Raw genomic sequence first — 134,384 nt, forward strand, 5'->3', positions numbered from 1 at the left:
AGCCTCGGCTGGAGGATGCTGGGAGCCGGAGCGATGCCAGAGCGAGCGGAGCGATGTTGCTCCAGCGGCCGCTGAATGGGGGTGTGAGGCTGGGGGCGGGGGGAACTCCGGCTTGAGGGTGCTTCCAGGTGCTCTGGGTGTTTCGGTCACAGGTGGCGTGTCCTCTTGTCCTGCCGCGGTCACGGGTGGCGTACCCTCCTTGTTCTGCTGCAGTCACGGGTGGCGCACCCTCTTGTCCTGCCGCGGTCACGGGTGGCGTACCCTCTTGTCCTGCTGCAGAGGACAGCCCTGCTGCAATGCAGTGGCTGGAGCGGCGGAGCTGCCGGTGCGCCCCCGAGCCGCGGGCTGTGGCCAGCAGGGACAGCGAGCGGCAGGGCAGGTGTGATGGGCGCCGAGGGGAAGAAGAGTGGCGCCAGGGAGAGGGCAGCGGGGCTGGGCACGGTGTGGGGGCTGCCTGCTGCAGGGGCTCTGTATCCACATCTCTGTGCCTGCGTGTGTGAGCATGCACGCACGTCCTGGTGTCTCCTTGGGCACTCATGAGAGTGTATGGGGGGTGTCTGTGTGCATAAACGAGGCGGGGTGCTTGTGTCCCTGCATGTGTGCATGTCCTTTGGGGAGGAGTGCATACATATGCGTGTTATGTGTTTAGAATCATAGAATTGTTAGGGTTGGAAGGGACCTCAAGGATCATCCAGTTCCAAACCCCCTGCCATGGGCAGGGACACCTCACACTACAGCAGGTTGCTCACAGCCACATCCAGCCTGGCCCTAAAAACCTCCAGGGATGAGGCTTCTACACCTCCCTGGGCAACCTGTGCCAGTGTCTCACCACCCTCACGGTGTAAAACTTCTTCCTAACACCCAATCTGAATCTACCTATTTCTATTTATGCTCCATTCCCTTTAGTCCTATCACTACCTGACACCCTAAGAAGTCCCTCACCATGTTTGTGTGTGTGCATGTGGATACATGAACATGTCCAGCTGTGCACTTGGGCATGCCTCTGGATGTGCACACACAACCATGCAGAGATGTGCATCTGCAAGAGTGTCTGTGTCCCCATCTGTGTGCATGCACACACCCCCCGACCTGCACAGATGCCTGTGTCCCCCCATCTGTGTGCACACACACCCACCCCCCAACCTGCACAGGTGCCTGTGTGCAGTGCTTGCCTGTATGGATGGCTGTGAGCGTGATTGCCTCTGTGGAGCCTGTACACAGAGGTACAGCACAGTGTCTGTGTCCTTGTGCGTATCTGGGCATGCATGAAGATTCATAGCTTCACAGAATGGGTTGGGTTAGAAGGGCCCTTAAAGATCATCCACTTCCAACTCCCCTCCTGTGGGCATGGACACCTCCCACCAGCCCACATTGCTCAAGGCTTCATCCAGCCTGGCCTGGAACACCTGCAGGGAGGGGGCATCGGCATCCACAACTTCCCTGGGCAACCTGTGCCAGCGTCTCACCACCCTCACTGGAAAAGAATTTCTTCCTAATCTCCAGTCTCAATCTGCCCTCTTCAAGCTTCAATCCGTTGTCCCTCATCCTGTCACTCCCAGCCCTTGTCAAAACTCACTCCCCAGCTCTCCTGTAGCCCCCTTCAGGTACTGGAAGGCTGCTCTAAGGTCTCCCTGGAGCCTTCTCTTCCCCAGGCTGAACAGCTGCAACTCTCCCATCCTGTCCCCATAGGGGAGGTTCTCCATCCCTCTGATCATCCTTATGGCCTCCTCTGGACTCTCTCCAGCAGCTCCATGTCCTTCTTGTGCTGGGATGCAGTGCTGCAGGATGCATAGGGATCTGTGCAGACCTGTGTCCCTGTGTGCAATACCTGGGTGCACACCAGCGTGTGTCCCTCTGCATGCAGGTGGATGTGTGGCCCTGTGTGTGCACACACATGAACAGCACACACATGTCTGTGGCCCAGTGTGTGTGTGCATGTCTCTGTAAGCCAGTGGACAGCAAGTTGCCCACGGGACACCAATGTGCCCTCGTGGCCAAGAGGGCAAATGGCATCCTGGGGTGCAACAAGAATTGTGGATGTAGTCTACCTAGACTTCAGCAAAGCCTTTGACACTGTCTGCCACAACAAGCTCCTGGCAAAGCTGGCAGCTCGTGGCTTGGACAGATTCACTCTGCAATGGGTCAAGAACTGGCTGGAGGGCTGGGCCCAGAGAGTGGTGGTGAATGGTGCCCCATCCAGCTGGCAGCCAGGCACTAGTGGTGTCCCCCAGGGAGCAGTGCTGGGCCCCATCTTGTTCGATATCTTTATTGATGATCTGGACCAGGGGATTGAGTCCATCATCAGGAAGTTTGCAGATGACACCAAGTTAGGAGCAGGAGTTGATCTGTTGGAGGGTAAGGAGAGCCCTGCAGAGGGACTTGGCCAGGCTGGCTGGGTGGGCAGAGGCCAATGGGATGAGATTGAACAAGGCTCAGGGCAGGGTTCTGCACTTTGGTGTGCTGGTTTGAGCTCTGACTGGAGTTTAGGAGCTCAAATGATAACAGATTGAGATTCCGCCTCCCTCCCTTTTTTTCTGGCAAGGTAGAGGGGGAGGAAAGAAAAAAAAAAAAAAGGGGTGGGGGTAGGGGAGAGGAGAAGTAAATTCATGAAAGAAATACTCTGGAATCAGTTTGGAAGTAGAAGAGGTAATTTTTTTTACCACACCACCCCAAAAAAAAATTTAAATAAATATACATATACATATATAAGTAATGGGGAGGGTTCACAAAGATAAGGAATGAGGGTAAATGGGAAAATATGCAAAACCCAGCCTGGATGGCCTTGTGTTCCCCTGGATGTGAGTGGATCCAGTTGGAAGAAGCAGGCCCTGGCCCCGTGGTCAGTGCAGGAGGCAGCAGCAGCAGCAGCGATGTTCTCTCGAGCAGACAAGGCAGGACAGAGAGCAAGCAGCGCGATGTCTGCCCTGTGATAGGCTTGCTGGACAGGAAGGGGGGGTGGAATAGACCTCCTTTGAGCCAGGGGACCCCTCCTCCTTGGGGGGAAGGAACCAAGTTCCACCTGGATTAAGCTTCTTTTGTCCACCTGGGAAGCTGGGTTCTTTCAGCCCCATCCAGGATGGGTGTAACCCAGCACATTTGGCCACAACAACCCCAAGCAGTGCTACAGGCTGGGGACAGAGTGGCTGGAGAGCAGCCAAGCAGAAAGGGACCTGGGTGTGCTGGTTGATAGCAGGCTGAACATGAGCCAGCAGTGTGCCCAGGCAGCCAGGAGAGCCAATGGCATCCTGGCCTGTATGAGGAATAGTGTGGCCAGCAGGGGCAGGGAGGTTATTCTTCCCTTGTACTCAGCACTGGTCAGGCCACACCTTGAGTACTGTGTCCAGTTCTGGGGCCCTCAGTTCAAGAGAGATGTTGAGGTACTGGAATGTGTCCAGAGAAGGGCAACAAAGCTGGGGAGGGGTCTGGAGCACATCCCTGTGAGGAGAGGCTGAGGGAGCTGGGGGTGTTCAGCCTGGAGAAGAGGAGGCTCAGGGGAGACCTCATTGCTGTCTACAACTCCCTGAAGGGAGGCTGTAGCCAGGTGGGGGTTGGGCTCTTCTCCCAGGCAACCAGCAGCAGAAGGAGGGGACACAGTCTCAAGCTGTGCCAGGGAAGGTCTAGTCTGGATGTTAGGAGGAAGTTCTTCACAGAGAGAGAGATTTGCCATTGGAATGTGCTGCCCAGGGAGGTGGTGGAGTCACCTTTCCTGGAGATGTTCAAGAGAAGACTGGATGAGGCACTTGGTGCCATGGTCTGGTTGGTTGGTTGGTTAGGGCTGGGTGATAGGTTGGACTGGATGATCTTGGAGGTCTCTTCCAACCTGGCTGATTCTATGATTCTAAGAAAAGTGTGGCCAGCAGGTCTAGGGAGGTTCTCCCTAGACTAGGGACTGCCATGCCCATGAGATGAACTCATGCTTTGTTTGCTTGTGTTCTGAGCCACACTTTTCCCCCTTGTGCTAATGGCTCTCCTCTCCTCTCCTCTCTGGCCACAGGTGACCAGGATGCTGCACCATGGGAAGCACTGGAGGTCCATGTGCAAGGGGCTTGTCCTGGGGACCCTCCTGACCAGCTTCATGCTGCTGCTCTACTCCTATGCCATCCCCCCACTGCAAGTCAGCATGACAGAGTGAGTGTGGGGTCCTCACATGTGTCCCCTGGCACCTTGGCCACCTCTTTTCATGCTGGGCACCCCCAAAGAGAGTGGTCCCCGGGGCTCTTCAGGCTCTCGTGGCTTCACACCACGATGTCCTTTTCCTACAGCTTCCTGTGCCCTGTCCAATGGGTGGGGGGAAGATGAGCCCCACCTCCCTGAAGGGCTAGGGACACTCACTCCAGGGGGACCTGCGCTCAGCTCCTGGTTGATGGAGGGGCTGAGGTGGTGCAGGAGGTCCACTGCAGCTTCACCTCCCCTGGGAGAAGGAACAGAATCACAGGAGACATTCCCTGGCAGCCAGCAGCAGCAGGCAGAGCCAAGGGAGTTATCTGGGTGCTCTTTATCATGGGTTTGTCCTTCAAGAGTAACCAGTGTGCTCCCCCAGGTAAACTCTCACCCACAGAGATAGTCACAGGGAGGTTCAACACTCCCTGCTGCCCATTCCTGCAGCAGGGCTCAGCTCCTGGCCATCCCTCTTGCTGTTCAATTTGTCCCTGAGCTTATAAAGAAGATCCACCCATGGGTGCTTCGTAAGCTCCGTGCCAACCTGTGCTGCCAGCTGGGATCATTTTCAAGGATCAGCTTTGCAACTTCATCAGCAGTCACTCAGCTCTGTGGTCTCTATTCCCTGCTCTGGGCATCTCAGATGACACACAAGCCTGTCTGTGGGGCCATGAGCTGGGATTATTGCCCTCTTTACTGGGGTCCTGGATCCTCCATAACTCCTTCAAGGGGCTGAGAGCTTCCAGACCTTGCAAGAACATTATCAGCTCCTGTCCATGGAGTTACAGCCATGGAGAGCTCATCCCAATGCATGCCTCAACATCACCTGTACCAGAGCCACAATGACCATGCCTGTTGGGAGGGATGGGAACCCTCTGCTCAGGCTGGTGGGGGCTGACCACTGTGAAGCCCTCCACAGCAGCACATCCTTGGTGGCTGGGGTTGTCCAGGGGTTGGTGGCTCACAGGTGCATCTGATGTCAGGGAGCATATGGGGGCAGTGGACTCTGCCCTGCTCACCAAGGAATCCTTACAAGTGGGTGCCTTGGTTCTGGTGGGCATGTGGCTAGGGGTGAAGATAGCTCTTCCCAAAGCCAGGGTCATCTCTGTCAGGGAGCCTGGGGCATGCTGGGGGAAAGCACCCATCCCCAGGTCCAACACCTATCCACAGGTCCAGCACCTGTCCCCAGGTTCAACACCCATCCCCAGCTCCAGCACTGATTCCCAGATCCAGCATCCACCCCCAGATCCAGCATCCATCCCCAGTTCCAGCACTGATTCCCAGCTCCAGCACCCATCCCCAGTTACAGCATTGATTCCCAACTCCAGCACTGATTCCCAGCTCCAGCACCCATCCCCAGTTCCAGCATCGATTCCCAACTCCAGCACTGATTCCCAGCTCCAGCACTGATTCCCAGCTCCAGCATCCATCCCCAGCTCCAGCAACCACCCCCAGCTCCAGCACCCGCGGGAAGAAAACCGGCCAAGCCTTCACACTGTCCGTGCCGCACTTTCCGAGCTGCCCTGACCTCAGCGTCCCTTTTCTTCTCCCCCACCAGGCTCCCCGTCCCCGCCTCCTGCTCCTCCTACCCGGCTGCCAGTAAGGTGCCGGCAGCGCCCAGCAACGGTACGGGCAGCCCGTCGGGCCGGAGCTGCTCTCCCAAACTCAACATCATGTTCATGAAGACCCACAAGACGGCCAGCAGCACCATCCTCAACATCCTCTTCCGCTTCGGGGAGAAGCACGGCCTGAAGTTCGCCTTCCCCAACGGCCGCAACGACTTCTACTACCCTGCTTTCTTTGAGCGCAGCCAGGTGCAGCACTACCGGCCGGGCGCCTGCTTCAACATCATCTGCAACCACATGAGGTTCCGCCACCGCGAGGTGCGCAGCCTCCTGCCGCCCGACGCCGCCTTCGTCACCGTGCTGCGGGACCCTGCCTACCTCTTCGAGTCCTCCTTCCACTACTTCGGCCGCATCATCCCCCTCACCTGGAAGCTGGCCGGGGAGGACAAGCTGGCCGAGTTCCTCCGGGACCCCTGGCACTACTACGACCCCAACGGGTTCAACGCTCACTACCTCCAAAACCTCCTCTTCTTCGACCTGGGCTACGACAACAACATGAACGCCGAGAGCCCGCTGGTGGAGGAGCACATCCGGGAGATCGATCGCCGCTTCCACCTCGTCATGTTGCTCGAGTACTTCGACGAGTCTCTGGTGCTGCTGAAGGACCTGCTGTGCTGGCAGCTGGAGGACGTCCTCTACTTCAAGCTCAATGCTCGGAAGGGCTCCACCGTCTCCCGGCTGACGCCGGAGCTCTACGAGAAGGCCACCTCCTGGAACCTCATCGACGCCAAGCTCTACCGCTACTTCAATGCCACCTTCTGGCGGAAAGTGGAGGCCTACGGCAGGGAGCGGATGGCCAAGGACGTGGCCGAGCTGCAGCGGGAGAACGAGAAGATGAAGAGCATCTGCATCGACGGGGGGCACCCCGTGGATGCCAGCGCCATCCAAGAGTCCTCCATGCAACCCTGGCAGCCTCTGGGGGAGAAATCCATCCTGGGCTACAACTTGAAGAAGAAGATCAACAAGAAGCACCAGAAGCTGTGCCGCAAGATGCTGACGCCTGAAATCCAGTACCTGACTGACCTGGGGGTCAACCTCTGGATCACCAAGCTGTGGAGCCACGTGAGGGACTTCCTGAAGTGGTAGGGGACGGCGGACACCCCGCTGTCCCCAGGGCTGAACCAGGTGCTTTCCTTTTTCATCCTCGTGGTGTCTTGTGATGGGACGTAAGCAGCACCAGTTGGAGGATCTGGCACCCAGAAGCACTCAGGGGGACCCTCCAGTAGAGCCCCAGCTTGGGCAGGAGCTTGTGGCAGGGCTGCCACCACCCACCGGCAAGGAGCAGAGCCTCTGCCCCAGTCCTACCTCTGAGGGGTCGAGGACTGGGGGCTTGGGGGTGTCTTTGTCCAGCAGGATCCACGTCTTCCTTATGGAAAAGCTGGAGGAGAGGTTCATGAAGGCCATGGCCTTGTCACAGTGGGGGCAGGACATCCATCACCATGTCACGGAAGGCGTGCTGGGAGTTGGGCAGTGTGGGCACAGACATGCCTGGCCATCAGCATCGTGGGGTACTCCTTGCCAGGGTTGGGCAGAGTTGCCAGGAGGGAACCCAAACCTCGAGGGGCTCCTCAAATCACCCCCTCTCCCTTGAGCCCAGGGGTTTGGGGCAGCGTGTCAGACCCACCACACTATTCCATCAGGTTCCAGCCCATGAGTGTGACGACTGCAGTGTGTTCTCAGCCATTGGTTCATGGCAGGTGTGACCTGAAGCCATCTGGAGAATGAAGAACCCACCCTAAAAGCCCCAGCACTTATCAAAGGGCTCGTGTTCCCCGTGGGTGAGGGGCATTGGTGCAGCAGGTCCCCTTCCAGTGCCCCCTTGTCCTGGTTGGAGGGCCCCGTGGCCCTGGTCCCTGCAAGGGACATCCCAGAGGGCCCACGGGGTCTGGTGAGAACTGGTGTGGGGAGGAGGGAGGAGTGGGGTCTGGTGGCCACCATCCTGGTGATACCATCCCCTCGGCATGGGGGGAATGCCAAGGATGGGATCCATCCCCACCCCGTGGTGGGGACAAACCTTGGGCGTCCCGGCCGGGCTGGATGATGCCAGCAAAGCCACATCCTGCTGAGAGTGGCCCTGGCAGGGCATAGAGGTGGCACCTGTGGCTGAGCCTCCCCAGCAGTAGAGGTTCTCCAACCAGCCCCTAGCCCCTGTTCTGCTCCCTTTGTAAAGACAGAAATAAAGAAGCAGTTCTACTTTTGTAAGGAGGTGGTGGATGGAGCAGTTCTTCAGGGGAGGGTGGTCCATCTTGTCTCCAGCCATCTCCTTCTTCTGCAGGGGACTGGGAGGGATGGGGACCTCCCCTGTGCTGGGGAATGGGGTTGAGTAAGGAGCACCTGGATCCATCCTGCTGTCTCTGTGGAGCTGCCAGTGCTGCTGGGTGCTGGCTCCCATGGCATGCAGGTGTCCACCAGGAAGGTCTCTTGGTTGACCACGGGTGACACAACTCACTCAAGCCGTCAGGTGCTGGTCCCATTGCTGGTGGGTGCACTCCATCTTCAGGGGTGGCCCCAAGGCTCACCCTGGGGCTTCTCCAGCCAATGGTGGACATGAGCACTGGTGGCCAGCCTGCAGCCACCATCTCAAACCCTCACAATGCTTCCTGTGGGTGCTGGAGATGCAGGGCTTGAGGCACTTCCAGCTTAGGACAGCTGTCCTTGGGGGAACCTCGGGGTCCACAGATGTCTCCCACAATGTGCTGAAGTCTCCTGCTGGGTGTCAAATCCCAGCTCAACAACCAATAGCTTCTGCAGATGGGGGGGGGGGGGAGAAGGGGTTGGTGGGAAAGCCTCTTCTCTTCAGAAGGTTGCTTGCACAGCCCATCTGAGATGATGTCCCCATGGGGACATGCTCCACCACCCTTTCTGCCCACAGCCCCATGTTCACCCAGACAGACAGGGCTGTAATGGAGTTTTGGGGCCGTCTGAGACAGAGAGGACCCATGGACACCTTGTCCTTCACCAGGTCTCTGTCCTGACTGTGACCAAACTGCTGTCCCCAACCAGGCTTGCCCTGGAGAGTGGCCAGCAATAAGCCCCAAGCTGGAGAGCAGCAACTCTGCATTTGCCTGGAGCCAAAAGGTGTAAGGAAAGTCCTCCAGCTGAAGTCCCCTGAGCCAGCACCCAGCAGCCTTCTCCTGTGGGTTTTTGTTCTCAATAAATGGGACCAAGTTGGGACTATGGGTCCAGGGTGGTGTGGTGGGACCCCAGTCCTGCTGCAAGCAGGACCATGGTGGGACAGGGATGGTGCTCTGAAGAACAGGACTGTGTGACAGGACTGGGGTCATGACTGAGTAGTGGGCACAAAACTCTGGTGGGCCTAGGACCATGTGTAGAACCATGAGGTGGGACCATACCATGGTGTAGGACAAGGAACATCCATAAGATCAAGACTGAGTGGTGGGACCAGCCCATATAGTGTAGCTGGGACCAGGGCAAATTGTTTGGACCAAAACTACATGATGGAACCTGGACCTTGCTCAGGATGAGGATGAGGACCACACACAGGACCAGACTGAGTGGTATGACTGAGACTATGTGATGGAATCTGGGCTGAGTGATGAGTCCCTGGTGATGGGACTGGGATGGTCTGTAGGACCTGCCTGGAGAACCAAGCAAATCCCCAAACCCCATCAGCTGTGGCTTGTTGACACCCAGCCCTGGTCTTTAAAGGTCCCCAGGTGGGGGGGCTGGAGCTGCTGCTTGCTGAGGATGATGGGAGTATGCTGGTGGGTGCTGCTGTGGGAGGCTGTGCTGGGGGTGGCAGGTGAGTGGGGCTGGAACCCCCTGGCTGCTTCCCGTGGTCATCCCAAGCCCTAGTTGTACTGAGGGAGGTGGGTGGTGGCATCCATGTGTGGGTGCAGGAGGATGGTAACTGGTTGTGCCCAGTGCTGGTTCCTGATGCCCTCATGGACCTGCTGGTGCAAGAGTTCTTGTTGGAGAGGAGACTCTTTCAAATGACCTTGCACTTTTGGGACGTGGGGTTGGAGCAAAGGGACTTGCAGGGAGCTCCAAGTGCCCCCAGGTCCTGACAGGTCTGGTTTGGGTGGAGGGTCTAGAGCCACTGGTGGGCTGCTGGTATGATCTCATGAGCAGCTTCTGCTCTGTCCCCAGCCTTGACCAGGGCCATGGTACTGGGGAATGCTCTGGCTGCTCCCAAGCATGCCTGGTGCTGAGGTGGCTGGAGACACTGCATCTTGGGAGGGCAGCCCACCCTTCCAGCACCCACCACCACAGCAACTGCAGTGGTCCCAAAACCCAGGGATGTCCAGGATGGAGGAGAATTTTGATGTGCCCAAACCCAGCTGAGCTCCTGGGTGCTCTCCCTTCCTTTGAGCTGATGCCACTGCTCTGTCCACGAGTGCCAGGGACATGTGAGGACATGGACTGGATGTCCCCACCAGAACATGCTGCTCCACTTGCTGCATGCTCAGCCCCACTGGCTAAACCCTGTCCTTGCTGCAGGGATCACCATGGCTTCAGCTGCTTCAGAGGCCTTTGGTCATACAGCAGTAGCTCCAGTGGTGTCCTCAGCTGTGGGAACAAGGGCTGCAGTCTCAGCACTTGCTGCCACCACCATGACTGGTGAGGATCATGTTCACCCCAGCTCAGAGGAGCCCATCATGAACTTCACCTTGAGGCTCCTGGAGGGTGAGTGCTCTGGACCTTGTTTTGGGTGCCAGTTTTGGGGGATGAGCCCACAGGATGGGTCCCACCAAGACCCCTGAGCTTGACCAGCAGCAAGCAGTGCTTTCTCCTGGCTGGCTTCAGCACTAGGACCCACCAGGAGGTGTCCATCCCTGCAGGACTTCTCCCACACCTTCCTCATGCCTGGTGGCTTGAGATATTCCCAACACTGTGCTTGACACCATGATTGGATTCTGGGGGTCAGCTGCCACTTGCCATTCTGATGGGTGACATGGTCCCAGTCAGCTCCATGGTGGGAACCAGGAAGGTGCTGTAGCTCCTCCCAGGGACAGGGGATGGCCTCTGAAATCGGGAAGCTGACACCTATGGGTGGTGGCCTGGCATGTGTCTGATGTCCCTGCCTGTGGTGGGACAAGCTTGGGGATGCCACCACACTGAACCCACTCTCCCTTCTTCAGAGGACCCCAGTACCATGAAGAAGCCACTGGTGCTCAGCCCCAGCTCTGCCATCCACCTGGAGGCCAGGGTCAGTTTCAGCCCCAGCATCCCTCTGAAGATCTACGTGGACCAATGCTATGGGACCAGCTTAGAGCAGCTGGGACACTCCAGGAGGGTCTTCATTGTGGTGAACAGCTATGGGTCAGTGCCTGGGGGAGGTGGGAACTGCTCCTCCAGGTACCCTGAGGTCCTGCAAGACCTCTTGATAGTAAAGGATGCCCAAGGGCTGGAGACATCCTGGGAATGTCCCTGTGTTGCTCTCCTGCCTCAGGTGCCTGCATGGGCAGAAGCTGGTGAACGTGTCTGTCCTGCACCAGCGAGGGATGTCCACCCTCCAGCTCACCATCCTGGCCCCTGTGCTGGAGGATGATCGTGAGGAGGAGGAGGTGAGGTTGGGGTGATCCTTGGTAGTGGGATGGAGGCCCTGCAGGGGGACAACCTGTGGCTCCCAAAACACCATCCCTCCTGGGGCACCCTGGTGCCTGCTGGGGTGGCCTCAAGGCCATGAAGTTGAGTGGGAGGAGAGCAGGGTCCCTGAGGAAGGACATGGTGGTGTCTTGGCAGGTCTATGTGCACTGCCTGTTGATGGTGTGTGGACCTGGCAGTGTCCAGGGGCATGGTGCCAGGTCCTGCTTCTACAGCCAAGCCACAGCCAGGTAAGCTTGGCCCCGGGGAAGGGTCCCTGCCAGAGTCCCAGAACACCAGCACCCATGGGTGCTTTGGAAGCAGAAGCCACTCCTCAAGGGGATACATCTAGGGGACCAAGCCAACCTACTGCCATCAGGGTGCCATCTCTTTTCCCATGACAGCCAGCTGGCATCACCACAGGTCCCAGCTTCCTCCTGGTACAGATAAATTGGGAAGGTGCATAGTGACTCCTAGGGGGCATCTCCCTCTGGGGTGGCCAAGACCTGAAAGCAAGGTCCAGGCCAAGAGCTGGAGGGGCTTGCTGGCATGGCACCATTGTAGGTCTTGTGGTGGAGACTGGGTTCCCCTAGACCCTCTGCCCTAGAGCTCTGTCCTCTCCTTTCAGCTGGCACAACACAGAGGACCCTTCAGAGAGTGCCCTGTGCCACTGCTGTGACACCAGCTGTGCCCCTGGTGACCCCCTCTTTGGAGAGCTGCCAGGTACTGGGGCTGGGATGTAATGGCCTCACATTATTGGGGCCCCTTCCCTGGAGATATTCAAAGTGAGGTTCAACAGGGCTCTGGGCAACCTGACCTAGTTGAGGATGCCCCTGCTGACTGCAGAGGGGGTTGGACTGGATGACCTTTGGAGGTCTCTTCCAACTCAGACCATTCTCTGATTCTATTTGGAGTCCTGGGGGGGATTCTGAGGCTGGGACAGGCAGTACTGGCCATGTCCTCCCACAGGGTTCCCAGGAGAGGGGACACTCCAGCAGGGGACAGTTGGACCATTGCTAGTGCAAAAGCGGAAGATGCCATGGTATGAAGGTGAGCAGACAGCCCAACCTCCTCCCTGTGGACCCAAAGCCACCATCCCAGGTGCTGAGGCAACCTCTGAACCCCCTGCTTCGGTTTTTTGTTGCCATCCCCAGCCCCGTGCCGCACGGTGAAGAGGCTCCTGCTGGTTGCCCTGGCCCTGCTGGGCAGTGCCCTGGTGGCAGCCACCCTGGTGGGGGGTCTGCTGGGACTGGCCTTGGCCACCTGGCGCCTGAGGGGACAGCAGCAGCGATGGCAGCGGCAGAGACGTCATTGTCCCTTCCACGCCGAGCTGCAGAGTGTGGTGGGGGCCTTGGCCTCAAGGGAGTCAGAGAAAGGGGATGAGGTGGGTCCAGACTACCACAGCCTGGCACAAAGCTAGGTGTGAGCTGGGGACTCCCTTCCTCCCCCAATAAAAGGTGACTTTCCTTTCTCTAAAGCATCTCATGATGGTACCTTGTGGACACCACCATGGACTGGGGCTGTGCCACCACCCTTGGAAGCCACAACTCCTGGTTGTACCTCCTGGTACTAGATGTGGCTTCTGGTTGTGGTGGCATGGCCCCAGCCTGTGCTGTTGGAGCTGGTGGCTTCTGGCTGGGAGGATTTGGGTCTCTGGAGGCACCACTGAAGAGCTTGGACTCTTCAGGAGTGGTAACTCCTTAAGGGACATTGCTGGGGACTGTCCCAGGAGGGTGGTAGTGGTTTGTAGAGGGATGGAGGGGTTCCAGGTAGGGGTGATGGTAGGGTGGTCAGGACTTCTCTGGGGGTGCTGGGACCCCCCCCATTCCAGGGTGGGGGAACTCAGCCAGACCTCCAGACCTATATGTCTCCTCCAGAAGGGCACATGGCAATGGGTCCCCACCAGCTCTGGCATGGCACCCAAACATCACCCAGCATGGGGTCAGGTTTGAAATGGTTTATTAGGACCAGCCAAGGGGGGGAAGGGTGGCCACTAGGGGGCCTTCACCTGAGCAAAGATTCACAGTAGATGGGTCACAGCACCCCAAAACCAGCAGTGTGCTTCAGTGTCCCCAGAGTGGGGGCTCAGTGTGGGGCCGGGGGCTCTCCTGGTGGTGCGTAGAGCTTGCGGAGGCTGGAGTCCATCAGGAAATCCACAGTCCTGTGATAGAAGAGGGAGCCAGGGGAGGTCCTTGATGATGCTGGCCAAGATAAAGGGAGCTAGAACTGGCCCTCACTCCCCACTAGGGACCCTGTTCCTGATGGCCCCAACCCTACTAAAACCAGGCTTAGTGGCAGCTGCCCCTTGCTAATCACCAGCTCATGCTAATCTCTGTGCCATATGGCCACGTCCTGGCTGGACCCTGCCAAAGCCACTTTGGGGTGGGGACACCACCAGCCAGTCACTCCATGGTTCCCTCCACCTTGCTCTGAGCCCATACTGGGACCAGCTGCCTGGGGAAGAGAAGTACACAGGCTTCCACGGGCAGCAGGGAGCGGATAGTGAGCCCCAAGGAGGTGTCCCCCTTACCTGTCGATGGGGGTGATGATGAGGGGGATGGTGGCCAGCCCCAGGGCGGTGGTGGTCCAGCGGCGGATGGGCAGCGGCCAGCGGGTGAGGGCACCCAGCAGGGCCAGCGAGGCAGCGCAGAGGCGGTTGATGGTGATGCCCGGGATGGCCACTGAGGCCAGGCTCTGCCACACGAACGTGTCCACCACAGCCACCCCAACCCGCGTGGCCTGGGCGGGGTCCTGAGCATGGGCCTGGTAGGGACAGGGTGGGGGGTGTCAGTGTGGGTTGGGAGTAGTCTGGGAGAGTGGGGAAGGGGTGACACTCACGGCGGCAGCTTTCCGGCCCTTGTCGATGGCGTCAGCGGTCACGTAGGCAGTGGCCACGCCATAGCTGGCCCACACCACCGGCACCGGCACCAGTGGGCGGAAGGACTCGCCCACCTCATTGGCGTAACCTGGAGGTCAGGGGGGTCAGTGGGGCTGGGAACCAGCTGTGTCCCCATCACCCCTGCTCTAGGGGTGTCACTGGGAGCAAGGAGGGATGGATTGTGTGCAGAGGGGTTTGGAGTGGCGGGGTTGCCTTGGAGTCCTGATGCCACTGGGATGGTGGGGGCTGTTGGTGGACAGTGATAGTGACTGGTCCTAGTGCACACTGCCAGTACCCAGTAATGCTAATAATGACTGGTGCTGGTTCCCAGTGCCAGTACCCGGTGCTGATGACAGCGACCAGTTCCCAGTACCAGTACACAGCAGTGACTGGTCCTGGTACCAGTATCTGGTAGCAGTGACAGTGCCCTATCCCATTATGCAGTAACAATAACTGGTCCCTATACCTGGCAATTATGGCAGTGTCCACTGGCAGTGCCCAGCGTGTGGTGCTGGTACTCCGTACCTGTGTGCAGTACTGGTACCCAGTGTCAGCTCTTGGTGTGCAGTGCCATTACCCGGTGTCAGTGGCCAGTGCTTAGCATTAGTATCCAGTACAGGTACCCAGCGGCACTGCCCAGGACAAGTATCAGTGCCCAGTACACCACACGGTGCCCAATGTAGGTGCCCGCTACGGTGCCCGTTACACAGAGCCGGTGTTCAGTGTCAGTGCCAAGGACAAGTGTCAGCGTGTGCTGCCGGTACCGGTACCCCGTCCGCGACCCGATTTCAGTGCCTGAGGACGAGTGTCAGTGCCTGGTGCAATTTCCGGTGCTCGGTACCTAGTGTCAGTGCCCGATACCCGACGCAGTGCCCAGGGTCAGCGCGCGGTGCCAAGGCCCGAGGATGTGTCAGTTCCCGGTAGCGGGTGTAGGTGCCGGTGCTCACCCAGGTATCGGACCCACGTGTCCCGGTAAAGGTCGGGCTCCGCCGTCCCCATGACACGCGCGCTCCCGCCGCCGCCGCGGAACGGCGGCCTCACGCGCCCACCCGGCCCCGCCCCTCCAGGCGACGTCACAAGCCCCGCCCTCCAGCACGCGCCGGCTGCGAGATGGCGGCGTGGAGGGCGGGGTCTGGCTGCAACACGTGACCCGGAGGTGGTACGGGGCCGCGCGACCGTGCGTCACCCGGAGGCGGTGACGTAAACGGGAGGTGGAGCCAGGACGGGGAAAAGGAAGGTTCGGGTCTGGTACCGGCTGCGGGGCGGGAGAGGGGCACAGACCTGCGTATGGGGCTGACAGGGCAGCTGGCAGTCTGAGGGAGCAGTAGGGCCTGGTTATTGGACTGAGTGGGGTAGCAGTGCCCGCTTCTGGAGCTGGGCAGGGGGACCAGTGTGTGATTGCTGCCCCAGGGGATCGCTATCACAGTGTCGCAATACATTAGAGGTTGGAAGGGACCTGCAGAGACCATCGAGTCCAACCGCCCTGCCAAAGCATGATCACTGGTTATGGGGCTGAGGGGGCATCAGGGGCTGCTTGTGGGGCTGGAGAGGAGTCATAGGCCTGGTTATGGGGCGGAGTGGCAGTGCTGATTATGACATTAAGGGGGGGCAGCAGGAGCAGGTAAAGGAGCTGAGGGTGCAGCAAGGAGCTGGGGGACAAAACCAGCCAAGACACAGCTCAGTCTGTCTCTTTACTCCCTACACCACACAGCAGCAGGTGGGCACAGGACCTACATAAGGCACAGAGAGAAGGGGGACCTCAGGTGTGCTGTGCCACTCCAGCCCCCCACGTTGGTATGTGAGCTCCAGAGGCTCAACCCCCTTTCTCTATCCTCCCAGCCATCCTGGGGACACACAGCAGCCACCTGCCTGGCTGTGGGACCTCAGAGTCCCCTGCAGTGTGTCGGGGATCCAGGGCTGGGAGGGGGTCATCATTAGGGGCTGTGGGTGGGAGCCACCTCGCTGGGTTTGTCTCATACGTTCTGGATCTGCTGGGCAGAGGCAGCATCAGGCAGCAGCACCTCCACACTGTAGCTCACCTTCTTGGAGTGGAGGTAGCTGTAAGTGTTGTCAAAGCGCAGGACGTCTGCAGGAAGATGGGGTGGGGGGTGTCAGGGACATGGGGCACAGCTCAGTGGGAGACACCCAGCAGCCCAGGGGAAGGGTAGCACGCTCACAGATGCCAGCTGCGGAGCAGGTGAGGGATCCGTCCTCTGGCACCATGTGGGAGTTGTAGCGCTGGTTGGGGTACACCTCGGTCATGTCACCTGCCCGCTGCCGCTCCCCGGCCTTGGTCTTCAGATACACCCCAAAACCTATGTCGCCTCCCTCTGACTTGAACTGCCACCTGTGCAGGAGGGTCCGTGTGGTCGCACAGCAGGGCTGGGGACACCCACTGCCGTGTTCCCCACCACTGCCCGTGGCGTGGAGCCCCTTCCTCACCTGAGGACGCAGCCGGGGAAGAGGATCTCATGCTCGACCTGGTGGGAGGAGCTGCGGTTGACCACCGCGGTGTGGTCGTACTGCTGGGCCAGCTGGTCCCGCACGTAGTACTGCTTAGGGATTTCACCCCCATAGTTGATCTGGAAGAGGGTAGAGATGGATGTGTGGGTATGGAGACACCACCTGTTCCTCCCCCTCAAGGAAAGCGGGGGGGGGGGGGCCTTCTGTCACCTTGCTTGGGCACTTGGGGTTCCCATCAGGGTCTGTCATGGTGCCCCCATACTCCACTGGGATCTGACTGGGGTCAATGTACTTCTGTAGTTCCTCTTTCCAGTTGGCTGAGGGGGTGGAAGATAGCAGGGTATGGAAGGAGCTGTGGCCTTTGTGGGGAGCTCCAGCCCAGCTGGGACTCCCTCAGTGTAGGGGTTTCAGGTTCAGGGTGCAGGAGGGTACATGGCACCCTGTTTTTGCCTTCTACCCCACCAAGGGACAACCCCAAGGAGAGGGGGAGTCAGGACTCACATCCCAGGACCGCAACCTTCTTGCGGGTTTCCTCACTCAGCAGGTGCTTGACGAGGTTGTAGGCCACAGGGAAGATCTTGGGGGCTGGGGGGCAGATGGTGGGTGTTAGGGTGGGGATCAGCACCCAGCTGGGTGGGGTGGGACCCTGGGGCTGGACTCACCCTTCACAATAAAGAGGCGCTTGAGGCCCTCAGGGAAATTGTCCTCAAACATGGTCAGGAGCTGCAGGATGGGAAGAGCTCAGCTCCAGGTCATTTACCCCCATCCCACGTCCCCACCAGGTTGTGGAGGGAGCACGTCGGAGCACAGGCTGGGACTCTCCCACGCCAAAATGCCAGGGAGGGGGCATAGGGCACCAGCAGGAAACTGCTCTTGCATCATCCCTCAAGGCCATGAGTCAGCATGGATCCCTGCATCACCTCCACAATCTGAGATGGCCTCAGTCCCCTGCCAGGGAAGGAGGAGGGGGTTCAGGCAGAGGGTCCCTCACCTCCCCGTATATGTCCACAGCTGGCTTCCAGAGGTGCTTCAAGCCCAGGCCCTCGCAGTCATAGACCATCGTCACCGTCTCGATCTTCTTGCCCAGCTGAGATGGGAGGATTGAGGGTGAGGACTCAGGTGGTCCCCAGCCCCTGTGGAGACCCACAGGAGGGGTCTTCTGGCCAGCCCCAGGGACGAGGTGGTTCCTGATGGGCTGGCTTCTCTTGGCCAGAGCCTACTCTCAAGTGTTGGTGCAGGGAGAAGAGGCGCCATGGGCTGGCATGGGTGCTGAGACAGGGACATAGGCAGTTGGGGATGGAGAGATCATTGTCTGATGGTTTGGGGAGAACATGTGTGGACCAGATGTGGACTTAGAGAGCTGGCAGGAATATTGTCTGTGGCTGCAGAGACAGGACATGGACTTAATGGGACTGAGAAAGACATTGGGTGGTGAGGATAGACTGTGGACTTGTGGGGCTTGGCAGGGACATGGGATGTACAGGACATGGACTGGTGGGGTTGGGAGACAGCAGGGACATGGACTGGTGGGGTTGGAAAGGGTGTGAACCTACATGGCTGGGTTGTAGGAGTGGATAAGGGACTGTGGTGGGAGGGACAGGACATGGACTAAGGGGGGTACGCTGGACGTGGACCGATAGGGCTAGGGAGGACACTGATTGTTGGGAACCAACCAGACAGACTTATGGGGCTGGCATTGACATGGTCTGTGGCAGGATGGACAGGAGGTGGACTTGATGATCTTGGAAGTCTTTTCTAACCATAATGGTTCTATGGCTTGGGCTGGTGGGGCTGGATGGGATGTGAACCTGTAGTGCTAAGGAGGATATTGGCTGGTGGGGATGGACAAGACAGGAAATGAAGTTGGGAGAAACATGGTTTGTGTGGAGATGGAAAGGACATGGACTGGATGTGGACCTGTAGACCCGGGTAGAACATCAGGTTGTGGAGATGGAGCAGATGCGGACTTATGGGGCTGGCAGGGACGCAGTCTGGCAGGGCTGGTGGGGACATAGCTTGGTGGGGAGCTGGGCTGGCAGGCCTGGCGGGGTGTGGGCAGGCAGGCGCCCACCTTCTGGGTCTGCTTGTTGCACTCATGCCTCAGAATCTCGCAGTCACGGTACTTGTTCTTGAGCAGGTCCTGCTTGGAGGCGGAGAAGAGCAGCCCCTTGGCGTCCAGGGGCCCGATGATGTCATACCAGATGGGGCTGCCCTCCCGGTCGTAGCCACACATGCCCCCCGCCATGTACTTCCTGATCACCTGTGGGAGCAGCATGGGGGGTCTGGGGTCCGCACGTGGCTCCCCCTGGAGTCAGGGGGACAGTCCCCTCTAGGGACACCCACTCCAGGGCAGGGGACACCCACCTCTGGGGGTTCCCAAGCAAGGATGTTGTCGCCATCGATGTGCTTGCGGAACTCGACATACTGTGATGATAGGGGAGCAAAGCAAGCCAGGGTTGAGGAGATCTGGGGACACATCCATCCCACATGATGGGATGTTCCCCATGGGCAGGTCACCCTTGATGGCATAGGGGGACTGTTCTGGTGGCCCATCCTAGATGACAAGGGAGGTTGGCATCAGATAGGGTTTCCCCCTCCCCCAGTAAAAGTAGGGTGTTCCTCTCACCTTGCGTATCATTGCCTCCGACTTGGCCAGGTCGAAGGAACGCGCTGCAAGAGAACAGAGACCTCAACCACCAGCATCCCCAGCTCCACGTGGGGACCCTCCATGGAGTCTTCCAACTGCTCCCCGGTGTGTCTCCCCCACCCCAGGTTTACCTCGAAGCCATCTGAGGAGGAAATAGTCATCCTGGTCAGGCAAGGAGGGCAGCACATCCTGCAGCTTCTGCCGAAACTGTGGGAAGAAGAGGGACCATTCGAGGGGTCCTCACTCCCACCCCAAGAGCCCCAAGGTTGGAGGCTTGTCTGCCTCTCTCCTGTCTGTCCATCCTCTCCCTCAAAAAACGTCCCAGCCAGGAGTGGCACTTTTCCATTGAGAGAAGGGACACAAAAGGTCCCATCCTTGCCATCAAGTCCAGACATGATGAATGGCTGGTATCTGTCAGGGGACTATCCCCAGGTCAGCCATCAGGTGCCAGGTGTCCCCATGCTCATCACCTTGCACAAGGGTATGAGTAGGAGCTGCCACCCACAGCCTTGCCCTGCAGCCATGACCAACAGCATCCTTTGTGATGTCACCTTGTGTCCCCCTGCTCCAGTAACACATCAGCAAGTCACAACCAGGCCAGAGCTGGCAGGAGGGTGCAGAGCTTTGGGGGTAGGGTTTGGGGTTGGCAGGGCTTGGGACACCCTTGCCACATGGCCCTTGCACACCCTGGGCAGACTCCAGGCCAAATCTCCTTACCAGCCTGGGTCCTTCCCGTAAGGAGCCTGATTAGATTATCTGCCACTGAATTTAGGTGTAATTAAACCCTGGATTAGCTTCTCCACATGGAGGAAAACAAGGTGCCAACAGACAGGTTCCGCAGCTCGCCTTCCTTTGGCACTGCTTGGCACCCGGAGGGTTTTGTTTCCATGCCCCATGCCTGCTCCCACCCCCTGGCCTCCAGACCCCACTGGGGTCATTGCCCGCAGTGGAGTTTGGTTGGGTCGAAAAGACAGCGATAAGATAAAGTCTCCATCGTTGCCCTTTCGGTGTGATAGAATCCAGAGAAAGCCTGGGACCTCGGTGTGGTGCCCGTGGAGGCATGGCATGGCCACCATGGTGGGCAAGCAGTGCCATGGTGGGTGACCACCGCCCAATCGGCTGGGTGGGCATCCTCGGTGCATGGCAGAAGTTGCCATGGCAGCGTGGAAAGTTTCCCAGTGGGAAGGATGAGAGAGGGCACCTCAGTGCCCAGTCTCCGTAGGCCGGGCCACTGGTGGGATGGTCCAGTTGTTGGGAGCCCCCAGGACCCAGCGCGGAGGCTCCTTCCCACAGTCGGGCTCAGCCCGTGAGCTTGGGCCCGGGAGAGGGAGGGGGATGAAGCAGCGGAAGCACTCCGGGAGCGGGGGGGGTGATGCCCATCGCCGCGAGTGCGGGATGCAGCGGAGCAGCCCCGAAGGCCGGCTCTGGTTCCCTCCCGACACTGCCGCCGGTCCCGGCTCACCTGGGCAAGCGTCTCCGCCTGCCGTGGGCTGAGGTTCCCGACGTGGCCGCTCATAGTGCCGGGCGTCGAAGCTGAGACGCAGCAGCTCTGCCGGGGCCCGGCCGGCGGCGGGTAGCGAAGTCTCCCGAGCCCGCCCCCGCCCCGCCCAGCCCGGCCCGGCCCCGCCCCGCCCCGCCCAGCCTAGCCCAGCCCCGCCCAGCCTAGCCCAGCCCCGGCCTTGGACCCTGCCCGCCAGGTCAGCGGCCTCCCCGCCCCGGGACGCGTGGCAGGTGTGGGGACCAAGGGTGTATGGGTGCTGGAAAGGGTATGAGGGCTAGAGGGGATATGGGGTGGCAGGGGAGGGTGTGGGGACTGTGGGGGTCTTGGGGAGGCATGGGACCTATAGAGAGTTTGGAGGCTGTGGAAGGTATGGGGGAATGGGGAGATATGGGGGATAGAGGATGTACAGAGCTCTAGGGGTTGGGGGGTGTATGGGGGATGTGGGAACTGTAAGGGCTGAGCAGGAGTCCTGGTCAGGGGAAGTGGTCTCCTGTCGCCACTGTCCCTTCTCAGGAGTGCTCTATGTGTCCCATGGGGTCGTGCATGTCCCATGTAGCTGTGCATGGCCAATGGTGCTCTGCTTGTCCCATGACCCTGTGGATGTCCCACGGAACCACTGTGTCCCTTGGATGTTCCACAGAGATGTGAATATCCGACAGAGCCGTGTGTCCCCTCCCCTGCATGTCCCATGGACCCATTCACCTTCCACAGAACCATTAAGTGGCCCATGGAGCCATGTGTGTCCCTTGGAGCTGCAGATGTCTCATCAAGCCACCTGTACCCCATGAACCTATGGATACTTCACAGAGCCCTCTGCCTCCCCCAAGTGTCCCACGAAGCTGATCCCATGTCAGTGTTCTCTCCTTGGAGCAATGCTCACGGCAGCAGCCTCCAGCTTCCCATTTTTTGGGCTCTTCCACCATATTTGTGCAGGTCACCCATGCTGGGTGACCACCATTCCTGATCCATCCCAGGAGCCAGCTGGACTCCCAGGCTGCTGTTGTTTGCCAGCCAGACCCTTGGCAATGGGGAATTTTTGCCATGTGGTTAAGCTGGCTCCGGTTGCCAGCTGTGGGTGGAGGGGCCCTGCCTACCCAGGGATGAAATCCTCATGGTTGCATCATGATGGAGGACTTGGGGGACACTGGGGACACACCCAGTCCTGTCCCGCAGGTGTCCAGTCCCTGGCCCCGGTATGGCCCCTGCTGAAAGCAGGTCAGTGCCAGGGCCTGTGCTAATCCCCCCGGTAAATCCCCTCGCTGGCACACGTGCCAGGCACACGTGTCCCGAGCAGGCCCAAGACAGTGGCACTGCCGGGGCCACCTGGCCCATGCTGGTATAGCAAAGACTGAGGGGTGTCAAGTGTGGGGAGCAGTTGGATTTTGGGTTAGTGGGGTATGGGTGTGGGCTTGTGTCACCCAGGCTGGCTGTCCCCACACGTGTCATGGGCTTGGGTTGCAGGTGGGTGCAGGGCTGTGCATGCCCTGCTGTTCCCACAGCCATGACCCCAAGTGTATGCCTGTCCCCATGGTACCCCCATGGCCCTGTGGTACTCCCCTGTGCATTCTCAGGGAACTAGTACCAGGGAGAACCATAAGGGGCTGTGTTCCTATGCCTGGAATTATCCCTGTCCCTGTTTCTGTCCCTCTCTTAGTGCCTCTTCCAGTCCCTGTGTTGGTCTTGTCCCTATTTCCCTATTGCCATGCATGTTGTTGGTCCTGGTGCCAGTTGCTCCTCCTGTCCCTGCCCTTATTGCTCTTACTGTCCTTGTGCCCAGCTTGGCCCTGGCTCTTGTCACTGTCTTGACCCCAGTGTCCACTCCCTGTCCTTATTCGAATCCTTGTCCTAGCCTCCCTGTCTCTGTCCTGATCCGTGTCACCACCCTTTTCCCGGTACCAGTCCCTGTCCCATTGCAGGTTCCCAGCCCTTGTCTGAGTCTCAGCCTTTGTCCTGATGCCAGTTCCTCATTTTGATCTTGGCCTTTGTTCCTGTCCCTGGCCTGGCCATTGTCCCTGTCCCTATCTCCATTCTGGTCCCAGTTCTTGTCCCTGTCCCAGTGAGAGTACCTTGTACTGTCCCTATCCTTTTTCTGGCCTCTGTCCCTGTCCCTGTTTCTGGTGCCAGTCCTGTTCTTGGTGCCCGTCTCTCTTCCAGTGCCTCTCAGTACTTGTCAGAATCAGTCTGGTTGGAAGAGGAGACCATCCAGTCCAACCCTTGACCCAGCTCTGAAGGATTAACACCAAATCATGTCAAGTGCGAGGTCCACACACCACTTGAACAGCTTCCAAGGATGGTGAACTCCAGCACTGCCCTGGGCAGCCTGTTCCAAGGTTTGAGAACTCTTTCAGTGAAGAAATATTTCCTGAGATCCAGCCTGAGCCTCCCTTGCTGCAGCTTGGAACTAGTTCATCTGGTTCTGTCACTTGACACCAAGGAGAAGAGGCTGCCCTCTCCTCACTCCAACCTCCCTTCAGGGAGCTGTAGAGAGCAATGAGGTCTCCATTCAGCCTCCTCCTCTCCAACTTGAGCACCCCCAGCTCCCTTAGGCCCTCCTCGTGGGCCATGTGCTCCAGGCCCTTCTCCAGCCTCATTGCCCTTCTCTGGACACTGTCCAGCCCCTCAGTGTCCTTCCTGTAGTGAGGGGCCCAGAGCTGAACACAACACTCAGGGGGATGGTCACCTCCTGTTCCTGCTGCCCACCCTGTTTCTAACACAAGCCAGGATGCCATTGGCCTGCTTGGCCACCTGGGCACTGCTGACTCATATTCAATGACTGCCATCCAACACCCCCGGGTCCCTCTCCGAGTCACAGCTTTCCAACCACACGTCCCTGAGTCTGTAGCTCCCCACGGGGTTGTTGTGACCCAGGTGCAGCGCTTGGCCCCGTGAGCCCCGTCCCGGTCCCTGTTCCCATCTCGGTGCCGGTTCTTGTCCCTGCCCCATCCCTATCTGTATGCCAGTCCTTGTCCGCGCCCCAGTAGCGGTTCCCATTCCTATCCCTGCCGCGGTCCTCGTCCCAGTCCCGTCCCCGTTTCAGGTGTCAGTCCAGTTGCGGACTCTCCGTCTCCCCGCGGCGACTCAGTGGATCCTCCGGGGCGGCAGGGGGCGCTGCGGACAGTGCGGAGCAGAGCGATGCAGAGCCCTGTGCCGGGCTGGGCTGGGCCCGGAGTGGCGCCGGGAGCGGAGCACGGGCTGGGAGCGGGACGCGGGCTGGGAGCGGGACCTGCTGCCTGCGTGGAGGTGGCTGTGGCGGTGGCCGGCTCAGGGAATGACGGCGGAGCGGCTGCGAGGTCCGGCGGCTCCTACAAGTTACGCGGGGCCGTGCTGGACGTAGCGGTGGCGGCCCGGCCGGGGTGGGCCGGACCGGGGGGCCTCCGGGAGGAGGAAGAGGAGGAGATCCGCGGGCGGCTACTGCTGGTGAGCACTGGGCACCTGGGGGTCTGGAGGGGACTGTGGGTACCGCGACAGGAGTGGGTACCTGGGGGGCTGGAGGCCACTGTGGACACCGGGACAGGAGCGGGCACCTGGGGGGCTGGAGGGGACTGTGGGCACCGGGACTTGGTGGGAATGGGAAAGGGGGGAGTAATGGGGAGTGGGGGGCACTGAGAGGCATTGGAGGGGGTCAGTGGGTATCGGAAGGGATTGCTTTGGGCACTGTGGGGAGTGGGGGAGGGAGTGTGGGGAGCTGAGGGAATTGGGATGCAGAAGGCACTGTGGGCACAGGGAGGGGAAGCGTTGGGGTCTGGAGGGCACTGGGGGGAGCTGTGGGCAGTTGTGGGGGAAGCTATGGAATCGTTGGGATTCGGCGCAAATTAGCGAGGCCAGCTGGTTGACAACATGGCACCAGCATCCCTGCTGCCTTTGTTGGTGTTTATCTCAGCCTCCTACAATTCTGGCCCCTCCTTAGTGCTTCTTACCTGTGGTAATTGGTATTGCTGCCATGGTGTCACCTGGGGAAACCGAGGAATGGAGCTGGGAGAGAGACATCAGTGCAGGGCTGCTCAGAGGGCCAGGAAGGGGACAACTTAGTGCCACCTCTCCTGTGTATTCTCTGTTCCCAGTGTCCCCTCAGTGTGAACTGCTTATCTCTATGGGGAAGTGGCTGTTCCCTGTCAGTGGGGTGCTGTGGGATGGGTCCTGCTGCATCCATGGGACTGAGGCTCCTCTTTGCTTTCTGCTCACAGGGGGCTCCGGGCTACAGCTAGGATCACCTACCAGGCAGTGCTGCTGGAGGACCTGGTTCGTAGGTTCTCTTCCTCCTCTTCTTCCAACTCCTTCTCCTTCTCCTCTTCCTTCACTTTTTTCCAGCCCTCTCTGTCCTGGTTAGAGGGCAGAGGCATGACTGTGCCCACCCAGATTTCCCAGGCCAATGTGGAGGCCAAGCTGCAGGGAGCAGGAGCCAGCTCCATGAAGGCTGTTTGTGCTGGTGGTGTCTTGGTTTCCCCAGAGACTCACTCCATGGGAGTGGGGCAGCTGGCAGCCACCTGCTTCCTCCTGCCCTCCACCCAGCATGGCCAGGTCATGCCCACTCGCTTGGGCAGCGCTGGGAGTGATGGTGGCTGTCAGCAATGCCATCTTTTGCCTCGCAGGGAGTGACCCTCACCCTGTGGTCCACTTGTGGCCTCTCCCGAGGAGGTCTCTATGGGGAGTGGCAGGGAGTCATCTGCACAGGGGAAAACAGCTCACAGGTCCAGGTACGTTCATCAGTGCCACCGAGGGCTCCACATGGAGCTGGAGCTCCTGGCACGGGGGCAGGGGCAATGGTGGGACTGGGAGTGGCATGGGGAAGAGAAGCACACAGGCTTCTACGGGCTGCAGAGAGGGCATAGTGAGCCCCAAGGAGGTGTCCCTCTTACCTGTCGATGGAGGTGATGTTGGTGGTCAGCCTTAGGGAGGTGGTGGTCCATCAGCGGACAGGCAGTGGCCAACAGTTGAGGGCACCCAGCAAGGCCAGCGAGACGGTGCAGTGACTGGTCCCTATACCTGGCAATCATGGCAGTGTCCACTGGCAGTGCCCAGTGTGTGGTGCTGGTACTCTGTACCTGTGTTTAGTGTGCAGTACTGGTACTCAGTGTCAGCTCTTGGTGTGTGGTGCCATTACCTGGTGTCAGTGGCCAGTGCTTAGCATTAGTATCCAGTACAGGAACTGGTATCCAGTGCCCAGGACAAGTATCAGTGCCCAGTACCCCACACAGCGCCCAGTGTAGGTGCCCGCTACAGTGCCCTGTACCCAGAGCCGGTGTTGAGTGTCAGTGTGTGCTGCCGGTACCCGGTGTCAGTGCCCGGTACCCCGTCCAGCAGTTCAGCACCCGGTTTCAGTGCCTTAGGACGAGTATCAGTGCCTGGTGCAATTTCCGGTGCTCGGTACGTAGTGTCAGTGCCCGATACCCGACGCAGTGCCCAGGGTCAGCCGTACCCATGACACGCGCGCTCCCGCCGCCGCGGCGCTACGGCGGCAGCACGCCCCTGCCCCGCCCCCGCCCCTCCTGGCGACGTCACAAGCCCCGCCCTCCGGCACGCGCCGGCTGCGAGATGGCGGCGTGGAGGGCGGGGTCTGGCTGCAACACGTGACCCGGAGGTGGTACGGGGCCGCGCGACCGTGCGTCACCCGGAGGCGGTGACGTAAACGGGAGGTGGAGCCAGGACGGGGAAAAGGAAGGTTCGGGTCTGGTACCGGCTGCGGGGCGGGAGAGGGGCACAGACCTGCGTATGGGGCTGACAGGGCAGCTGGCAGTCTGAGGGAGCAGTAGGGCCTGGTTATTGGACTGAGTGGGGTAGCAGTGCCCGCTTCTGGAGCTGGGCAGGGGGACCAGTGTGTTATTGCTACCCCAGGGGATCGCTATCACAGTGTCGCAATACATTAGAGGTTGGAAGGGACCTGCAGAGACCATCGAGTCCAACCGCCCTGCCAAAGCATGATCACTGGTTATGGGGCTGAGGGGGCATCAGGGGCTGCTTGTGGGGCTGGAGAGGAGTCATAGGCCTGGTTATGGGGCGGAGTGGCAGTGCTGATTATGACATCAAGGGGGGGGCAGCAGGAGCAGGTAAAGGAGCTGAGGGTGCAGCAAGGAGCTGGGGGACAAAACCAGCCAAGACACAGCTCAGTCTGTCTCTTTACTCCCTACACCACACAGCAGCAGGTGGGCACAGGACCTACATAAGGCACAGAGAGAAGGGGGACCTCAGGTGCGCTGTGCCACTCCAGTCCCCCACGTTGGTGTGTGAGCTCCAGGGGCTCAACCCCCTTTCTCTATCCTCCCAGCCATCCTGGGGACACACAGCAGCCACCTGCCTGGCTGTGGGACCTCAGAGTCCCCTGCAGTGTGTCGGGGATCCAGGGCTGGGAGGGGGTCATCATTAGGGGCTGTGGGTGGGAGCCACCTCGCTGGGTTTGTCTCATACGTTCTGGATCTGCTGGGCAGAGGCAGCATCAGGCAGCAGCACCTCCACACTGTAGCTCACCTTCTTGGAGTGGAGGTAGCTGTAAGTGTTGTCAAAGCGCAGGACGTCTGCAGGAAGATGGGGTGGGGGGTGTCAGGGACATGGGGCACAGCTCAGTGGGAGACACCCAGCAGCCCAGGGGAAGGGTAGCACGCTCACAGATGCCAGCTGCGGAGCAGGTGAGGGATCCGTCCTCTGGCACCATGTGGGAGTTGTAGCGCTGGTTGGGGTACACCTCGGTCATGTCACCTGCCCGCTGCCGCTCCCCGGCCTTGGTCTTCAGATACACCCCAAAACCTATGTCGCCTCCCTCTGACTTGAACTGCCACCTGTGCAGGAGGGTCCGTGTGGTCGCACAGCAGGGCTGGGGACACCCACTGCCGTGTTCCCCACCACTGCCCGTGGCGTGGAGCCCCTTCCTCACCTGAGGACGCAGCCGGGGAAGAGGATCTCATGCTCGACCTGGTGGGAGGAGCTGCGGTTGACCACCGCGGTGTGGTCGTACTGCTGGGCCAGCTGGTCCCGCACGTAGTACTGCTTAGGGATTTCACCCCCATAGTTGATCTGGAAGAGGGTAGAGATGGATGTGTGGGTATGGAGACACCACCTGTTCCTCCCCCTCAAGGAAAGCGGGGGGGGGGGGGCCTTCTGTCACCTTGCTTGGGCACTTGGGGTTCCCATCAGGGTCTGTCATGGTGCCCCCATACTCCACTGGGATCTGACTGGGGTCAATGTACTTCTGTAGTTCCTCTTTCCAGTTGGCTGAGGGGGTGGAAGATAGCAGGGTATGGAAGGAGCTGTGGCCTTTGTGGGGAGCTCCAGCCCAGCTGGGACTCCCTCAGTGTAGGGGTTTCAGGTTCAGGGTGCAGGAGGGTACATGGCACCCTGTTTTTGCCTTCTACCCCACCAAGGGACAACCCCAAGGAGAGGGGGAGTCAGGACTCACATCCCAGGACCGCAACCTTCTTGCGGGTTTCCTCACTCAGCAGGTGCTTGACGAGGTTGTAGGCCACAGGGAAGATCTTGGGGGCTGGGGGGCAGATGGTGGGTGTTAGGGTGGGGATCAGCACCCAGCTGGGTGGGGTGGGACCCTGGGGCTGGACTCACCCTTCACAATAAAGAGGCGCTTGAGGCCCTCAGGGAAATTGTCCTCAAACATGGTCAGGAGCTGCAGGATGGGAAGAGCTCAGCTCCAGGTCATTTACCCCCATCCCACGTCCCCACCAGGTTGTGGAGGGAGCACGTCGGAGCACAGGCTGGGACTCTCCCACGCCAAAATGCCAGGGAGGGGGCATAGGGCACCAGCAGGAAACTGCTCTTGCATCATCCCTCAAGGCCATGAGTCAGCATGGATCCCTGCATCACCTCCACAATCTGAGATGGCCTCAGTCCCCTGCCAGGGAAGGAGGAGGGGGTTCAGGCAGAGGGTCCCTCACCTCCCCGTATATGTCCACAGCTGGCTTCCAGAGGTGCTTCAAGCCCAGGCCCTCGCAGTCATAGACCATCGTCACCGTCTCGATCTTCTTGCCCAGCTGAGATGGGAGGATTGAGGGTGAGGACTCAGGTGGTCCCCAGCCCCTGTGGAGACCCACAGGAGGGGTCTTCTGGCCAGCCCCAGGGACGAGGTGGTTCCTGATGGGCTGGCTTCTCTTGGCCAGAGCCTACTCTCAAGTGTTGGTGTAGGGAGAAGAGGCGCCATGGGCTGGCATGGGTGCTGAGACAGGGACATAGGCAGTTGGGGATGGAGAGATCATTGTCTGATGGGTTGGGGAGAACATGTGTGGACCAGATGTGGACTTAGAGAGCTGGCAGGAATATTGTCTGTGGCTGCAGAGACAGGACATGGACTTAATGGGACTGAGAAAGACATTGGGTGGTGAGGATAGACTGTGGACTTGTGGGGCTTGGCAGGGACATGGGATGTACAGGACATGGACTGGTGGGGTTGGGAGACAGCAGGGACATGGACTGGTGGGGTTGGAAAGGGTGTGAACCTACATGGCTGGGTTGTAGGAGTGGATAAGGGACTGTGGTGGGAGGGACAGGACATGGACTAAGGGGGGTACGCTGGACGTGGACCGATAGGGCTAGGGAGGACACTGATTGTTGGGAACCAACCAGACAGACTTATGGGGCTGGCATTGACATGGTCTGTGGCAGGATGGACAGGAGGTGGACTTGATGATCTTGGAAGTCTTTTCTAACCATAATGGTTCTATGGCTTGGGCTGGTGGGGCTGGATGGGATGTGAACCTGTAGTGCTAAGGAGGATATTGGCTGGTGGGGATGGACAAGACAGGAAATGAAGTTGGGAGAAACATGGTTTGTGTGGAGATGGAAAGGACATGGACTGGATGTGGACCTGTAGACCCGGGTAGAACATCAGGTTGTGGAGATGGAGCAGATGCGGACTTATGGGGCTGGCAGGGACGCAGTCTGGCAGGGCTGGTGGGGACATAGCTTGGTGGGGAGCTGGGCTGGCAGGCCTGGCGGGGTGTGGGCAGGCAGGCGCCCACCTTCTGGGTCTGCTTGTTGCACTCATGCCTCAGAATCTCGCAGTCACGGTACTTGTTCTTGAGCAGGTCCTGCTTGGAGGCGGAGAAGAGCAGCCCCTTGGCGTCCAGGGGCCCGATGATGTCATACCAGATGGGGCTGCCCTCCCGGTCGTAGCCACACATGCCCCCCGCCATGTACTTCCTGATCACCTGTGGGAGCAGCATGGGGGGTCTGGGGTCCGCACGTGGCTCCCCCTGGAGTCAGGGGGACAGTCCCCTCTAGGGACACCCACTCCAGGGCAGGGGACACCCACCTCTGGGGGTTCCCAAGCAAGGATGTTGTCGCCATCGATGTGCTTGCGGAACTCGACATACTGTGATGATAGGGGAGCAAAGCAAGCCAGGGTTGAGGAGATCTGGGGACACATCCATCCCACATGATGGGATGTTCCCCATGGGCAGGTCACCCTTGATGGCATAGGGGGACTGTTCTGGTGGCCCATCCTAGATGACAAGGGAGGTTGGCATCAGATAGGGTTTCCCCCTCCCCCAGTAAAAGTAGGGTGTTCCTCTCACCTTGCGTATCATTGCCTCCGACTTGGCCAGGTCGAAGGAACGCGCTGCAAGAGAACAGAGACCTCAACCACCAGCATCCCCAGCTCCACGTGGGGACCCTCCATGGAGTCTTCCAACTGCTCCCCGGTGTGTCTCCCCCACCCCAGGTTTACCTCGAAGCCATCTGAGGAGGAAATAGTCATCCTGGTCAGGCAAGGAGGGCAGCACATCCTGCAGCTTCTGCCGAAACTGTGGGAAGAAGAGGGACCATTCGAGGGGTCCTCACTCCCACCCCAAGAGCCCCAAGGTTGGAGGCTTGTCTGCCTCTCTCCTGTCTGTCCATCCTCTCCCTCAAAAAACGTCCCAGCCAGGAGTGGCACTTTTCCATTGAGAGAAGGGACACAAAAGGTCCCATCCTTGCCATCAAGTCCAGACATGATGAATGGCTGGTATCTGTCAGGGGACTATCCCCAGGTCAGCCATCAGGTGCCAGGTGTCCCCATGCTCATCACCTTGCACAAGGGTATGAGTAGGAGCTGCCACCCACAGCCTTGCCCTGCAGCCATGACCAACAGCATCCTTTGTGATGTCACCTTGTGTCCCCCTGCTCCAGTAACACATCAGCAAGTCACAACCAGGCCAGAGCTGGCAGGAGGGTGCAGAGCTTTGGGGGTAGGGTTTGGGGTTGGCAGGGCTTGGGACACCCTTGCCACATGGCCCTTGCACACCCTGGGCAGACTCCAGGCCAAATCTCCTTACCAGCCTGGGTCCTTCCCGTAAGGAGCCTGATTAGATTATCTGCCACTGAATTTAGGTGTAATTAAACCCTGGATTAGCTTCTCCACATGGAGGAAAACAAGGTGCCAACAGACAGGTTCCGCAGCTCGCCTTCCTTTGGCACTGCTTGGCACCCGAAGGGTTTTGTTTCCATGCCCCATGCCTGCTCCCACCCCCTGGCCTCCAGACCCCACTGGGGTCATTGCCCGCAGTGGAGTTTGGTTGGGTCGAAAAGACAGCGATAAGATAAAGTCTCCATCGTTGCCCTTTCGGTGTGATAGAATCCAGAGAAAGCCTGGGACCTCGGTGTGGTGCCCGTGGAGGCATGGCATGGCCACCATGGTGGGCAAGCAGTGCCATGGTGGGTGACCACCGCCCAATCGGCTGGGTGGGCATCCTCGGTGCATGGCAGAAGTTGCCATGGCAGCGTGGAAAGTTTCCCAGTGGGAAGGATGAGAGAGGGCACCTCAGTGCCCAGTCTCCGTAGGCCGGGCCACTGGTGGGATGGTCCAGTTGTTGGGAGCCCCCAGGACCCAGCGCGGAGGCTCCTTCCCACAGTCGGGCTCAGCCCGTGAGCTTGGGCCCGGGAGAGGGAGGGGGATGGAGCAGCGGAAGCACTCCGGGAGCGGGGGGGGTGATGCCCATCGCCGCGAGTGCGGGATGCAGCGGAGCAGCCCCGAAGGCCGGCTCTGGTTCCCTCCCGACACTGCCGCCGGTCCCGGCTCACCTGGGCAAGCGTCTCCGCCTGCCGTGGACTGAGGTTCCCGACGTGGCCGCTCATAGTGCCGGGCGTCGGAGCTGAGACGCAGCAGCTCTGCCGGGGCCCGGTCCGGTGGCGGGTAGCGAAGTCTCCCGAGCCCGGCCCCGCCCCGCCCAGCCCGGCCCGGCCCCGCCCCGCCCAGCCTAGCCCAGCCCCGGCCTTGGACCCTGCCCGCCAGGTCAGCGGCCTCCCCGCCCCGGGACGCGTGGCAGGTGTGGGGACCAAGGGTGTATGGGTGCTGGAAAGGGTATGAGGGCTAGAGGGGATATGGGGTGGCAGGGGAGGGTGTGGGGACTGTGGGAGTCATGGGGAGGCATGGGACCTATAGAGAGTTTGGAGGCTGTGGAAGGTATGGGGGAATGGGGAGATATGGGGGATAGAGGATGTACAGAGCTCTAGGGGTTGGGGGGTGTATGGGGGATGTGGGAACTGTAAGGGCTGAGCAGGAGTCCTGGTCAGGGGAAGTGGTCTCCTGTCGCCACTGTCCCTTCTCAGGAGTGCTCTATGTGTCCCATGGGGTCGTGCATGTCCCATGTAGCTGTGCATGGCCAATGGTGCTCTGCTTGTCCCATGACCCTGTGGATGTCCCACGGAACCACTGTGTCCCTTGGATGTTCCACAGAGATGTGAATATCCGACAGAGCCGTGTGTCCCCTCCCCTGCATGTCCCATGGACCCATTCACCTTCCACAGAACCATTAAGTGGCCCATGGAGCCATGTGTGTCCCTTGGAGCTGCAGATGTCTCATCAAGCCACCTGTACCCCATGAACCTATGGATACTTCACAGAGCCCTCTGCCTCCCCCAAGTGTCCCACGAAGCTGATCCCATGTCAGTGTTCTCTCCTTGGAGCAGTGCTCACGGCAGCAGCCTCCAGCTTCCCATTTTTTGGGCTCTTCCACCATATTTGTGCAGGTCACCCATGCTGGGTGACCACCATTCCTGATCCATCCCAGGAGCCAGCTGGACTCCCAGGCTGCTGTTGTTTGCCAGCCAGACCCTTGGCAATGGGGAATTTTTGCCATGTGGTTAAGCTGGCTCCGGTTGCCAGCTGTGGGTGGAGGGGCCCTGCCTACCCAGGGATGAAATCCTCATGGTTGCATCATGATGGAGGACTTGGGGGACACTGGGGACACACCCAGTCCTGTCCCACAGGTGTCCAGTCCCTGGCCCCGGTATGGCCCCTGCTGAAAGCAGGTCAGTGCCAGGGCCTGTGCTAATCCCCCCGGTAAATCCCCTCGCTGGCACACGTGCCAGGCACACGTGTCCCGAGCAGGCCCAAGACAGTGGCACTGCCGGGGCCACCTGGCCCATGCTGGTATAGCAAAGACTGAGGGGTGTCAAGTGTGGGGAGCAGTTGGATTTTGGGTTAGTGGGGTATGGGTGTGGGCTTGTGTCACCCAGGCTGGCTGTCCCCACACGTGTCATGGGCTTGGGTTGCAGGTGGGTGCAGGGCTGTGTATGCCCTGCTGTTCCCACAGCCATGACCCCAAGTGTATGCCTGTCCCCATGGTACCCCCATGGCCCTGTGGTACTCCCCTGTGCATTCTCAGGGAACTAGTACCAGGGAGAACCATAAGGGGCTGTGTTCCTATGCCTGGAATTATCCCTGTCCCTGTTTCTGTCCCTCTCTTAGTGCCTCTTCCAGTCCCTGTGCTGGTCTTGTCCCTATTTCCCTATTGCCATGCCTATTGTTGGTCCTGGTGCCAGTTGCTCCTCCTGTCCCTGCCCTTATTGCTTTTACTGTCCTTGTGCCCAGCTTGGCTCTGGCTCTTGTCACTGTCAGAATCAGTCTGGTTGGAAGAGGAGACCATCCAGTCCAACCCTTGACCCAGCTCTGAAGGATTAACACCAAATCATGTCAAGTGCGAGGTCCACACACCACTTGAACAGCTTCCAAGGACGGTGGACTCCAGCACTGCCCTGGGCAGCCTGTTCCAAGGTTTGAGAACCCTTTCAGTGAAGAAATATTTCCTGAGATCCAGCCTGAGCCTCCCCTGCTGCAGCTTGGAACTATTTGCTGTCACTTGGTTCTGTCACTTGACAACAAGGAGAAGAGGCTGCCTCCTTGTAACAATGTGAGAGCTGAAGTGCCCTTCCCACACTGACAATAACCAGGCTAGCTCAGTCTGGAAGCAAATGAAAGCTGTACTTACAAGCAAAACTACAATCTATGATGAAATACAATGAACATGTACAAATATACACTATTCACAATATTTACAAATATGTACAATCAATAGAAAGACACAACCAAGCCCCCTGGCTTCCACCTCCCCTCGAAGGGCTGTGCTTCTTCCCCAAGGGGCCTTCTCCCCCAGCCAGAAGGAATCCCCCGAGATCTCCCTGGCAGAAGGCAGAGAGTCAAGAAGCAGAGAGGCTGTTAGACTTAGCTTGTCAAGTTCAGTATGTGTGTTATTTTTAACCAGGAAAGAAGAAGCAGGCAGACAGAAACTGAAACTGCCCAACTCCCCAACGTTGTTTTCAGTAGAGATTCTTAAACATTTCTCTCTCTAATGGAAGTGTTTAGAATAATCATTATATTGCTTTCTTACACCCAGTAGTGATTTATTTTCATTCTTTCACTTTCTCTGCTTGAACTTTGTGAAGAAAAATTTAAAAAACATTCTTAAAACCATCACACCCCTCCTTACTGCAACCTCCCTTCACGGAGCTGTAGAGAGCAATGAGGTCTCCCTTCAGCCTCCTCCTCTCCAGCTTGAACACCCCCAGCTCCCTTAGGCCCTCCATGTGGGCCACGTGCTCCAGGCCCTTCTCCAGCCTCATTGCCCTTCTCTGGACACGGTCCAGCCCCCCAATGTCCTTCCTGTAGTGAGGGGCCCAGAGCTGAACACAACACTCAGGGGGATGGTCACCTCCTGTCCTTGCTGCCCACCCTGTTTCTAACACAAGCCAGGATGCCATTGGCCTGCTTGGCCACCTGGGCACTGCCGACTCATATTCAATGACTGCCATCCAACACCCCCGGGTCCCTCTCCGAGTCACAGCTTTCCAACCACACGTCCCTGAGTCTGTAGCTCCCCACGGGGTTGTTGTGACCCAGGTGCAGCACTTGGCTCCGTGAGCCCCGTCCCGGTCCCTGTTCCCATCTCGGTGCCGGTTCTGGTCTCTGCCCCATCCCTATCTGTATGCCAGTCCTTGTCCGCGCCCCAGTAGCGGTTCCCATTCCTATCCCTGCCGCGGTCCTCGTCCCAGTCCCGTCCCCGTTTCAGCTGTCAGTCCCGTCGCGGACTCTCCGTCTCCCCGCGGCGACTCAGTGGATCCTCCGGGGCGGCAGGGGGCGCTGCGGACAGTGCGGAGCAGAGCGATGCAGAGCGCGGCGATGGCGGCGGTGCGGGCAGCGCTGCTCGCGCCGCTGCTAGCCTTGTGCCGGGCCGGGCCCGGAGCGGCGCCGGGAGTGGGGCCCGGGCTGGGAGCGGGACCTGCTGCCTGCGTGGAGGTGGCCGGCCCAGGGAATGAAGCCGGTGCGGCTGCGGGGCCTGCAGCCTGCGTGGAGGTGGCTGTGGCGGTGGGCGGCTCGGGGAATGACGGCGGAGCAGCTCCGGGTTCCAGCGGGTCTTTCAAGTTGCGCGGGGCCGTGCTGAACGTAGGGGGCGGCCGGGGTGGGCCAGGCCGGGGGGGCCTCGGGGAGGAGGAAGAGGAGGAGATCCGCGGGCGGCTACTGCTGGTGAGCACTGGGCACCTGGGCCGCCGGAGGGGACTGTGGGCACCGGGACAGGAGCGGGCACCTGGGCGGCTGGAGGGGACTGTGGTGCACTGGGGCTGGTTGGGAATGGGAAAGGGGGGAGTAATGGGGAGTGGGGACGCTGGGAGACATTGGAGGGCGTCAGTGGGCATCGGAAGGGAGAGCTTTGGGCACTGTGGAGAGCTGTGGGCAATGGGGGAGGGAGTGTGGGGAGCTGAGGGAACTGGGATGCAGAAGGCACTGTGGGTACAGGGAGGGGAAGCGTTGGGGTCTGGAGGGCACTAGGGGGAGCTGTGGGCAGTGATGGGGGAGCTATGGAACTGGAGGGCATTGGGCACAGGGGGCGATGGAGAGGAGAGAGTGGTCGTAACTGGATGGCAGTGGGAACTGGGAGCACTGGGGGTTGGTTGGGAGGCCAGGGACATTGGAGGACGTGGGGAGTGGGTGAGCTGCAGGAGGTAGCAGGCACTGATGGGCACAGAAGCAGAGGGGAGATGCAGACAGGGATGGGCGGAAGCAAGAGCCAAGTTCTGTCTTCTGTTCCACTCTGGCTGCTGTGCCCATCCATGTGCAGTGTTTCCTGGGTACTTGGGGGTGTCCTGAACCCTGAGCACCCATCCTGGCTCTCCTAACACGGCTGTGCCCACCAGGTGGGAGATGCGGAACCCGAGCTGGGTGCTGCTGCCCCCTGGATCGGCGTGGTGCCCGTGGGTGAGGAGCCAGCTGAAGGCCCCCACGGTGCCAAGGAGGAGTCCTTTACCACTGCTGTTGTCAGCAAGGTGACTTCCCACCTGGCTCAGGATCCTCTCCACCTGGCCCAGTGGCTGCTGTGGTGTTTGTTGGTCACAGGACACCTCCTGGGGTGTCTCCTTGCCATATATGAGAGGTCGTGGCCTGTGCTTGTTGACGGGAAAGCCCTTGACAGGGCTTCTAGGCAGTGCCAGCCCCTTTTGGGTTTCTTGTGACTCTCTGGCCAGGACAGGGGAGCAGTGGGTGCTGCCTGTCTTGCCCTCTGAGCCTGTGCCCTGTGCCTCCGCAGATGAAGCGAGCCCTGGTGCTGGGGGCATCAGCCCTGCTGATCCTGGCGCTGAACCAGAATGCCATCCGGGAGGTAGGATAGGCCTGGCAGCGAGTGGCCTGGCAGCAGGTGGCCTGGCAGTGGGTCCCCAGGCCACTCTCGTGCCCTGCTGACATCCTGTTGCTTTCCTCTCTGCTGCAGCTGGATGTTTCCCAGCTCCTTGCCAAGCCTGTGATCGTGATCCAGTCCTCAGACAACGTCACCAAGCTGCTGGGAGCACTGCTCCGGTAAGGGCTGGGCCAGAGCTGGAGCTGTCCCCTGCCTGGCTGTGACAGATGGGGGCTGTGCTGGGGAGAGCAGCGGGGAGGTCTCTCACATTGCATTCTTTGGGCTGGGGTCTTGCTGGTAGAGACCAGCTGGGGCTGAGAGATGTTTGTAGGAAGTGTCTGAGGCAGACTCAGCCTTTCCTCAAGGCCTGAGCCCTTCCATGGGTCCCCAGACAGTGGCAGGGGCTGACTGCAGTCTTGGCCAAGATCCTTGGGATTCGGCACAAATTAGCCAGGCCAGCTGGTTGACAACATGGCACCAGCATCCCTGCTGCCTTTGTTGGTGTTTATCTCAGCCTCCTGCAATTCTGGTCCCTCCTTAGTGCTTCTTACCTGTGGTAATTGGTATTGCTGCCATGGTGTCACCTGGGGAAACCGAGGAATGGAGCTGGGAGAGAGAGATCAGTGCAGGGCTGCTCAGAGGGCCAGGAAGGGGACAACTTAGTGCCACCTCTCCTGTGTATTCTCTGTTCCCAGTGTCCCCTCAGTGTGAACTGCTTATCTCTATGGGGAAGTGGCTGTTCCCTGTCAGTGGGGTGCTGTGGGATGGGTCCTGCTGCATCCATGGGACTGAGGCTCCTCTTTGCTTTCTGCTCACAGGGGGCTCCGGGCTACAGCCAGGATCACCTACCAGGCAGTGCTGCTGGAGAACCTGGTTCGTAGGTTCTCTTCTTCCAACTCCTCTTTTTCCTCATCCGTCTTCTCCTTCTCCTTCTCCTTCTCCTTCTCCTTCTCCTTCTCCTTCTCCTTCTCCTTCTCCTTCTCCTTCTCCTTCTCCTTCTCCTTCTCCTTCTCCTTCTCCTTCTCCTTCTCCTTCTCCTTCTCCTTCTCCTTCTCCTTCTTCTCCCTCTTCACTTTTTTATGGTCCTTTCTGTCCTGGTTAGAGGGCAGAGGCATGACTGTGCCCACCCAGATTTCCCAGGCCAATGTGGAGGCCAAGCTGCAGGGAGCAGGAGCCAGCTCCATGAAGGCTGTTTGTGCTGGTGGTGTCTTGGTTTCCCCAGAGACTCACTCCATGGGAGTGGGGCAGCTGGCAGCCACCTGCTTCCTCCTGCCCTCCACCCAGCATGGCCAGGTCATGCCCACTCGCTTGGGCAGCGCTGGGAGTGATGGTGGCTGTCAGCAATGCCATCTTTTGCCTCGCAGGGAGTGACCCTCACCCTGTGGTCCACTTGTGGCCTCTCCCGAGGAGGTCTCTATGGGGAGTGGCAGGGAGTCATCTGCACAGGGGAAAACAGCTCACAGGTCCAGGTACGTTCATCAGTGCCACCGAGGGCTCCACGTGGAGCTGGAGCTCCTGGCACGGGGGCAGGGGCAATGGTGGGACTGGGAGTGGCGTGGGGGTCCCCGATTCCTGCCTGCCCACCATTGCTGTCCCTGCAGATGTACCTCCAGCAACTGTGGAACACCATCCTGCTGATCGCCCTGCTCCTCTGCACTGGGGTGATGGTGCAGGCCCAGCGGCAGTCGCGCCAGGACCCCTCGGAGCAGGATGCCGAGGTGGGGACCTCTCCAGTCTGCTCCTCACCAGGGCGTCCGGCAGCTGGGTGCTGAGCTTCTGCTCTGCCCTGGCAGCTGGACCTGAAGCAGCACATTCGGCGGCGGCTGCTGGCACTGAAGACTCGCCGGTACCACCCGGGCAGGGCACTGCAGAGCCGGGCCTGTGAGATCGACAGCTGTGTTGTCTGCTTGGACCAGTTCCACAAGAGCCAGGTAAGGGCTGGGGTGGGGTGATTGGGGCTGCACTGGGAGGCCTGGAGCCTGTCCTGGTCACCACTTGGGGCTCCCCATACTTGTGCCATCCTTTTGCTGAGCCTCCCCTTGCCACTGGAGCGTCCCTGCTGGGGGATCATTCCTGTCTGTGGGGCAGCACAGTGGAGGCAGGTGGTCGACCCTCAAAGGTCATCTTGTCCAAGCTCCCTGCAGTCAGCAGGGACACCTCCAACTAGATCAGGCTGCCACACTGAGTCTGATCTTGATTGTCTCCAGGGACAGTGGGCCTCAAATTCCAGGGATGTGGCCTCAACCCCTACCTATTTTTGCTTACATCTGGTACCTGCTTCCCTCCCTGCAGTGGCTGCGGGTGCTGCCCTGCTCCCACGAGTTTCACCGGGACTGCGTGGACCCCTGGCTCCTCTTGCAGCAGACCTGCCCTCTCTGCAAGCGCAACATCCTGGGTGAGAGCCACACTGGTGCCCACCGTGCCCTGGGAGCATATTTGTGCTGGGATGGGGGCCTAGGGGGTACCAGAGCCCCCCTGCCAAGGCTCCTGTGTGCTCACCTTCCTTTCTTCTGCCTTCCAGGGAACTGCTGCATGGAGAGTTAGCTGGCCTGATGGACATGCTCTGGGGACAGCCCCTTGGCTCCTGGGACAGCCCCATCGCCACTCCGGGGAGAGGGAGGGGTGCAGGGGGTGCTTGGCACTCGCTGCTGGCGTGGGTCCAGGCCCGTTCAGAGGGTGGAGGGCTCAGGGCTTTCTCCCTGCTGGGCGTGATTAGAGGGGTGGGAGGGGTCCAGGCGGTGCCAGGGGGCTGGGGGGAGTGGGTGCCAGGCAAGGAAGCAACAGGGGCACCCATGGGTGCAGCGGGGTGGGAGGCTGGAAGCAAGGTGAGCCCTGGGCCAGCTGCCCTTCTTTGCTGCCCATAGTAGTTTAAGGTTCTTGTATTTTATTGGTAGGTGCCAGTGGCTGTGCTGGAGTGGGCAGAGCCTGGCAGGGTAGCTGGGCTGTGGCGTGAGCTCATCCACACCCAGGTGTCAGATCTGGCAGAGACAGAACTGGCAGGGCTGTGGGGTGCCCACCCTGGGGGGTGAAAGCTGTATTTATACCAACTTCCTAGAGAGGGTGGCACAAGGCGGCTGCAGCACCTGACAGCAGAGCCTGTTCGGTTGGCATGGGCTCCTTGAATCGAACATGGGGCTGGCTTGCTCAAACATGGGCTTGTGTAAGTGAACACAGAACTTGTGTGGGGCCTTGCTTGACCCAGCATGGGTGTGCTGGGGTGGCCTGACCAGCTCATGTTCCATGTGATGCCCGCAGGATGCCAGGCTGCAGCATCGCACAGGTCTGTCTCTATTAAATACAGAGCGAGGACAAGCTGCTGTGTCTGGTGTTGGGGCTTCCTCTGAGGCTTGCAGGGTGGTTTGGGGCCACTTCATGTGGGTGGCTCAGTGGTCCTTGGCCCTTCTGGTGCTCATGACTGCTGGCAGCATGGGGAGAGCCATTTTCCCAGGCTGTGGCTAAGGGCAGCTCAGGCTCCTTTCATCCCCAGCCCAGCTGTCCCTTCATTTTCCACTTCAAAGCAGCTTGGCCCCATCCCAGTTGCCTCTTGGGAACCCTTGGGAACAGTCTCTGGCATGAACTAACTTGTGCAGTGCCCAGCATTGTCTGGCTGCCCACACGGCCAGAGCTGTGCCAGGGCTTCCAGCAGCAGCTTAGCTGTGGTGACAGAGCTCCAGCATGCAGGAACGTCCCTGCTGAGGGGCTCCTTGCCTGTGTGTGGGGCAGACCCTTGGCTGCCAGCCAGGAAAAACCAACCCTGCCTTGATCTCTGCCTGCAGTGGGGCTTCTCCCATGGCTGATGGGCTGAGGGATAAGAGCAGGGACACAGGAGCCCAGCCCTCCTCTGGGCCATCACCCTGGGTTTTACCACAAGCCACCACGTTGCCCAACAGAGAGGGACAACAAAGGGAGCTGCCTGGACCTGCTGGGTGCCTCATTGCTGCAAAAAACGGTGAAGCAACAGCAAGAGTCTGTTGTCACTGTCAGGAGCTGAGCTGGGGACTGTTTCCTGGGCTTCCAGTGTCCAAGGGAACCTTCCTGACACACAGTGAGTTCCTAGGGGGCTGGGCAGGTGGCTGCTCACCCAGCCTGTGCTGTTGCCTTGGTTTTAGAAAGGACTCCCAGCATGGCTGGGAGAGGAGGAAGGGCAACCCCTCTGGGATTAGTGGGGCTCAGCACCAGGAACTTAGCTGGGAACAAGAGGCAGGGTTGGGCCTTGCCCTTGGGTGCTGCCAAGGGTGGCTTTGGCCAGTGGCTGGTTTATTTGCTGGTGCAGAGGCTGCATTGACAATACCCACGCAGGGAGCTGTGTTGGGGTGGCAGCAGCTTGGCCCAGCCCAGACCCAAGCCCCACCAGCAGGACAAATGGAGCTGGACAAACAGTGCTGGGGAAAGCAGGGTGCCCTGAGAGCTCTGGCAGACCCCCAAGCACAAGCCTGTGTGGGGACAGAGTGGCTGGAGAGCAGCCAGGCAGAAAGTGACCTGGGGGTGCTGAGGGACAGGAGGCTGAACAGGAGCCAGCAGTGTGCCCAGGTAGCCAAGAAGGCCAATGGCATCCTGGCCTGCATCAGGAACAGAGTAGCCAGCAGGAGCAGGGAAGTCATTCTGCCCTGTGCTCAGCTCTGGTTAGGCCACACTTTGAGTACTGTGTCTAATTCTGGGCTTCTCAATTTAAGAAAGATTTTGTGTTGAATGTGTCCAGAGAAGGGCAACAAAGCTGGGGAGGGGTCTGGAGCACAGCCCTGTGAGGAGAGGCTGAGGGAGCTGGGGGTGTTCAGCCTGGAGGAGGCTCAGGGGAGACCTTACTGCTCTCTACAACTACCTGAAGGGAGGTTGTAGCCAGGTGGGGGTTGGGCTCTTCTCCCAGGCAACCAGCAGCAGAAGGAGGGGACACAGTCTCAAGCTGTGCCAGGGGAGGTTTAGGCTGGAGGTGAGGAAGAAATTCTTCACAGAAGGAGTGACTGGACATTAGAATGTGCTGCCCAGGGAGGTGGTAGAGTCACCATCCCTGAAGTGTTTAAAATAAGACTGGATGAGGCACTTAGTGCCATGGTTGATTAGATGGTGTTGGGTGATAGGTTGGACTTGATGATCTTTGATGGACTTGAAGGTCTTTTCCAATCTGGTTGATTCTGTGCTTGCAGGTGGGACAGGTCCTTGCTCTGCTCCTGATCCTCTGCTTGTCTGTTGCAGAGGATCCCTGTGGTCTCCACAGGTCTGGACCTTGCTGAGGTCCATGGGGATGTTCTGGGTTGGGCAGACAGAGTCACAGATTGCACTGGGCTGGAAGGGACCCTCAAAGGTCATCTTGTCCAACCCCCCTGCAGGCAGCAGGGGCACCTCCAGCTAGAGCAGGCTGCACAGGGACACAGCAAGGCTGAGTTTGGATGTCTCCAGGGATGGAGCCTCAATCACAGCCCTGGGCAGCCTGTTCCAGTGTCTCACAACCCTCACTGTGCAGAACTTCCTCCTGACGGCCAACCTCAATCTGCCCTGCCCCAGTCTCAAACCATTGCTCCTCCTCCTATCCCCACAGGTCCTTCTGAACAGTCCCTCCCCAGCCTGCCTGAAGGTCCCCTGCAGATACTGAATTGCAGCTCCAAGGTCTCCCTGGAGCCTTCTCTTCTCCAGGCTGAACAGCCCCAACTCTCCTAGTCTCTGTGCATAGCAGAGATTCTCCAGCCCCCTGATCAGGTCCCAGTATGGACCCCTGAGGCACACCACTTGTCACCTGTCTCCATCTGGACATCAAGCTGTTGACCACTACCCTTTGGATGCCATCATCCAACCAATTCCTTACCCACTGGACAGTCCACCCATCAAATCCATCTCTTTCCAGCTTAGAGAGAAGGATGCTGTGGGGCACTGTGTCCAAAGCTTTACAGAAGTCCAGACTGATGAAACCTGTTCACTGATGGAGTCAGTCTGTTGTAGAAAGCCAGGAGGCTGGTCAGGCAGGACTTGCCCTTGGTGAAGCCATGCTGGCTGTCTTGAACCACCTCCCTCTCCTCCATCATGGCCTTTAGCAGAGCTTCTAGGAGGATCTGTTCCATGACCTTCCTGAGCAGAGAGATGAGGCTGAGAGGATGGGAATTTCCAGGGTCCTCTTTTCTACACTCTTTAAACATGGGCACAGTCTTTTCCTTCTTCAGTCTCCAGGGACTGCCAGCACTTCTCAAACATTATGGAGAGTAGCTATGGGACTACCTCAGTCAATTCCTTCAGGACTCTGGGATGTATCTCATCAGGTCCCATAGATTTTATAGATGGTCAGGTTCCTCAGGTGGTCTTGAACCTGATCTTGCCTTACAGAGGGAGGGACTTTCCCCTGCTGGTCCTCACCTAGTGGTCCACTGACTTGGGAGGGGTGAGGAGCAAGGATGCCAGTGAAAACTAAGGCAAAAAAGTTATTGAGTAGCTCAGCCATGTCCTCCTGTCAACACCAGCTCTCCAGTCTCACCCCTCAGAGGGGACATGCTTGCTTTAGCCCTCCTTTGCTGGCTGATGCACCTTTAGAAGCCTTCTTGTTATTCTTTGCATCCCTTGCCAGGTTCAGCTCTAGCCATGCCTTGGCCTTCCTGACCTCATCCCTACGTAAGGAGGCAGTGTCCCTGTGCTCCTCCCAGGTGACCTCTCCCTGCTTCCACTGCCTGTGCACTTCCCTCTTGCTCTTTTATTTTCAGCAGCAGGTCCCAGCTCAGCCATGTTGATGATGCTGGCAATGGCTTTGCTGACTGCCCACCTGCTGATCTGGGCACCATACCTCCTGGTGCTGCAGCATGCTTTCCACTTTGGCCTTCTTCTCCAGCTGGATGCTGGTGGAGCTCTGGAGGTGTGTGCAGATGTGGGAGAGGTCCTTGCTCTGCTCTGAGGCCCAGTGGCTCATGTCCATTGCAGAGAGGATCCTTCCCCCTGTGCTCTCCTCCACCACCTGGAACTTGCTGAGGGGATGTTCTCACTCTGGCAGATGCTGGTGATGGCTTTGCTGACCATGCAGAGGCTGGCACAGGTTGTCACAGGCTCCCAGGGATGAGCCAGTCACTGGCACTGGGGGATGCTGCAGCTGCCCTCAGCCATGCTGTGGGCAGCCCTGGGCAGGGAGCAGGCTCTCAATGGTGGGCATAGATCAGTGGACTGGGCAGCTTCTGTGGAAGGGCTGAACTTCAGAAGGTCAGGCAGGGAGTGCTTCAGGAGCTGCTTCTCTGGGTTCCCAGCCTGGGGGGCAGGTTGTGCAGCTGGCTGCTCACCCAGCCTGCCTTCCTGCCTTGGTCTCAGAAACGTTTCATCTGGGGAGAGCGCAGCTGGGGTGGGAGGAGGGGCAGGCGGGGTCTGCCCATCCCTCTGGGTTCATCAGGGCTCAGCACCAGGTGCTTAGCTGGGAACGAGAGGCAGGGTCGGGGCCTGCCCTTGGGCTCTGCCAAGGGTGGCTTTGGCCAGTGGCTGTTGGGAGGCCACTGCTGGGTCCTGCCTGCACGTCCCTGTGACCCCGTGGGGTCCTCCCTGCTCTGGCTGCTGGGCTGCCTGCGGGGAGTGGGAAGAGTTAGAGGGGAGGAAGAAGAGGGAAGCTCCTCAGCCCCTTTCTCTCTGGGTGCCTACTCACCCTGTGTCCTGCCCAGTGGTCTCCATGCTGGGCTGGTTGCTGAGCTGGGAACAGAGCTGGCTCTGTGGGACGAGCTGGAGGAGAAAAGAGAGGGTGAAGCTTCCCCCTGCTCTTGGCTCATGGCACCCCTCAGCCCCTGCCCTGGGTGTCACTGCTGAGCTGCTGGTGGTGGCACTGTGCTACACCAACCAAGGTGTAAAGGAGCTGGGGACCAGCCCCAGGCACCTCCCTGCCAACACTAGTTAAACCCCACTGATCTGGTGGCACAGGAGACCAGGCCCTGGAACACCACAAAACCCTGGAGATGGTCTAAACCAATTGGGACTGAGCCCAGCGAAGGGCACAGCAGCATCCCCTGTGCCCAGCTGGTGCAAGCCCTGGTGCTGCCCTGCTCATGACAGTCACTCCCAGGGAGCCCTGTGAGCTGTCCCTGGTGGCAGCCTGGCGTTGGGGACATGCTGGAGTGGGTCTGGCTCTGGCTGCTGGCACTCTGCAGTGACCCAGCATCAGCTTGGCTGCTCTGGCTGGTGAATCATCAGGTGGCAGCACCCAGCTTGAGCTGAAATGGGCTCCTGATGGCAGAATCAGCCCTGACACAGCAAAGGATCCCAGCCCCTGCCCAGCTTCATGCCATTCTGGAAGCAGCTTTGTCCAGCTGAGCCCCAGGGAAGAGCTGGTTGAGGACACTATGCAAGGTGGCCCATGGCCTTTTGCTCCCCAAAAGCCTTTCCTGCAAAGGTACACAACCAGGGGACCATCTCCAGAGGATGTGGGACAGTGTTAGGGGCCATGGGGTGGACTTTGGGTACACAGCACCCACCTGGCACTTGCACCCCCTCTTCCCTGGCACCCTGCTGGCCCTGGCTTGGGTGCAGCCTCACCTTCAGCACCCCCTGCTCAGCAGCCACCTTCACCTTGGCCAGCGCAGACCTGAGCCTCGCACTCTCCTGCTCCAGCACCTCCATGCGGATGCTGTTGGCCTGCAGCTGCCTCTCCATGTCCTCAGCCACGTTTCCACTGCCTGCAAGCAGAACAGGGCACCCCTGGGGCAGGAGCCAGAGCTCTGTGGCCATCTGAGCAGCACCAGCACAGCCTGGCAGGTGGCAGATGGGACCCAAACCCAGGCCAGCTGAAACCTTGAGGGCAAAAGCTCTGCTTGTGCCCCAGCCCTGCTTTGTTTGCTGGTCCAGAGGCTGCACTGGCAGTGCCCACACAAGGAGCTGTGCTGAGATGGCAGTGGCTTGGCACAGTCCAGGGCTGAGCCTCACCAGCAGGACAAACAGTGCAGGGATGTCTGGGGCTGGCAGGGTGCCCTGGCAGCTCCGGCAGGCCCCCGAGCACAAGCCCAGGTGGGGATCACAGGCACTGCTGCCCACTCCCTTACTCTCCAGCAGTGTCTCTGTGCAGCTGTGGAGCTCAGGAAAGAGCACCAGGAGCTTCCTCTGCTCCTGCAGTTGCCTTGTCTGCTCCTCCAGCTTGGAGACATTGGCCTGCAGCTCCCAGACAGACTGCTCCATGCTCAGCTTCTCCTGCTGCAGCTTGGCCAGCAGCTCCTGCGGGGCACAGCAAGGAGGAGGTGAGGTTTGAGAGTGCTCCCCTGAACCTTGGGCTGGGGGAGCCCCATAGGAGGCCTCAGATCCCCAAGGAAAGCTCCTTCCCTTTCCTGACGTGACAAGGATATCCCATGAGAAGTGGAGAGTAACAATGTGCAGGGTCTCAGCTGTAAGGTCCTGGTGTGAGCTGGAAGGCACAGCTCCAACCATGAAGCATGGTGCATGTCCAGGAGAGGACATGGGAGCATCCTGAGGAGTTCATTCCCACTGCTCCCCTCTGCCTTGGCCATGAGGAAACCAGCAAAGACTGGTCTGCAGTGGGGACCTTCCTAGGAAGGGCAGGTGGCAATCACAGAGTCATTTTGGTTGGAAAAGACCTTTAAGATCATCAAATCTAACCATTCTCTAGCTCTGCCAAGGCTCCTGCTAACCCATGGCTCTCAGCACCACATCTCCATGGCTTTGAAACCCCTCCAGGGATGGGGATTCAAACACCTCCCTGGGCAGCCTGTTCCAGAGTTTGAGAATCCTTTCAGGGAAGAAGTTTCTAAAATCCAACCTAAACCTTCCCTGCTGCAACCTGAGGCCATTTCCTCTTGTTCTGTCTCTTGCTCCTTGGGAGAAGAGACCAATCCCACCTGGCTCCAACCTCCTTCAAGGGAGTTGCAGAGAGCCAGAAGGTCTTTCCTCTTCTCCAGGCTGAACAATCTCAGTTCCCTCAGCTGCTCCTTACCAGCCCTGTTCTCCAGATCCTTCACCAGCTTTGTTGCCCTTCTCTGGACATCCTCCAGCACCTCAATGTTTTTCTTGGAGTGACGGGCCCAAAACTGACCCCAGTATTTGGGATGCAGCCTCAACCCAGGCACTCACTGCCCTGGTCCTGCTGGCCACACTATTGCTGACCCAGGCCAGGATGCTGGTGGCCTTCTTGGCCACCTGGGTACACCTTGGCTCATCTTCAGTCACCTGGTGACCAGCACCCCCAGGTCTTTCTCTGCTGGGGGGGGCCCCTCTGTTTTGCCAGGCCCTCTGGCCCCAGGCTGAAGCGTTCATGGGGTTGTTGTGTTCCTGGTGCAGGACCCAGCACTTGGCCTTGATGAAGCTCAGCCCATTGGCTTCAGCTTCTTGATCCAGCCTGGCCAAGTCCCAGCATTACCCCAAGTCACAACAGCGCAGCAAGTGGCTCCTGGCACCCCCATGGCACTGCCATGTGTCCTACCAGCTACTCCCCAGCAGCCTCTGACCTGCTGTGCCTGCAGCTGCTGCCTGCTCTGCTTCTGGCTCTTCTCCAGCTGCTCTTCCAGCTTGGCCTTGTCCTCCTCGGCCTCCCCCAGGCTGGCCTGCAGCTCCTCACGCTCCTGGGCCAGGCTGCTGAAGTGCTGCAGCAGGAGCTTCAGCTTGGCCTGCAGGGACTGCACAGGGCTGTGAGCCTGCATGGGGCTGCTGCTGAGCCCCTGCTCCCCACCACCCTCACACCCAGCAGCAGCACCCACAGGCTCAGCTCACTCCCACGGCTGTCTGAGCAGCTCCAGAGCAGCTCCAGAGCTTTCCCAGCCATACCTCCTTGTGCCTCTGGATGCTCTGCACTTTGGCCTTCTCCTTCTCCAGCTGGATGGAGGTGCTGCTCAGCTCCTGGCCCAGGCTCTCCCGCTGGCTGCTGAGCTGCTGCACCTTCTCCTCCAGCTCCAGGACCTGGCTCTTGGCCACCATTGTGGTCTTCATCTCCTCCAGCAAGGTGGTCTTGGTCACCTCTGGAGAGAGAGACACAGCAACGTTGGCCCAGGCTGGGCAGGATGAGGAAATGTTCCCTGATAAGGTGGTTTACAGCTTCACAGATTGCATTGGGTTGGAAGGGACCCTCAAAGGTCACCTTGCCCAACCCCCTGCAGTCAGCAGGGACATCTCCAGCTACAGCAGGCTGCCCAGGGCCACATTGAGTCTGATCCAGGGGAGGGGCCTCAACCACATCCCTGGGCAACATGTTCCAGTGTTTCACCACTGCCATTGTGTAGAACTTCCTTCTTGTGTTTGCAGGAGTCCCACACCCTCCACAGGGTGAGGGGAAGGCAGGTCTGGAGGGAGGGCTGTGATCTTCTGCATCTCACCCAGCACCAGCATGAGCCCACTGTGGTGCTGGGTGGTATTTGGGCACTACAACTAAGGAGGCTTGTCCTCCCCACTCTTCCCAGCAGCACCAATCCTGACCCAGTCTGGGGGGAGCTGGTGAGGTCAGAGGGAGGCTGGGGGTGAGCCCCAGGGACCTTACCCAGCTCCTGCAGTGCAGCCTGCTTGGCAGCCAGCTCCTCCTTCAGGGCAGAGAATTGCTCTTCCAGCAGAGCAGCTCCTAAAGCAACACAAAGCACTTGACTCACTCAGGAAAACCTAAACCAAGGAGGCAGCAGCAGACAGCCACCCCCAAAGTGCTTTCCATCCAGTGCTTGTGCTTCACAGGGAGGAAGCAGTGAGAGGACCTGGGCAACCAGCTCCTGCCCTCTGGGCTTAGACCCACATCAGGGAAAAGCTCTCAGCACCTTCAAAAAGCCCTGACAAAAGTTCATGGTGCTGGGACCAAGAGCTGACCATGGACTCCATGCTTCTCCTGCAAACCCCCATGGGCCTGGGAAGGGATGCTGGGAACAGAGCTGTACCTTTCTGTAGCTCAGCCTTGTCCTGCTCCAGCCTGGCTACAACCTTGGAATGTTCTCTGTTCTTTACTGCCAGGCTGTGCTCAGCCTCCTTCCTCTGCTGCTCCTGGGTCTGCTTCTCTGCCTCAAGCAAGCGGGAGAAGTCCTCCACCTGCTTCCTCAGCTCATCCCTCTGTTTCTCTGCCTTTTCCAGCTCAGACTTCAGAGGGCTGAGCTGCTGCAGCAGCCTCTGGAGGTGTTTGCAGATGCGGGAGAGGTCCTTGCTCTGCTCTGAGGCCCAGTGGCTCATGTCCATTGCAGAGAGAGTCCTTCTCCCTGTGCTCTCCTCCGCCACCTGGAACTTGCTGAGGACTGAGGGGATGTTCTGGCTCTGGCAGATGCTGGCAATGGCTTTGCCAACCTCACGGAGGCTGGCCTGGGCACTGGCACAGGTGTCACAGGCTCCCAGGGATGAGCCAGGCGCCGGCCTGAGGACGCTGCAGCTGCCGTCGGCCATGCCGTGGGCAGCCCTGGGCGGGGAGCTGTCCAAGGTGTCCCCGTCTGGTGTGCAAGCACTCAGAAACTTCAGAGGCTTCTTCTCAGGGTTCTCAACCTGGGGGTTGGGTTGTGGTGGGAGGCCCTCCTTGACAGCCTTCTTCTGGTGGAGAGAACAGAAAGAGGGCCCAGGTCAAGCAGAGCTGGCTGCAAACGATCCAGAAGAGCCTAAATGTAGAGGTGGGAAAGGTGAGGACAGGACATCAGTGCAGCCAAGGGGTAATGAGGGCACCAAGCCCTCCCCTGGGCAGCACAGGACAGCTACCCAGGGTTCTGGCTTCCCTGCTGCATCACTAAAGCATGTGGCCAAAGAAAAAGGAATCTGCTTCCTTCTCCCTGATGCAGGATACAGAGGGATTGAATTTTCCCAGCCACCAGGCAGCTTTCCAGCCACCACGAACTGGAGGAGGGCTGTGGATCCATGACTGAAAGCCTCAGCAGTGAAACCTGCTCTCAGCTCTCCTCCTTGTAGCCATCCCTTCTTTCACACCTTCTGCATGGCTCCTGCTTGTGCCAGGTGAATTATTGTGAGACTTTGCCATTAGAAGAATCATTTTTAGGGGAGGGGAAATAATGCAGGGAAGGGACACAGTGTCTCTGTCACCAATTATTTCATTGATTTTGGCACTAAAGGCAGCCAGGCTCATCCCTCTTGAGATCCTGGGCGAGGACTGGAGGAGGATGCAACACAGCTGGGAGCCCAGGTTAGAGGAGGGAAGGGAATCAGGCTGTGAGTGCAGGACAGCTGTACCCTGCCTGCCATAGAGATCAGCACTCAGAGGGTCATGAACCTGCAGCACATACGGTGTGGTCACTGTGCCTGTGTTTCATGGGGCATCCCCAAGAAGGACCCAGAATGGTACAAATCATGGAGGATGAGGCAAAGGTCATTGTCATGACCCTCAGGCTCAGATTGTGGGGTTGCAGTGCACCCAGCTCACAGAATCACAGAATGTTAGGGGCTTGAAAGGGACCTTGAAAGATCATCCAATCCAACCCCCCTGCCAGAGCAGGATCACCCAAGGCAGGTCACACAGGAACACATCCAGGTGGGTCTTGGATGTCTCCAGAGAAGGAGACTCCACAATCTCTCTTGGCAGCCTGTTCCAGTGTTTTGTCACCCCCACAGTGGAAAAGTTTTTCCTGTGGCACCTCCTCTGCTCCAGCTTGCCCCCATTGCCCCTTGTCCTGTCCTCGGACATCACTGAGCAGAGCCTGGCTCCCTCCTCCTGACACTGCCCTGCACATCTTTATCAACAGGAATGAGGGCACCCCTCAGGCTCCTCTGCTCCAAGATAAAGAGACTCAGATGTCTCACCTCAGCCAGGAGCTGCTGGTAGGAGGCTCCCAGTTTCAGCATGCTGCAGTAGTACCTCTTGGCTGTCAGCCCCACAGACATGGAGGGTCCTGCTGCCTGTGCTGGGGCCATGGCTTGCTTGCTCAGCAGGTTTTCTGTGTAGCCTGTGAAGCTCTGGAGCAGCAGCAGCAGCCTTTTTGTGACAGAAACAAAACACAGTTCAGAGCACCAGAGTGTTTGGAGTGGGGGAAGGGCAGCCAGGTTGTCCCCCAGAGCCTGGACAACATGGGGTTGACAAAGGAGGGTGGGTATCAGCACTCCTGTGACCCACCTTTCCCTGTTCCCTGAATGACTCCACACAGCAGCACTTGGTGGGATGAAAATCCTCCTGCAGCTGCAGGACACAGGTTTTGCATGCTGCATGTAGCCAGCCCCCTGCAAGAGGCTGCAGCGAGGCTCTCCCAAAGGATCTGGGGGACCCACACTGCCCCTACCAAACCCCAATGTCAGGGCCAGCAGCTCCGTGGGAGCAGCTCCTCCTTTCAAATACGAGTCGTGTTTATTTCACTGAGATTGTGAAAGCTGTGCTCTGCCTCCCAGGTGCTAAGGGCTGCTGGGCAAAGCAGCAGCTTTATCTGCTCCCTGATGGCCAGCTTTTGTGCTAAGAGAGGAGTTGGGTTTTAAATCTCAAGAGTAGAGCTGTGGATAATGAGGCTGAGGTGTTGGCACACTGCTTATGGAAATCTAGGGGAATAAAGCACCCAAAATGCTTCACGAAATCACAGAATTTATTTGGTTGGAAGAAACCTTTAAGATTGAACCTAAACCTCTCTTGGTGCAACTTGAGGCCATTTCACAGCCTCACAGGTTGGATTGGGTGGGAAGGGACCCTCAAAGGGCATCTTGTCCAACCCCCCTGCAGCCAGCAGGGACACCTCCCACTAGAGCAGGCTGCACAGGGACACAGCAAGGCTGAGCTTGAAGGTCTTCAGGGATGGGGCCCCAACCACATTCCTGGGCAACCTGTTCCAGTATTTTATCACTCTTGTTGGAAAGAGCTTCCTCATGTCCAACCTAAACCTACCCTGCCCTAGTCCTATCACTAACCCCCACTTGGCTCCAACCTCCTTTCAGGAGGTTGTAGAGAGCAGTAAGGGCTCCCCTCATCCTCCTTTTCTCCAGACTGAACACCCCCAGTTTCCTCAGCTGCTCCTCACCAGCCCTGTTCTCCAGACCCTTCACTGTCTTCGTTGCTCTTCTCTGGACACGTTCCAGCCCCTAAATGTCCATCTAGGAGCGAGGGACACAAAACTGACACCGGTATTCGAGATGTGGCCTCACTAGTGCCCAGCATCAACTGTGCCCGGTCTCACCTGTCTATCACCAGCTCCAGCAGCACCACATGGGAGTGCTGGTTGAACTCGGGGTCGCTCTCGGTGTAGTCGTAGCGCTCCAGCAGCTCCCTCATGTCCAGGTCACAGGACACTTGATTGGGGAACTTCCAGGAGCGGAACCGTACGGCCCCAGCCCGGGAGAAGATGTCGCTGATGGCTGCCTGCAGGTCCCGCAGGTCGGCTCGCAGGCTCTCCATGCAGCCGCGGTGGCCCAGGAGGTGAGCCATGCTGCTGGGCTGGCGGGACCAGCCACAGGGACACCAGGCCCGGCACGGAGGATAACGGCCCTACGGGCGATGGGACAGTCCGCTGCAGAGCGACCAGCACAGCGGCTCCCGGAGCTGTGGGGCTCCAGGGGAGCGATCGGCTCCGGAGAACTGGGGGATACCGGGGTGAAGAGCCCCGGGACCGAGAGCACTGCGGACAGCGGCGGCACGGACGCGACAGCGACACCAAGGCGGCGGCCGCCGCAACGGACCCGCCCCACGGGGAACGCTCCCTGCAGACCGCGCCCCCTACAGGCCGGCCCCCGGCAATGGTTCGCTCCACCGCTGGGCGGCCCCCTCCCTAATGGTACGTCCCATAACGCATGCGCAGTGCCCACTCCCCGTTGGCCAACCGTGGCCTACTCGGCGTCCGCTCGAGGCTGTGCTGTCACTTCCGGCGCGCATGCGCAGCGCCTCGCGAGCAGGCGCCATTTCGTCCGCCGCGGGGTTGTCGGTGTCGTCCTGTTCCCGTTCGCCTCCAGCCGGGAGCGGCTCCAGCGGGGAAGCGTTCCTCGTCACGACCAGGGAGCGTCATGCCGGCCGGACCCGTTCAAGCCATGCCTCCGGCGCAGCCAGCGCCTCCCGCCGAGAACAAACCGGTGCGGGCCGCGCGGGTTCGGGGTGCTCCAGGCCTGGGGCCTGGGCTGCGGGAGAGGTGCAGGGAGGCACAGGGAGGCGGGGATCGATGGAGTTATCTGGGAGGCCACTGGAGTGAGTTGGAGTTCGTAGGTTCAGAGAACGGTTTGGGTTGGAAAAGACCTCAAAGATCATGCGGTTCCAACCCCCTGCCATGGGCAGGGACACCTCCCACCAGCCCAGGTTGCTCAAGGCCACATCCAGCCTGGCCTTGAACACCTCCAGGGGGGGGGCAGCCACAACCTCCTTGGGCAGCCTGTTCCAGTGCCTCACCACCTTCACTGTAAAGAATTTCTTCTTAATTTCCAGTCTAAATTTGCTCTCCTCAAACTTTAGTCCATTCCCTCTCATCCTGTCACTAAAATCCCTTGTCAAAAGTCCCTTTCTGGCTTTCCTCTAGGATCCTTTCAGGTACTGGAAGGCTGGTTTAAGGTATCCTTAGAACCTTCTCTCTTCCAGGCTCAATAGCCCAAACTCTCTCAGCCTGTCCCCATATGGGACAGTCTCCAGCCCTCTGATCATCTTAGTGGCCTCCTTTGGACCTTCTCCAGGAGTTCCTGCTCCTTCTTGTGCTGGGGGCACCAGAACTGGAGGCAGTGCTGCTGGTGGTATCTCACCAAAGTAGAGGAGCAGAATCCCCTCCCTGTGCTGCTGTTCTCCTTGCTTTGAGTGCAGCCCAGCACAAAGTTGTTCAGCCTGGAACAGAGAAGGCTCCAGGGAGACCTTCTGGTGGGCTTTCAGTCCTGAAGGGGGCCAGTCAGAAAGCTGGGGACAGACTTTAGAGCAAGGCCTGTTGTGTCAGGGCAAGGGGTGTTGGTTTGAAACTAAAAGAGGGAAATGCAGACTGGAGAGAAGGGAAAAATGTTTGACAGTGAGGGTGGTGAGAGCCTGGCCCAGGTGCCCCATCCCTGGACCTGTTACAGGTCAGGTTGTCTGGGGCTCTGTGCAACCTGCTGTGCAGGTTATTGAATGAGGATCAGCATCCTGAAAAGGGCAGCTTTAGCAAGACAAAGCCATTCCCAGGGAGGGTTCTGGGAGTTTAGCTTGGATTTTGCTCTAATATCAGTGAGCAAAGTGCCCTGCAGGGCATTTCTGTAGGAAAACGCTTTGGTGCAGCTACACCAGGATTAGCAGTGATGTTTTATTTATATGGAGATAACAGTTCAGATTTTAGTTTCCTGTAATCCCTCAGGCTTCTGGGAGCATCCATAACTTACAAACCTGTTTTGCAATGCTGAGTTGTTCCTAGATGTGGTGTTTCAGGCATCTCCCTAAGCTGCCCCTTGCTCAGCATTTTGGAACCCACACGGGGTCAGGGCCAAAAAGGATCAGTGCCAGGAGGACTTTTGGGTCCCAAGGAGGGACCTTCCCCATTGTCTCACTGTGCCTACCCCTGCAGCTGGGTCCCCTGGACAAGCAGACAAACATCATCTCCCACCCTGAGAAGCTGAAAAATTTGTTTGTGGGCTGGGTGATGCAGACTGTTAAAGCAGATCTTTGTGTCAGGAAGAATTGGGTGCTTTGGGGGTGGAGGAGGAGGAGGACAGGCAGGGCCTGTGTGCCCTTTGCATTGCTGTTTGCAATGCTTGGTTCTCACCCAGTGTTCAGTTTGGTAAAGTCATTGGCACTGCCAGTGTAGCTGAGGAAGCTGAGGGAGAAGGGAGTTGAATTTTCTAGCTCAGCCACCTGAAAATAAACCTAGTCTGGGTTTGCAGCCATGGCTGGTGTAGCCAGCAGGATGAAGGCAGGAACATTCCCCTGTGCTGGGAAGTGGTGAAGCCACAACTTAAATATTGGCATCAGTTTTGGGCCCCTTCCTCCAAGCAGGACATTGAAGGGCTGGAGCAGGTCCGGAGAAGGGCAACAAAGCTGGTAAAGGGTCTGGAGACCAGAGCTGGTGAGGAGCAGCTGAGGGAACTGGGATTGTTAAGCCTGGAGAAGAGGAGGCTGAGGAGAGACCTCATTGCTCTCTACAGCTCCCTGAAAGGAGGTCAGAGCCTGGTGGGGGTTGGTTCTTTTCCCAGGGACAAGTAACAGGACAAGAGGAAATTGCCTCACATTGCCCCAGGAGAGTTTAGGTAGGGCATGAGGAGCAATTTCTTTCCCAAAAGGGTTGTCAAGGCCTGGAAAAGGCTGCCCAGGGCAGTGGTGGAGTCCCCATCCCAGGAGGGGTTTCAAAGCCCTGGAGATATATTGCTGAGGAACATGGTTTGATGGTGCCCTGGCAGCGCTGTGTTAATGGTTGGGTTTGATCATCCTAAGGGTTTCTTCCAACCTTAATAATCCTGTGATTCCACGATTTTCACCCCCTGCTGCTGGTATAACATGTTACTCAGTAATATTTGAAGTTCTTTCTCATGTTTTCTGCTTCCATTGAGGCTACTGGAACTTAGGGTCTTGAGTGATTGCAATCACAATGAGAGATGTCTTCCTGAAGAAGAGAAGGCTCCAGGCAGACATAAATAGCTGCCTTCCAGTACCTGAAGGGGGCTACAAGAAGGCTGCAGACGGACTGTTCCCAAAGGCCTGCAGGGACAGGAGCAGGGGCAATGGTTTGAAGTGAGAGAAGAGGATATTTAGATTAGATGTTAGGAACAAGTTCTGCACCATGAGGGTGGTGGAACACTAGAGCAAGTTGCCCAGAGAGTTAGCTGAGGCCCCTTCCCTGGAGATATTCGAGGTCAGGCTGGACAAGGCTCCAAGCAACCTGATACTGTAGGGCATGTCCCTGCTGGCTGCAGGGGGCTTTGGACTGCATGGCCTTTGGACGTCCCTTCCAACCCAAACTATTCTATGATTCCTCTACTCCCACCTCTTCAGCTTTTGCATGGTTGCTGTAGTCAGGACGCAGCAGTGCAGAGGACTCTCTCTATCTCTGCTTCTACATTGTCATTGCAGGCTGAAGAGGAGCCAAAAGAGGAAGCAGCACCAGCCAAGCCTGTGGTAGGAATTATTTACCCTCCTCCAGAGGTCAGGAATATTGTGGACAAGACTGCCAGCTTCGTAGCCAGGTAAGTGTCAGGGCTGGTGTCTTGTGTTTTCCAGCATTTTCATGCTTCTCCTTTTCAGTGCTGATGCCCAGAAGCTGGAGCAGGTGGCAGTCCCATGACTCTGTGTGAAGGATTTCCAAGCTGAGTCGCCTGCAGTGAGACTATTGCAAAGAAATGACAAATGTTCTGCTGTGGAGGTGTGAGACAAGCTCTGCTAGAAGAGCTGTGGGGGTAAATCAGATCAAGGTCTTGGTGAAATCCTGCAATAAACCAGGGACCAGCTGCTGTTCTGGATGCTCTGGAGGGAAAACAATATCCCAAGTAGGAAAGGAACCACATCACAGAAGCTTCAGTTGAGAGGTGGAGCCATGAGGTGCTGTGGCTGTGCTTTACAGCCTGTAGGCCCGTGGTAGGTGATGAACTTCCCAGGACAAGAGAGGCTGCTTGATGGCTGAGCTCTGCAGTTCAGCCTCATCCCTCTTGGTGTGCAGCTTGGTTGAGCTGTGCTGGTGGCTCAGATGTGTTCATCCAAGCTTTGGTCATCTCCCTTGCTTGCTGGCCAGAGGGAGAGATGTGTGCACCTGCAGAGAGCAGTTTGATCCTCACTTAGGATGGTTGAGCTGCTCTCAATTGACCTGTGGCAGGTTGATGAGTGAGTGTAAATGGCAGCTTCAGGGGAGGAAGGCTGAAAGTTGAGCAACCTTGCCTCAGCTGAGCTGCTTCCATTTGCTTCATGTCAGTGTTCTGCAAGTTGAAGCCCTTGGTGCACTGTACCCCATCTTCCTCTTCCTTTTTTAACACTTAACCCTTTCTGACTGCCTCACCACTGTGTGAGGTCCATGGAGACCAGCTGTTGGTCTCCCTGGCATTGTATGAGGAGCAGAGAAGGTAAAAACCATTGAGCTGGCTCTGGGTTTTTAACCATCCCAGCATCCAGAGGGGCTGAGTGCTGCCTGCTGTCTTCTGGGCTGCTGCATCCACACATCCACACATCTTGCCATGACAGAACCAGCTGTTTGCACACATGAGCTGGTGCCCATCCATCTGACTTTTTCTTCTTCCTCCTCAGAAATGGTCCTGAGTTTGAAGCTCGAATCCGTCAGAATGAAATAAACAACCCCAAGTTCAATTTCCTGAACCCCAACGACCCTTACCATGCCTACTACCGGCACAAAGTCAGCGAGTTCAAGGAGGGCAAAGCACAGGAGCCCTCAGCTGCCATTCCCAAGGTCATGCAACAGCAGCAAAGTGCTCAGCAGCAGCTTCCACAGAAGGTCAGTGTTCCCTTTGACTTTGCTCCAGAAGTTGGTTTCTAACTGCTTGTGTCCCAGCCTGACCTTAAGGCAGAGGTCTGAGCCATGGCAGCTGGAGAGTTTTCAGCTCTGAGAGGTGTGGGGTTGAGGGTCTGACACTTTTAGATGCAGGTGTGCATCCTCCAGTTGCTGGCAACTCAAGAGTTGTGTGTGAAAGACCCAACATATTGTTCTCCTTGGTCCATTTTGATGTTTAGCTGTGCACTGACTGCTTTGGTACTCACACTGGTGAGAGTTGAGGATTCCTGCCACAGCCCAAGCTTTAGGGCAGTTCCCTTAGACTGCAGCTTGGGCTTCTTCCATGCAGTGTTTTGTTAGAAGCATTTCCTTTTTATTTGCCAAAAAAGAACAACTTCCACTTAAAATGGGGAGTACAAAACATTGCTGATCTTGCTTAGCTTCATGGCAGTCTAGTTGAGAGGTGTCCCTGCTCATGGCAGGGGGCTTGGAGTAGATGATCCCTGGGATCCCTTCCAACCTGAGCCACAGATCCATATGTCCTGGGTGAAAGAAGGACACTGACTCAGTCTGAGACTTCTGCATGCCCTGCACAGCCAGCAGTCACACAGTGCAGTGCTGACCATGCTGGAGAGCAATACCTCCAGATTTTGGAGGTACCAAAGTTGCCTCCAGGTACTTCCTAGCAAAGCTATTGGAGTAACATTTATTTTCTAGTAGGCCTAAAGACAGATGCCTGGATTCATAGAATGGTTTGGATTGGAATGGGACATTCAAGATCCTCTAGCTCCAACCCCCCTGCCATGGGCAGGGACACCTCCCACCAGCCCAGGTTGCTCAAGGCCTCATCCAGCCTGGCCTTGAACATCTCCAGGGAGGAGGCAGCCACAACCTCCCTGGGCAACCTGTTCCGGTGTCTCACTACCCTCACTGGAAAGAATTTCTTCCTCATCTCCAGTCTAAATCTGCCCTCCTCAAGCTTCAATCTATTCCCTCTCATCCTATCACTACAATCCCTCGTAAAAAGTCTCCTCCTGGCTTTCTTGTAGGCCTCTTTCAGGTCCTGGGAGGCTGCTTTAAGGTCCTCCTGAAGATGTCCAGATACAACCCATGGTAGTTCTCATCCCTGCAGCTGCCAGGATCTCTGCACCACTATTGCTTTCTGTGGTGGCGGAAGGAAAATCAGGCTCTGCCAAGTGCTGAGTAGCACTTCCCTTCCTCAGTCACTGCTCAATCTCCCTTCTGCTCTGCAGGTGCAGGCCCAGGTGATCCAGGAGACAGTGGTTCCCAAGGAGCCACCTCCAGAGTTCGAGTTCATTGCTGACCCTCCCTCAATCTCGGCCTTCGACCTGGACGTGGTGAAGCTGACGGCGCAGTTCGTGGCGCGCAATGGGAGGCAGTTCCTGACCCAGCTGATGCAGAAGGAGCAGAGGAACTACCAGTTCGACTTCCTCCGCCCCCAGCACAGCCTCTTCAACTACTTCACCAAGCTGGTGGAACAATACACAAAGGTACTCCTGGTCCAGTTGGGTTCTTTCAGCAGCAGGGTTTGAGTATTTGACTCCTGAGGACAGCTGGGCTGTGAATGAGTGCAGGGCCAGGAGCCCATCCTCTCAGCCCCCCTCCTTAAGGGCAGCAGATGCTTCATGTATTTCATACAGTGTGCAGCACTGAACACTGTAGGGCATTGCTTTAAATGTGCCAGATATTACAGCTTCACAGACTGCATTGGGTTGGAAGGGACCCTCCGAGGGCATCCGGTCCAACCCCCCTGCAGCCAGCAGGGACACCCCCAACTAGAGCAGGCTGCACAGGGACACAGCAAAGCTGAGCTTGAAGGTCTCCAGGGATGGGGCCTCCACCACATTCCTGAGTAACCTGTTCCAGTGTCTCCCCACCCTCACTGTGCAGAACTTCCTCCTGATGTCCAACCTTAATTTGCCCTACTCCAGTTTCAAACCATTGCTCCTCAGCCTATCACCAGAGGCCTTTTTAAACAGTCCCTCCCCAGCCTTCCTGGAGGTCCCCTTCAGACACTGAAATGTAGCTCTAAGGTCTCCCTGAAGCCTTCTCTCCAGGCTGAACAGCCCCAACTCTCCCAGCCTGTCCCCATAGCAGAGGTTCTCCAGCCCTCTGATCAACTTTGTGGCCTTCCCTGGACCCTCTCCATCAGGTCCATGCTGCCGGTGTGTTGGGTGCCCCAGAGCTGGACACAGCCCTGCAGGTGAGGTCTCAGCAGAGCAGAGCAGAGGGACAGGATCTCCTCTCTCCATCTCTGCCCATGGTGCTCTGAATGCAGCCCAGGCTGCCATTGGCCTTCTGGGCTGCCAGTGCCCATTGCTGGCTCATATCCAGCTTCTCATCTACTAGCACCCTTAAGTCCTCTGCAGGGCTGCTCTCAATCTCATCATCCCCCCAGCCTGGATTGATATCTAGGGTTGCCCTGACCCAGTTGCAGGACCTTGCACTTTGCCTTATTGAACCTCATGAGGTTCTTCTCAGCCCAGCTGTCCAGCCTGGCACCCATCCTGTCTTACCAGCTGCACCACTCAGCTTGGTGTCATCATCAAACTTGCATTTTATTGCAGATATTAATGTTAGATAAGTAACATTTGTAGTTTATATTTGGTTTTTTTTAAATGCAGAGGGTGGCTGGAAGGCCAGCAGTGACTTTATAAGCCCAGTGCATGAGCAACAAGTGATAGAAGGGTTGCAGCAGAATAAGGAATACAGCTTCCGAGGTCTGCTGATGTGTTTATGGATGTGGAAAGGGAATAACTGCTTTTTAAGGAGGCTCTGGCCAAAAGAACTGCCACCAACTGTCACATGAAATGTGTTTCAGATCTTGATCCCTCCAAAAGGTTTGCTCCTCAAGCTCAAGAAAGAGGCTGAAAATCCCAAGGAAGTCCTGGACCAGGTATTGCAACCAAAACTTGCAAAAGTGGGGTGTTGAGTTCTTCCTCTCTGCATGGTTTTGACTCAGTGGCAGTAAATTCAGTAGTAACTCAAACAGGGGATACCCAAGGCTGCCTCTACACTACTAAATAGTGTCCCTGTTGGGGTGGTCTACTTGTGGCAGTGTAGAGGCACAGCACCATTCCAAAGCAGGATGTTTCCCTCTGACACATAGAATCCTTCCAAGCTGTTCTTCATTGCTTTGACCTCTGTCATTGTCACAGAGGCTGCCTTTGCTTTGGAAAAGTGATGTTCCCGGAAGGTCATAATGTGTCTGAACTGGTTTCTGGTTGGGAATCTTCAGTGATATCTGAGTCATGTGCTTGGGTGGCTTGGTCTTTGATGAAGAAGTCACAGAAACGCAGCATTGTTTTGGTTAGAAAACTTTAAAATTGAGTCCGCCTTAGCCCAGCACTGCCAGAGAACCACTAAACCCTGGCCCTCAGCACCACATCTACACGACTCTGAAACCCCTCCAGGGATGGGGACTCTACCACTGCCCTGGGCAGCCTGGGCCAGGCCTAGACAACCCTTTTGGGGAAGAAATTGTTCCTCATGTCCAACCTTAACCTCCCCTGGGCAACTTGAGGCCATTTCCTGTTATCCTATCGCTTGTTCCTGGGAGAAGACACCAACCCTCACCTCACTCCAGCCCCCTTTCAGGGAGTTGTAGAGAGCCAGAAGGTCTCCCCTCAATTTCCTTTTCCCTCAGCTGCTCCTCACCCACCCTCTTCTCCAGACACATCACCAGCTTTGCTGTCCTTCTCTGAACATTCTCCAGCCCCTCAATGACCTTCTTGGGAGGGAGGGGCCCAAAACTGATGCCAGGAGATGATCCCTGCCCTCATCCTGCAGGCCCAGCTTTAGCAAAGCCCTTTTCAGTCTGTGACTCCAGAGGCCAACCTCTAGGTTCTAAATTCAGTCTTTGTCCTGCCAGGCCTCTGAAGTGTGGTGCTTGTGAAGGGCTCGATGGTGCTGTGAAGATGACTGTGGTGTGGTTTTTTGCCTGACATTTGGTGTGTGCTCTATGTCTGCTTCTGCAGGTGTACTACAGAGTGGAGTGGGCAAAGTTCCAGGAGCGAGAGCGGAAGAAGGAAGAGGAGGAGAAGGAAAAGGAGCGTGTTGCTTATGCCCAGATTGATTGGCATGACTTTGTGGTGGTGGAAACTGTTGACTTCCAGCCCAATGAGCAAGGTACTGCAGTTAAGTGTTGTAACCTCTGTGAAGCTGCTCCCTTGGAGTAGTGGCTGCATCCTGAAACGTTATTTTCAGGTGGTTGTTGGCTTTTACAGCTGCATGCTCTTCAAAGAGAGAGGGGAAAGCCACCTAAGAGAGTGTGCAGGGCTCTGGAGTCAGTAATTCAGAAGCCCAGGTCTGCACTAGTGTCTGCTTTTCCACTTCACCAGACAGCAGAGCTGGTCCCACTTTACTGGTGGTGCTTTCACCTCTAGGTACTTTCATCTTGAAGTTCAACAAGACCCAAGTGCAAGGTTCTGCATCTCGGTGAGGGCAATCCCAAGCACCGACAAGGCTGGGCAGGGACTGGCTTGAGAGCAGCCCTGAGGAAAAGGCCTTGGGGGTGCTGGTGGATGAGAAGCTCAACATGAGCCAGCAGTGAGCACTTGCAGCCCAGAGAGCCAAGCAGAGCCTGGGCTGCAGCAAGAGAAGTGTGGCCAGCAGGTCAAGTGTGGTGGGTTGAAAATTCCCCCCCAACATTAAATTTGCCAAACCAGCTCAGTTGGGAGCAAATGAAAACTGTATTTACAGGCAAAACTTCAATCTACAATGAAATGCAATGAATATGTGCAAAATATACAGTATTTACCATATTTATAGTTATGTACAATTAATGACCAGCACAAAGACCCCCCTGGCCAAAGACCAGGGAGGGGATTCCTCCCCTCTGCTCCACTCTGGTGAGACCACACCTGGAGCACTGCATCCAGTTCTGGAGCACCTATTCCAGGCAAGATCTGGAGGTGCTGGAAGGTGTCCAGAGAACGGCCATGAGGATGAGCAGAGGGCTGGAGCTCCTCTCCTCTGCTGACAGGAAGAGAGAGTTGGGATTGTTCAGTCTGGAGAGGAGAAGGCTCCAAGGAGACCTTATTGTGGCCTTCCAGTGTCTGAAGGGGGCCTACAAGAAAGCTGGAGAGGGACTTTTTAGGATGTCAGGTGGTGGTAGGAGCAAAACTAGGAGTGGGTAGATTCAGATTGGATGTTATGAAGAAATTCTTCCCCATGAGGGTGGTGAGCCACTGGCACAGGTTGCCCAGGGAGGTGGTGGAAGCCTCATCCCTGGAGCAACCTGATCTAGTGTGAGTTGTTTCTGCTCATGGCAGGAGGGTTGGAACTAGATGATCCTTGAGGTCCCTACACAATTCTGTCATCTTCAAACCTGATGCTGCTGTTGGCTCTGTACAGTCTCCATCCACTACCCTCTTTGTGTTTGCTCACATGAAGTTTTGCTGCTGCTGCTTTGTGAAGAAACTGCTTTTCATTCAAGAAATTGATATTTCTGTCCATGCATCAAGCAACTAAATGAGAGAAACAGAAGCTCTGTTTTCTGTCTTGTAGGGAATTTTCCCCCTCCCACCACTCCAGAAGAGCTGGGAGCTCGGATCCTGATCCAGGAGCGTTATGAGAAGTTTGGAGAAAGTGAGGAGGTGGAAATGGAGGTGGAGTCAGACGAGGAAGATGAAAAGCAAGAGAAAACAGATGAGCCCCCAGCCCAGCTGGATCAAGACACTCAAGTGCAGGATATGGATGAGGTGACAATAGAATCAGCAGAAATTTGTGTGGTTTCTGGTGCCCTTGGTTTTCACTGTAGGGAGTTCCTCAGCTTCTTGAGGAAATGAGATTGCCTTCTGAGGGGATTTCAAACCAACCTATTCATGCTGGAGTGATGAAGTTGGTGTTCATAAATTATGGTGTTTTAAATGTTTTCCATCACAGTAACATCATTTCCAGGAGTGAAACCCAGTCATTGTCTCAATTAACGGTGTGGAGTTTTGTTTGTGAACAGCCTTTGGGGCTTTCTTCTGCACACGGAAAAGATGACTCATTGGAGACTCTTCCTCTCTGCTCACTCCATCTAAGCTGTGTTTGCTGGTAACCAGGAACAAGAAGCCTGGTTTAACCCTAAGCCCCTGCTTGCTGTGCTGTGGTAATGTGGAAGCTGAGGAGCACTTGCTTCCTCTTCTGAGTTTGCTGAATCTCTGAATTGTGATTATCCGGAGGAGCCACATCAGTTTTCGGTGCCAAACTAGCTCTGCTGCACAGGATTTTTATGCCTTTCTCAAATCTTTTTTGCTGGACAGGAAGGACATGGACCTGATGGGAATTGAGTCCAGAGGAGGGCCATGAAAATGATCAAGGGGTTGGAACACCTCTGCTATAAGGACAGGCTGAGGGAGCTGGGCTTATTCAGCCTGGAGAAGAAAAGGTTCCAGGGAGACCTTAGAGCAGCCTTGCAGTACCTGAAGGAGGCCTGCAAGAAGGCTGCAGAAGGACTGTTTATGAAGGCCTGCAGTGACTGGACAAGGGGCAATGGTTTGAAATGACAGCAGAGCAGGTTTAGATTGGATGTCAGGAAAAAGTTCTTTACAGTAAGGGTGGTGGAACACTGGAACAGGTTTCCCAGAGAGGTGGTTGAGGCCCCATCCCTGGTGAGGCTCTACAGGGCTCTGAGCAACCTGGTCTAGTTGTCCTGCAGGGGGGTTGGACTAGATGACCTTTGGAGGTCCCTTCCAACCCAGGTGATTCTAAGATATTTGACAGGAGTGACTTGGTTATTTTTTTTTTTTTAATTTTTACCCTCCCTAAATAAGGGCTCAGATGATGAAGATGAAGGTCAGAAGGTTCCTCCTCCTCCAGAAACCCCAATGCCACCACCTCTTCCTCCCACACCAGATCAAGTCATTGTGAGGAAAGATTATGATCCCAAAGGTAAGTCAGGCTGGTGAAGAGCAAAACTTCTTCAGGAAGCAGAGATTTCAGGATATTTCTTCCTGAACCCTCAAACCTCCCCCCCCACTACTTTCTGGCCCTGCCTCCTCTCGATGCCTTTTTTTAACAGTGTGGTTTTGTTTCTCTAGCCTCAAAACCACTGCCACCAGCCCCAGCTCCAGATGAGTATCTGGTTTCCCCCATCACTGGAGAGAAGATCCCTGCCAGCAAAATGCAGGAGCACATGAGGATTGGCCTCCTGGACCCTCGCTGGCTGGAGCAGCGCGACCGCTCCATCCGGGAGAAGCAGAGCGACGATGAAGTCTATGCTCCAGGTCAGCTTCAGCACCTGGCACAGCTTGCAAACCCCCTTCCCAGCTGACTTCTGGGGGCTCTTAGCACACCCCCTCACTCTCTTCCACCTCCCACTGATAAGGGCCATCTTACATGTAGCTTTCACAGAATCACAGAATCAATAAGGTTGGAAAAGACCTCAAGGATCATCAAAGTCCAACCTGTCACCCAGGACCTCATGACCACTAAACCATGTCACCAAGTGCCACATCCAGTACCCTCTTGAACACCTCCAGGGATGGTGACTCCACCACCTCCCTGGGCAGCACATTCCAATGTCTAACAACTCTCTCCATGAAGAACTTTCTCCTCACCTTGAGCTTAAACCTGCCCTGGTGCAAAAATAAGGGAACAAGAGCTTTTTCATGCAGTCCTTGGTGTGCCCCTGCTGTGGATGCATTTATTGTCTGTAATGTATGAGGGCACACTCAGCAGGTTAGCGGATTTTATCAGCCTGGACTTCTGTAAAGCTTTGGACACAGTGCCCCACAGCATCCTTCTCTCTAAGCTGGAAAGAGATGGATTTGATGGGTGGACTGTCCAGTGGGTAAGGAATTGGTTGGATGATGGCATCCAAAGGGTAGTGGTCAACAGCTTGATGTCCAGATGGAGACAGGTGACAAGTGGTGTCCCTCAGGGGTCCATACTGGGACCTATGCTGTTCAATGTCTTCATCAGTGGTATAGACAGCAGGAATGAGGCACCCTGAGTGAGAGTGCTGGAGATGCCAAGCTGAGTGGTGCAGTTGAGAAGGCTGAGGGACAGGATGGGTGCCATCCAGAGGGACATGGACAGGCCGGAGAGGTGGGCTGAGAAGAACCTCATGAGCTTCAGTAAGGCAAACTGCAAGGTCCTGTGCTGGATCAGAGCAATCCTCAATGTCAATTAATCCAGGTTGGAGGATGATGAGGTTGAGAGCAGCCCTGAGAAGGACTTGGGGATGCTGGTTGATGAGAAGCTGGACAGGAGCCAGCAATGGGCATCTGCAGCCCAGAAGGCCAGTGGCAGCCTGGGTTGCATCCACATCAGTGTGGCCAGAGATGGAAAGAGGAGATCCTGCCCGTCTGCTCTGCTGAGCCCTCACCTGCAGGGCTGTGTCCAGCACTGGGGCCCCCAGCATGCTGGAGGCGTGGAGAGGGTCCAGAAGAGGCCATGGAGATGATCAGAGGGGTGGAGCACCTCTCCTTTGGGGACGGGCTGGGAGAGTTGGGGCTGTTCAGCCTGGAGAGGAGTCTTCAGGAAGACCTTAGAGCTGCACTTCAATATCTGAAGGAGGCTACAGGAAGAGTGGAGGAGGGACTGTTTAAAAAGGCCTCTGGTGATAGGCCAAGGGGCAATGGTTTGAAACTAGAGCAGGGCAGATTTAGGTTGGACATCAGGAGGACGCTCTGCACAATGAGGGTGGGGAGACACTGGAACAGGTTACCCAGGAATGTGATTGAGGTCCCATCCCTGAAGATACTCAAGCTCAGCCTTGCTGTGTCCCTGTGCAGCCTGCTCTAGATGGAGGTGTCCCTGCTGGCTGCAGGGGGGTTGGACAAGATGACCTTCGAGAGTCTCTTCTAACCTGATGCCACTTATGAATCTGTGACTCTTAGCACACGCTCTCACTCTATCCAAATCACACTGATAAGGACCATCTTAACTGTAGCTTTTCCTGCTGTCCTCAGCTGCCCATGCTCTGGATACATTTATCAGCATCACTGTGAGGCTCTTCTCTAAACTGAAAGGCAGAGAACTTTAGCTGCTGCTGACCAGTGGTCACAGTGGTTTTGTAAGGAGAATGAGGTACCAGACAGCTTAAAGATCCTTAGAAGAGGATTCATCATGTTTGATTAGATCACCTGAGATAAGAATTCCTCATTTTTTTCCTGCAGGATTGGATATTGAGAGCAGCCTGAAGCAGCTGGCAGAGCGCCGTACTGATATCTTTGGTGTGGAAGAGACTGCCATTGGGAAAAAGATTGGTGAGGAAGAGATCCAGAAACCAGAGGAAAAGGTAGAGTGGAAACTGGGGGGGGCTTTGAACAGCATCCTGTAGTGTGATGAATTCTTGTACTTTTGTGATTTTGAGAGCAGCCCTGTGGAGATGACTTGGGGATGATGGGGGTTGAAAAGCTGGGTATGAGCTGGCACTGTGTGCTGCCAGCCCAGACCCAGCTGTGTCCTGGGCTGATCTCCAGCAGCATGGGCAGCAAGAGCTGGGAGGGAATTCTGCCCCTCTGCTGTGTTCTGAGACCCCACTTGCAGCTCTGGAGTCCTCAGCACAGCACACACAGGGACATGTTGGAACAAGGACAGAGGAGGCCACAGCAATGCTGGGAGGGCTGGAAGCCCTCTGCTATGAGGCCAGGCTGGGAGAGTTGGGCTTGTTCAGCCTGGAGAAGAGGAGACTCCAGGGAGACCTTCTGGTGGCCTTTCAGTGTTGAAAGAGGCTGATCAGAAAGCTGGAGCAGACTTCTGAGCAAGGCCTGTTGTGACAGGACGAGGGGTGATGGGTTGAAATTAAAAGGGAGATTCAGCCTGAAGAGAAGCAAGAAATGTGTGATACTGAGAGTGGTGAGAGCCTGTCCCAGGTTGCCCAGAGAGGTGGGAGATGCCCCATGCCTGCAAGCATTCCAGGTGAGGTTGTTTGGGGCTGTGATCAAGCTGCTCTAGTTGCAGATGTTCCTGCTGGCTGTAGCGGGGGTGGATTTGTTGACCTTGAGAGGTCCCTTCCAACCCAAAACATCCTGTGATTCTCTGGTTCTGTGCTGAGTGACTGGAGTCTTCTGAGCTCTCTTCCTGCTGTGCAGCTGCTCTCTTGATGTGTTTGTAGCTCATGTTGCTTCCTGGACAGGCTGGTAGGATTCTGATTTATTTCCTCCTCGCAGGTGACCTGGGATGGCCACTCGGGCAGCATGGCCCGCACACAACAGGCTGCTCAGGCCAATATTACTCTCCAAGAGCAAATTGAAGCCATCCATAAGGCCAAGGGACTGGTGCCAGAAGATGACAGCAAGGAGAAGATTGGTCCTAGCAAGCCCAATGAAATGCCACAGCCACCCCCTCCTTCATCAGCATCAAATCCCCCAGCCAGTGCTCAGCCCATCACATCTGTTCCTCGTCCTCCCACAGTGAGTCTTTGGGCTTCCAAAAGCAAATTAGTGTGGCTGTAGTTAATTAGAAGGGAGGCCTGTTGAAGATCAGGGTTATAACAGCAGGAAGCTGGCTTAGAAGCAGATCTTGAGTGAAGTTCATGGTTCCAAATAACTTCTTCAACCATCAGAGGAGCCCTGTTGAACTTGCAGTTAAAAATGGAAAGTAAGGCTTGGGTGGAGCTTTTCATTCTTGGAGACTTGATCAGCTGGGCTGAAGAGGAACCTGGGCAGTGAGATCTGGGAGGAGGAGTGTGGCTAACAAAGGAAGGGGTGGGGGCTTCTTTTTAGGTGTAAAAAGGTGTGATGCAGAACAAAAGCAGCTGCAGGTTCAGAGGTGATTCCCTGCCCTGTGTCCTTGCCCCACGGGATCTATTCTGAACCAGCTGTTGCTAGGTGGCTCAAGGTCTGATACCCAAGTGGTGAGGGGAGGAAGAACTCTTTATTCATGAGGCTTCTGTGCCCCTCTGAAGGCACCTTGGGCTGGCCAGGTGGTGGCTTGCTGAGGTTCTCAGTGAGTCTTTGGCCAGCAGAACTCGTCTGCGTGCTGGTTGCTTTCAGCAGGCCTGTGAGCAGCACCAAGCGTTCCTCTGCACACCTGCTCAGCAAAGCTCTCTTCTCTCTCTCTTCCTCTGCAGATGCCCCCTCCCGTCCGTGCCACTGTTGTTTCTGCAGTTCCGGTCATGCCTCGCCCCCCCATGACCTCCGTGGTCCGTTTGCCTCCCGGCTCTGTCATCGCCACCCCGATGCCGCCCATCATCCACACCCCGCGCATCAACGTGGTGCCCATGCCGCCCTCTGCCCCGCCCATCATGAGCCCCCGCCCGCCGCCCATGATTGTGCCAACAGGTCAGTCACTCCAGCTGCTCCTGGGCACCTGGCCCGCAGGGACAGGGAGCTGCTGCAGAGGGGCCAGTAGAGGCTATCAAGATGCTGAAGGGAATGGAACATCTCTGTGAGGAGCAAAGGCTGAGCTGGAGAAGAGCAGCCTGAGGGGGGGAACTGATCGATGCTCAGCAAGAGATAAAGGGTGGGAGGGCAAGACGATGGAGCCAGGCTCTTGTCAGTGGTGCCCAGGGACAGGACAAGAGACATTGGGCACAAACTGGAACCCAGGAGGTTCCCTCTGAAGAAACTTGTGAGGGTGCTGGAGGCCTGGAGCAGGCTGCCCAGAGAGGTTGTGGAGTCTCCTTCTGTGGAGAGCTTCCAACCCCGCCTGGCCATTGTGATGCTGGGCAAGCTGCTGTGGGTGCCCTGCTTTAGCAGGGGAGGTTGGACTGGATGATCTCCAGAAGTCACTTCCACCTCCCACCATGCTGGGATTCTGTAACTGCTATATGATGTAGGCTTGATTTTGAATTCTTTTGCCTCTGATAATCCAAATCACATCCATTGTCTCAGAGGCACAGAGGGAGGACAGTGTAATTGTGCTCAAAGACCCCAAGTGCCATCATTAAGAGTTTTGGGGTGTTTGATCCCAATTTTAGCAGTACTGCTTTGGGGCTCAGGGCTCCTCCTCCAGCATGAAATGCAAAACATTATGTCTCACCCATTTAATATCTGTGTCCCTGGGAGCCTGCCCAGGTGAATATGAATAATTCAAAAGGAACCAGAGTGAGGAGCAGCTGCCAGCACCTCATTGGGTGTCACAGCTTGTTACAGATCACACAGAATATCCTGGGTTGGAAGAGAACTCCAAGCTCATCCAGTCGAACCTTTGACCCAGCACTGCAGGATCACCACTAAACCATGTCCCTAGGCACCAGGTCCACAGCTGCTTAAGCACCTCCAGGGATGGTGACTCCAGCACTGCCCTGGGCAGCCTGTTACAATGTTTAAGAACCCTTTCAGTGAAGAAATATTTCTGCTGCTGCAGAAGGAAAAGTCATTGTCGATCCCTCCCCTCACAGCAGCTTCATAGCAATAGGTGCTTTTTAAAGTTGAAAAGTTGTAAAAAATCCAATTATTCCCTTTTTTATTATCACTTCTTTAATGGAGGTGCTGGCACTACTGTGTGCCAGGCTGTGCCAGCTTTTGCTTTTCTGCAAGCTCTGCAGGAAGCTCTTCTGCCTCTTGTTGTCTTTTCCTGGACTGTTTCCCAATATAAACCATCTCCTAACGTTTGAAGTTGGCCTCTTGCTGGTGGTTGTCTTAACTTCCTCCATCTACTGTGGTGTTTATTTCCAGCCTTCACTGGCCTGCTCAGGGAGCTGCAGTGTAAGGCAGTGCCTGCTGTGTGCTCAGTGGGTGATGGCAGGTGGTGTGTTCCCATCCCATTTCAGCCTTCGTTCCTGCCCCTCCTGTGGCTCCAGTGCCGTCTCCGGCCCCCATGCCGCCTGTTCACCCCCCACCACCCATGGAGGATGAGCCAGTCTCCAAGAAGCTGAAGAGTGAGGACAGCCTGATCCCAGAGGAGGAGTTTCTGCGCAGGAACAAGGTATGGCCGAGGGTTGGCTGCTGCTTGAGAAGCACCAGATCCTGATCCAGGGCACATAAATCCAGTTTGCTGCAGAGAAGGGAAGCTGGTCTGTGAAAAGACTTCTCAACGGAGTGACTTTCTGAAGTAGTTCCTTCCTACCATCAGTGCAGCACTGCACGCCACACATGCAGTGAGATGGTTCATCTGCTACAGGGTGGAGAGGCTCTGCAGAGGGGCCTGGCCAGGCTGGATCAACAAGCCAAGGCCAGTGGGCTGGGTCCTGCACCTGGGTCACAACAACCCCATGAATACTCCAGGCTTGGGGCAGAGTGGCTGGAAACTGCCCAGCAAAAAAGGAGCTGGGGGTGTTAGTCAGCAGCAGCTGAAGATGAGCCAGTGTGTACCCAGGTGGCCAAGAAGGCCACCAGCATCCTGGCCTGGATTAGCAATGGTGTGGCCAGCAGGACTGGGGCAGGGATTATCCCTCTGTACTTGGCATTGCTGAGGCCACACCTTGAATACTGGGTTCAGTTTGGGGCCCCTCTCTCTGACAAGGATGTCCAGGTGCTGGAGCAGGTCCAGAGGAAGTCAGCAAAGCTGGGGATGAAGGGAGAACAGGTCTGGTGAGGAGCAGCTGAGGGAACTGGGGTTGTTTAGTCTGGAGAAAAGGAGGTTCAGTGGAGACCTTCTTACTCCGTGAAAGGAGGTGGGAGTGAGGTGAGGGTTGGTGTCTTCTCCCAAGGAGCAAGCAACAGGACAAGAGGAAACAGCCTCAAGTTGCCCCAGGGGAGGTTTAGATTGGACATGAGGAACAATTTCTTCCCCAAAAGGGTTGTCAAGGCCTGGCCCAGGCTGCCCAGGGCTGTGGTGGAGTCCCCATCCCTGGAGGGGTTTCAGAACCGTATAGATGTGGTGCTGAGGGCCATGGTTTAGTGGTTCCCTGGCAATGCTGGGTTAAGGGTTGGACTTGAAGATCTTAAAGGTCAGTTCCAATCAAAGCAGTTCCGTGTCTCTCTGGTGCTCTGCTGTAATTAAGAGCTAGGTTCATGGTAATGTAAACTAGAACTAAAGCTGATAATCAGCTTTTAAGCAGAGGGCTGCTAAGCTGCCAACACAAGGAGCTTTAATACCTTGGTGTCAGCATGATAGTGCAGGAGTGTGGTCTGTTCCAGAACCACAGAGACTCAGTGTGCAGCTGAATTCCTGCCTGAGGAGTGAGCTAGAGGCCCTTTTAGAGGGCTCTGTGGCCTTCTTGGCCATCTGCAGGGAGAAGCTGTCTCCTGTTTAATGCTTCACTACCTTCACTACCCTGTGAGGCTTGGTGTGCAGCACACCAGGAGGGGACTCATGAAACCCTGCTCAGCCTTGGGTTTTGGTGGCTTTCTCAGCCTTGGGGCCAGCACAGCTCTGTGTTTACTGGGGAGCTGAGATATGAGGCTAGTTTTTGGAAATCAGTGATTAGTCTGTTGCTCTCTTATCACTGTCCTGAACCTCCTCACTGGTGTATGAGGCCTTATCTTTGTTTCCTCCAGGGTCCAGTCACAGTCAAAGTCCAGGTTCCCAACATGCAGGATAAGACGGAATGGAAGCTGAACGGCCAAGTGTTGGTGTTCACTCTGCCTCTCTCAGACCAGGCATGTAGTTCATTAACCTGGCCCCTGCCCCTTCTTTGCTACCTCATTTCTTCCCTTTTTCCCTGCATGGCAGGAGCTGTACACCTCTGAGTATTCTCCATGCTGCAACCCCTTGGCCAAAGGGGGATTGTGTGGCTGGGGAGCAGCTCTGGTGATCTTTGCAGTGGTGGAAAAAAGAAACCCTGACCCAGCTGTTGTGTTCTCTTAGGTGTCTGTTATAAAGGTTAAGATCCACGAGGCCACAGGCATGCCAGCTGGGAAGCAGAAGCTGCAGTATGAGGTGGGTCTGAGCCCTTCACATGCTGGTGGTTAGTTCAGGGCTTTCTCACAAACTTGACTTTCTTACAAGAAGAAGTTGTAATGGACCTGCTGGGATACTGGGAAGAGCAGTGGGAATGGTTTTCCTGGTTGGTCACAGAACCACCCAGAGCAGGACAGGCCTTTAGTGGATGGCATCAGTTGATCTACTGCTGCAGAGTACTCTGAGCTCGATGGCTTTCTCTGAAATCAGTTTCTGCTGTTTGGTTTTTTTTTTTACATTTAAATGCAGCAGCCTGCTCCTTCTGCTCTGTGTGTGTGCCTGGGGGTGCTGGTGGGTGAAAAGCTGGACATGAGCCAGCAACATGTGCTCCACACCATCTCCTGGGCTGATGCCTAGCAGTGTAGGCAGCAGGGGCAGGGAAGGGATTCTGCCCCTCTGCTGTGCTCTGCTGAGACCTCACCTGCAGTGCTGGGGCCACCTCTGGAGTCCTCAGCACAGCACAGACAGGGACCAGTTGGAGCAGGGCCAGAGGAAGCCACAGCAATGCTGGGAGGGCTGGAAGCCCTCTGCTGTGAGGCCAGGCTGAGAGAGTTGGGCTGGTTCAGCCTGGAGAAGAAAAGGCTCCAGGGAGACCTTCTGGTGGCCTTTCAGCCCTGAAAGGGCTGCTCAGAAAGCTGGGGACAGACTTCTGAGCAGGGCCTGTTGTGACAGGACAAGGGGTGATGGTATGAAACTAAAAGAGGGGGAGATTCAGCCTGGAGAGAAGGAAGAAATGTTTGAGGGTGGTGAGAGCCTGTCCCAGGTTGCCCAGAGAGGTGGGAGATGCCCCATCCCTGGAAGCATTCCAGGTGAGGTTGTTTGGGGCTGTGATCAACCTGCTCTAGTTGCAGCTGTCCCTGCTGACTGCAGGGAGGTTGGACTTGTTGACCTTGAGAGGTCCTTTCCAACCCAAACCAGTCTGGTTCTCTGGAAGGTGGGAAAGGACACTGTGAAACCCTGGAAGCTCTGAGAAGACTCCAAAACACAGATGGGCAGAGGCCTTACTCCCTCCCTCTGCAGACTGGAGCTGTCAGGAGGGCACCACTCCTTTGTAATAACTCCCTTCCAGTCATGCATGTGCCCAGGCACAACCTGCTGCCTAAGCAGTGAACTTTGTGCACTGATCTCCTCAGCAGTTCATCTGTGGGCAGATCATGTGTTAACCCTTGATGAGAGGGGAGCTTCAGTGAGGTTCTCTAAGGGGCAGGGGGGTAAGGTGCAGTGGAGCCTAAATAACTTCCTGTGTTGTGGTGCCCATCTCCATCTGTATAGGGCTAGAGCTGCCTGTCTACTCCTGGAGCACTGCCACCATACCAGCCTCCTCCAGTGCCCATCTTCTGAGGCACTGGTCTCTGTCCAGGGTGTTTCGCAGCCTGCAGCACTGTCAGCACCCTGCTGTCAGAGCAGGGCCAGGAGGGTTCCATCTCTTGGAGGGAGGGAGGTATGGGATGTGTTGTGGGAAAGGAGCATCAAGATTTCTGCTGTAACTAGGTTTTGTGGCTTTTTCGTGTTTGTTTCTTCTCCCTTCAGGGCATCTTCATCAAGGACTCAAACTCCCTGGCATATTACAACATGTCAAGTGGCTCTCTGATCCACCTGGCACTCAAGGAAAGAGGAGGCAGGAAGAAATAAGAGCCATGGAGCCCAGAAACGTGTTGTGGCCATGTTGCCACTTGTGTAATTCCCCCCTCCCCCCCTTCAAATCCTCTGGCCTTCCAGGGATTGCTTGAAAAGAGAGACTGGACCCCATGTGTGGGAGTGAGAAGTTGTTGCTAGAGCCCTGAGATGTGTCAGTGTAGTGACCTAGTGTGTAACTGCAGCATGTTAGTGATCCATGCTTTGCTCCAGCGCTGGCTCTCCACTGAATTACCTCTGGGAGCACCCACTAAAGGAATTCCCAACTTAGCTTAGACCTTTCTTGGAGGGATTTCCACTGCCCAGCAACATCAGCTCTCTGACTGCAGTGCTTCCTGCTTTAACCTTCTACCTGGAAATCTTTCTTCTCCATACTTCTTAGATCTCTTTTTCTTTCTCTTCCCTTATCTATCCCTAAAAACCTCTTGCACCTACCATGGAATTCATCCTCCCTCAGCATCAGCGTTCCCTGGGACTGTACCTGCTGAGCAGCTTTGTGCTACTTCTGGACAGCCTGGGTTTGTTTTAATAAACATGTTTTGGTGTCACAGCTTGTTCCCTTGGGCTCTAAAACTTCAGATCAGGATGTGCCTTGCTTCACAGTGGGGAAATAGCTTGGGACTTAGGGATAAGCCCTTTTACCAGCCTGGCAAAAGGAGTTCAGCCCTACCAGGCCTGTACAACTTCTAGCTGGAAAGGGTGGAAAAGAGGCAGTGCTGAGTTTGTGTGAGGGTTGGATAGTTTCAACCAAGAGAGGTCTCACCCAGCTGCCTATAGATTCTTTAATGGTTTCTTTTTAGGAGAGTGGGGCCAGTTTGACTTGTTTGGGCTGGTGGTGATGGGATGCCTCGAAGTGAAGCGGGGATGGGACTGGATTGGAATGTGGGGTGCTTGTAAAGGGGACAACACTTGTGGCAGTGCCTTCAGAGTGTCCTTAAACTAGAGTATGGTCATCCCAAAGGGTGTTCTCCCACTTCACCCATGCCAGTATGGCCCAGTGCAACCCTAGTGCAGCCTCATCCAGCTTCTGTGCAGGTCCAGCATGGGCTTGGCCTAGTATGGACTTTGGCCCACTAGGGAACGTACCCCAGAGGGGGTTCTCCTAATGTCCCATCCCAGTATGGCCCAGTGAAACCCTAGTACTGACCTAGTACAGCCCTCTTGCAGCGCCATCCAATTCCCCTGCAGCTCCAGTGCATTCCCAGGAGCCGGTGCGCGGCCCCAGCCCAGCTGCAGAGCCGGTCCGCTGCCTGTCCTGCCCCCGCCCCGAGCCCTACGCAGAACCGCCCCGTCTCTGCCAGCCTTGACAGACAGCTCCCTCCCGCCCGCTCAGCCAATCGCATCCGGGGGCGGGTCGTCTCCGGCCTCATCCTTGCAGTTGGTTGGCAGGAGGCTCCGCTCCCGCCCAATAGTGTCGTGGCCGGGCGGGCGTGGGGGTGTGGCCGCCGCCGTGGCCGCGGCATGGAGGAGCGGCCGCCGCGCCGCTGAGCCGCCGCCATGGCCAAGAGCCGCGGGGGCGGCGGGCCCGGCTCGCCCGGCGGGAGCCTGGCTGGCACCCGGGAGAGCTTGGCCGAGCCGGGCGGCGACGAGCTCAGCTCCCTCGGCTCCGACTCGGAGGTGAACGGCGGCGGTGGCCCCGAAGAGCGGCGCGTCGACAAGTTCGGATTTATCGTGGGCAGCCGCGGCGCCGAGGGGACGTGAGTGGGGCCGGGACCGAGGAGGGGTGCGCGCATCGGGGTGCGCGCATCGGGCCTGCAGGAGCCGCCCTAGGCCCCGCTTGAGGCCTCCGGGTTCTGGGCTCCCGCAGGGCCGGGCTGCGGGGCCTCTGCGCTGGGCCGGGTCGGTAACGGCTCTTCCCGCCCCAGGGGGAAGGGTTGTCATCCGCCCCCGGCCCCGCGACCCGGAAGAGCAGCAGCTCCTGGGGCGGGCTATGGGGAGCGGGTGGGGGCCCGCACTGCTGCTTTGGCTCTGTGAGGCCGCTGAGGAGCCAGTGCGGGCTCCCCCGGGCCCTCCCGGCGCCAGGCCCGCAGCATGGGGTGGCTCGGGGCCGGTGTCCGCTCTGGGGCCGCTGCGGAGGGGACACCCAGGGTTTCCAGCTCGCTGGGCAGCGCTTCCGTGGCAGGGGGCGGGGGAGGGTTGGGCTAGATGATCTATAAGGTCCTTTCCAACCAAACCATTCCATGGCTTTGTGATTCATCGGGGATTTAATCGTTCTCGGAGGAGCAGCACCGGCAGCAGCTGGGCGAGCACTCTCCCGTGCCCGGCCTGCAGTGCGACCACTGTCCCCAGGGCTGGGACCAATCCCCAGGGCATGCTGTGTGGCCATGGTGCAGGCTGCAGCAGCCACAATGTGAACGAGAGTCCCAAAAGCTGTTCCCATTTCCCCCCATCCCTCCTGCATCGATGAGGGGACGGGCTGGAGTACCGCGTCCATCCCAGGCGGGATGGCTGGAGGCTGCCAGCAGCGCCGAGGCCTCCGTGCCGAGGTCAGTATCTGGTCCCCTCCCGGCCTCTTCTCCTCTAAGAGCTGGATTCCGGCGTATTTTTGGCCACCGTCGAACTAGGGAAGACGGGCTGTTGTTGGGTGTCCTGCCAGCGGAACCGGCATCAGTAGTGGCTGTGAAAGCTCCACAGCGAGGAGCCTGCTGGCCGGCCTCCCTGCCTGGAGGAAGCCGGTAGAGGAAGCTGAAGTCGGCCCCCAGCACCTATGGCATCGCCAGCCCAAGGCGTTGGACCCTAGGGCGGTGTCAGCACCCAGGAATGTGCTCTGGGCTGCTGGCGAGCTGGTTCCACAGCATGTTTGGTGTTTGCCTTCCTGGCTGTGGTTTCACAGCAACGCCCAGAGAGGCACAGGATCACAGTGGGGACAGTTTGTGACAGCTTGTTCCTCTCCAGCTGGGATATTACCTGGAGCAGGCTCCTCATCTTCATGTTCTGGTCAGTTGGGCCCTGTGCCTCAGTTTCCCCGTCTCTGAGGAGCCCCTCATCCTACCAGGAGGGTTTGTTTGCTGGAACTGGGCAAGGTACATTGTGCTGGGTGATAAACCCTGTCCCTGCCCATGGCTCAGCACTGTAGGAGTGGGCTGGCCTCTCCTACGAGGGGTGCTGCACCCCATCCCATGCACACACTGTGTTCTGGGGACACTAGGGGTGTCCTGGCTGTTATCATTATGTCCTTGAGCGCTTGGTGTAGGTGTCCCTGTCCTTGTTGTTCAGCAGACAGTGCTTAGCCAGAGAGAGCTTTTGGTGCTGGAGACAGGTGGGGACTGCAGTCACTGGGGATTGAGCTTTCTTCCTGTGTCCCACAGATGCTCTGGGGTTCAATCCTGCTCTCCTCGGGGCTTTTATCTGCTCTCCATCTGTCTGGGAGTGCATAAACAGGAGCACATGGCCCCTACCCATGGCAGGCAGAACTGGGGTCCCCTCCAGCTGGAAGGGTTTGGGGGAAGCAAAGAGAGAGCAAATGGGGTGTTCTGGCACCTGTGGAGGGTCTGGAAGCATAAAGAGGACAACAAAGGTGTTCCAGTACCCTTGGAGGGTCTGGAAGCACAAGGAGGACTAATGGTGTGTCCCAGTCCCTGTGGAGGGTCTGGGGCACGAGGAAGAGCTGAGCTGTGAGGTTGTCACCCACAGCGTGGGTGCAGAGAATCACTTTCTCTGCACAGGGCATCTCGCTACCCTCCAGCCTGGGGTGCCCCCACCACATCCTCCATCCTCCCATCCTCAGCCATCTGAAATGCCTCTGGTCCTTGCTCCGTGCCCGCTGCCAAGCAGCCATCAGCTGGTAACAGCTTCCAGTCTGGGCTGGCTGGGCTCCAGCAGGCCCACGGCCAGGTTCTGTATCCAGCGTCCAGCACTCCCGAGCTTCCCATGCCTCGGAGAGTCGCAGCTCCTTCGGCAGCCCGGGCTCCCCGGCCTGGGGCCAGCCTTCCCTGGGCCCCGTGCTGCTGGCCGGTGAGCTGCTGGGCGCTCCGAGTAGGGTGGGGCAGCTGCAGAGAAAGAAGCAGATCCCTTTGGAGCGGGCTTGCTCTCCCAAACAATCGTGCTCAGCCCTGTTTGACCCGCTGCGGTGGGTGGGACTCGGCGGGGAAGGGCTGGGCAGGGAGAGCGGCAGTGCTGCCAGCTGGATGTGGCCCTGGGCTTGCCGGGTTGCTCGTTTTCTGGCTCCTAATGCTGGTGAGTTTGGGAAGAGGCAGGGTCCATGTGTCATGCAGTGGGGCTGGGTGCTCTGCACCTTTCTGGAGGATGCTCAGTGTCCAGACCACCATCCTCAGGTCCTCAGGAAGGATTTGGCTACTCCTGGGGTTGCCATGGCCCTGGGGCTGCTGAAGTTGGCCCTTCTTAAGGGATGGCTTGAAGCAGTTTCTGTCCTCCCAAGGATGTCCATGGCCAGGGTCCAGCCAAGCTGTCTTGTCACCCATCTCCAAGCTGATGAAGGGCAAGAGGGTGCCACAGGGAGTTTGTAGGCCTGGTGCTAGCTTTGGTGTGGCAGCAACAGCATCCCCACCTGCCTTGTCAGGGTTAAATTGGATTCCCTAACTAGGAACAACTAGAAAACACTCCCCATCCCTCCCTGGGGACCCTTGGCTGGGCTCTATGCCGGGCCTGGAGCAGGGCCAGGATTTTTGGTTGTGAGCAGGACTAGGGCCCTGCAGATGACATGATGCTTATGGCCTCAGCTCGCTCTGTCTGCAGCCAGCCCCCGCAGCAGGGAATCGGAGCTCGCTGAGCTCAGCTAACAGCTCTTGCTGCACTCCTGCTTCCTCAGCTTCCTGGTGTGCCCCAGTTTGGGCACACAGGTCCCCAGGGGTGCTGAAGCACACAATGGGTGCAGCCCAGGCTGCTCCCTAGAGATTTTGAGCTGATGGAGGGTGGTGACCTGAGGGGTGGTGAGTTCAGGGGTGGTGAATGCTTCCTGCAGCGCTGAGCAGCTGCTAGAACAAATGCTGCTGCTCTTGAGTGTGTTCTGCCTGGGGAGGGGACACCCAGGGTGCTGGAGAGGATGATCATGGGGGCTCTGTGCAGCAGGGAGGGCACTGCACTGACCAACCTCTCCCCCCCAACCCTGCAGGCTGGAGGAGGTGCCCTTGGAGGTGCTACGGCAGCGAGAGTCCAAATGGCTGGACATGCTCAACAACTGGGACAAGTGGATGGCCAAAAAACACAAGAAGGTAAATGACAATGGCTCTGTCCCCTGGGGCTGCCCCAAGAAAGCTGTGCAGCAAGAGCAGGCAGCATGGAGGGACAGCTGTGTCCCCATGGGGCTTTGGGGCAGCCTTGCTTGTCACCAGGTCCCCACAGACAGACAGACAGACAGACAGACACGTTGCTGTTGGATGATGCTTGAATAGGCTGATCCCTCCCTGTGATGTTCTGGTGGTGGGAGGGAAGCTGGAGCTTGCAGTGGGGGCAGGGGTGTGCTGAGCCTGCAGTCTCTGAGCCAGCCCCTGCTCCTGCCCCTGTCTGCTCCCCAGTGGGCTGGAGCCTTCCTAGGGCTTCTTTGGCTGCCTGCAGGGAATTGTTTGGTCATGGAAACTTCTGTTCTGAGCATCTTGTCGACCAAAAAAAGCTGTGGGTAGGAAATGTTGGAGCCTGATGTGCATGATGCTGGGCTGCAAATCGAGGTCCCCAGGAGACCTGTGGTGGTGTGTGCCAGGTGGCTCCAGGGCTTGGCCCTTTGGGGGCTCCCTGACCTCCTGAGCCTGTGAATGAGGCAGGGATAGGATGCAGCAAGTCCCAGGTTGTTGTGTGTCTGCTGGCAGCCATGAGGCTGCTGGCACGGGCCAGTGGTGCCTGAGAGTGGCTGAAGGGTGGCCTCCTCCTCCATGCTGCTGGCAGAGCTTCCTGGCACCACTCTGTGTGCTGGGCTCCCAGAGTGCTGTCCCTGCTTGGTGCCTGGTGAATGAGGCAGGAATCCCTCCTCTTGTTTCTTGGCTGCTCACAAAGGATTTGGGAAGGGCTTTTTGGGCCGTGGCAGGCAGGAGCTTTTTTCTGCAGGCAGCTTGTGCTGCTCTCCGGCCGGGCCACAGCCTGTCCTCCAGGCTTGGGTGAATTCTCCAGCAGCTGTGTGCCTGGCACAGGAGCTCCCCTGGGCTTGAGCTGAGCTCCTGGAAGTCTCTGTGGGCCTGATGGGCTGGCGTAGCCTATCCTGCAGCACACATCCATGCCTGCAGCCTCCAAGAGCTGCTCCATACCTGGAGCTGCTTGGGGAAAGGTGCCAGGCCTGGCCTTGGGTGCTGTCAGCCTGCTCTGGCAGGAAGCTGACTGCTTTGGCAGGGGGCTACAGCGTGTGGCACAGGCCCTTCTGCTTTGGAGGAGCTCCCTGTGCCTCCAAAAACCCCTATTCTTTTCTGGCTGCCACACTGGTGCTGGCTGGCAGCCCAGGGATCTCTCCTGCTGGGCTCGCTCACACCTGCAACTGCTCCAGGATCTCCAGATGCTCCCTCCTTTACCTGCCTGGCCTGTATCTTGTGGGCTGAGCTGTGCCAGTGCTGCATGCCCGTCCTTGCCCTTTCCAGCCAGACTGAAGGAGGGCAGATGTGTGGGCAGTTCCTGCTGCTCCCCAGTGCTCTCATTGATCAACATGCCTTAGCCCAAATGTGCCTCTGCTCCCCTGGAAGGGCACAATGGGATCCCAGAGGCCGGGTACTCCCCTCATGGATCCGAGGGGATGAGGTACTCAGCCTCTTGGCCCTGGTCACACCGAGCCTGGCCAGCTGGAGGGACTGCCAAACCAAAACCCAGCAAGGCAGCTTCCTTCCTGGCAGCTTATCCAGCAGGAAAGGGAGCAGGCTCCAAGAGGGAGCCGTCAGCAGTGGCAGAGCTGCCCGCAGCCACCCTGGGCATCGCCTGCTGCCTTTCCTGCCAGCACAGAGGCCCTGGGACCTGCCTGGGGAAATGAGCAGCTCTGCAGGGAGGGACGTGGCACAACTAAGTTAGGCTGGCAAACAGGGAAAGGGAGTTGTGGGCAGGCAGGAGAGTCCAGGGGAGGCTTTGAGAGCTGCTGGGTGGGGTTTGGGAAGCCCTGGCAAGGTGTCGCCAGCCGTGCTACCCGAGTGGGGGCACGTGGCGTGGAGGCCATGCAGGGCTTTTGTGGGGTTTTGTGTGGGGTAGCTGTGCTGACAGCAGTGGTCTTGTGGGTCCCACCTTTGCTGAGTGACCTGCCTGTGGGTGGTGTCACTTCTCCACCTATCCAGCTCCCAGGGGTCTTGGAGTCGTCTCTGGTGGGTGCTGGCAGTGCAGGGTTAAGCTGGCTCAGCTGTGGGGTAGGTACCAGCAGGAGCTGCCTCAAATGGACTTTGGTCCTGGCTGGTGCCCTGTGCGAAGGAAACCAGAGGATGACTGTGAGCAAGGAGCTGGCTCCAGAAGCTGGCCATGTGTGGAGCTGGGGCCAGTCCTGTCCTTCTGTCCAGGGTGAGTGGATGAAAAAGTTGAAATGTTCAACAGGTTCACAGCTGAGCAGGAGGGCTGGACCCAGGGGCTGGGGAGCCCTCCCCAGTGTCCCCAGTCTTTCCCATAGGGAAGGAGCCACCCATTCCCCACCTTGGCTCCAGTGTTTGATTTTTCCAGCTCCCAGCAGCATCCTGCTTTGAGGTGGAGCTGGCCTTGTTTGAAGCTGCTTGGAAGCCACAAAGCCTTGGCTGGGCTCCTGGCAGCCATCCACAGCTTCCTCTTGCTGCTGCAGCTCCAGTTGCCGTCCAAGCTGGCATCTTGAGTGCCATGCTGTGGAGAAAGGGGTGAGCAGTGTCTCCTGTGCCATTCCCAGATGCTGTCATGGGTCATGAGGCTGAGCAGCCTGTCCCAGGGGGTACAGAGACACAAGTACAGAGTACAAGGAGGCAGCAGGGGACCAGCCTGTGACTGTGGTGCTGGGCCTGGCTCCCATCTTACCCCAGGGGCCTCTTTGCTCCCTGCTGCTCTGTGATTTTCCCTGTGACAGCTGCACCTCTGCCCTCAGATCCGGCTGCGGTGCCAGAAGGGGATCCCACCCTCGCTGCGGGGCCGAGCCTGGCAGTACCTCTCTGGGAGCAAGGTCAAGCTGGAACAGAACATGGGCAAGTTTGATGTAAGTACTGCTGGGGAGGAGGGCAGTGCTGGGATGACTCCTGCTCCCTCCAGGGCTGAAGTGTGTGTTGGGGCTCCAGATGCTGTTTGTTTCCGTATGGGCTGACCTACAACTTGATGGGCCTCGTGTGAGACCTTCTTGCTCTCCACGACTCCTGGATAGCAGATTGGAGCCAGGTGGGAGTTGGTCTCTTCTTACAAGGAGCAAGTGATAGGACAAGAGGAAACAGCCTCAAATAGCATCAGGGGAGGTTTAGGTTGGACATGAGGAAGTTTCTTCCCCAAAAGGGTTGCCAAGGCCTGTCCCAGGCTGCCCAGGGCAGTGGTAGAACCCCCATCCCTGGAGGGGTTTCAAGGCCATGAAGATGTGGTGCTGAGGGACCTGGCTTAGTGGTGCCCTGGCAGTGCTGGGTTAACGCTTGAACTGGATGATCCCAAAGGTCTCTTCTAACCTGGATGATTCTGTGATTCTATGTTGGAGCAGAGCTAGATCCACCCCTGTTGCTGCTCCACCAGCTCCCTTGGGCTCCCTGGGGGCCCTGCATGCAAGAGTAGGGCTGTCTCCATGCTGGTGTGGGATGTTACTCACCCCGAGCCTCTCCTGCCCAGGAACTGGATCTCCTCCCGGGTGAACCGAAGTGGCTGGACGTGATCGAGCGAGATCTCCATCGGCAGTTCCCCTTCCACGAGATGTTTGTCTCACGTGGAGGCCATGGGTGAGTGGAGCTGCTGTGTGTCTGATCTGGGGCTCCACGAGGCTGGACCAGCACTGTGGGATGGGCACTGTCTGTCCCAGCTCACCGAGCCACACTCATCCCCCACAGTGTCCCCTTCAGTGTCCCTCCATGGTCCCCAGCTCACAGCGTGAGTTTTCCAGGGATGTGGTGTATGGGTCACAGCCCTCAGCGCTGGCTCTGACACCCAGGGGCCTGGGTGTTGCTGTGCAGGAGGGCAGAGGGAGGAGGCAGCCAACTGTGGCCCCACGTCAGTGAGCATCTCATGCCTGAGCTTGCAGCAGGGTCTCTACTTCACCGTGGCTTCCTCTGGGCCAGCATCCCTGGGAGATGGTTGCTCCTTTCCTCACCTCTTGTCTCAGGGCAGGAGGGGGCTCTGTGTGCAGAGCTTCCCAGAGCAGAGCCATGGTCATTGTGTCCCACAGACCTGGGATCCCAGCCGAGGACTGACCCCGGCTCATGTGGGAGGAGTGATGGCAGTGCTGGATCAGCAGCAACGATGCCCAGTGCCTCTGGCCCATGGGTCATGTCTGTGCCCTGTCACCACCTCTCCTTCCCCGGGCTGTCTCCACAGGCAGCAGGACCTGTTCCGGGTACTGAAGGCATACACCCTGTACCGCCCGGAGGAGGGCTACTGCCAGGCCCAGGCACCCATCGCCGCCGTCCTGCTCATGCACATGCCAGCTGAGGTATGGGCACATGCCAGCTGGGCAGGGAGGACAGGGCCCAGTGGGAGGGTGCTGGTCTCTCTGGAGACACCTGGTCCTTCACACGCTGTCCCTTGGCTTGCAGCAAGCATTCTGGTGCCTGGTACAGATCTGTGAGAAGTATCTCCCTGGCTACTACAGCGAGAAGCTGGTGAGTGAAGGGCTCATGGTGCGTTCAGCAGTGGCAGGGACCTGTGGTGTCTCTAGGCTGAAAGCCTCCCCCAGCTTCTCACCACAGAGGGAAGGGAGATTGGAGATATCCTGAGTGCTCCCATGGTCGCTGTATTGTGCCACAGCCCCCAGGAGCGTCCCACAGTCAGGGATGGGGGGCTCAGCGCTACTTTGCTGCTGTCTGTGAGGCACAGATCTGCTCCCACAGACAGGTCTGGAGGGTGGGTGGGCACTGGGGAGCTGATCCCAGGGCTGGGCTGAGGCTAAGGTGCTGTCTGTGGGGTACAGATCAGCTCCCACAGCCAGGTCTGGAGGGTGGGTGGGCACTGGGGAGCTGATCCCAGGCCTGGGCTGGGGTTAAAGTGCTCACTGGGGTTTTTGCCACTGTCCCTGCAGGAGGCCATTCAACTGGATGGGCAGATCCTCTTCTCGCTGCTGCACAAGGTCTCACCTGTGGCCTACAAGCACCTGAGCAAGCAGAAGATCGACCCCATCCTCTACATGACGGAGTGGTTCATGTGCGCCTTCTCCCGCACCCTGCCCTGGAGCTCTGTCCTGCGTGTCTGGGACATGTTCTTTTGTGAAGGTAGAAGCTCCCCACCATCCTCTTCCTCCTGAGGTGGCACATAGGTAGTATTTGAGGCTACAGCAGGAGCACTGCCATGGCTGCTTGCCTGAGCCTGGCATGTGGGACCTGTTGTGGGACAGGTTTGGGGCAGCCACATGCCAAGGATGGAGACCAGGCTCTTTCCCTGGGGGTTAGAGGGTGCACAACATCCCAAATCCACTCTTGTGCTTGTCCTGACTGCTAGCAGGGTGGGAACCTGGTGCCCCACAACATCTGAGGGACAGTGACAGTGTCACCCTGGGCTGCTGGACACTCACTGCCTCGCCTCTCCCCTTGCAGGGGTGAAAATCATCTTCCGGGTGGGCCTCGTGCTTCTCAAACACACCCTGGGCTCCTCGGACAAGCTCAAGTCGTGCCAGGGCCAGTACGAGACCATGGAGAGGCTGAGGGCCCTCAGCCCCAAGATCATGCAGGAGGCCTTCCTGGTGCAGGAGGTAAGGTGCTGGGGAGGGTCTGGGAGGCCCCAGTGCCACCCAGTTGGCCACGCTGCCTGACTTGACGATCCCTGGATGGGCATTGCTGGCGTGCAGCATGAGGGCAATCCCCAACAAGCTTGAACTAGGGGTTCCCTCTGCTCTGGGGATTATCCCTCAGCCTGCCTTGGTGGCTGTGGGGCTGAGCGAGCTGCTGGGTGGCAGTGGGGACGCTGATGGCAGAAGTCTGCGCCCCGCAGGTGATCGAGCTGCCGGTGACGGAGCGTCAGATCGAGCGGGAGCACCTGATCCAGCTGAAGAAGTGGCGGGAGGCGCACGGGGAGCTGCAGTGCAAGTCCCCCCCGCGCCTGCACGGGGCCAAGGCCATCAGCGAGGCTGAGCCCCCTCCCCGCAAGGCGCTGGAGCCAGTCCCCTCCATCATCGTGCCCCCGGGGCCTGCCCCCGTGCCCAAGGCCCGCAAGAGCAAGGAGAAGAGCCGAGAGAAGAGCCCAGCTGGCCCCACCAACGGCCCCGGGGCTGAGGGCAACGGAGTGCCCGGCTCGGCCCGGGAGCTGCTGCACCCCCAGGTCTCCCCCCACCACCAGTCCAAGGAGAGCCTGAGCTCCCGGGAGAGCGAGGACACGTACTTGTAGGGCCAGCATGGCCGTGGGGCCCTACCCTGGGCAGCTGGGCTGCGCACGGACCCCGGGCTCAAGGACACCCACCTATGGGGGCTGTGCAGGGACCCGTGGCACCCAGTGCTGGGGGCTCTGGGCTGGAGAGATGGGGACAGGCTGGCCGGTGTGGCTCCCTGGGGACACTGTATTCCCCGTGTGCAGGGGTGCTCAAAGTCAGGGTGTCCATCCATGGGAGCTCAGCCGGCTGTGGTGACCAAAAGGGGCAGCTCAGGGCTTGTGCTGGGTGCCCATCCCAGCAGGGTGCTGGCACCAGGAGCTGTGGGGGCCCTGGCAGGGGGTGGCTGAGCCACCTGAGCTCCTTCCCCATGGCTGTGGGAGCCCGTCGGGCACTTCTCCCTGTCCCAGAGTCCCTCAATCCACCACCTAAGGGTCCCTCCTGCAGCCCTCAACCCTGTGGCCACCCAGCAGACCCAGGCCCCATCCCCGAGCACGCGTGCCTGGTGCAGGGGGACTGGGGGTATGCGAGGAGCCAGGGGCCACCCTTCATCCCCTTCTCTTTATCTAGCGAGGATATATCAAGCTGTAGCCCTGTATGTAGTGCCCCATTTACCTACTCACTGAGCCTATTTATTATTCCTCCGTGGCAGTAACCGTCGCAGGACAGGGACCGAGGCAGGATGCGCCGGAGGCAGCGGGATTTGATGCCAGATCACAACCGTGGGGCTAAAGCCCTCCCCTACACCCCTCAATCCCCCCAGTTTCCTGAGCTCCCCACAGCTCAAGGGGAGCCTTCGCCCCACTGCTGCTACCCACCCATCCCCACTGAGGCCTCAGCAGAGGTGAGGTGGAGCAGGCAAGCAGCTGGGTGCTCACCCATGGTGGGGGCCCCTCTCTCCCCCCTGCCTTCCCCAAGGGCCAGGGGCAGCTTTGTAAAATAAAGCGGGGAAAAGCGGTTTTGTACAAAGGGGTAAATAAAGCAGGATTGTGTAAAGGCACTGCAGCTCCCACCCTGGCTTCTCCTCACCCTCTGATGCCATGGGGTTAAGGGTAGCATGGGACTAGATGCGGGTGGCACCTCCCACTTCCTGCTACATCAGCATCGGTGAGACACCTTGGCCTGGATCTCATCTGCCCTGGGTGCTCTGCTGGGTCCTGGGAAGGGTTCTTTTACCGTCATTCCTTTGTCGCCACCCCGGCAGAGACACTTGGGGCAGCCAAGCTTGGACCTGGCTGCTCTGTCTCACCCAGCCCTGAGGGGCCAGGTGCTGGGGAAGGTCCTGAGAAGAGTCCTGCTGCTGTTACCCACCCCTCAGTTATCACCCCAGCAGACACCCAAGGTGGCCAAGCCTGGACCTGGCTTCTCTGTCTCACCCAGCCTTGGGGAGGGTCCTGGGAAGAGTCCTGCTGCTGTCACCACCCCAGTGGAGCCACCCAGGGTAGCTAAGCTCTGAGCCAGACTCTCTGTGTTACCCAGCCCTGCAGCTGCCCCTGTTTGTAGTGTAAATGGGAGAATGCCGAGACCTGTCCCAGCTTGTGATGGTGGCTGCCAGGCTCTGGGGGCATCCTTGTAGGGCTGCTGTGGGGTAAGCTCCTTTCCCAGCACCCAAACCTGGCCCTCTTCCTAGTGTCACAGCTCCTGTGGCTGAACAGAGCTAGGAGGCCCGTAATTCATCCTGACTGGGCTGGCAGGAGGAGAGTTGGGGTCTGGCTTGGCACTCTGGGCCTCTAAGTTGGGGCTGCTCCAGGCACCGTGGAAGTCCAGGTTGGACCTGCTCCAGATTTCCAGTCTGGGCACCCCGGGGCTCTGCATATGGGCTGGTTTGAGCATCATGGGGCTCTGAACTGGGTCTGGTCCTGGCGTACTGGGTGAGGCCCAGTTCCAGCTCTCTGGGCTGCGGGTCGGGGCTGTCTGAGGTACTCTGGAACTCTGGGCTGAAGCTGCTCCGGGCATCCCCGAGACTGCAGGATGGGTCCAGTGTGAGCACCCCGGGGCCTCTGAACTGGGTCTAGTGCTGGGGATCCGGGTCGGCTCCAGTTCAGACTACCCGGGGCTCTGGGCTGGGGCTGCTTCAGGCATCCCGGGACTGAGAGTTGGGTCCCGTCTGGGCACCCTAGAGCTCTGAATTTGGACCGCTCCGGGTCCGACCCGGTGTGGGCAACCCGAAACTCCCGGTGGGCGCACCGGGGCCGGTGCCACGGCGGGGCGGTCCCGGGGCCGGATCTCGGGGCAGGGCGGTGCTGTCGTTGCCCCTCCCTTGACGCGGGGCGGGGCCGGGGCTGCGTTTACAGCGGCGGCGGAGGGTGCTGGTCCTGGTCCCGGTGGTGGTGCGGTGCGTCCCGGTGCGGCGGGTCCGCCATGGACCTGCACATCCTGGAGCACCGGGTGCGGGTGCTGAGCCTGGCGCGCCGCGGGCTCTGGCTCTACACCCACCCGTTGCTCAAGCTGCTCTTCCTGCCCCAGCGCTGCAGGTACCGGCCTTCCTCCTTCTCGTTCTCCTCCTCCTCCAGCTCTACCCCGCTCCTCCTCCTTCTCCATCCTCCTGCCCGGCCGCTGCTGGGGTCAGCGACGTCGGTTTCTCCTCCTAGGTGCAAGTTCTTCAGCCTGACGGAGACACCCGAGGACTACACCATCATGCTGGATGAGGAAGGTTTCAAAGGTACCGTGTGGTGGCTCCTGCAGCCACCTTGTCCCTGGCAGGGTGGGCTGGCACCGTGGACGGGAGTTGTGCATGTTCTCCGCCCGGGCCCGGGCCGCAGGGAGCGAGTCCCGGCTTGTAGCGAGGCTCCATCGGTACGTGCCCATCCCTGGGAGCCCGGCCACAGAGCTCCCAGCCCCTGGGCGCCTGCACCAGGGATGTATCAGCTTGCCCGGCCCAGGCTCTCCCCACTAATAACCTGCTTCCAGGCAGCGCTGCAGCTCCACCAGCTCATGGAATCAAACTGGGAAACCGCTGAAGGCGGTCTGTGGGGAGCCTGGTCCTGGCTGGAAGGCCGGGCAGGGGCTGCAGGTACCTGCCACGATGTCCGCAGTCAGCACTGCTGGCTCCCTGCCTGCACAGGGGACTGCTGCCATCCCTTCTGCCATCGTCCTCTTAGCTGCTTTTCTCTAGCAAGGGCCGGGGCCGGCCGGTTGTTTGGCAGAGAAAGGCCCATTCTGCACCCACCCTGGCTGGCAGGAGTGAGCCCAGCCTTGGCACATGGCCTGGCAGCAGTGACCAGGTTTTGGAGAGTCCTGGGGTGGGGGGTTGAGGCCATCCAGGCTGGTTTCTCTCCTTGAGAGGTGTCACTGGGTATTGTCCCCACCGCTGGTAACTCAGCATGTGTCCAAGCATGATCGTCCCCACCGGTGCTACCAGCCCGACGGGCTGTGTCGGAGGGGACGGATCCTGGCTTGGCTCCCCACGCCCAAATCTTCCTGCCCAGGCTTCAGGAGCCAGCCACAGCTTTATCATCTTGGACGTGCCCCAAGGAGCAAGGGTCAGCCCTCCGGCCTTGGGGCACTGGCTGGACGGAGCCAGCTGCCACCTCCTTCCCAGCCCTGTGCGCGGGGCAGGGGCTGTGGGGCTGAGCTCTTTGGAGCCAGAGCCATTCCCCACGTATTGTTTTATTTCGGGGCCTGTGGACAAATGTTCTTCAATCCCGAGGGGAGGGCGGGAAGTGCCGAACAATGGTGCTGCGAGCCGGCAGCCCCGCTGCACCCTCTGTTCCCTCCCCCCCACCAGGGTTGGGGGGCTGCCAGCATTTCCCCGCCTAGGGGCTGGGCAGGGGACCCCCTGCTGCACCCACTCTCTTTCCCTGGGGACCCAGATTAAGCCTCGGGGTGGGTGGCAGAGTCCCCTCCGCGGCCTCGCCCATGGTGGTGTTGAAAAGCCATTAAGCGGAGAGCGCTGGGACAGGACCCCATGTCCCCATGTGTCCTACCCCCGCCTTCTCCCCCGCGCGTCCCCGAAGCTCAGCCCTGGGCCGGAGCCGAGGCTGTTCTGGCGCTTCCTGCGCAGGAACAGGCGCTGGGAACACCCACCGAGGCCCCGGGATCCGGCCCTGCTCCCGCCCTGCCCCAAGCCACGGTTCGGCAGCGGGGTGCGGAGCCTGTCCGGTGATGGGGTCCCACCATGGGTGCCAGACCTTCCCCTGGGGCGAACTCCCCACTGCCGCTGGCATGATGGCTGGGTACCCACCGAAGGGCTGGGTGCTTGTGTGGGCCTGTGGGTGCTGTCTCCTATCTTGGCTGGGTGGGGGAAGTGGTTTGGAGACCCTCCCTGGGGTACCCACCTCACCCCGTCCCTTCCAGAGAGCACTGTGGGGTAGGGAAAGGGGTGCTGGGTGGTGGGTGGTCTGCCTGGATGGGTCCTGGGGCACACCAGCAGCGCCAGCCCCTCTCCTGGGCAGGTGGGTGCAGCAAGGGGGACATGGGCAGAGCCTCTTGTCACCCCAGTCCCAGGGCAGGAAGGAGCCATCCAGGAGCCATCCAACAAAAGCACCTCTTTGGGAAGCAGCCTCCCTTCCCCCTCCTTCCAGCCTGGGCTTGGCCCATCCCAGCTGGGCTGGCACAAGGTGCTGGCATCCTAAAGATGGTGGCGTGGCCCTTTCCCTTATCCCCTCTGGTGCCACATATCCCCACCCTAAGCATCCTTGGTGCTGGGCTGGGGGATCCTGGAGGATCCAGGGATTACATAGGCAGCCCTAGGGCTTTGGCAGTGCCAGGTTTTGGGGTGCAAAACCCACTGGTACCCAGCCCAGGGTGCTGCTGCAGGGAGGAGAGATGCACCTGGGGCTCAGCAACAGGCATCCCCGCAGCCACATTCCGGTGCCACCTCACCACCTGGAGTGGCTGAGCCCCATCCAGCAATTCCATGTGTGGATACGGCTGCTTTGCACCCCCAAACCAGCATCTCCAGCCCCCAAACTGGGGCTGATCCTGTCCTGGCTGTGCTGGGCCAGCTCATCTCCTGAGGGACAGCATGACACACATTGTGAGCCCCGTGGCACAGGCTGACACTGGGTGCCACTGGGCCGTGCTGTACCCTGGGGGGAGCCCCGTGCCTCAGTTTCCCCTTACACCCCACAGAGCTGCCACCCTCCGAGTTCATGCAGGTGGCGGATTCCACATGGCTGGTGCTCAGCGTGGTCTCCAACGGCCGGGCACCCTCTGGCAGCCAGGCCACTGGTGTCACCAAGATCGCCCGCTCTGTCATCGCGCCGCTGGCCGAGCACCATGTCTCCGTGCTGATGCTCTCCACCTACCAGACTGACTTCATTCTGGTGAGCCAGCATTGGCTGAGGATGGGGACGGTGGTGCCTGGGCCTGCTGGCGTGCCAGCTCCTGTGGAGCCGGGTGGGGACCTAGCTATCCCCAGCCAGCAAAAGGGTGGTGCTGGTGGTGGTGGTGCTGATCCTGCAGCCCTGGGCAGGTGCGGGAGAGGGACCTGCCTGTGGTGATCCACACGCTGGCTGGGGAGTTCGACATCTACAAGGAGGAGAGTGGCGAGTGTGTCCCTGTCTCCTGTGATGACGTGAGCAATGGCTTCCTCAAGTCCAAGCCGGGTGAGTGGCACGGGGTCCCATGTCCCCCCGATGGTCACCTGATTCCCGCTGAGATGCTCCGGTTCTCCCTGGTGGTACCCGCAGCCTCGGGGGACCTCTGGAGCCACCGTTCTGTGCTCTGAGGGATGCCGAGCCGCGGCTGTGGTGGCCACGGGGTGGCACTGCGGTACTGTCCCCAAGCTGTCCCCACACCTGACGGGTGGTTGTCCCCCTGCCAGCCACCAGCCCCACGCTGCACCCCGTGCAGAGTCCCCAGACTCGCTTCTGCATCCTGACTGTGGCCCCCGACACGCTGCCTGCCATTGCCACCATGCTCATTGATGTCCTCTTCTACTCCCACAGGTGGGTCCTGGGTACAGGGACACGGTGGTGGCCCCTTGCCTGGTCCCACCTGAACCACAGTGTCGTGTCCTTCCACCCTTGCTCCCAGTGGCTTTTCAAGTACTGGATGTATTTTCAAACCAGTTTTGTCCTCTTGAGTGTGCTGGGGGGGCTGCAACCATGGGGTACTGAGGTCCTGTTGCCACCTCCCAGATGGCAGCCCTGAGGTTGTGCTGGGGCATGAGACCCCCCAGTGCAGCAAACCCTGGTGAGGGGGGATTGTGAAACAAGAGAGGGTGGGAATGGTCCCAGGGTGAGGGGATGCTACTGGCCAAGACCTGGTGGTGTATGCCCAGGTGTGGTCCCTTCTGGTGGGACCCTCCTGCTGTGGAGGCACCATGGTGCTTTGGGAATGCTGCAGAACCCTGTGTCACCCCTGCCCTGTGTTTGGCAACCACCTGCTTGCCCCCACAGCTCCGTGGCTCTGCAAGCTTTCAGCCCTTATGGGCAGCACCTGCTCCCATCCCCTCCTCCTCCACCCTGTGGCATCCTAGTGGGATGCCTGAACACGCCCAGTGCCACCACTAGGACCTCTACCAATTTCAGGGCTTGTCACCCCTCCCTGGGGCTCTTTCCTCCCCTCCCCACTCTGCAGCCCCCCAAGGGAGGCTGGAGCCAGCAGCCAGGACCTCGACTCCATCACCTTCTTCGCCTTCTCCCTCATTGAAGGCTACATCTCCATTGTGATGGATGCCGAGACCCAGAAGCGGTAGGTGCCACCTGTGGGGCTGTCCCTCTGTCTGTCCTTCCCCAGGGCTGGGGGACACAGGAATGGTGGGTGGAAAGGGGTTACAGTCAGCTCTGCCCTCTCTCAGGTTCCCAAGTGACCTTCTGCTGACCAGTTCCACGGGGGAGCTGTGGCGGATGGTGCGGATCGGTGGGCAGCCTCTCGGCTTTGGTGAGTGTGACCGTGGTGGCCGTGTCCTCCCTCACTCCCTATGCCACCACCCAGGGAGTGCTTCCAGGTGATGATGCTCTTCAGGGTGATGCTCTCCCCGCTTGTCCCCATGGCACTTAGCTGTGTCACCACCCTGCCCAAGGGATGGATCCTTTGGGGTGGAACTGTCTCTCCATGTCCATGTGACTGTGTCACCAGGGCCACCGCTCACTCCAGGGTCCCTTTGCCTCCCCAGATGAGTGTGGCATCGTGGCACAGATCGCCGAGCCACTGGCCGCCGCCGACATCTCAGCCTATTACATCAGCACCTTCAACTTCGACCATGCCTTGGTGAGCCCCTGCCCCTTCCCAGGCACCCACTGCCCTGGGGCTGTCCCCTCAGGGTTGACCCCTGCTCTGTGTGTCCCCTCCTGCTGGCAGGTCCCTGAGGAGGGCATCGCTGAGGTCATCCAACTGCTGCAGCAGCGCCAGGAGAGCAGCAGATAGCAGCCAGCTGTCCCTGCAGTGGGTGGGCCAGGGTGGTGGCTCCATGGGACCCCCCACCCCCTCTATTCTTTATCTCTATTTTTTAAGGCTCCCCTCGGTGTGGGGCAGAGCCTGGTGCAGTGTCACTGCCTATCCACTGGAAATACGGTGGCTCTGGGGACCTGGTGGCCTTGAGGCAGTTGGGACAGTGTCCCCACAATGCCATTCTCTGCCTCCAGCCCTGCCTGTGTGGGGTTGGGGGGCTCAGGAGAATGTCCCCAGGGACATTCCCCAGGGAATGTCCCCAGGGACCTACTGGAGCAGAGGACATTTGGGGGACATGCCTGAGAGCAGTGATGTGCCACCATAGTGCTGGGGGTGAGGTGTCCTCACACCCTTAGTGTTCCCATGGATGGCCTCCTTGGATGAGGGGATGGCCATGATGCCCTGGGGTACCCCTGGGCCAGCTCCATGTCGGGTGAAAGCATCCCTGGAGCTGGGCTCCCCCTGACGATCTCCTAGGAGGAAGGGCTGTGGTTCAGCCCCAGCCCTTTGTCCCCTCTGGGGTGGCCCTGTATTGCTGTCTGGGCTGTCACCTCTCGTGGGGGGATGAGGGTGTCCCTCCAGCTCCTCCCAAGCTGTATTTTCACCTTGTTTTTAGTAACTCAATAAAACTGGTGTTATTTTTATTTCCATGGAGCTCTGGGGAGGGGGGTGGCCCAGAGCTCATCCCTGCTGTGGTGGCACTGGGTGGGCTGGGATGTCACTGGGGCACATGACACTCCCCATGTCCCTGCCATCAGGTGAGCAGATCACCTGCCCATGTGTTTTAGGTGAAAAAGGGGGAAGATGGCAGCCACACAGCAAGACAGCAGCCCTAGGGAAACTGAGGCCATGGTTCCCACTGCCCTACTTTTGCCTTTCCATGCCCCACACTGGGCCAGATCTCACAGGCAGAGGGGAAGCTGAAGCATGAAGGGATGGACTTGAGCCCAGGGCTGGAGATGCTTCTGCCATGCCACCACGGCACCTCCCAGACAGGTGGGATGCATCAAGTGGGAACTCTGCCCTCTCGGGGTGCCTGGTAGGTTCTGTGGTGGTGCCCCAGGGGTGATGCCTGGTCGATGAGCAGGACATGATGGGAGCATGAGCGTGGTGGACACCTCCTTGGCATCTTCCCTCAGGACGGGGCTCAGCCTGGTGGGTGACTTTGACGCTGCTCCTGTCTCCTAGACCCAGTGTCACTCTCCCGTGCACCAAGTGGCAGCGTGCTCGGGTCCTGGCCGTGCCCTCCCCACGTCAGCTCCCACTGGCCGCTGGCTTTCCTGTCTCGCTCGTCCCGAGTCATGGGATGCCGGTGACGCGCGCCGGGCGATGAAGAAACTGCAGCTGCCCCATGCAGTCACCAGCACTATTTTTGTCCCCGCTGGGTATTGCACAGTCCCCCGCCAGCCATTTTCCTCTGGCGGTATGGCTGTCATGGTGGCCTCCTTCCTGCCTGGTCTGGCCTGGCAGGGATCCCAGGTGGAGTCCTGGGAGGTGACAGTGACATGCAGAGGGGACAGGACCACCAGTGGCCATGCAGGAAGTGAGCATGGATGGATGGATGGATGGATGGATGGATGGATGGGTGGACGGGTGGGTGGATGGATGGACGGACAGGTGAATGCATAGTTAGGCAAATGGAGGAACGGATGGATGAATGGAGAGCAGACGGGTGGGTGGATGGACAAATGGATGAATGATTGGTTTGATGGATGGATAGGTGGATAGGTACATGGACAGATGGAATGTATGGATGGAAGGATGGATGGACAGATGGATGGATGTAGAAATGTACAGATAGATGGTTAGGCAGGTAGCTAACCATGTCTGATGAACGAACTTCTTCCGTCAAGCAGGTGTGGAGAGAGAAGGAATTCTCCTGCCTCCTCCACCCCTTCAGGCCTGCCCTGGGCACAGCCCTCCCTGCTCCAGGCCCACTTCTGCCAGGGGACACCCCAAGGAAGAGGAGGTGGAGGCAGCTGGTGGAGGAAGCAGTGCCAGCCCCACTCTTGCAGCAGGGAGTCCTGCACAGGGAAGAGTAGTCATTTGGGGAAATGTTGGGGAAAGACAATCTTCGTTCTTCTGGAAGTGAGTCATGGCTGCACTCTTCTGCCCCAGAGGGGAGGTTATTTCTGGGCTGTCCTGCTGTGCCACCACCAAACCCTCTGAATGCTAAATGTGGCACACACCAGCTCCCTCTGCTCACTTCAGCAGCTTCTGGTGGTCACCGAAATCAACTGGCTTGCGACACAGCTCAACAGGCTGATCCAATGCATCTGCTTGGATGGAGCAGGAAAAGCCAGCACTGGTGCCAAGCTCCTGTCAGACTCCATCTCCTGGGAAAGGAGAACTGAGAAGGGTAATGGGGTTTGCACTGGGTGCTGCCGGCAGCACCAAGGCCATGCCAGGCCCTGTGGCAGCCCTGACTGGGACCACATAAGCTGGGTTTTCCCATGGTGGTATTGCATAAGAGTGACGCAGCAGTGAGGGCACTGCTGCCCGCACAAAGCTTCCGCTGCCCTCAGCCCTTGTGCCCTTGGGCAACACCCAGGGCCCCATGTGGGTCCTGCTGTGGCTGTATGGCACCAGGAAGTTGCATTTCCTCCCATGGGGCTCCTATGGGTGCTGCCAGGCAGAGAGGTTGCACTGTCCCCTCTGTGGCCAGCACCCAAATTTGTCACCCTGAGGGGTGGGTGGGTGTGAGCAGGCAGAGCATCTGCCATGCTGGGATGCTCCCTACTTCCCAGCCTTCCACTTCCCCTCTTCCCAGGCCGGATTTTCAGCTCCCACAGCTGGACTTGGGTTGCAAAGACCTCCGTGATGAGACGTACATGTCCCCACATGGCCAACATCCCCAGTTACCACTGCCACCATTGTCTTGCTCTTGTGCTTTGAGGCAGCTGAGGCCGTTTCTGGTTCACCCAGCCCACTGGGCACCAAGCAGCAGGACTGGGGTGACTTGATGCGGCCCTTTCCTGAGAAGCCAGGTCATGGGGTTCCAGCAGCAGCGGCAGGGCTAGGTGTGAGGTGATCGGAGGGACCAGGCACTCCTGGGGCTGGACCTACGGAGACTCCCTCGAGGAACTGAATCGAAGAACATCCCCATCGCCCGCCTGGCATCATTTCCTCCCGCCGGGGCGGCTCGCCCTGCTTATTGGCCCCCAGGGCACGGCTTCACTTCTGGCTTGCCTTTCCGTTGGGTCCCGGCTGTGCCTCCGTGGGAGGTGGGGGCGAGCGGGTGCTCTTTAAAAGGCCAGCTTCCCCCTCGCCCCAGCAGTTAAGGAAGTGGCTTCGGCGCGCCCCGGCAGCCCCGCGCCGAAGCGCCCTCGCCCCGGCCATGCGGTGCAGCAGACGGCCCTTGGGCGTGCTGGCAGGTAGGTGTCTGCCCATGCCCCAGAACTACCCTGGCCAGCCCGGGAGCCCCGGGAGGGAGCGCGGCGGTGGGGCCCACGTGGGGTTGAGTTGGCAAGGCTGGCCCTGAGGCTGTCCCCCCCGCCCCGTGTGCCGTGGAGGTGTCACCTCCCCAACAGTGCCCACGAGGGGATGGGATGTTTCCTGTTTATGGCACATGGGAGAGGGAGTGCTGGGAATGGGCACTGTTTGTCCCCATGGGAGAAGAGATGCTGGGAAAGGGTGGGCAGGAGGGTACAGGTTTTGGGGTCATTTTGGGGACTGATGGTGGAGGGTCAGGTGTCAGCTCACTGGCATGGATCCTACACTTCCCCCTCCCCCCAAACTCTTCATCCCTACGGTAAGTACAGCAGAGCTGGGTGCTGCTGAGTGCTGGGCCAGCACCACATCCCAGGTCACCACTGGGATGTGGCCGTGGGTGACAGAACAGAGCTGAGGGACTAGATCCAGGAGCATCACCACTGTCACCACCACTTGGTGGCTCCATCAACAGTGGCCCACACTGATGGGGGGAGCTGCTGGGGCAACCTATTGTTGGATTCCACTACCTGGCTCTTCATCTTCTTCCTCCCCACCAGGTCCCCAGCAGGCTTTTGTCCCAAGGACTGGCTTGTCCCTGTGGCAGAACCAGGGACTTTGGCACAGGGGACATAGGTGCCTGGCACAGGCTGTTCTTGCCTCCAGGCCTGGCACCAGGGTGTTGGCCACCCAGGGCCAGGCTATCCCTGCCACAGTGTAGCTGCCAAGCCTGTGCCTTTCCATCGTGGAGAGGGGGCTGCCTCCCTTCACCCAGCGATGCCCCAGTGTCCCCCATCTCCCTCCTCTTCCTCCCCAGTTGTCACCAAAGGGCTCTTCATCCTCTGGGCAGTGCCAGGCCAGGGGGGGCGGCCCCCACAACCCCCCACCATGCAGCAGGTCCAGGCACTGGTGAGGCACATGGCCGAGGACGCGCAGGAGCTTTTCGCCTTCTATGTGAGTCCCCTTCCCTGAGGCACGGGGTTGATCCTGTCCCCTTCACTGGGGGAGACACAGGGCTGGGGAGGGGTCCTGTGCTGCTGCTTTCCCATATCTCTGACCTTTCCCCCTGCATCCCCGGGCAGGAGAAGGACCAGAGCCTGGCTGTCAATGGCATCTGCCGCAACAAGCGCCCCCCCGAGTGGCTGCGGGGACCGGAGCTGGGGCCTAGGGGGCTGCGGGGGCTGCGGGCACCCATGAGCCGCATGGCCCAGTCGCTGCAGGACATCATCCGGCTCCAGCGTGACCTCAACCCCCCCGGCGCTGAAATCCTTCACCGCTTGGCCACAACCCACCTGAAGGTGCGAGGGCTCCTCAGCAACCTGGATGGGCTCTTCCCAGCCCCCAGCTCCCACCCTGGCCACCAGCCCCCACCCGATCCCACAGTGCCCATCTTCCGGCAGAAGCTGGAGGGGTGCCGGACCCTCTGGCACTATGCTCACTTCATGGACAAGCTCAACACCCAGCTGGAGACCAGGAGCCACCGAGCACAGCGGCAGAAGCGGAGATCACGCCAGGGGTCACGGCTGCCCGCCCATTCGTAGCGTAGACCTGACGGCACCGGACTAGTCTTCATCTCCTCTCCACTTCCATCATCTTCATCATCTCCATCTCCATCATCATCTCCATTTCCATCATCATCTCTATCATCTCCATCATTATCTCCATCTTCATCTTCATCTCATCTCCATCATCACTTCCATCATCTCCTTCCCCATCTCCATCCCAGTCCCTGGGACAGAGACTCACAGGCCAGCCAGGAGGCACCGTGGAGACCCTCTTAGCTCGCCCAGGTGAGGGCACAAGGCTCACTTGGAGCAGCTCCCATCACCTCAGCTTGCCGCGGGGACCAGGCTGCTCCCCGTGCCACCGCTCGGCTGCAGGACAGCCTTCGCTCCACTCTCGGCAGCCCCCCATCTCCTCCCCCACGTTTCGACGGCCCCGGCGCCGCAGGGAGCTGCACGCTCGGGTGTCCCCCGGGTGCCCAGCGGTGCGGGATGGAGCTGTCCCTTGTCACCGGGTCGGATTTTCCAGTGATTCAATGAGTCCGGTGACCCGGCCTGACTAAGAGCTGCTCGCCCAACGCCCGCCGCGCTGCCGGCAGGGTGCGGCCCCGGCCCGTCGAGAGGAGTACCGCCCGCAACTGCCACTGGTGCTGTCACCTCCCTCCACCCCTATCCCCTCCTCTCCTCTCCTCCCTCCACCCCTTAATTTATACATTTAATATTTGTGTATTTATTGAATCTCAGGGTTAATTTAATGTGTGTGTCCCCTCCCCTATTTAAGGACAGGTTTTTAATATATAAGTCTCTATTTTTGTTAGGACTCAGGGGTTTTTTTTTGTAACCTTTTTTGTTTTGTTTTGTTTTTTGGGGTTTTTGTTAAGCTGTGACTTGTCACAAGGCTTTATTTATAAGAGTGACTTTTTGTTTGTTTGTTTTTTGGGACTGTGAGAAGGGCGGTGCCCAGCCTGGGCATGGGGGTACCCCCTGGTTTTTGTACAATGGCAAAAGGAAATAAAGTGTCAAGCTTGGCCTGTGGCCACTGAATCGTTGTGTCCCTGTGCTGGGGTGTTTGTGTATCCAGGTGTTCCTGGACTCCCTGTGTGTCCCTCTGTCCAAGTGCCCATGTATCCAGGGGTCTCTGGGGACAGCAACAAGCTGTATTCTGGTGGCCATGCTGGCACCCATGGGCACATAGCATGGGGTGGAATAGCAGCGTGGGGTGTGATGGAACCTGGCACATGGTGCCTGGCATGGGATGGTATAAAGCATATGGCATGGCATGGGATGAGAGACAGCGTGATGTGGGGAGCAGGGGACATGGCATGCGATGGGACGTGGCACATATTAGAATGGCATTCATAGAATCGTAGAATTGTCAGGGTTGGAAGGGACCTTAAGGCTCATCCAGTTCCAACCCCCCTGCCATGGGCAGGGACATCTCACACTAGAGCAGGCTGCTCAGAGCCACATCCAGCCTGGCCTTAAACACCTCCAGGGATGAGGCTTCCATCACCTCCCTGGGCAACCTGTGCCAGTGTCTCACCACCCTCATGGGGAAGAATTTCTTCCTAACACCCAATCTGAATCTCCCCATTTCTAGTTTTTTTCCATTCTCCCTGGTCCTATCACCACCTGACACTCTAAAAAGTCCCTCCCCAGCTTTCTTGTAGCCCCCTTCAGATACTGGAAGGTCACAAGAAGGTCTCCTCAGAGTCTTCTCCTCTCCAGACCAAACAGCCCCAGCTCTCTCAGTCTGTCCCCATAGGAGAGGTGCTCCATGCCATGTGACGGAGCAAGATGTGACATGCCATAGCACGGCCTGGCACCACCAAGCCTGTGCCATGCCATGGTATGGCACACCACCACATGGTACCATGTGCTACATGGAACACAACCCTATGCTGAAGCCACCCGAGGCAGCTGCTGGCATGCCATCAGCTGTCACCCCAGCTGAGCTGGCATGCCATGGCCCTGCCACCTGCCCAGGGCCACCAGAGGGACCATGCCACCCGCTGCCACCGGCCCTGCTGACTCAAAAATCCTAAGACCTGGTCATGTGGCCCCACAGAGTCACTCGTTCCTCGCCGTGTGCCGGTGCCCACCGCACTGCCCGGCACTGCTGCCGGCACCACCACCTGACTCAGTCCTGGGCAGCGTTGCTGCTGGGACGGTCACCGCCACGCTGGCACTTGGGAACGCTGGGGGTGACAATGTCACCATGAAGCAGCCCAGGCCGGCTTGCTGTGCCCTAGGTGACCGTGACCAGCAGCTGCCATCCCTGGCCAAGCCACCTGCCTGCCTCCAAAGAGGACACAGCGTGCATGGGCTGAGGAGGGGAGGGCACAGGTATGTGATAACCCACCCTGGGGCTGGTGTGGAGGGGTAGGGGTGCCCCCAGACAGGGTGTGCACCCCAGGGAGGATTCTGGCAGCCCCCACGTCCCTGCTGTCCCAGTGGCACTGGTCACTTGCAGGGTCACCCAGAGGGATCCCACTGCCCACCTCATGCTGGTGCCCCCAGGAAAAGCCACTTCACGGATGGGATGTCCCTTGGCCATGGTCTCCAAGAGAACTTACCTCACAGTGCCAGGGCCACAGGGTCCTGCCACCTGGTTGGGATGAAAAGCAGCAGGGTGGTGCCAGTGAGGTGATACCCATGGGGTGACAGCAGTGAGGCACAGGAGAGGCAAGGAACTGTTGTGACTCAAAGTGAAATTCAAGTCTTTGCTGTTATTCAGCCCTGGGTTTCCCTGGGACAGGGCCACCAGCCTTACCCAGCCCTTCCTCACTCCACCCTGGCCCCGGCACCCACAGCCCTGGCCCCAAAGCTGCAGGGGACGCCCGAGGGCTGCAGTGATGGAGTTGTCCCTTGTGTGGAGACAGCCCAGAGAGCAGCCTGAGCTGGGATTGGGTCAGATGGGACAATGATGGAAGGGGGCAGTTCTGGGGCAGGGGGAGAATTATGGGATGGGGATGGGGCAGGAAAGGGCAGTTCTGGGATGGGGAGAGGACAGGTCCAGGATGGGGCAGGGCCCAGTTCTGGGACGGGGATGGGGCAAGAGGGCAATTATGAAATGAGGATGGAGCATGAGGGGGACAGTTATGGGATGGAGATGGGATGCAGGGGGACAGTTGTGGGATGGGGATGGGACAGGGGACAGTTCTGAGCCAGGAAAGGGGCAAGGGGGCAGTTCAGGAACAGGGATGGGGCACTTTTGAGTGGGGATGGGGCAGCTGTGGAAGGCAGATAGGATAAAAAGGGGACAATTATGGAATGGGAAGGGGCAGTTCTGGGAAGGGGGAGGACAAGTCTCAGCTGGAGCTGGAGCAGGGGCACTTCTAGGGTGGGATGGGCAGTTCTGGTTGAGGATAGGGCAGTTGTGTGTGGGAATGGGGAGAGGGGGGCAGTTATGAGATGGAGACTGTCCTGTTCCAAGCCGGAGCAGCAGGGGGCAGCACGGGGACAGGGATGGGGATGGGGGGACTGGGCTGGGGCCAGGGCGGGGGCAGCGATGGGTGGGATGGGGCAGAGGGGGCAGCTGGGGAAAGCAGAACAGCAGCATGGCAGCGGTGGTCTTGGGATGTCCTGGGCTTGTCCCCATGTCCCTGGACGGGCTGGTGGTGGGGATGGCTGGTGAGGACAGTGAAGGCAGGGGGGACAGCAGGGACAGTGGGGACAGCAGCATTCGTCCAGGCAGGGGCAGTGATTCCAGCCTAACCTTCCCCTAGCTCCGCTCCTGGGGTCCCCAAACCGGGGGGCACTCCCCAGGTTCCTGGCTCACTCCCAGGGAGGGCTGGCTTCCCCTACTCCTAGCTCCTTCCTTTTCCCTCCATGGGATGTCCTAGGACGCACACACACACACACACACACAGATTCCCTCCCATGTCACCTTCCTGCATCACACCTTTGCTGCTCCCCAGTTCCATGGGGCAGGAGCCATACACGAACATTGTTGATACCAAAGTGACTGGGAAAGAGGCATCAACTACCCCCTGCATCCCCCACCCCGCATTCCCCCCCCTCCTGCATCCCCCCATCCAGGCTGCCTGGTTTCCGATTTCCTGCCCCCCGCCCCTTCCCCGAAATGCTGTTATCAATGGAACCCCAAAACCCAGGCTGTGGGACAACCCACTCTGGGATACTGACCCAGCCCCGGGCAGCCCTAGGCTGGGAAATTCAGGGGAGGGGCAGAATCCCTGCACTCAGCACACACAAACCCCAACACCCGAGACACTCCCTAGTGCCATTAATTAAGAACTACCAATTCCTCAGCTAACTAAGTGTCACCAGGCCATCAGCTCTTCAGATCTCCATCGACACCCCATGTGCCTCTCACTGGACCCCAATCAAACCAGGCGTGAGGCTGTCCTGGCTTGACCTCTGCAGTCCCCACCCTGCTCCCCATCCCCGTTTGCATCCCAGTAAGGCCAGACTGGGCTGAAGCGAGCTTTAGCTCCAGGGCATCAATACCACCTGGCAAACCAGGCTGGTCCCCAGGCTCACACATGGGGAAACTGAGGCAGGCAGGCAGTATGTGGCCAACCCAGCACAGGGGGAAGCTTGGTGTGTCCCCCTGCCATATGTCACCCCCTGCCAGTGAGGGACAGCCGGGGCTGTGGTGGTGGCTCTTGCGTCACCGTTCCTCGACTGTCACCCCGGCAGGTTCACGCTGCCAGGGCACAAACTTGCTAAACCTGATTAAAAGTTTCAGCTGCGGCCGTGCCCCTGGAGAGGTTAAACAAAAAAATAAAAAAAGAAAAATTATAAAGGAAAACCAAAAATGCCTTGAACCTGTTTGCCACCCAAATCGGGGAGCAAACGGCTTCGTGGGACCCCTACGAAGGGTTGCGCCGCGCTCCTCCCTCCTTCCCCCACCGCGGGATGTTTGCTCCCGCACTGATGTTAGCACTTTCCCGACCAGCCCAGCACCCTTCTGCCCGCTCCCTCCCCTCGCCCTGCCCCGTGGACGGAAGGGTTAAGTCCGGGGGACTTGGTCCAGCCTCTCCCCCCCCCCGGGTGGGTTTGTCTTTTTGTCGTTTTGTTTTGTTTTTATTTTTAACCTCCCAAAACCCCATCCTTCCAACATTTTTGCCCGAAGGGCTGAGCCGACGCCACCGCCTCTGTCCCACCTTGACCAGGGCTCCAGCATCCCTGGGGGAACCTCTGCCACCATCTTCCCGAACTTTTTATCCTTCCAATCTCCTCTCCAAATGAACAAATAATTCCTCTCCAACCCCTCCTCCTTATTTTACTGACTGCCCCGGCTGCCGGCGGGGAAACCCCAGCTCGGGGAGGGGGACCCGGGAGGGGGAGGTGAAAGTGCTTGCGGCACGGTGAGTCACATCGCCCTGCGTTCGCTGTCACCAGCACCCGCCGCCCCCCGCGACGCCCCCGAACCCCACGTGCTGCCGTTCGCCTCCCTTTTTTTTGGGGGGGGGGGGGAGGGAGTGTGGGTGTGTGTGTTTTAATTCATATCCCCCACACATTCCCTGCGCTTCCCCAGCACTTCCCTGACTCCCCTCTCTACACACCCCCATGCGTTAAAAAAAGTAAAATAAAATAATGAAAACCAACACCCCCCACCCCCCCGTCCCCCATGCCACAATCCCGGGTGACATCAACTTTATCAGAAGTTTATTTCTAAGAATCATTCAGGATTTCCAAAGCCCTCGACTTCCTGATTTCCAGTTTCAATAGAAGTAACGATAGTAGTGCTGCTCCCCCCGCGTTTCCCCCCCCGCCCCCCCTCCCCCCCTCCTCCCCTTTCTTACAACACAGGCTGGCCGCCGGACCGGTATATAAACCCCGAGAAGTCCCCCAGTATGAACATGAATTTCTGAAAAGCTCCTCTGCCAACACCAATCTCTATTAAGTCGCTCCCGGGACTCACAATGAAGTTCGTGCCGGCAGGTAAAAAAAAAACCCAAAACATCAACTTTGAACTTTGGGGGAATTATTTCCCCTCTTCCCTATTTATTTTATTTATTTATTTTTAAATTATTTCCCCCCTCTCCCCTTCTCTCCAACTCCTTCTCCTGGTGATGCTCGGGTACTGGCGGGTCCTGGGGTGGCTGCCACCTCTGCGTGTCTGTCCCGTCCCGCTCCCCCCCCCCCCCCCCCCCACTTCCACGGGATGAGCATCCCTGGGAATTGGCAGTGGGGAGCAGAGCGCGGCGCTGACGCGATGCAGCCAACATCTGGACACTTATATAACTGGAAAAGCGTCCAAAAAGAAAAGGGGGAAAAAAAAACAAGGGGAGATTTTTTTTTTTTTGGCCTTTTTGAAATATTCCCCCCACACACATACACCTCCTCCTGCTTTTCCTCCCCGCTGCTGTGACCGCTGCTGTGTCAGAAGCACCGGAGGGATGAGGAGGCTGCCAAGTGCAGGAAGGGGAAATTGAAGGAGTACCCACCACCCCAGTAGCAGTGCTGGGGGGTCCCATGGGGCAGGACCTCTCCACCCACCCACCTAGCGCCTGGCACATGTGGGCGCTGAGCCTCGTCCTGCCCAGCTGTGAAACGAGCAGAAGGCGGTGGCCAGTGTGGGAGAAAGCATTGAGGAGGGGCTTGGGGGCCGGGGGGGGGACGAGGGGTGGGAGTCAGAGTGTCTGCGTCCCATGGCAGCACCAAGGGGTGTGGGGAGAAAGGGCCCCCTCCCATCCCGTCCTGCTTGGGAAGGGAGCGGCTGCTGGTCGGGAATCGCGGGACACCCAGGTAAGTCCTTTCCCACCTGGGCAGGGCAGGTCAAGCGGAGGAGGTTTGGTTACCCGGCACCGGCGGCACGTCCTAGGCGCTGTCAAGGGCGGGCGGCTTCAGTGCTCGTCACAGCCCTGGGACCTCGCCTTGCAGCACCCCGCATGGCATCACCCCGGCTGTCCACCCCATGGAGGTCCTCACCTGGGGGCGAGGATCCCCCAGGGACCCTTCTGGTTACCCTTGCCCTGAGGATGCCAAGCATGGTGGCAAGGCTCCAGAGGTGGTTCGGCCTCCCCGGGCAGGGCTGCTGGTTTCGGGGATTGAGGGGGGGTCCCAAGGCATGGAAGTTGGAGCTCCTTGTTCTCACCCCATAATCGGGAGGGGAAACACTGGGATGACCCAGCTGCTGGTGGCTCAAGGGTCCTCTTGTTCCATGTCCAGGGCTTTCCTGGCCAGCTTCTCGCGCAGCTGTGGCGGTTCTCCCTTGGGCTCCTCGGGGCTGCGCCCACTTTCGCAGAGGGGGAAACTGAGGCGGGCGGCAGGCAGGGGCGGGCAGTGGGAAGCGGGGGGGACATGCCGAAGGCAGGTTTCCTTGCGGGCGCCCCGCTGAGTCAGCCGGGCCGGGGTGGGGCCTCGCTCCCGCAGAGCCCAGCCGAGGATAACGGAGGGGAAAAGCGCTTTGCATATTTGATTAAACCCCACAGGTCGTCACCGGGCTGCTTGCAAAATGTGGGAATGCCACGGGGCACCCCGCCGGGAAGAGAGGCGGGGGAGCACCGCCCGGGGGGCAGGTGAGGGGCACAGGAGTGGGTCGGGAGTCTCGGCACGGCTGCGACAGCAAAGTGGAGGGTTCAGGGGCTGCCGGCTGAGCCAGACACCCATCCAAGAGGGATGGATCCCTGCTACATCTGGACACCCTCGCCTTGGGTGCCTGTGGGGCATCCTCAAGGGATGATCCTCATCATGGGGGGTATCAGCTATGGCGCAGTCCTCATGGACCCCCAACACGGCGCTCTCCTCTCTCCCCAGCATGACGCATCCCTCTCTCCCCACACAGGTGTTGTGCCCTTCGTGGCCTTGCTCCTGCTGCAGCGGAGGCCAGTGGCTGGCCGGGCACTGCTGGTGACAGGCTCTGGCTGCCCTGGCCACGGCTTGTGCCGCTCCAACGTCCAGGAGCAGACCCGCAGGCAAGTTGCGCTCCTCAACGCCACCGCCCAGGACCTCTTCAGCCTCTATGTAAGTGGTGCTGAGGGATGGCCAGGATCCCTCAGGGCTGTTTGCTCCCTCACGTGCATAAAGGGGGAGGGTTGGGGACGCCGTGGGGATGGTGGTGGAAGGTGGCCAGGGGCTGACAGGGGGCGCAGGGGTGACGGTCTACTCTCCCCCCAGCTGAAGTGCCAGGGAGAGCCATTCAGCAGCGAGACTGACAAGCTCTGTAACCCCAATGGCATCTTCTTCCCTGCTTTCCGTGTCAACCGGACGAGCGAGAGGAAGGAGGTCATGGTGGCCATGTACAAGCTCTTCGCCTTCCTCAACGCCTCGCTGGGGAACATCACGCGCGACCAAGAGGAGCTCAACCCCACGGCCAAGGAGCTCCTTGACCGGCTCCACAACACCACCAAGACCACCCGGGGCCTCATCTCCAACCTCACCTGCCTCCTCTGCAAGAACTACAACATCTTCCAGGTGGACGTCAGCTATGGGGAGAGCTCCAAGGGCAAGAGCTCCTTCAAAAAGAAGCAGCAGGGCTGCCAGGTGCTCAGGAAGTATGTGCAGGTCATCGCCCAGGCTGCCCGAGTCCTCCTACCTCATCTCAGCCCCCCGTGAGTGCCCGCCCCAGCTCCTCTGCCTCCCTCTGACCAACTGTCCACCCACCACTACCTGCTGGACTCCTGCCTTCCTATTTATTACCTCGAACCTTGCACTGGCCCCATCCACCCTCCGGTAATTTATTTGGCCCTTGGGGGAGTGAACATTGCAGCCTGGTGTGCCCTGGGAGGAGCAGAGCTGGGGCCAGGATCCAGCAGGATGAGGCAGCACAACCCTGAGGTGATGCCAGGGCACAGGCTGCTCCTGGGATAAGCCTCAGCTGTCCCCATGCTCCCAGGGGATGCAGAGAGCTGGAGGTGCTGCAAGAGGTTGGTGGTGGGGCTGGACCCTGTCCACTATCGCCAGTCTCTTCTGTCACGGGGAGCAACCTGATGGACATCCTTGAGCATCATCCAAAAGCCTCCACTTTCCTTGGAAAAAGGATTGAGCTGAAGGACACCAGGATGCTGCGACTGGCAGGGACATGGGGACACGCTCCCCCTGAACTTTTTGGGGGCTGGGCTCCCCCAAAAGGAGCCGAACTGAGGGTACTGGTGTGGCTGCGACGGCTGGGGCTGGGATCCTGCCGTCTCGGACGAGGCCACCCACTGGGGACAGAGCCAGTGGCTGTCCCACCAGGGAGGATTGCTGTGCCCTGCCACAGGCACAACGGGGTGCTGAGGGCCTGTTCCTCCCCTTTGGAAAAAGTGCTTTTTCCCATCGGAAGGGTTCTGAATGTACCAGTGGCCAAGGGCTGGGCTTCGCATGGCCGAACGCAGCCCCTTCTCGGGGACACGCAGGGGCGTGGGGACCCGGGGAGCAAGTCCCAGGCTGGTGGCAGGAGGCGCTGGCTGGCTCCTGGCACCAGAGTGAGCTGTGGGGGTTATTTATTGCCTTAGCGGAAAGCCCAGCGTGCACCAAGTGCTCTGACCTGACTTTTAATAATGTTATTATTAATAATAATAATAATAATTAATAATGAGATTTGTGGTAATATATATATAGAGAGGATTCTATTTAAATATTTATTTTTTTATACGTCTTTGCCCCCCCTATTTTTTAAATAAACCAACAGAAACAGACTGTACTTGGCTCCTCTTTGCTGGGTCCCCTTCAAGCTCACCTCCAAAACACCCTTGGGACTTCCCCAAAAGCCCTTTAAGCATCACCATGGGCTTGGGTTCATGAACCCCTGTCCCCTTGATCCTTTCTCCATTCCTGTTTCCTATGGGATGCCTGATTGTGAAGCCATTTTCCCTGGGGGATACTCAAATTGACACTCTCCGGGTGCTCAGGTAGTGGTGTGGAGAACATCATGGTATGGGGACCACCACAGTGTGGAGAGCATCGTGGTGTGGAGAGCATCATAGTGTGGGGACCATCATGGTATGGGGACCATCATGGCAAGGAGAGCATCATGGTGTGGGGACCATCATGGTGTAGTGAGCATTATGATGTAGGGACCATACAGTGTGGAGTGGGGAGCATCATGATGTGGGGAGCACCACGGTGTGGGGAGCATCGAGGTGTAGGAAGTCCCACTATGCCAGTGCTGGTGGTGCCTGAGGGTACTGGAAACCACCAAAGCCGACTGGAAAGAGGCAGAAGGAAGCGAGTATGTGCGTGGGGGGGGGGCAGATAAAATCACAGCCGCTTCCTGGACAGCTCTGGGAGAGGCTCAGCAAAGCTTCTCCGAGGCCAAGACCACCTAAGGCTCCACCAGTGCCCCAGTCCTCTGTGAGTGTCTCAGATGGGGCCATACTGGTTAACAAGAGGCTGATTATACAGGAGACGTTGGAGCAGGATGATGAAATTTTCCTCCTCCTCCGGAGCCCTCGGGCCTCTGGCCAAACCTCCCAGGCATGAGACAGCAAGCGGATGAGCTAAGATCCTGTGTGATCATCTCTTGTGTCTCGGAGGAGCCCTGACCAAAAAATCGGTGCAAAAATTCAAAAGTCCCAGAACCCCTCTCCCTCTGCCCCACTGGGTTGCATTGTCCACTTGTGTCCCCTGGCTCCTATGGAAGGTTTCACATAATTGGTTTGACCCCAAAATGGCAGCCTCGTGCCACCAGCAGTTTTGTGCCATGGTGACAGCAAAATGAGCAGTGGTGCCCAGCTCCATCCCATCCCTAGTGACCCTTCATGGAGGGGGTGAGCCCCCCAAATGGCACAAGATTCCCCATCCGGTTGCAGAGGCACCTGAAGGCACCTGGTGCCCAGGCATGGTATGGCTGTCTTCCATCACCCCATTCTCCCATGAGGGAAGGCACCCTGGTTGTTCCCTGTGCCACTGCCCTGGAGGGTGCCTGGGATCACAGCCCATTTGTAGGACCCATTTCCAGCCTGCACCATTAGGTAAGATGTCCTCAAACCAGCACAGCCCTCCCCAAAATGCAGGGATGCGGCAGGACACAGTGGCAGCCTTGGAGGGGTAAGTAGCGTCTGTTTGGGACAGGCATTATGCAACGAGGTGAAGTCTTGCAGCCCAGGATAGCTGCCAGGATGCCCTCATGGATACTGCTACCAGGCCATGGTGTGACCAGCATCCTATGTCCAGGACTGGACATCTGGGCTGAACTTGTCTGCATACTAATATCCACACCTCATCCCCATTAGGGATGTGGCAGGTGTCTGGGGGTGCCACCAACCCAGCCCCAGGGGCTCGAGGAGTGACAGTGGCCCTGAGGCTCGGGTCAAGCTCCGTGGGCCAAGAGCTGGGGTGGGGAAGAGGTCCTGTGCAGGGAGCGCAGCAGCGAGGAGCTGTGCACATCTGGATTTCTCACGCTTGTGTTCAGTGTCCCTCCTCAACCAGATGGCAAAAATAAATAAATAGAATAAATCAGAGCCTCCTGACACAAATTGGGAACTCACTCCCGGGCTCTGCGTTTCATGAGTCTCCCTGGAAGACAGTGAAACGCAGGCGAGGACAATGGGTTCACTTCTCCCCTGTGTCGGGTCATTCCCAGTTAAGGATCATTAGGAGCGGGCGGGGGTTAACTCTTCCTTCCCTGGAACGCGGCTGTGGTCGCAGCGTTGACGAGACTCAAAAGTGCCAAACTTCCTTATCCTTTGCCCTCCCCTGAGGATTCGGGGTTGGGGTTGGAGGCAGTCCCCAGCTGGTGCCATCGCCCTAGCTCCTGGGAGCCAGGACGCGTTGCCCCGCGCTCAGCGGACATCCCAGACCCGGCGGAGATGGACCTCAATGACCTCAGCCAGCGGCCGATCCCACCCAGTCGGCGCCCGGGGGAAGCAGCCAGCCCCTCGAGCCGCACCATGAGCACCAGAGGGGGAACCCAGTGCCGTGGCTTCCCCGGTGGGACCAGTAGGACCCCCGTTCCCCTTCGGCCTCAGGACGGGGGGAACGGTTTTGGCCGCAGTGAGAGCCAGCGGGGGGCTCCGGGGAGTCGTTGGCGGTGCTGGGAGCGATGCCCGCGCCCCGATAACGGAGCGCTCTGACCAGCAGCGCAGGGCCCCGAGCCGCCGGCGGGTCAGCGCTGCCTTCGGGGAGCGCGGTACGTGAGGAGCTGCTCCTGCCCGTGGTGAAGTCAGAGCCGCTGCCTGGGTGTGACTAACTGACCTCAGATCTTGGCCCCGCGGCACGGATCATGTGCTAACTGACGCCGCAACCCAGCCGGACAGGTCCACGCCGCTGCCCCGGGGCCATCGGCCGGACCAGACTTGTTATCTGCAGGCTGCAGGTGCGGCACGGGGGGCACTGGGCAGCTCCACGTCCCCCGTGGGTGCCTCGTGTTGTACCCCTAAGGCTTGAGCCGGCACCAGCATCGCAGCGGAGGCTGATCCCGGAGATTGTGGTTGGGTCGTTCCCTGTAAGATCCTGACTGGAGCATCCTACCTGCCCCTGTGTCCACCCAGGCTGGGGCTGGACCTGCTGGTGCCCATGGCAAAGCCCCTTCCCCTTCCAGGAGGTCACCCCAGGGCTTGTTATTCGGGAGGTGTGTTCAACCGTTAGCTATCTCCCGGCACCCGAAGCCGGGTCCCTGAGGAGGAAAACAGCGTGTCCAAAGGGCTGGCCGCTGGCTCTTCCTCACCATCTTGGGCTGGCCACCGGCCCGAGCACGGAAGGAAGAGCTGAGCCCATCTGAAACGCATTGGTCCCCGGGCACGGTTGCTGCAATAGCAGATGCTCCTGCGGGTCCCCAGCCACATCACAGCGCGGCGGCGCGGGAACTGCACGTTTGCATGGGAAGAAGCAGCCCCTGCCCCGAACAGCTCCGACTCCTAATTGGAGACCAACCGTGACAAATAAACAAGACAATGGGCTGGAGGCGAGACGAACGCAACCTCTGTCGCAGGACTCGGCTCCCAGAGTCGTCTCCGTGCCCGGTGGGGAACTTGGCATGGACCAGCAAGAGCCAGGGGGGAGGATGGAGGCTGGATCCGGACCCCCCGGCAGAGCCGCTCGCTGTGTGACACTGTTGGAGCTCGGGGCTGGCTCAGGAGCTGGATGACACATCCCCAGTGGTCCCCCGAGACCCTTGTCAGCAGCTTTGCTAAGCGTTTAGTCTCTCCGTGAGGGAGCTTGGAGCGGGGTCAAACCCAGCCTTGCAGGCCTGTCCTCACTGCACCCCTGTATGGGGCTGGTGGGAGACACCCCCCCCCTTCCCCCTCCTATGCCTTGCACAAGACTTAGGGGACCCTTGCCCACCACCCTCCATCGAGGACAGGGTGTGCTGCCTTGTCATCTAGCAGGAATGAGGCACAGGGGGCTTGGGCCTGGGTATCTGCTGGGGAGGTTATCTCAGCGCAGCTATCGCTCCCGAGCAGAAGATGGGGAAGCTTCCGCTGCTCTCTCCACAACGGAGGAGACTTGATAAAGTGCTCAGCACCCCAGCCAGGCTCTGATAAGATGTGCAGCCCGCAGAGCACCCAGCCAGAGGGGTCTGAAAGAGAGCCAAGACCCTGGGTCTTCCATCCCTGCTCTGCTTGGGGTTTCATGTGACATGGAACCTCCCTTGCAGACTGTGAGCCCAAAGCCCAAAATGCAGCAGGACCTGTGGCTATTTGAGGTGCATCTGCTTAACAAAGGCATTTCAGATGGCCTGAACCTACACAGCCCTTGGCCAGGGAGAGGAAAAATCAAGGCTCAAGGGGAAGATCTCACCCAAGGAAAGGGAAGGCACTTGGGGAAGAGAAAAAGAGTTGCCAAGGGTGAAAAGATGAAAGAGAACCAAGGAGCAGGCATCACTGAGAGAGACCCACCGGGATGGTGGAGATGGTCGGGAAAGACCACCCTTCACCACCTTCTGCAGGAGCAAGCAGGAGACATGGCAGCTCCTCAGGGTGCCCAGAGCCAGGGTGGCACAGCCTGGCTAGGCAGGCACATGCTGCTGAAGCCCCCTGTGCCCTTGCTGCTGCCACAGCTTGTGGTCCCTGGCTTCAGAAACCAAAGAGGGTTGTGGCATCTTTGGCTGCACACCAGCATGGCTCTGTGGGAAGATGAGCTCCTGCTGCCATATTTCCCACCAAGACAAGCTCAGAGAATCAGCAAAAGGAGTGGATACTCCCAGAGAAACTGAAAGCTGGCACTTCTTTTGATGTTAAAGGGAGGTGGCAGAAGTGCACAGACATGTCCGAGACTGAATCTGCCCACCTCTGGAGTGCCCATCTGCACTTTGCTCTCTCCAAGCTCTCTGACCCCAGAGGGCTGCAGGTGCTACTGCAAGGAGAGAGCGAGTGATGCTCCCAGTAAAACTAGGAGATGCTTGCCCCTGTAACACCCTGCTCATGCCTCCACTGTGTGGTATCCAACCCGAGCAGGACCCACCAAGCCCATGGCAGCAGCAGGACAGTGGTTGTGCTCCAGTGATCACAGAATCATATAATCACAGAATCATTTTGGTTGGAGAAGACCTTTAAGATCATAGAGTCCAACCATCCTCTAGCCCTACTGAGGCTGGTGCTAACCCATGTCCCTCAGCACCACATCTCTGCAGCTTTCAAACACCTCCAGGGATGGAGGTTGAACCACCTCCCTGGGGAGCCTGTTCTAGGGTTTGGGAACCCTTTCAGCAGAGAGGTTTCTTCTAGCATCCAGTGCAGTGCTGTCCCCACCACATACCTCCTGCACCTGGGTGCTAACTCACCACCAGGATGCTGAGCACCTCCTCAGTTGAGGCTGCAGCTGGGCTACGCTTTTCAGGGCCAGCAGAAACTGACATGTTTATTTACTGCCACCAACCAAAGCACGTTGGCAGTGCTACTCGGCACAGGTCACGCTCCCCGCTCCTCCCCCGCCGCTGGTGCTCCCAACCTGGTTTCCCAAGAAAGCAAAGATGTGCGTGCGATCCCGCCGGGTGAGCCAGCACCATTTGACTAAGGGCCCCAGGCTCTAGAGATAGGAAGTTCCTACACGTCTTGTGAAGACAGGAGCTGGGGAGAAGCAAGCCCCGAATGAGCCCCCACGGCGGCGGGGGAAGCTGAGGTATGAAGCCAGCCTTCAGCAGCCCGCCGGAGACTCTCCTTCCTCTGCAGCCGGGGTGCCGTGAGGCATGAGCCTGCCGGGAAGGATGGGCCCTGCCTCACCCATCTGCTTCTAGAAAGATTTCTGGTTGCTTTTGCAGGGCCTGGCATTTCCCACAGGGCTCCGCGCGTGGCTGTGGGGCAGGGAGGGCAGCGCCAGGTGGGTGAAGTTCAGCTCCTCCTGGCAGAGGAGCTCTCTGCTCCAGGCGAGATGCCTGCCAGGCTCTGGGATGGGGCTTTCCGCACGGAAGCTGTGGCCACCCTACCTTGGAGCTGCCAAATCCTGCTGCCAAATGCCCCAGCAGCCTGGTGCAAGGCAGAAGCAGCTCTTTGACAGTGCTCACAGACTGCTTTGGGTTGGAAGGAACCTGCAAAGATCACCCAGTCCAGCTCCCTGCAGCCAGCAGGGACACCCATAACTAGAGCAGGTTGCTCAGAGCCACAACCAACCTCATCTGCAATGGTGCCAGGGATGGAACATTTCCCACCTCTCTGGGCAACCTGGGACAGGCTCTCACCACCCTCAGTCTCAAACATTTCTCCCTTCTCTCCACTCTCAGTCCCCCTCTTTTAGATTCAAACCATCACCCCTTGTCCTGGCACAACAGGCCATGATCAAAAGTCTGTCCCCAGCTTTCTGCTCTCCCCTTTAGGCACTGAGAGGCCACCAGAAGGTCTCCCTGGAACCTTCTCTTCTCCAGGCTGAACAACCCCAGCTCTCCCAGCCTGGTCTCACAGCAGAGGGCTTCCAGCCCTTGGATCATTTTTGTGGCCTCCTCTGAACCTGCTTCAACAGATCCACATCCTTGTTGTGCTGAACCAACAGGTTCACATCCTTCTTGTGCTCATCTGGCCAGCACCACTGGTCCCCATCACCTTGGCAGCATCAGTTCCCAGGGCACCAGGAGCTGCAGCCCTTCAAGGGCCATTTCCTACCATCCCCAAGGGTCAAAGTGAAGTTCTCCCTCCTCTCCCATCCTGCTGCTCTTAGTATTAAAGCTTTTTTCAACTCTTGCAGCATGACGGGACAGAGGGGACCAGCCAGGCTCTTCAGTGCCAGCGGAGAGCCGCACAGCCCCGACCCCAGGCCCATCCTCGCACACACATTCTTGTATGCTCGCCTCGCAGCCAAGCCCAGGAGGAGCCAAGTCCCAGCTGTGCCTCTTCGCAGCTACCGTGACCGGACTCTTCCCCTCAGAAAGTCTCGGCTGAACGGCGGGGAAGGGACCTGCCCCATCCCCCCTGAACTGGGGCAGAGCAAGCTGCGCTTCACGGCTGGGAGGTGCAAAGCGCGAATGGCTCCTCGCTCCCGGTGCGAGCCGGCGACGTCGCCGTGACCTGCCGAAGGCAGGCGCAGCGCAGGGCCGGTCCCACGTCCCCGGGGCCTGTTTCCTCCGCCGACTCTGTTTACGTGTCCCCCGCATCTGTGTTTATGCTGCCGCTTCCGTGTGTGTGCGTGTGGCTCCGGCTGCGTGGCGGGGTGCTGGGCGGCTATGGGTGTCTCTCCGCATCGGGCTCTCAGCTAACCTCTTAGAAAATGAAAACAAGCCTGGAAGCCTGGCAGCTGTTCCCCGAGACCGGCTCCAGCATCGCTTCCAGACAGACAGTAACCGCAGGGCTGATGGCCGAGCGCGCACACACACAGACACACACACAGACGCTCTTCCCTTCGGGCCTTCTTCATTACTGCGCCGTCAGATACTCTGCGAAACAAAGGAAATTAAAGCCTGTCCTTATAGCAATAAATATGTCACGGGAGCAGCGAGAGGCAGGCGGCTCCCCGGGCGTCTGGGAACCGGCCGCGGCGGTGGGAGCCGAGGCTGGCGGAGCTGCGGGGACGGCACCAGCCTTGGCCGGGACGCTGCTTAAAGTTGGGTGGGCACTGGCAGCGCCGCTGGCCCTGGGAGAGGCCTGGGAGGGCTCCAGCACAGACACGGGCTGGAGATGGCCATGCTGGATTTCTCATGGAAACTTGTGTAGGATCTTGCCAGGTCCCAGGACTTTTTTTTTTTTTTTTTTTTTTTTTCTTTTTTTTTTTTTTCCCCCTTTGCCTCTGACCGGATTTTCTCTAACCAGCTCCTCTGATTGCCTCCAGCTGCCTGTATGCGAGCATTGTGCAGCCAATGTCCAGAGCAAGCCAGGAGAGCTGCTGCTGTGGTCCCAGAGGGCACAGGGGCAGTGGCATCCCACTGGAGGTAACTGCTGGGCTTGGTTACCAGTGAAGCTGGGGGAACAGGAACCTGTTGGTGCAGATTTAAGGGCTGAGCCGGATGAGGACAACCAAAATGGTGCTAGAGGATGAGAGAATGGTGGGATGCAGTGCTAGTGCTGGCAGATGTTGTACCAGGAATGAGAATGACCTGGCAGCAACCACGGCAGCAGGTGGCAGGGCACGGGAACCCCTTCTTCCCCCCAGCCACCAGCTCACGGGATGATGTGAGAACTTCGAGAAAGCTCTAACCCAGCTGGCACAGGAAACAGCCTGCCAGAAAGGATGGAGGAGCCTGGTGGTTGCTTTGCCTGGAGAAGGTGGGGTGGGAGTTGCAGGGGGAGCGGCGCAGCAGGGCAGAGCGATTTGCTGTCCGTCAGCAGAGGGTGGGACAAGTAACTCTGGGCTCTGACCACAGCGAGAGCTGTTTAGGGGAGCTGTTCCTGCAGCCAGGCTGGAGATGTGCTGGGTTTGCTGCCTGCTGAAGAGCCACAGGAAGAGGCAGGACAGAAGTGCAGAGCAGGCAGCTCACTCCCGACGGAGGAGCCACTCATTGCAGCATTCCCCAACTTCGGTCCCCATTCCACAGGCTTTCTCCCAGCCTCAGCTTCCTAGCCAGGATGTGTGAAACGCTTGGTTGAGAGCAGACAGAGGCAAGAGCCACCTGGAGATATCCAGGGCAAGGGACTGAATTCAGGCAGCAGAATGAATTTTGTTGGTCTAAATCCCTTCTGGAGCAGGAAGAGTTTTTGGCTTCCTTACAGCAGTGTCCAGACTGCTGTGGGAAAGCACTCAGCACCGATCACCACTTCGCTGCCGCTGAAGGCAGTGTCACAAGGCTCGCAGAGAGGGGCTGGGGAACCAAGTCATTTTTGGCTGGAAACCATCTTTTCATAACCACAGGGGAGGAGGGAGCCAGCTGGGCAGAAAACACAGGCAGGGCAGTTCCCTAGAAATATTCACATTCCTCCAAAAAATAACCTGAGGTAATGACTCTCCCCACCCAGCCCTCCCCAGCCCCAGGAGCACCCAGCCAGCTGGCTGGATTCATCCCAATGTCATCTCCAAAATCCCCTTGCTCTCCGCACCTGGCTGTTCACCCCTTTTGGGGGCAAGTCCTCCAAAGTTCACAGATTCACAGATTGCATTGGGTTGGAAGGGACCCTCCAAAGGCATCTCATCCAAACTCTCTGCAGGCAGCAGGGACACCTCCAACTAGAGCAGGCTGCACAGGGACACAGCAAGGCTGAGCTTGAAGGTCTCCAGGGATGGGGCCTCCATCACAGCCCTGGGCAACCTGTTCCAGTGTCTCCCCACCCTCATTGTGCAGAACTTCCTCCTGATGGCCAACCTAAATCTGCCCTGCTCCAGTTTCAAACCGTTGCCCCTTCGAGGCTCGTCCAAAAGGCTGTTCTGCAGCACTCAAAGGCTTTTTGCTGATGGGCACTTTGCTGGGTCAGAGTCAGAGGGCAAAGGCTGTGCAGCTTCCCTTCCTGGGAGTGAGAGGGGAAGGAAATGTGGCTGCCCAGGGCTGCTGGTGGCCCAGCTGCCGCCCAGAGCACTTGGCCATGCCAGTGGCCACTTCCGCTGCTCAAGCTGTGAAGCTGCTTCCTTGGGGCACTGCAGGCAGCTGGAGAGGAGGGATGGGCAGTGGATGCTCCATCCCATCCCATAACACTGGCTGGCAGTAACCCACCATCCACACCAGGACATGTAGGTGCCAGATGCAAGGGCAGCCCTGTAGGGGCATCCACCAGCGCTCAATTCAATGTGCTAGAAAACATCCAGACCTGCTCATGAATTAACCTGTAGGTCCTGAGCCAAGTTAGAGCCCAAGATTTTGGTCTAAGCTTGAGGTTTAACAAGCACTTGAGTCACAACAATCCCATGCAGCATTCAAGACTTGGGTAGTGGTTGGGGTTGGTCTCTTCTCCAACATATTAAGTGACAGGGCAAGAGGAAATGGTCTCACATTGCCCCAGGGGAGATTTAGGTTGGACATGAGGAAAAGTTTCTTTACTGAAAGAGTGGTCAAGCCCTGGAACAAGCTGCCGAGGGAAATGGTGGAGTTCCAATCCCTGCAGGCATTCCAAAAAATGTGTAGACATGGCATGGTTTAGTGGACATGGTGGTGCTGCTTTTTGGTTGGACTTGATGGCCTTAGAATTTTTTTCCAGCCTTAATGATTCTGTGGTTCTATGAATGTGGAGCCAGTGGCAATGCTGGAGCAAGGGCAGAAGAGAGGCATGGTGTGAAACCCTGCTGCTCCCTGGAGCTCAGGCATCTCTCAGCCCTGAATTGTGGTTGCTTTTGGAGACTAGATAGGAGAAGGCACTTTGGTGCTGTCCACCCTTGAGACAAGGACACAGTCAAGTGTCTGAGTCCATGAGGATGACGCCCTCCTGGCAGCATGCTGAGCACTAGGAGGAGGATGGGAAGAACAAGGCACCTTCTCCTCCTTGACTCTAGATGGGAGAGCACCAGGAAACAGAGCTCCTTGGGCGAGGGGAAATCTGAGGTCCTCCTCCCTCTCTGCAAAGCTGTTTGTGTCCCTGGGTAGAATGTCTAGCCCAAAAGCCCAAGGGCACCATGCCACCTTGCTCCAACATGGCAGGGAGGCCACTCCACAGCTGCCTGGAGGAGGGCAGGGCTGGCTCAGCTCTGCCCCATCCACGCAGCAGGCTGCGGCCTCGCGGTCCCACGCAGCAGCCTGGTGATTTCCATATGCCCCTTCTGCTTCCCCAGGTGAGCCTCCCAGAAGGAACTTCCCACCAAGAACAGACTTGCCTTGCTCCCAGCTGAGGGGAATCTGCACCCTGGCTTTGCTCAAGAATTTGCTCTTACTCAGAAGGCATCAAGGCTTCTTTGTAAGCTCCTGCCTAGCAGAGGGGCAGCTGCTGTGGCTGGCCTCCCTCTTCCTCCCAGCCCACGCAGACAGCTTTAGCTCCTTGCAAAGAACTGCCTGTTCATGTGCTTCCTCAGCTAAGGTATGTTCCTTGGCTGGGGAACGGCAGGAGAAGAGCAGGTGGGCCACAAGAATGAAGAAAGTTTTTCCCTCCTTCCTCAGCCTAAGTAGGTCAGGGCTGCTCTTGCTGCATCCTGGAAGAGGAAGGCTGGATCTAGGGGAACTTGATCACCCTCCTTCCCCTGCTGGCTTCTTCATAAAATCCTGTAGCAGTTTAGGCCATTAGGGCAAGGACAAGGCTTAAAAATCCATCCCCCACCAAGTGCAGTGTGGCTCCCAAAGTCCTTCCCCAAATTCTCCCTGAGTCAGGGTCTTTTGGGGTTGGGTTTTGGTTTTTATTATTTTTTTTCAGCAGAAAAAATGAGTTTCTGAGGAATGGGCAATCACAGAACCATAAAGGTTGGCAAACTCCTTCAGGGTCATCAAGTCTGCTAAGCCAGCATGGCCACATCACTCTAAGCATCACATCTGCACAGCTTTGAAACCCTTCCAGGCATGGGGACTCCACTACTGCCCTGGGCAGCCTGGGCCAAGCCTTGACAACCTCTTCTGGGGAAAAAGTTTTCTTCATATCCACCCTAAACATCCCCTAGGGCAACTTGAGGCCATTTCCTCTTGTCCTGTCACTTGTTCCTTTGGAAAAGAGACCAACAGCCACCTGGCTCCAGCCTCCTTTCAGGGAGCTATAGAGAACCAGAGGGTCTCCCCTCAGCCTCCTTTTCTGCAGGCAAAACACCCCCAGGTCCCTCAGCTGCTCCTCACCAGCCCTGTCCTCCAGACCCTTCACCAGCTTCATTGCCCTTCTCTGGACCTGCTCCAGCCCCTCAATGTTCTTCTTGGAGTGAGGACCCCAAAACCAAACCTGATACTCAAGGTGTGGCCTCACCAGTGCCCAAGGCAGGGCAATGATTCTTGTCCTACTCCTGCTGATCACACTACTGCTGATTCAAGCCAGGGTGCTGTTGGACTTCTTGGCCACCTAGTCACACAGTGGCTGGTATCCAGCCAGCTGCCAACCAGCACCCAAACAGTCACCAAACGCCCCTGCAGATGACCCAAAGTTCAGCTCCCTGAATGATTCTCATACATTTTCATTCCATCTTTGCTCTGCTGTCATTTGTCCAACCATCTCCTTGCTCACCCCCTCCCTAGGCTCACATCCTCCCTGATGAGTCTGCCCAAGGGGGGCTGTGCTGGCACAGCAGGCAGGTGACCCATACACACCTCCTGGGAATGCTGGGTATCAACTCTCATCCTCAGGGTCACCAAACCCAGAGAAAGTGACTCTGTTTCTCAAAAGGCTGCAAAAATAGAGGCAGCAAAATTCTTGTCCTTCCAGCACCACTAAGTGGTGGCTGACCCAGATTTTAGATCAAGAAAAGACAGGAAAGGTTGGATCAGACCTAAAGACCTTCAGGCAGCCTCTTCCTCTGGTGGTAACTCACACCAGATGCTCCAGTGGAGGTGCAAGACCTGCGGGAGAGGAGAAAAGTCCCTCCGCAGATAACAGAGAAAGAGAGATGAAAGACTTCCTTGGGACTGATTCAGAAGAAGACTCCATCTCTGCTCTGAATCATCCCCTGATCTGAATCAGCTCAGGAGAAGAGCTGAGCTCTCTTCATTGACCAAATATAGAGTTCAGGGCCATTGGCCTTCAGCTAGATCCCCCAAACACCTTGAGTGAGGTTGAATGCAGCCACAGAAAGGGTTTCAGTGAAACATCCCTCTGTAGGGACCTCTCTTAGATGCCTCCCTCGCATATAACACACAGCTGAGGTGCAGAGCAGAGATGAAAGGGAGATAGGGAGATGGCATCCAGCAGAATGCTGAATTTAGCAAGAACTTCATTTCCTAAAGCCTCATTTCACAAGACTTACTGGGAATACTCCAGATGAGCAAAGGAAATTGTTAATCAAAGTCTATGTGACATCAGAAACTCCAGATGAGCATCTGGAGAAGGACTTGGGGGTGTCAGTTGACAAAAAACTTCCCAGGAGCCAACAATGATCCCTGGCAGCCCAGCAGGCAGCTGTGTGCTGAGCTGCATCCAGAGCAGGGAGAGCAGCAGCACAGGGAGGGGATTCTGACCTCTGCTCTGCTCTGCTGAGACCCCACCTGCAGCACTGCCTCCAGTTCTGCTGCCCACAGCACAAGAAGGACATGGAACTGCTGGAGCAGGTCCAGAGGAGGCCACAGAGATGATCAGAGGGCTGCAGAATCTCCCCTCTGGGGACAGGTTGAGAGAGTTGGGACTGTTCAGCCTGGAGAACAGAAGGCTCCAGGGAGCCTTAGAGCAGCCTTCCAGGACCTGAAGAGGGCTGCAGGAGAGCTGGGAAGGGACTTTTGACAAGGGCTTGTGGTGATATGACTAGGGGCAATGGATTGAATCTTCATGAGGGCAGATTTAGACTGGGGATTAGGAAGAAATTCTTGACAGGGTGTTGAAACACTGGAACAGGTTGCCCAGAGAGGTTGCTCAAGGCCAGGTTGGATGAGGCCTTGAGCACCCTGGGCTAGTGGAAGGTGTCCCTGCCCATGGCAGGGGAGTTGGAACTGGATGACCTTTAAGATCTTTTCCAACCCAAACCATTCCATGAATCTGTGAATCTGATGAGAGAACCCTGAAGAACTGAGATCTCTGCACATCACTCCAGGCAGAGCTGTGTGACCTCAGGAGAGTCACCTCCGGGTTGAATTTCAGCTTCTCCTCTGTACAGCAGCACTAAAGACGCTGAACCTTCTTTGCAAAGAACCTTATGATCTGCAGATGAAACAAGTCCTGATGGAGCTGCTGTCTGAAAGTGAAGGAAAGTGGCCAAGAAGGCCAATGGTATCCTGGGTTGTATTAGAAGGGGTGTGGTCAGTAGGTTGAGAGAGGTTCTCCTCCCCCTCTGCTCTGCCCTGGTGAGGCCACATCTGGAATATTGTGTCCAGTTCAGGGCCACTCTATTCAAGAAGGACCTCAGGCAACTGCTTGAAAGAGTCCAGCACAAAGCCATGAAAATGATGAAGGGAGTGGAACACCTTCCCTACGAGGAGAGACTGAGGGAGATGGGGCTCTTCAGCTTGGAGAAGAGGAGACTGAGGAGTGACCTCATTCATGTTTATAAATATGTAAAGGGTGAGTGCCAAGAGGCTGGAGCCAGGCTCTGCTTGGCGATGCCCAACGACAGCACAAGGGGCAATGGGTGGAAGCTGAGGCATAGGAAGTTCCAGGGAAACAGGAGGAAGAATTATTTCCCTGTGAGGGTGACAGAACACTGGAACAGGCTGCCCAAGGTAGGTTGTCTCCCTCTCTGGAGATATTCAAGACCTGCCTGGATGAGTTCCTGTGTGACCTGGTATAGGTGACCCTGCTCTGGCAGAGGGGTTGGACTGGATGATCTCTCGAGGTCCCTTCCAGCCCCTACTATTCTGTGATTCTGTGAAACACCAATTGCAAGACACTGAAAAGTCCACCTCTGCCCACGGGCAGCACTTCCTGCCGGGGTGATGCACGGCCAGGCTGCCGCCGCTGACACCAGTGAAGCCCTCGTGACGTCCCGCTGAGGAGCTTCTCCCCACGCCACCCTGAGATCACAGCAAGTCTGAACAGCAGCCATGGTCCAAGATGGTTTCCTCAGCTGGGAGAAACCCAGTGGAGTGACTTCAAAGGCCTGGTGACATCAGCACAGCCACCCTTCGCCTTTGCACCGGCGCGGCCGGCGGCGGGGCAGGTTCGCAGAGGTTCGCACGCTGCGCTCCAGCAGCAATTATCGCAGCACTTGAGTCATGAGCAGCTCTGCTGGCCCTCACTCACTGCTTCCTTTGTCCAATGTGGAAGGATGCCCAGGCAGAAATATCTGACTCTCACATCTCACTCTCTTTCCTAACAACAGAGCTCCTTACACAGTGAGCTCTGTTGCTGGGCTGTGGGGAATTTTTGTCCCCGGGGCTCCTTGATGTGCTGCTTTTCAGACAGAAACTCCTGACTCATGGAGCCCTGACGTTGAATGGATCGATGTGTAAGGGGCCTGATACAATTAGGTCCTTGGCACTGGCCACCTCCTCAGCCAGCCAAGGAGAAGCTGTGCATTTTGGAGGTCTTGAGCATTCGGAGTCTTGAGGGAAGCCCCAGCAGTGCCTTTAAGTAAGGGGGTGGGGGTGGTCACCCGAATACAGTCAATGATGTCTCCCACTGGAGAGTGAAATAAAGTGAAATGGAAAAATAATGGTTTTCCCTTTTCCTTTGCAACCAGTGGCCAAGTATGCTGCTTCTCTTCCGGAATGAGCAGCTGCCAAGTTCAGAGAAGAAAATCTCTTGTAGCCAAGTAGCTCAGCTCTTACACGCTCTCAAGCAGCCTGGGAAAAGGAAAGCAGGCCAGCCAATCGGCCCAAGCATTTCTGAAACCAGGAGGTAATGGCCTCTGAAACGCCACCGACACGGCTCCTTCACAGCAGAGAGCTGACAGCTCCATGTCAAATCCCTGCTCACACCCTGGAACTCCTTCACAGAAACATTGTGAGATGACCATATGTCCAATTCCCACAGCACCTGAAGCTTTTAAGCATGGAAAGATTCCCCCTGCCCCCTCAACTTCGCACAAGCAGCAAGAGTCTCTGGACGAGCCCACCAGGCCTCCTCCAAAGCACAAAGAGATGCCAAGAGTGTTTGGGATGTTTAAGGGGGAATACTCCTGCCCCAGTTCTTTTTGCACTTCAGCAGAATTCCACCACATTAGCAGGGAAACCAGGTAACAGCTAAACAACCCGAGGCCAAAGGAAACATCTGGCTGTGCAGAGGCAGCTTTGTCTCCATGTCCTGCTGACCAATATCTTCCACGCGTCTGGAGCCTGCACTGATTCAGAACCTCCTTGCCATGGAATAACACCAAGATTGCTCCAGGGGAGCTTTGCCTTGTGCTCTGCTACTGCCTCCTGCTCCTCCTCAAGCTGGAGCATGGAGATGGGTGCCAAAAAGGCATCCTGGCCTGGGTCAAAATCAGTGTGGTGAGCAGGAATAGGGAAGGGATGGTGCCCCTCTACTGGGCGCTGGTAAGGCCACAGCTTGAGCTCTGGGTTCAGTTCTGGGCACCAGAAAAGACATTGAGGAGCTGGAGGGTGTCCAGAGAAGAGCAACAAGGCTAGGAAGGGGTTTGGAGGGCATTGTAGGAGGAGCAGCTGATGGAGCTGGGGGTGTTCAGTCTGCAGAAGAGGAGGCTGAGGGGAGGCCCCATTGCTCTCTACAGCTCCATGAAAGGAGGCTGGAGTGAGGCTGGGCTTGGTCTCTTCTCCCAAGTAACCAGCAAGAGGATGAGAGGAAATGGCCTCAAGTTGTGCCAGGGGAGGGTTAGGTTGGAGATTAGGAAAAAATTCTTTGCTGCAAGAGTGATGAGAGGTTGGAACAAGCTGCCCAGGGAGCTGGTGGAGTCACCATCCCTGGAGATGTTCAAGAAGCTGTAGATGTGGTGCTTCAGGATACACTTTAGAGGCCATGGTAGCTGGGTTATGGTTAGACTCCATGATCTTGAAGGTCTTTTTCAACCCTGATGATTTTATGATTCCATGAAGACCAGAGGTTTTGGTCCTTGCTTCCTGCTCCACAGCTCCTGACCTCATTTTCACTGTTCCTCTTGCATCACCATCAACCCATTGGCCATGGAGTGAGCCAGATCAGGAAAAGGTTCTAGCTGAAAAGTAACCCAACAAAGAGGTAGCTGAGTTAAGCTTCTGTGTGAGCAGGTAGGGAATGTGGTGGTCAAAAGCCACCTGAGCTGTTCCTTCCCAACTCTCTGCTTAGGGGATACAGTTAGGACACACCTAAGCCCTGATTTTATGGGCTAGGAGCAATGACCAAAGGCAAGGAATTTCCTCCAATGAACATGACCCAGTCTCCAACACATGGGGGAAGAGGTGTGAGGACTGGAGAGCTGTAGAAGATGACAGCTGGAGATTGGTACTTTAGTACTTGAGGCCTTCCAGTGCTCAAAGGAGGCCTATAAGAAAGTGTGACAGGACAAGGGGTGATGGTTTGAAACTAAAACAGGGAGACTGAGAGTGGAGAGAAGGGAGAAATGTTTGACACTGAGAGGTGGTGAGAGCCTGGCCCAGGCTGGCCAGAGAGGTGGGAGATGCCCCATCCCTGAAAGCATTCCAGGTGAGGTTGTCTGGGGCTCTGAGCAACCTGCTCTAATTGCAGATGTCATGCTGGATGCAGGTAAGTTCACAGAATCATAGAATCACAGACTCACAATATCACAGATTCATAGAATGGTCTGGGTTGGAAGGTACCTCCAAAGATCATCTAGTCCAACCCCCTCTGCAGTAAGTGAAGGTCCCTTCCAACCCAAACCACTCTGTGATTCCACGATTCTGTGTGTGAGCAGAACCCAGCAAAGGCCTCAGATGCCAGGGTGGAATGGCAGAAAGAAAAAAAAACCAACCCCAAACAAAACCTTTTTGTGTGTAATCAGAGTTCTTTGTTATCAATGAACTGCATCCCGTGATGATGCTTTATCAACACAATGATGTTACTTCCAGCAACATCTGACAAGATGATGACAAGCCCTGCAATGGCAGCTCCTGCAAGGGCTCCTGAGGTGTGGCTCCTGCCCCCAGGGGCCAGCACTCTCTGTGGGTCAGGGGAAGAGCGGAACAGAGGGAACCCTTCAGCAGCCCAGCCTTCGGAGGAGAGCAATGGGACTGGGGAGGGGGCTGGAGGGAAAGTCATATGAGGAAAGGCTGAGGGAGCTGGGGGTGTTCAGCCTGGAGAAGAGGAGACTTGGAGGGGACCTTAGCACTCTCTACAACTACCTGAAAGGAAGTCGTGGTCAGGTGGGGGTCGGGCTCTGCTCCCAGGCAACTTGTGACAGGACAAGAGGGGAAGGTACAAAGCTGTGCCAGGGGAGGTTTAGGTTGGATATTAGGAAGCATTTCCTCACAGAAAGGGATTAGGCACTGGGATGGACTGCCCAGGGAGGTGGTGGAGTCACCATCACTGGAGGTCTTTAAGAAAAGCTTGGAGGTGGCACTTGGTGGCATGGTTCAGCTGCTGTGGTGGTGTTAGGTCACAGGCTGGACTTGCTGGACTCAGGAGGTCTTTTCCAGCCTCAATAATAATTCTGTGATTCTGTGAATGTCCCCACCAAGGCACACAGGCAGAGCAGCCTCCCACATCTCTGTGCTGTGCCTCACTCCCCGCCAGGGACACACAGCTTCTATTGGCTTGGTTAGGATGAACTTTGAAGACAAAGTATTGAGGGACAAAAAGCAACTGTCCCCAGGGGCTCCTGACGAGTCCCTGACCCGCGGCTGCGTCTCTACCACCTGCTCAGGCTGACATTCAGAGTTCTGAGGCTGGCAGAGGCTTGGGTAGATTCTAGCCAATTCCAAATGCCACTTTGTTTTCTAGAGACACCATTTTCCTGTGCTTTAGACAGTCTTACCCTCTGTTTCTGAAAAAAAAAAAAAAAAAAAAAAAAAAGGTCTGTGTGTGATTCAAGGTCAATTTACTGCAGAAAGGACTTGGGTTTCCTGTTATCAAGCCCAGACTTTCATCAGAATAAACATCCCCTTGCTGCACGTCCTGTAAAGCAAGTGACATCAGCTGAATGCAGCATGGCATCCCTGGAGGAGAAACTGCTACCTTACATCTGCCTACTGCAGCTCCCTTCTCCCACTGCTGAGGGCTGTCTCAGAGCCCTCCTGGGCAGGTCTTGGGTGCTGGCTTGTGCATACAGCACAGGCCTTGAAGCTTCCTGAGCCTTCCTTAAGGGTATGGCTTGTTATAGATCCATAGACTGACAGAATGGGTTGGGTTGGAAGGCACCTCGAAGATTATTTAGTTCCAGCCCCCTGCCATGGGCAGGGACACCTCCCACCAGCCCAGGGTGCTTAAACCCTCATCCAGCCTGGCCTTGAACACCTCCAAGGAGGAGGCATCCACAACCTCCCTGGGCAACCTGTTCCAGTGTCTCACCACCCTCACTCTAAAGAATTTCTTCCCAATCTCCAGTCTCAATCTGCCCTCCTCAAGATTCAAACCATTGTCCCTCATCCTGTCAACCCAAGTTCTTGTCAAAGTCCCTCCCAGCTCTTCTGGAGCCTCTTCAGATCCTGGAAGGCTGCTCTAAGGTCTCTCTGGAGCTTTCTCTTCTCCAGGCTAAACAGTCCCAACTCTCTCAACCTGTCCCCAGAGGGGAGGTTTTCCATCCCTCTGATCATCTCTGTGGCCTCCTCTGGACCCTCTCCAGCAGTTCCATGTCCTTGTGCTGGGGGCAGCAGAACTGGAGGCAGTGCTGCAGGTGGGGTCTCAGCAGAGCAGGGCAGAGGTCAGAATCCCCTCCCTGTGCTGCTGCTCTCCCTGCTCTGGATGCAGCTCAGCACACAGCTGCCTGCTGGGCTGCCAGTGACCATTGCTGGCTCCTGGGGAGTTTGTCACCAGCTGACACCTCCAAGTCCTTCTCCTCCAGGCTGCTCTCCAGCCACTCCTCACCCAGCCTGGATTTGTGCTTGGGATTGCTCTGAGCCAGGTGCAGGACCTTGCACATAACCTTGTTGAACTTCATGAGGTTTCATAACAAAGATCTCCTCCTTTTTATGCTGTTAAAGGTGGAGTTAAACCATTAGAGAAGCAAACATCAAGACCTTGCAGAGGGGATCATTATCTCTTCCAGAACAAACCATGCCAAGTAAATGGGGACAGTTGTATTGTTTCTGTTACCCCTGGGCCACACCATTGCTGTGCTGAATCCATGGCTGTTTTACAGCCAGAATATCTTAATTCCCATTTGTTTAGCACATAAATTACCTGGAGGTATTGGCTGACAGCTGGCTGAACATGAGCCAGAAGTGTGCTCAAGCAGCCAAGGAGGCCTCCAGCATCCTGGTCTGGATCAGGAATAGAGTGGCCAGAAGCAGTGGTAAAGTGATGTTGTCCCTGTACTGTGTCCTGGTGAGGCCACACCTCAAATCCTGGGTTCAGTTTTGGGCCCTTCACTCCAGGAAGAACATTGAGGGGCTGGAGCAGATCCCAAACAGGGCAGCAAAGCTGGGAAAGGGTCTGGAGAACAGGGCTGGTGAAGAGCAGCTGAGGGAACTGGGGGTGTTCAGCATGGAGAAGGCTGAGGACAGACCCTCTGGATCTGCACAGCTTCCTGAAATGAGGTTGGAGTCAGGTGGCGATTGGTCTCTTCTCCCTAGTCTCAGGTGATAGAACGAGAAGAAATGGCCTGAAATTGTGCCAGGGGAGGGTTAGGTTGGGGACGAGGAGAAATTCCTTTTCTGCAAGAGTGGTCAGGAATTGGCACAGGCTGCCTAGGGAGGTGGTGGCATCCCCATCCCTGGAGGTGTTCAAGAAACCTGGGGACATGGCACCTGGGGACATGGTTTAATGGCCACAGTAGTGTTGGGCTGCTGGTTGGATTGGATGACCTTAGGGGTCTTTTCCAACCCAAACAATTTTGTGATCCTGTGACCACCTCCACAGCAAGGAATTTGGAGGAGGTCACCAGGCAGCCATCGATCCTGCATCAGAACAGAGGGCCATTGATGCTGCGGGAAACGCCAGCCCGGCACGTCTGGCACACGGGTACCCAGGGTGGTGTTTCCTATGGAAAACTCCTGTGAGACTTTGGAATCTCAGCCTCTGCTTCAGGGAAAGCCAGACGTGCCAACCTGACTGCAATTAGTCTTGGGAAGGGCGTGGGGAGCCTGTGCCAGCTCAGATGCAAACCCCTCTGCCTTCCCTCGTGATGACGACAAAGGCCTGATGAACTTTTTACTCATTCATTAACAAAACAAAACAAAAACCCCACAGAAAAAAAAGAAAAGGATTTTGGCCAGTGCCACACGTGGGTGGGATGTCAGGAGGAGGCTGACATGATGCATTTGGCATGAGGACCTTGGCCCCCAAGGGTGGCAAATGCAGGCATTCCACTACTGAGGCCACAAGCACATTCTTTACCTGCTGACTCAAGAGGAAGAATGCAGAAACAACAAAAATTCAAGCTCTTGCCCAGATCCCAAGAGGCCATCACAGAGCAGTTCTTCAGGTACAGATTTATAATCAGGATTCTGCTTGTGAATGATCTGCATCCAAAGCAGTGTGGCCAGCAGGCTAAGGAAGGGGATTCTGCCCTTCTGCTCTGCTCTGCTCTGCTGAGACCTCACCTGCAGTGCTGAATCCACCTATGGGGCCCCCCAAAAAGAGAGATATGGATCTGCTGGAGAGGGTCCAGAGGAGGCCACAAAGATGTTCAAAGGGCTGGAGCATGCCTCTGCTACAGGGGCAGGCTGAGAGAGTTGGGGCTGTTCAGCCTGGAGAAGAAAAGGCTCCAGGGAGACCTTTAGAGCTGCACTTCAGTATCTGAAGGAGGACCTCCAGGAAAGCTGGGGAGGGACTGTTCAGAAGGGCCTGTGGGGACAGGGAGAGGGACAATGCTTTGAAACTGGAGCAGGAGAGATTTAGGTTGGAAGAGGTTGAGGCCCCATCCCTGGAGACCTTCAAGCTCAGCCTTGCTGTGTCCCTGTGCAGCCTGCTCTAGTTGGAGGTGCCCCTGCTAGCTGCAGGGGGGTTGGACAAGATGACGTTTGAGGGTCCCTTCCAACCTGATACAATCTGTGAAGCTGTGAATCTGTCCTGGCTGATTTCTAACCATTTATATCAGGATGTGTCCAAGGTGTTTCACTTCTATCACTTCAGAAATCTACTAGAGGACAAAAAACACCTCCTGAGCTGCTGTGGATGGGCTAACACCATGACTGCTGTATCACTACCACAGAGATCCCTCCGCTGAAACCAGTGGCAAACCTCTAACTCTTCTGTTTTAAGCAGAAAGAATTTTCATTCCTCCTCCTCCTCCTCCTCTCTCTCTCAGGTTTCATTTCTTCTCTCTGCTCTCCTTCCAAAACTGAGAGCAGGAGCCAGCAGCTCAGACGCTGTCCTCAGTGGCGGGGGCCAGTGGAAATCCCTCAAGATTCCTCTGTTTTCAGGTGAAAACCGCCTGCTGCCACCTGTCCATGGCACCAGGGGTTGGGGTGACTTTCCCGTTGAGGGCAGTGTGAGCAAGGATGTGGTTGAGACAATGCATTTTCCGTTTGACTTTCAGTTTGCAGCAGAGGCAGCACTCTCCGTGCTAACCACGATCCCAGAATGAGGGAACCGTTTGCAGAATTGCTGCCAACGCGTCTGTGGCTTGGGTGGGCTGAGGATCTCCACCTTACAGCATCAAAGAGCTTCAGGGGGGAATAGGTGAGAAGGAGTTAACCAAAGATTCTTAGAATGAGTTGGGTTGGAAAGGACCTCAGAGATCATCCAGTTCCAACCCCCCCTGCAGGGACACCTTCCACTAGCCCAGGGTGCTCAAGGCCTCATCCAGTCTGCCCTTGAACACCTCCAAGGAGGGGGCATCCACAACCTCCCTGGGCAACCTGTTCCAGCGTCTCACCACTCTCGCTCTAAAGGATTTCTTCCCAATTTCCAGTCTCAATCTGCCCTCCTCATGCTTCAATCCATTGTCACTCCCAGCCTTTATCAAAAGTCCCTCCCCAGCTCTCCTGTAGCCCCTTCCAGGCACTGGAAGGCTGCTCTAAGGTGTCCCTGGAGCCTTCTCTTCTCCAGGCTGAACATCCCCAGCTCTCTCAGCCTGTCCCCGGAGGGGAGGTTTTCCATCCCTCTGATCATCTCTGTGGCCTCCTCTGGACCCTCTCCAGCAGTTTCAGGTCCTTCCTGTGCTGGGGGCAGCAGAACTGGAGGCAGTGCTGCAGGTGGGGTCTCAGCAGAGCAGAGCAGAGATCAGAATCCCCTCCCTGTGCTGCTGCTCTCCCTGCTTTGGATGCAGCTCAGCACACAGCTGCCTGCTGGGCTGCCAGGGACCATTGCTGGCTCCTGGGGAGTTTGTCACCAGCTGATATCCCCAAGTCCTTCTCCAGGCTGCTCTCCAGCCACTCCTTACCCAGCCTGGATTTGTGCTTGGGATTGCTCTGAGCCAGGTACAGGACCTTGCAATTGGCCTCGTTGAACTTCTCCACTCCTTTTCTGCCAAGCTTCCACTTTCCCCTCACACAAGGCTCCCAATATTCTGGGATTCTCAAGCAGCTCCTAACCTTAATTGCTGCAGGGATGGTTGGGAGATCAAAGGGAGGATGTCTGCGCCTCTTTGTGTTACTCAGGGCTACATCAGCACCAGGAGCTGAGATTCACTTCTCTGGGGGTTAGGAGGTAACAGTCCCCTTTCACTGCATGCACATAATTACTGTAAGCATGCAGGGGACTTGCCAAGTGGTGCATGGGGTGGGGGTGGGGTGGAGGGGGAGGAGAATCTTTGAAGCAAATTGCTCAGACGTAATTCAGTTCACTAATTGGCAAGGGACCGTTACTAACGAATTGCTTCTGTTTTATGTCAGGAATGAATCAGGTTGCTGATGTGTAACATGCATGAAGGCACTTAATGAGTGTGAAACTAGAAATGGGACTGGAAAAAAAAAGCAGAAAAAACAAAAAAAGAAAAAAAGGTTGCTTTACCTTTAGCTAGCCCAGCAGAATTGCTAATACAAATGAGCTGGGTAAAGTGGCTTCCCTGATTCCAATCTGCAGTGGAAAGGCTTCTTCTTAGAATCTGAAGGTAACCACAAGTTTGTGGGAAGGGCAAATCAAGAGGCTTACTGTGGCACTTCACCACCAGCCACTTTGCTTCTAAGCAAGGCTGAAATGAGAATGACTCCGAGGCCTTACCGTAACACAGCTGAGGAGAAGCCAGCCTCAACTGAGACAGTGAGGCTCTGGTCATGGCTACAAGACCATGACCTCCTGCAGGCAGCTGAGCTGTGGGTTGGCTCAGTGGGGGTTGTGTGTGTGCTGTCACTTCACAGTGACACCAAGGTTCTCCCTGCACTCTCACTGTGGGATCAGACACTTTGCATCTTCCAGCTGGTGTGACCCCAGGCCTTGTGGTGTCATCTGTGTAGGAAAAGTTCTGCTCTGCTGAGACCTCACCTGCAGTGCTGTCTCCAGCTATGGGGCACACAACACAAGATGCAACAACCTCTAGGAGCAGTAGCAGCAGCAATGTGTAGATTTCTTCATCTCTGTGTTCAGTGCAGATAAAAACACTGCTCTGGAAAAAAAGAAGAAAAAGAAAAAAAAAAAGAAATCTGCCCTGCAAACAGCAGAGAGGGTGAAGCACAGGCTGCTGAATCATGAGACTCTCTCTGCTCAGACCCCACCTTGAATACTGACTCCAGTTCTGGTGTCTCCATCCTAAGGACACAGAGCTGTTGGAGCAAGTTCTGAGGAGGCCACAAAGATGATCCAAGAGCTGGAGCACCTCTGCTGTGAGGACAGGCTGAGGGAGCTGGGGGTGTGCAGCCTGGAGAAGAGAAGGCTCCAGGGGGGACCTTAGAGCTGCCTCCCAATAGCTGCAGGAAGGCTGCAGAGGGACTTTTCATGAGGGTGTCTGGAGACAGGACAAGGACGAATGGTTAGAAGCTGAGGGAGAGCAGGGTTAGACTGGAGCTTAGGAAGAAGTTCTTCAGTTTGAGGGTGGTGGCACACCAGAGAGGTTGTGGATGCCTCCTCCCTGGAGGTGTTCAATGCCAGGCTGGATGAGGCCTTGACCAACCAAGTCTAGCTGAGAGGTGTCCCTGCCTGTGGCAGAGGGGTAGCAGTAGATGATCTCTGAGGTCCTTTCCAAGCCATTCTATGATTCTATGCTATCTCAGAGTTCATCCTGAAAGTGCCATAAAATATTGCAGGCATATCAGCAAAGGACACTGCAGCCACAGAGCGGGGAATTTAGCTACCAGGAGGGGAGGTGTTAGAGAGAGAGGACCAGAGAAAGAAGCACACAGACACCATTCATGTGGAATCATCACTCAACTTTAGAAGATCAAACAAGTGCTGCAGGTTGACATCATCATGACCATTGTGGTGCTTGTGGTCTCTTCCCAGTCCCAGGGCCAGATGAACATGCAGAAACACGTCTGGTGCGTGGAAGAGTTAAACATTGGAAGTGAGAAAAGGTCTTGGCTAGTCAGATGACAATGCAAACTCACACCTTCCAAGATGTATTGTGTGTCAGAAGGAACATCATTTCCTGCTTTCCAGAAGTGGCTTCTCTGGTTCACTGACCTTCCTTTTCTTCTTGGGTCCTATTACCTCTTCCTGGCTAAAGCCAAGGTTCAGGCAGCTTATCTGTAAGAAGCATCAGAAATGAGGATCATGCCCATGGTGCAGGCTCCTGTGGGATGGGTCAAGAAATCAAACTTCCAGGGCTACATTAAGTATCCTTGGATCCTCTCAGGTCCTGTGTCCAACTCTGGAATCCCCAACACAAGAAGGACATGGAATTGTTTAGATCAGAAGAGGCCATGAAGATGATGAGAGGGCTGCAGCACCTCTCCTATGAAGACAGGCTGAGAGAGCTGGGGCTGTTCAGCCTGGAGAAGAGAAGGCTCCAGGGAGACCTCAGAGCAGGCCTCCAGTGTTTGAAGGGGGTTACAGGAGAGCTGGAGAGGGACTTTTGACAAAGGCATGGAGGCAATGGCTTCAAACTGGAAGAAGCTGGATTTAGAACTCAGGAAGAAAGTCTTCTCCACAAGGCACTGGAACAGGTTGCTCAGAGAAGTTGTGGAGCCTCCAGTCCTGGAGGTGTTCAAGACCAGGTTGGATGGGGCCTTGAGCAAGCTGGTCTAGTAGGAGGGATCCCTGCTCATGGCATGGAGGTTGGCTCTAGAGGATCTTTAAGGTCCCTTCAACCCAAACCATTCCATGATTCAGTGTGACCCTGTTCTCCAGAAGAGCAATTAGGCAAGGAATCAAAATGGGAATACCAGATGGAACTGAGACTGTAACATTTGTGCAAGCAACAGGTTCAGCTTTAGGGACAGAAAAGGGTTTTAGTGGCACAGGAACAGAACAGGAACAGAACCAAGTGCCCCACTGGTTTTATCCAAGAGGTAAATTTTACAGAGTCACAGATTGCATTGGGTTGGAAGGGACCCTCAAAGGTCATCTTGTCCAACCCCCCTGCAGTCAGCAGGGACACCTCCAACTAGAGCAGGCTGCACAGGGACACAGCAAGGCTGAGCTTGAATGTCTCCAGGGATGGAGCCTCAACCACAGCCCCGAGCAACCTGTTCCAGTGTCTCCCCACCTTCACTGTGCAGAACTTCCTCCTGATGGCCAACCTCAATCTGCCCTGCTCCAGTTCCAAACTATTGCTCCTATCTCCACAGACCCTTCTGAACTGTCTCTCCCCAGCCTTCCTGTAAGGCCTCTTCAGATATTGAAATGCAGCTCTAAGGTCTCCCTGGAGCCTTCTCTTCTCCAGGCTGAACAGCCCCAACTCTCCCAGCCTGTCCCCATAGCAGAGGTTCTCCAGCCCTCTGAACATCTTTGTGGCCTCCTCTGGACCCTCTCCATCAGGTCCATGTCTCTCTTGTGCTTGGGGTCCCATAGCTGGAGACAGCACTGTAGGTGAGCTCTCAGCACAGCAGTTCAATTTGCTCTAAAAAGACACAAACCTGCCTCAAAACTATTCAGGGGCCTCCAAACCAGATGCTTAAAATAGAAATAGGTCAGTGGTACAGGAAGCTCAGAGAGCCTGCAGAGAGATGGATAGCCAGAAGAACAGCTGAGGTGCTGGCTGTGCCAAGTGACAGAGTCACTTCTTGTTATCACTTCACATGTTTGCTTTCTGACAGCCATAATCTGGAGCTGTGGTTTGCTGCCCACCCAGAAGGGACAAAGCACGTGGTCTGGCGGGGCAACATCTCCTGTTCTCACTGGAACTGAGCTGAGGGGACACACCACAGCACCCTGCTTCAGTTTGGCCTCCAGAGGCCAGTTCATTTTCATAAGTTCAAAGATTCATAGAATGGTTTGGGTTGGAAGGAACATTCAAGATCCTCTAGCTCCAACCCCCCTGCCATGGGCAGGGACACCTCCCACCAGCTCAGGGTGCTCAAGGCCTCATCCAGCCTGGCCTTGAACACCTCCAGGGAGGAGGCATCCACAACCTCCCTGGGCAACCTGTTCCAGTGTCTCACCACTCTCACTGGAAAAAATTTCTTCCTACTCTCCAGTCTCAATCTGCCCTCCTCAAGCTTCAATTCATTGCCCCTCATCCTGTCACATCAGACTCGCTGTGTCCCTGTGCAGCCTGCTCTAGTTGGAGGTGTCCCTGGTCACTGCAGTGGGGTTGGACAAGATGACCTTTGAATGTCCCTTCCAAACCAATGCAATCTGTAAATCTTTCCAAATCCTTGTCAAAAGTCCCTCCCCAGCTCTCCTGTAGCTCCCTTCAGGTACTGGAAGGCTACTCTAAGGTCTCCCTGGAGCCTTCTCTTCTCCAGGCTGAACATCTCCAGCTCTCTCAGCCTGTCCCCATACAGGAGGTTCTCCAGCCCTCTGATCATCTTCATGGACTCTTCTGGACCCTCTCCAACAGTTCCATGTCCCTCTTATGCTGGGGGCACTGGAACTGGAGGTAGTGCTCCAGGAGGGGGTCTCGAGAGAGCATTTGAATGACAGGAAAGTGAGTGGGGAGGGAAAGGAGTGCTGCTCAGATTCCTGTTCCAAAACAGAAACATCTTGCTCCAGTTCCCCCACCAAACACGAGGAATGGCAGCACTCAAGCAGGATAAACAGAAGGAGTTAATGAAGAGCTATTCCAGAAGGCATCCTGGAAACAAGCACAAGGTCTCCAGATTACAAGATGTGGTCAGTATAGAATTCCCCACTCACGTCATCAGGGCTTGCTTTCCATCTGACCTTGGGATGAGGCTTGCTCATCTCTGCCTAGCAGTGGCCTTCCCAACCTGTGAAACAGCTCTGACCGGGGAGCAGCAGCGAACCAGCTCGCAGCCACCACGCCGCGCCCCTCCGACTGCTTTTCCTCCTCGCTTCCCTCCTCTGCTCTGCGAGCAGCACGGCACCGCAGCAGACAGAAAGTGCCATTTCCTCTCCACACCAACAGTGAGGGCAAGGCTCTGCCAAAGAGGGCCGGGCAGGGCCTCCTCCAGCCTGCGTGCCGGGGCTGACAGAGCTCCCGGCGCTGCCCCAGGCGGATTTGTTTGAGGAACGAGTGATGAGTGGGGCTGCTCCAGCTCCTGCCCTCACACCCAGCTGCTCAAACTGGCACTTGGGGCTCTTGTTTACTTTCCCTCCCTGGCATCCTTTTACCTGTTTGCTTCCCTTCCCTTTCTCTCTCTCTCTCTTTTTTTTTTTTTTTCAAGTAAAAGGGCCCAGAGAGGGGGGAAAGCTGCCTCCAAAAGCTCTCTCCCGTGCTAACACAGCTGCAGGATTTGCACCTTGTCCTGCTGGCCACCCAGTAAAGCACAGCCACAACCAGCACTCTGCTGGCCCCCAGGCACCTGAATG

The 134,384-nt window shown here is 57.5% G+C and overlaps 10 protein-coding genes across 15 annotated transcripts; 6 read left to right on the plus strand and 4 right to left on the minus strand.

Moving 5' to 3' along the window:
- The first annotated feature begins 4,003 nt into the window (after nt 1-4,003).
- On the plus strand, nt 4,004-6,869 carry GAL3ST1 (galactose-3-O-sulfotransferase 1). Its single transcript, XM_054392876.1, is given in 2 exon segments — nt 4,004-4,134; nt 5,717-6,869. Coding segments are annotated over 2 exon segments (1,284 nt in total).
- A 6,423-nt stretch (nt 6,870-13,292) lies between these two features.
- MTFP1 (mitochondrial fission process 1) lies at nt 13,293-15,207 on the minus strand. Its single transcript, XM_054392593.1, has 4 exons — nt 15,156-15,207; nt 14,169-14,296; nt 13,861-14,093; nt 13,293-13,491 (listed from the first exon to the last, which is right to left on the minus strand). Exons 1-4 carry the CDS (start codon nt 15,205-15,207, stop codon nt 13,416-13,418), a joined length of 489 nt encoding a protein of 162 aa, XP_054248568.1. The 3' UTR covers nt 13,293-13,415.
- Nucleotides 15,208-15,954: 747 nt separating this feature from the next.
- On the minus strand, nt 15,955-20,834 carry LOC128975767 (SEC14-like protein 2). 2 transcript variants are annotated; one of them, XM_054392793.1, is made up of 12 exons: nt 20,781-20,834; nt 19,450-19,525; nt 19,298-19,341; nt 19,036-19,095; nt 18,743-18,931; nt 17,663-17,758; nt 17,334-17,394; nt 17,173-17,256; nt 16,882-16,988; nt 16,651-16,790; nt 16,386-16,555; nt 15,955-16,294 (listed from the first exon to the last, which is right to left on the minus strand). In XM_054392793.1, the coding sequence occupies exons 1-12, from the start codon at nt 20,832-20,834 to the stop codon at nt 16,182-16,184; spliced, it is 1,194 nt and encodes a 397-aa protein (XP_054248768.1). In that variant the 3' UTR covers nt 15,955-16,181. The 2 variants fall into 2 exon arrangements, with proteins under 2 accessions (XP_054248768.1, XP_054248769.1); XM_054392794.1 differs by lacking the exons at nt 18,743-18,931; nt 19,036-19,095.
- A 6,048-nt stretch (nt 20,835-26,882) lies between these two features.
- Nucleotides 26,883-31,868, minus strand: SEC14L2 (SEC14 like lipid binding 2). 3 transcript variants are annotated; one of them, XM_054392849.1, is made up of 12 exons: nt 31,815-31,868; nt 30,484-30,559; nt 30,332-30,375; nt 30,070-30,129; nt 29,777-29,965; nt 28,697-28,792; nt 28,368-28,428; nt 28,207-28,290; nt 27,916-28,022; nt 27,685-27,824; nt 27,420-27,589; nt 26,883-27,328 (listed from the first exon to the last, which is right to left on the minus strand). In XM_054392849.1, the coding sequence occupies exons 1-12, from the start codon at nt 31,866-31,868 to the stop codon at nt 27,216-27,218; spliced, it is 1,194 nt and encodes a 397-aa protein (XP_054248824.1). In that variant the 3' UTR covers nt 26,883-27,215. The 3 variants fall into 3 exon arrangements, with proteins under 3 accessions (XP_054248824.1, XP_054248828.1, XP_054248827.1); XM_054392853.1 differs by lacking the exon at nt 31,815-31,868 and having other exon boundaries at nt 30,484-30,568; XM_054392852.1 differs by lacking the exons at nt 29,777-29,965; nt 30,070-30,129.
- Nucleotides 31,869-35,190: 3,322 nt separating this feature from the next.
- Nucleotides 35,191-39,223, plus strand: RNF215 (ring finger protein 215). Its single transcript, XM_054392866.1, has 10 exons — nt 35,191-35,535; nt 36,204-36,332; nt 36,593-36,664; nt 36,773-36,858; nt 37,498-37,552; nt 38,044-38,148; nt 38,281-38,397; nt 38,473-38,610; nt 38,972-39,074; nt 39,201-39,223. The coding sequence occupies exons 1-10, from the start codon at nt 35,191-35,193 to the stop codon at nt 39,221-39,223; spliced, it is 1,173 nt and encodes a 390-aa protein (XP_054248841.1).
- A 12,451-nt stretch (nt 39,224-51,674) lies between these two features.
- Nucleotides 51,675-51,926, minus strand: CCDC157 (coiled-coil domain containing 157). The gene has a single exon (XM_054392855.1). It carries the CDS (start codon nt 51,924-51,926, stop codon nt 51,675-51,677), a length of 252 nt encoding a protein of 83 aa, XP_054248830.1.
- A 572-nt stretch (nt 51,927-52,498) lies between these two features.
- SF3A1 (splicing factor 3a subunit 1) lies at nt 52,499-73,783 on the plus strand. Its single transcript, XM_054392543.1, has 16 exons — nt 52,499-52,564; nt 55,500-55,612; nt 56,661-56,865; nt 58,116-58,373; nt 59,705-59,779; nt 60,861-61,011; nt 62,392-62,585; nt 63,645-63,762; nt 63,912-64,097; nt 65,994-66,115; nt 66,990-67,232; nt 67,892-68,102; nt 69,536-69,690; nt 71,205-71,306; nt 71,515-71,586; nt 73,138-73,783. The coding sequence occupies exons 1-16, from the start codon at nt 52,499-52,501 to the stop codon at nt 73,237-73,239; spliced, it is 2,373 nt and encodes a 790-aa protein (XP_054248518.1). The 3' UTR covers nt 73,240-73,783.
- A 956-nt stretch (nt 73,784-74,739) lies between these two features.
- TBC1D10A (TBC1 domain family member 10A) lies at nt 74,740-85,125 on the plus strand. 2 transcript variants are annotated; one of them, XM_054392555.1, is made up of 9 exons: nt 74,740-74,939; nt 78,305-78,413; nt 81,200-81,307; nt 81,916-82,022; nt 82,615-82,729; nt 82,833-82,898; nt 83,315-83,504; nt 83,826-83,980; nt 84,220-85,125. In XM_054392555.1, exons 1-9 carry the CDS (start codon nt 74,740-74,742, stop codon nt 84,610-84,612), a joined length of 1,443 nt encoding a protein of 480 aa, XP_054248530.1. In that variant the 3' UTR covers nt 84,613-85,125. The 2 variants fall into 2 exon arrangements, with proteins under 2 accessions (XP_054248530.1, XP_054248531.1); XM_054392556.1 differs by having other exon boundaries at nt 78,314-78,413.
- A 1,823-nt stretch (nt 85,126-86,948) lies between these two features.
- CASTOR1 (cytosolic arginine sensor for mTORC1 subunit 1) lies at nt 86,949-95,124 on the plus strand. 2 transcript variants are annotated; one of them, XM_054392552.1, is made up of 9 exons: nt 86,949-87,066; nt 87,184-87,254; nt 89,666-89,859; nt 90,009-90,141; nt 90,360-90,483; nt 91,118-91,231; nt 91,338-91,420; nt 91,656-91,750; nt 91,841-91,940. In XM_054392552.1, the coding sequence occupies exons 1-9, from the start codon at nt 86,954-86,956 to the stop codon at nt 91,904-91,906; spliced, it is 993 nt and encodes a 330-aa protein (XP_054248527.1). In that variant the 5' UTR covers nt 86,949-86,953; the 3' UTR covers nt 91,907-91,940. The 2 variants fall into 2 exon arrangements, with proteins under 2 accessions (XP_054248527.1, XP_054248526.1); XM_054392551.1 differs by lacking the exons at nt 86,949-87,066; nt 87,184-87,254; nt 91,841-91,940 and adding exons at nt 92,830-92,926; nt 93,787-94,018; nt 94,145-95,124 and having other exon boundaries at nt 89,644-89,859.
- Nucleotides 95,125-102,752: 7,628 nt separating this feature from the next.
- LIF (LIF interleukin 6 family cytokine) lies at nt 102,753-105,387 on the plus strand. The gene is made up of 3 exons (XM_054392594.1): nt 102,753-102,771; nt 104,618-104,796; nt 104,950-105,387. The coding sequence occupies exons 1-3, from the start codon at nt 102,753-102,755 to the stop codon at nt 105,385-105,387; spliced, it is 636 nt and encodes a 211-aa protein (XP_054248569.1).
- The last annotated feature ends 28,997 nt before the right edge of the window (nt 105,388-134,384 follow it).

The sequence above is a fragment of the Indicator indicator genome, chromosome 26, assembly GCF_027791375.1.
Source record: "Indicator indicator isolate 239-I01 chromosome 26, UM_Iind_1.1, whole genome shotgun sequence".
Classification (NCBI taxonomy): Eukaryota; Metazoa; Chordata; class Aves; order Piciformes; family Indicatoridae; genus Indicator; species Indicator indicator.

What these genes read in the sequence shown, in the direction of transcription:
- TBC1D10A (XM_054392555.1), top strand. Translation starts at nt 74,740, where the DNA reads ATGGCCAAGAGCCGCGGGGGCGGCGGGCCCGGCTCGCCCGGCGGGAGC. An exon ending in AGAACATGGGCAAGTTTGAT is followed by an intron (nt 81,308 to 81,915) that starts GTAAGTACTGCT and finishes TCTCCTGCCCAG; the next exon opens with GAACTGGATCTCCTCCCGGG. An exon ending in AGGCCTTCCTGGTGCAGGAG is followed by an intron (nt 83,981 to 84,219) that starts GTAAGGTGCTGG and finishes TGCGCCCCGCAG; the next exon opens with GTGATCGAGCTGCCGGTGAC.
- SF3A1 (XM_054392543.1), top strand. Translation starts at nt 52,499, where the DNA reads ATGCCGGCCGGACCCGTTCAAGCCATGCCTCCGGCGCAGCCAGCGCCT. An exon ending in GCCCATGATTGTGCCAACAG is followed by an intron (nt 68,103 to 69,535) that starts GTCAGTCACTCC and finishes ATCCCATTTCAG; the next exon opens with CCTTCGTTCCTGCCCCTCCT. An exon ending in AGCAGAAGCTGCAGTATGAG is followed by an intron (nt 71,587 to 73,137) that starts GTGGGTCTGAGC and finishes TTCTCCCTTCAG; the next exon opens with GGCATCTTCATCAAGGACTC.
- MTFP1 (XM_054392593.1), bottom strand. Translation starts at nt 15,207, where the DNA reads ATGGGGACGGCGGAGCCCGACCTTTACCGGGACACGTGGGTCCGATAC. An exon ending in CACGTGGGTCCGATACCTGG is followed by an intron (nt 14,297 to 15,155) that starts GTGAGCACCGGC and finishes CCTGACCTCCAG; the next exon opens with GTTACGCCAATGAGGTGGGC. An exon ending in ATCATCACCCCCATCGACAG is followed by an intron (nt 13,492 to 13,860) that starts GTAAGGGGGACA and finishes CTTCTATCACAG; the next exon opens with GACTGTGGATTTCCTGATGG.
- CASTOR1 (XM_054392551.1), top strand. Translation starts at nt 89,686, where the DNA reads ATGCAGGTGGCGGATTCCACATGGCTGGTGCTCAGCGTGGTCTCCAAC. An exon ending in TGGGCAGCCTCTCGGCTTTG is followed by an intron (nt 91,421 to 91,655) that starts GTGAGTGTGACC and finishes TTGCCTCCCCAG; the next exon opens with ATGAGTGTGGCATCGTGGCA. An exon ending in CCACGGCACCTCCCAGACAG is followed by an intron (nt 92,927 to 93,786) that starts GTGGGATGCATC and finishes TCCGTCAAGCAG; the next exon opens with GTGTGGAGAGAGAAGGAATT.
- LIF (XM_054392594.1), top strand. An exon ending in AGGACCTCTTCAGCCTCTAT is followed by an intron (nt 104,797 to 104,949) that starts GTAAGTGGTGCT and finishes CTCTCCCCCCAG; the next exon opens with CTGAAGTGCCAGGGAGAGCC.
- SEC14L2 (XM_054392849.1), bottom strand. Translation starts at nt 31,868, where the DNA reads ATGAGCGGCCACGTCGGGAACCTCAGTCCACGGCAGGCGGAGACGCTT. An exon ending in CTGTGGACATATACGGGGAG is followed by an intron (nt 28,429 to 28,696) that starts GTGAGGGACCCT and finishes CCCATCCTGCAG; the next exon opens with CTCCTGACCATGTTTGAGGA. An exon ending in GCGCCTCTTTATTGTGAAGG is followed by an intron (nt 28,291 to 28,367) that starts GTGAGTCCAGCC and finishes TCTGCCCCCCAG; the next exon opens with CCCCCAAGATCTTCCCTGTG.
- RNF215 (XM_054392866.1), top strand. Translation starts at nt 35,191, where the DNA reads ATGGCGGCGGTGCGGGCAGCGCTGCTCGCGCCGCTGCTAGCCTTGTGC. An exon ending in AAAACAGCTCACAGGTCCAG is followed by an intron (nt 38,149 to 38,280) that starts GTACGTTCATCA and finishes CTGTCCCTGCAG; the next exon opens with ATGTACCTCCAGCAACTGTG. An exon ending in CCTCGGAGCAGGATGCCGAG is followed by an intron (nt 38,398 to 38,472) that starts GTGGGGACCTCT and finishes CTGCCCTGGCAG; the next exon opens with CTGGACCTGAAGCAGCACAT.
- CCDC157 (XM_054392855.1), bottom strand. Translation starts at nt 51,926, where the DNA reads ATGGCTCACCTCCTGGGCCACCGCGGCTGCATGGAGAGCCTGCGAGCC.
- LOC128975767 (XM_054392793.1), bottom strand. Translation starts at nt 20,834, where the DNA reads ATGAGCGGCCACGTCGGGAACCTCAGCCCACGGCAGGCGGAGACGCTT. An exon ending in AGGCGGAGACGCTTGCCCAG is followed by an intron (nt 19,526 to 20,780) that starts GTGAGCCGGGAC and finishes TTCTTCCCACAG; the next exon opens with TTTCGGCAGAAGCTGCAGGA. An exon ending in GCGCCTCTTTATTGTGAAGG is followed by an intron (nt 17,257 to 17,333) that starts GTGAGTCCAGCC and finishes TCTGCCCCCCAG; the next exon opens with CCCCCAAGATCTTCCCTGTG.